Source organism: Zonotrichia leucophrys, chromosome 5, assembly GCF_028769735.1.
Source record: "Zonotrichia leucophrys gambelii isolate GWCS_2022_RI chromosome 5, RI_Zleu_2.0, whole genome shotgun sequence".
NCBI lineage: Eukaryota > Metazoa > Chordata > Aves > Passeriformes > Passerellidae > Zonotrichia > Zonotrichia leucophrys.
The window spans coordinates 11,269,301-11,408,723 of NC_088175.1; the positions used below are offsets into that span (position 1 = coordinate 11,269,301).

The 139,423-nt window shown below is 40.8% G+C and overlaps 2 protein-coding genes and 2 long non-coding RNA genes across 8 annotated transcripts; 2 read left to right on the top strand and 2 right to left on the bottom strand.

The window, feature by feature from the left end:
- The first annotated feature begins 9,108 nt into the window (after positions 1 to 9,108).
- On the top strand, positions 9,109 to 53,768 carry FBLN5 (fibulin 5). Of its 2 annotated transcripts, none has more exons than XM_064714507.1 (11): positions 9,109 to 9,516; positions 11,600 to 11,654; positions 14,076 to 14,127; positions 15,406 to 15,648; positions 40,832 to 40,954; positions 43,709 to 43,825; positions 44,787 to 44,906; positions 48,055 to 48,177; positions 48,711 to 48,837; positions 51,575 to 51,770; positions 53,607 to 53,768. In XM_064714507.1, the coding sequence occupies exons 1-11, from the start codon at positions 9,425 to 9,427 to the stop codon at positions 53,766 to 53,768; spliced, it is 1,410 nt and encodes a 469-aa protein (XP_064570577.1). In that variant the 5' UTR covers positions 9,109 to 9,424. The 2 variants fall into 2 exon arrangements, with proteins under 2 accessions (XP_064570577.1, XP_064570578.1); XM_064714508.1 differs by having other exon boundaries at positions 14,079 to 14,127.
- On the bottom strand, positions 13,997 to 15,963 carry LOC135448451 (uncharacterized). The gene is made up of 2 exons (XR_010440459.1): positions 15,862 to 15,963; positions 13,997 to 15,436 (listed from the first exon to the last, which is right to left on the bottom strand). It is a non-coding gene; the product is annotated as an uncharacterized LOC135448451 (long non-coding RNA).
- LOC135448452 (uncharacterized) lies at positions 52,441 to 65,127 on the bottom strand. The gene is made up of 3 exons (XR_010440460.1): positions 64,939 to 65,127; positions 53,582 to 53,784; positions 52,441 to 52,578 (listed from the first exon to the last, which is right to left on the bottom strand). It is a non-coding gene; the product is annotated as an uncharacterized LOC135448452 (long non-coding RNA).
- On the top strand, positions 62,370 to 101,199 carry TC2N (tandem C2 domains, nuclear). 4 transcript variants are annotated; one of them, XM_064714503.1, is made up of 13 exons: positions 62,370 to 62,464; positions 62,684 to 62,823; positions 84,419 to 84,545; positions 85,180 to 85,413; positions 88,684 to 88,848; positions 90,608 to 90,699; positions 91,304 to 91,379; positions 92,541 to 92,641; positions 93,312 to 93,428; positions 94,266 to 94,457; positions 96,298 to 96,412; positions 96,887 to 97,086; positions 99,175 to 101,199. In XM_064714503.1, the coding sequence occupies exons 3-13, from the start codon at positions 84,479 to 84,481 to the stop codon at positions 99,283 to 99,285; spliced, it is 1,470 nt and encodes a 489-aa protein (XP_064570573.1). In that variant the 5' UTR covers positions 62,370 to 62,464; positions 62,684 to 62,823; positions 84,419 to 84,478; the 3' UTR covers positions 99,286 to 101,199. The 4 variants fall into 4 exon arrangements, with proteins under 4 accessions (XP_064570573.1, XP_064570576.1, XP_064570574.1 ...); XM_064714506.1 differs by having other exon boundaries at positions 85,183 to 85,413; XM_064714504.1 differs by lacking the exons at positions 62,370 to 62,464; positions 62,684 to 62,823 and adding an exon at positions 71,135 to 71,339.
- The last annotated feature ends 38,224 nt before the right edge of the window (positions 101,200 to 139,423 follow it).

Sequence of the window (139,423 nt, forward strand, 5' to 3'; positions counted from 1 at the left end):
CAGGTAGTGTAGTATGACCAAAAAAATATATTTAGCCTAAGCCACAAAGGGGCAACTGGATGTAAATGGAGCAACAGTTACAGGTAGTAGCAGTTTGAGTAAAATCAGGGATAAGAATATCAGTTCCTAAATGGGAACAAGTATAAGAGATGCAAGCTGCAAACATTATTTCACAGAATCCATTAGGTTGGAAAAGACTTCTGAGATCATTGAGTCCAAGCTTTGACCAAACATATCTTGTCAGCTAGACTATGGGACAGTGTCATTGCTTAACAACCCTTTCTGTGAAGAAATTCCTCCTGATGTCCATTCTGAACCTTCCCTGGGGCAGCTTGAGGCTGCTGTCCTGTCATCTGGTTGCCTGGAAGAAGAGATGCTGACTCCCAGCTGGCTACATCCTCTTTTCAGGTAATTGTAGAGAGTGATAAGGTCACTTTCTCAGGAGAATAGAGATCATGAGAGTGGTTCCAGACACTGTTTGGGGGCAGGTGTCCAAGAAGCTGCATAGAGAAAGCGAAATAAAGGATTCAGGTTTCAACTAGTCATGGAGAAAGCCAACCACAGATTGTAAAATTAACCTTTATGTAAAACTTGTTTCCTTATCTCCTGCAGTACTTTTCCTTATTTTTATTAGATGTTACAGTATTTAAGTCATGCTTTTGCTTGTAATAAAAAGGTATTTTTCAGAATTACAAGCAAATTACTGAGTTGATTCTGGTTCACCTATGTGTTTTGGTTTACATGCCATAGCATGGATACAATGCTAAATTGTAGCAGGAGTAAAACTATAGTAAGGAAAGTGGTTTGAATGGTAGACTGCAGCATTGAAAAATAGTAATTAAAACTGAAACTTTTTCTGGAAATAGATTTGGAAAATATTTAGACTGCACTTCACTCTACTTTTAAGTAGTGGGTGCCAATAAAAATGAAGGCAAACAGAACACTGCCTTATTTTTGACAATAGGAGCAGTAACAGATGTAACAGTTTTCAGCTAACTTAGAGAAGGCTTATTATAAAACTACAAAAATTTGAGGAGTACAGGATTCTAAAGAAAATGAATGAGTCATAACTAGGATTGCCAGATCTGTCTGGACCCAGCTGCAGACTGAATAGCACATTGTCTGCAGAGTGCTCTGGATGAAGGACCTGCAGAGTGCCACTGCAGGCAGAAGGGATGCAGGTGGTACCTCTGTTCTTTCTGACTCTGAACAGAGTGTGCTTCCCAGAACCTGCCAAGTAGGCAGGGCTGGAGATTCCAGGAGCCTGCTGCACTCTGATGTTCTCCCCTGAACTGAATGAGTGGTTCCAACTGCCTTGTACAGATACTTAAATAGCCTGATGCCTTGCTGGCAACCTGAAGCCTTCACTGCCCTAGCCAAATGGGGCTGGGCAATCTAGTTCATAAAAGGAAAGATTTTCACTGGAAACTCAAATGGAGTTGGCTAAAGCCAACTCATTTCAAATGCATGGAGCTAGAGTAAATGCAAAAATAAATCTCTACACCTCTATATGGAGCAGAGCTATGTTTCTGAGATAGGTAGTTCTTAAGGATTTTCTCCAAGAAAATCTATGCCTAAAAAATCTCCAAATCATTAAGGTTGGAAAAGACCCTTAAGATCATTGAGTCCAACCTTTGATGGATCATCACCACATCAACTAGACCATAGCACTAATGACACTTGCAGTCATTTCTTAAACACCTCCAGGGATGGTGACTCCACCATCTCCCTGGGCAGTCCATTCCAATGCTTAATAACCTTTTCCATTATTAAATTCTTCCTGAATTTCACTGTCTCCTGTGCTGTGCTACTGATCTCCAGATATTTTGGGCTTAATGTTCTGTGTTTTATTAACCATTATACATAAACCAATGAAATGCAGGATTGTATTTGGTACTTTCACTTCTAGCACCAAGGCACTTTTGTGAGATTGCAATTCAGATAAACAATTCAGCTGTTGCAAATGGTCATATTTAGTTCAGTCAAAGATACTTAATTTCTAAATGTCAGGTGAGTTCTGATGAATGGTTTTTCTTCATTTTCTTGATTTGTTCTACAACCTCTCCTCCTGGCATTTCAATTCAGACATATCCTCCCAATCTGGATTTGTTTTTACTTCTTTTTCTTTTTTTCCATTTTTCCTTTTTTTTTTTCCTTTTATTCCACTATGGTAATCTCCTGAAGTTTCTCTAGCAATTGCAGATAAAGAAGAAACATTTCACTTTCTACAGTGATTTTATCTTTTCTAAGCACTATTTTTATACCTTGTTCATCAGGCTTTGCAGACTGTTTGGCAGTTTTCCTGCTCTTGGTGTGTCTGAAAAAGAATTTATTATTAGCTTTTATGCTTCTTATGATTTGTTTCTCAAACCTTCTTGGCCTGACTTTCTGTTTTTCACATTTAACCTGTCAGAGTTTTTGGGGTTTTTTATTTTCTTTATCTGGCACAATTCAACTCCTTGAGTTTTGTTATGGAACTGTAGACAAAATGGGGACTGATTGATTTATCAGGCTCTGGCGATGGACTCCATTTGCAGTGCAAGTGCCTCTGTTTGTTGGGAGATGGGTCTAGTTCCACTGACCTCACATGGCTGCTTCAGGTTCTGGTACCCCACAATTCCTGAATGGATGGGAGCCCTGGGCATGGCCAGGCTGCTTCTGAGCAGGGAACTCTTGGTGCTGCTCATCTCCTTCTGCTGGGCCAACCAGTGCAACTGAAGGTAAAAGCCAGCAGATTAAAAAAAACAAAAACAAAAACAACCCAAAAGACTGTGTGAGAAACTGCATCCTGCTTCAAGACTTTGTAAGCTCTGCAGCACATATAGCACAACTAGGAAAATGTGAGTACCTCCCTGTTCAATGGGATTTCTGCATTCAGCATGTTAAATTGCTGCCTTGCAGCAGCACTTGTTGCTGCAGAGCAGTGAATAATAAGTCTGAAAACAAACAGGCAACACACATCATGTTTACCACCCAGTTTCCCAGCCAATTCTTATGAATGGCATGGTTAGGTCACAAAAGTAAACAGGTAATTTGTGAAATGGTGTCATCCCTGCTGTGGGAACAAGTAAACTAAATGTAGGCGTTCTTAAATCAAAGAAAAGTTTATAAATGTCTTCTGGGGTTAGGAAAGGAGTTGAGAAAGTATAAAACAGTCAAAATTATTTCTCTCCTTATAGGGAAACTTTCTGTTACTCCTGTGTTTGACTAACATATAACCTCAAAGATCTTAAGGAAAAGACCCAAAAATGTGCCAAGTGTCTCATTGGAAAAAGAAGCCAGGAGTCTTATATTGTATTCATTCACCTATGAGAGTGAAACATGTTTAAAAAGGGAATGTTTTCCACCACTTGGAAGAAGAGAAGCTCTGGAAGAAAGGGTTGATGTCAAATATTTTCTACTCTGGCTCCATCACCAGGGTTCTGGCAGGTGCCCTTACAAAAATAGTGCACATACTTGTGAACATTCAAACACCCCTGTTGAGAGATGCCATTTCCACAGACTTGTTTGGGTTTATTCAGAACCTGAAGTGTTTTAATGGAAAACACAGAATATGCTCAATGCTACTGTGGCTGATCTTTAGCTCTGGATCAAAACAAAGTGAATTGCCAAAGCAGAATAAAAAGGAGAAAAGATGCCCAACTAAATCTGATTTAAAACAAAAAAAAAAACAACACCAAACACAAAACCCACCTAAAATATAAGTTCCATGTGGTGGAATAAAGTGCCTGGGAGCTGAGGAAGCCCAGAGGAAGCTGATGTTTTACTGGAACTGATGCCCAGCAGCCAGGGAAAGCTGCCAGGTTAACCTGTAAAGGTGAAGCTGTGTCTCCAGTCAGCTGCTCTAAGGTGCCCCTGATCCTGCCAGATGGGCCCAGTGTGGTGCTTGTGTTAGTAAAGGGCTTGGGAAACTGCAAACGACTCAGCAGTCCTGAGGCATTTTAGCATAAAATAAATCAGTCCTGAATATTTCTAAGGAGGGTTTTAGTACATACTTCTAACTGTCTGGTTGTAATTGGAGCCCAATGGTTTATGTATCCCAGGCACTTGTGAAGACTGAATGTTGGCTTGCTGCAACAGTGAAACAGACTTTAGTCTTGGTCCAGAAGTATTAAGAGTTTTAGGTCTTTATTTATGGTAGGTCATTATTAGCTGAAACGGGCCATAAAGAATTTATGCTTGCTGTTAGAAGGAGCTGGTAAACATTTTGTCACAAGATTAAAGAGCATTGTTTTCAACCACATTGTCTAGACCATTTGACAAAAATGCAGAGAAGGCTACAGCCCAGTTTATGTACATGTCAATCTTATAAAATAAACAAAAACACACTAAAATATCTGTCTTGTTTCAGGCAAAATGTGAACTGCAGTTACCAGAGCTATGCTGAGATTCAATAGAAAAAGAAGTAAAATATGAACAGTGGGCTGGGGCACCTTGTTCTTGGATACTCAGAGCAACCAAGGGGGAGATGGGAGTTCTCAAGTGCATCTTTTGTCTTTAGGTAGAGGATGATGTTCCATATATTTTTACACGAAAATATTTTAAAAGTACAAATGTCAGTCATGTAAGGATTGAAAACTCAAGAAGAATGTTGCAGGCTGTTGCAGACTACTGCCATGAATAATTATTACTCTCTGCTGAGAGTTGTTACATACACCAAAAATGCTGTGAAAGCTCTGATTTTTTCCTGGAAAAGGTACAGTAATAATTTAGTTTGCTTGCTTACCTTTCTTTTATTGGGTTAAAAAACCCTGAACAATATTGAAGAATTCTTCCAAGAATATTACTCTTTTTTGCCTCAGGCATCTTAGACTGTCCTAGAAAGTACTACAGCTAAACAGATGGTCATGAACAACAAACCTGATCTCACTAAAGAGAATATTCCTGAAATGGCTCTGTCTTACAGTAGATGCAGTTCACTGGGCTGTTTTAAACTGTTTGGGTTTTGATATGTACCTGCTATCAAAACCTGTACCTGATATATGTACCTCCTTATCCAAAGGGACAAGTAATGTTTTCAAAGCAGTAAAGTGGAGTCAGATATTAGTCCATGTTTAGAGTAGCTGCATTTCAGAATGGGTACAGTGATGCCTGGGTTTTCCACTGGTGATTTCTATCCTGAAAGAAGCTGGCTATTAGAAACTGGTATCAGCGTGACCACAGACCTGTACAGAGAGTACAGCTTTGGAGTGGTGTGGTTTAACCCCTGCTGAAGCCAGGACAAAGATGCAGAATTAGAGTAAACCAAGGATTTTAAGGGTTTATTCCAGCGCTTGGGCACTGTGAGACCACCTGGTACAACACTGCAGGGGGCTCAGCCCGCTGCTCTTTGGAAGCAATGATATCAGCAGTGTGCTGTGCCCAAAGAACATGTGCCTCAGACAGACAGGTGACATCCCTGCGCAGGAGGAAGGAGGGGTGCTGTATTGGCTCTGTTTTGCATGGATATCTCATGCAGGTGGGAAGTGTTGAGGCAGCTGAGCCCCAAGAGATGGCAGCACAGCAGGAACTGTTACATTTTCTCCTTCCTAAAAGTTGTACTGCGAGCTGCAGATCAACTCATGACATCTCAGGGATCCTACATTCCCAGTACATTTTAATTAGCACTACTATATCTTTACAATTACATACTATGTTAATTTTCACTGTTAATTCTAGCTTGTGTTATGTTTGGCTAGGAAAGGAAAATATGTGTAGCACTGTGCTTTTGAGCTTCTGGCCTGAGCCATCTGGAACAGGTTATTTCATCAGTCATGTTATGAGATGGCAATTATAATTCAGACAGTGAGCAAAGCAGACCTCAGCTGATAATCTAAGGTAGTCTTTGAAAAATTATAGGCAACCCTTCCCAAATACCTGGAGTTTGCAACTGAGGTTCTTTCCTGGGAGGTGAAAGAAATGAGCCCTTCTCTTTCTCAGGCAGAATTAGGGTATGAGGCCATGTTTCCTGTGTGGTGCTATTCAAGTGGCAGTAGGGTGAAATGTGTGTGTCAAATCACTGCCTATGTTGAAACATCAACATGTGACAATATCAAAAGCTGGCTTACTTGGCAGTCTCCAGGAACACTTAGATCAATCTCCACATCAGGCAAAAGCTCAACCTGTGAATCTCACAGAGCTTAGATGCTATCAAAACACAGTTGTTTCTACAAGTGCCCAGCAGTTTTGCTCTGTTTTACCATTTTTGCTTGTAAACATTTGGTTCCATAAGATTTGGTAGGAGCAAAATGAATGTTTTCAGTGTCTATAGCTTGGACATGCAGGGCCTAAAGTATCAGTTATTGGAAAATTTCTTTAATGAATTTAGGTCTGTGTGGCTGGGTAAAAGATGTCTATGACTTGGCATATTCAATGACTTCGAGCTCACAGATCTACCACCATACAGACTTGTATGCTTTGACTCTTCTCACAGTTTGAAAATTTTCTTGAAAATGTTCAGAGTGGGGGAATTTTAAAAAATGACAACAACATCCAAGAAGGGTGTTTGACAGATGTGGTTCTGGAAAAATGTAAGAATAAAATCAGAGTTAAAAAGTGAGATGAAATGTTGTGAAACTTAGAGGAAGACTTGTTTCTGCAAGGAAGATTTTCTGTTCAGGATGCTAAGTGTAATTAACTATTTTTAAGTTCCCTGACCTATTTACAGCTTTTGTCTTAGCATTTAGAATCAGTCAGATTATGTTTCCAGTGCTGAGGGCTCCTGTGCATCCAATGCTGTGCTTTATCTGCAGAAGCATAGCTCTATTCACATGTGCAGTTGTCTCATCCAAAGAGAGTAAAATTATACAACAGTTTTTATGTCCCCCTTATCATATATTACACAATTTTCAAAATCCAGATCTTAATTGGAGATATGGTTTCAACCCTAGCTATGCACAAAGCAAACTGTGAGAACATAGTTATTTAAGAGAGCCCCATTTTATACTGAGGACAGTTCTGCACCTCCTCATGAAGACAAAGACGTCTTCAAACAAACGTCAAGGCAAGCTAAATAAAGTAATGGATTTTATAATTCAAGGGGATATTTGAGACCATTGAAGTGAGAGCACCACTACACATGAAGTTTAGCCAATGTCTTAAGCATAAATGCTGAAGGTGTCAGCACAGGGTGTTGAAAGGTGTATCAAATTGTTCATTTTTATAGGATGAACAAAAGGAGGCTTATGCACCACAAAATCCTTCCTTTATACAACCCTTCATACCAAACAGAGTTATGAAAAGCTGTGGCTGCATCTGATTGTTTTGTGACTGATGGTAGTTACAGAAAGGTACTGCAGAAATTCCACTTAGCCACAACATCAAATCCTTTTATTTTGGAAAAATAACAGTCACCAAGCTGTAAACTAGCCCAGGTTGTGGTTTGGTACACTTTTTAATACTCTGGTTTTTATCCACTCCAGCTGTCAGATGGAGACAGGAAAAATCAAAACATTTGTACAGTATTTCTTCTTAAGGGAGCCCCTTGGGTGGTGAGATCTGGATTCACCTCCCGTCTCCAGGGCTGGAGCACCTCTGCCAGTTGGCTGATGGATCAGAACTCTGAGGCAACTATTTGGGAGCAGACTGGTGCTGCACTCATACAGTGATTCTGGCATGCATGCAATGATTTTACCATGTGATTGTAGAAAAATTCAGTGGATTAGCAAGTGAAGTATTATCAGATGAAGCAAGTTCTTTGTCCACACAGCTGGATGCACAGAGCATTTGCTTTCCTGTAAAGCCGTTTCTCATTGCTTCAGTAGATTTTTCACACTTCTAACATACAGTAAGCACTGCTACTCTTAGATCTGTTAGCTCTCCAGGTTATTGAGTGTATTGAGAAACTCTGGTGGTATGGAGCAGTGAGAATACTCACTGTTAAACATTTGCCACAATGAAAATTGTCCTGGTCTTTGCTTTCTAGCCTCTCTTGCCTGTTTTCTGATCCATGAAAAACTTCACAACGTGCCCTGCAGCTTCTTCAGAAGTCCCTTGTGCAAGTTTTTGTTAGGCTTTTGGGAACTTTATTAAAAGTAAGTAAACTGGTTCTTGTTTATCTGCCAATGTATAGACACTGTTTGAATGATTCCAGGTGAGTGTTTAATTTTCCATGCATTGCAAGTGATGCAAGCAATTCACTGAGAGATAAACTGTCAGAAATGGCCTGGAGCCTCTGGTGCTGTCATTTTTGAAAGGTAATTTGGACCATTACAGCCTGTTAACAAGATACAGAGGTCTTGAGCTTCCCTTTGGCTCCAGTACAACTTGTGGGGCCTCAGCACCTCTAAAGCAGCTCAGTCCTGGTATCTCAAGCTGGATTTTGAGGCTTAGAGGCAACTTTTATTATTATCTGTTATATCAACTGTAATTCTGTTTCTCAATCTGTTACACAGAGATGTATGATAATAATTTCAGGTTCCTTAGAAATAAAGGGTTTTCTCAAATGGGACACTCAACAGAAATTCAAAGTAGTTGTTTAATGTCCTTGTCTGTCTTTCATTTCAGTGTTCATCTTTGGATCCACTGTAATCTTTGCTGTGTCTGATTGCTAACCTTTCACATCCCATAAATGTTCTTCTTGACCTACTAAAGCTCTGCCTGTGGCAAAGTTGCAAAACACCTGAAAAAGTACTTTATTTCCTTCCTCTTTAGTCATAACTGGAGATCTGCAAGTTATGCTTTTCCTGAAGAAATATTTCATATCATAAACTGCTCCCTTAAGCATGGGGTCAGCTAAAAAAGAGCCAGTGTTTGCAGACAAGCCATTTGTTTTCCTTCGAATGTTTAATTTGTTTATTCCTGTTTTCAAATAATCCCCAAGCAATATAGTTCCTGTAGCTGTGATCATCATGAATTCGAGTTATTCACCTCCCAGAGGGTCAGACCTTTCATCAGTATGCCATTGGCACAGAGCAGAGAGTGTTGCATATTCATTGTCCAGGACACCAGCTAGAGGGCCTCCAAAAAACCCTGACTTTTTTTTGTTCTCAGAGCAAGGAAAACAATCCCTTCCCTTCTCCAGTCCCTTGATAAGGCTTTCTGTCCAATAACGGTGCTCTCTGCTCTGAGGCACATTTAACTGTGAAGTTTGCAGCGGGAGAGGCTTTCCTTCAAGCTGTTAGTGTTTTATCCTGGCAGGCTCCTCGAGGTTGTTGTGAGGAGTCTAGCCAGTTGGTGAGCTTTGTAATCTAAACCAGCTGTCCCAGGCTGAGGCCCCCATTTGCATTGTTTAACATACTTAGAAAATGAAGTGTTCATTTTTAACATTCCTCCTCCAATTGGTTTAATGCTGAATTACAGAAGAGAACTAAGCAAAACCAGGTGCTTTCTCTGTATTCTCTCCAGTGTCTGAGGAGGTACAGACGGCTCCCGATCTTCTCCATTACTTGCCATTTCATTCTTTGGACTATAAATGACAGAGGAACTGAAGTGCTAGCAGAGGGTAATGTTTGGAAAACTTTCTAGTTATTCATCAGCACAGACTCTGGGTTTTTTTCACCTTTCCCCAACGGCTTTGGACATGCAAGGATTAAGAAGGTAAGTGGTATGCATGAAACTTCTTTGCTTACTGACGGGAAACCTGCTTGTGGAAAATAGCTGTGGCAGGGACATGTTATGCCAATCCACTTGCAAAAGCCATTTGCAAAGGGATCTCAATGGTCAGAGGTGGGGAAAGACGATCTGCCTGTTACTAAAGCTGTGCTGTCTCTGACGAGTTCCTTCTAGATCTGTGCTTATACTCTGCGCATCTGCGGCAGTGCTGAAGTGCAGCAGCCACGATCCCACTGGCTACAGTGATTGATTGAAGTTAATTAGTTACTATTGCAGAAAATTGCTGGTTTAAAATATTTTGCCTGCTGGGCTAGCTACTGTGACCAGCTGCATGTAGTGTTGATAAGTTGTGCTGCATGTCTGTTAATAATTCTTGAGGGGATTTTAGATCTAAAGTAACGAGCAAATTGAGATCATGGGTGCAGACAGAACACGTATGAGGCAGTAAGGTCGCTCCCCCACCAAAAGGAAAGAATATATCATCTTGTAGTAAAGGAAACTAAAGACTGTCTAAAAATGTTTGAGTTTTGTCTGGCTGTTTTATGGGGGATTTTGTTATCGTGCACTGTCCTGCAGCAATGTGCAGCACAGCCCAGTTGCTGCATATGTCAGTATTCTGCTATAACCTGTTGTATTCCTTCCCAATGCTTTTTCTCACTCCATGCAAAGTGAGTATGCAGTCTTTATAGAAATGTACACTTTAAAATCTCTTTGAAGAGATGTGAGGAATCAATAAAATCAAAAAATGCAAGCCTAAATGGACAAAATTGTAGTTTGAATGCTTTATATTGAACTCTAAGGAAAACTCTTAGAACAGGCAGAATTTGCCTTTTCTTGTCACTCAAAAGTTGCCAACAAGCACAATCTGTCTCCACAGCACTATGAACAACCATTTTAGGGTTTTATGTTTACTTTTCAGAGCTGGTCAAATTTGTTGTAATGTGTCGGTCATTGTGTGTGGTTTTGTCTGATGCATTTGTAGGTCTTGCTCAGCAGCTCAGTTTGCACGCTGGAAATCAGGGACAGCTCTAAGAGAGAAAGTTGGCAGCTCATATGGGTAGCAGAACTAAGGCTACCTAAAATATCCCCTGCTTCCTGTACTGGTTTTGTGGGAATGTATTGTATCCAATTGCCATTTAGAATTTCAATCCAAGATAAGCAAAGTGTGGATCTAATGGTACTAGGAAGTTTTATATAAATCAGCAGCAAAAGAATGAAATCCACAAGACCAGAAAAAAAGTAGTTTCTGACTGTGCTTTCATGGTTTTCTATCTGTTAGGAAATATTTGGAGGTGGAAGGTTACTTGACCATAATTTTTATGCTCCAGGCAAGGAGCTCCAAAAATAGATGTAGGGCTCTTTTAGTGAGGGAGCCTTGTCTTTCAGTTGCAGTGGAGAGAGAGCCAGTAGGGAGCACTAGATGTGAAGATGATGTACCTGGGGAAGGCTCCATTGAAGAGAACAGCTTCTGGTAGCTGGTGACCTGGCACAGTGTGCCTCCTTCAAGGCTGAGCAAAGGGACAGAATCTGGCCCCAAGCAAATGGATTCATCTCAGATAGAGCCTCTGGGGATGAAATGCGGTTTAGCGGTTGGAGCGGCTGGCTTGGATTCAGGACCTCCTGCGTGACACGTCTGCAGCCCTGCCAACACTTCACGCTGTGAGCTTAGGCAGGGCCTTGCTTGGGTTTACCCATCTGTAAAACGTGCACAGTGTGCAAGAGAAGCCTTCATTTTTGCAAAAGAAAGGTGCCAGAGAGGGGGAAAGCCACTTTATTGAATATTGCACACTTGTTCATTTAACAGCTGCTGCATAGGGTGTCATAAAAATCAGATTAGTCCATAGACATTTGCAGTCTGGTTTCAATCCCAGTACCATCAGAGTCATTGCTTTGAGACCTGAATCTGGCCCACAGTTATATTTCTCCTTCTCCAAAGGCCAAATTCACGTTAGCAAAACTGGAATACACTGAAGTGTCACTAAAAATTAATTTGTCCATGTGTATTTAATTCTTTGTAACAAGCCTGGATATCAGGAGGTTTTCAGCCTATTTTCTATGCACATTACAGGATACTGACTGCTTTCACACTGGCTGTCTGCCTTTCAAGCCCTGGAAAAGCACAGGTGAGAGGTGCATGCAGAGATGTGTGTACTGGTTTGTACTCAAGTGCTATATGGCATGAAACTTAACTGGCTAGCAGGTGGATAGGAAGCTCTGTGGTCTGGGGTTTACATGGAAAGGAAGTTATGTGGTCTAAGGGTTTAGAGGGGAGAACTTGGAGCCAGCAGGATTCTGGAGTTGAACATGGATTGAGCTTATTGACTCATCCTTGCCAGCTCAGCAAAATATCCCCGTAGAAACCTGGACCTCGCTGAAAATCTGATTCTGCCTCTAAACTGAACACTTCTGGAACAGGAAATAAGAAAAACTATGCCATGAAACCAGAGACTGCTCAGTTCCATTGTGAGAAACATCCATATTTGGAGAACTCATTCATAGAAATACATCTTTTCTGGATAGCAGGATCAAGTCTTAAGACTGTTTAATTTTGGACTGTGATCCTGAATGACTGCATCCCAGTTTTTATTTTCACTTAGGCCCAAACCCATTTCTGTTCAAGAGAGTGGATGGAAGTAAAGCAGTCCAGTTCTTGAAATAGCAGAATCATTAGTTATTTTTATGCTCAGGCTCCAAGTAACTTTAAATTGGGAAAAACTGTTCCTAAAGGCATGTTGTTTGGATCTCTAGTTAATAGTCCAGATATATTTGGTATCCAGAGCAGTGTTTCTAAATACCTTTGCCAAAAGCCTCTGAAATGTAGTTGTTTTTTTTTCTATTACATTGAAAAATTCCTGCACTGGTCATGCTTATTGATATTTTTGTGATTATTGGATCTGTATGGGAAATGCTTTTCATGCCCCTGGAGAATTTTTGAAATGTCTTTAAAGGTTTGTTGTTATAATTTAAAAAATATTGTTTACATTAGAATTTTTATAAAAACATCTTGTAATATAAATTGATTTTTGAAGTTGCTTTGAAAAAGCAACTTGAAGCTGAAACAACAGCAATGACTTCTTTCTGAAGATACTGAAACTGGTAATTTTGACAATATTGGAATCTTTTCTAGAATAAAGTTCTAGAAATTTTTTGAAACCAGTCCTACTATAGTTTCAGTGTTTCTGAATCGCCATTTTTTGACCAAAACAAAATAATTTTCTTAACAACTATTTGAGCTTTTCCAGCTAACCTAGGTGTAATGTGGGCACACAAAAGGGAGAGCAAAAGGTAGAGTACATACATTCTTTAAAACATGAGGGTGAATATACATTCTCCCATTAGAATACCTTGGCTTTCCACAACATGATACCAAAACATCTTGGAATGGCAAAACAAATGAAGGCAGAATTCCTCCATACTTGTCTGACAGTTCTAGCAGGGGTTTTGTGTATTCATATGTGCAAGTGGCAGGTGCAGTCCAAACAGTGCCATGTGTTTCGCTTCAGTCCTGTCCCTGGTTCCTGCAATGACCCACTTCCACTGACTCACCATTTCACCCTTTGTCTCCCATCTACAACTTACTACTTTTCCAAACATCAATTAAGTGCTTTAATCTGCCACTCATGAAGTCCAAAAATATCTCTATCATTAAGATATGACAAAAAAGGAAGGGTATTGAGCACACACCATCCCTGTGCCCTCTGGTGGCTTCAGTGGTTCCTGTTTCCTGGATATCTCTTGCTTACATTGCCTAGTACAACCCATTTACTGGAAGATCCTGTGCTTGTGTCAATTGCTTTGCCCCTTGCTAAATAGCTGGAGGCTCTGTCAAAAACTAGGAAGAGCAGAAAATCATTTTAACAGGCTTTGAAACCTTTATCACCAGGACTTTCACCAATTTAGAGATGCTGAGGTCACTGAGGAGGTATTGAAGACTCAAGGCTGCAGCCCTGATCATGACCAGCAGAATAGGAAGGAACAAGGCTTCCAGTAACTTTAAATGCCTATGACATGTTGTATAAAGATTTATCCTCTAAAAACTGCAAGGTTTGGTGGAAAGGAAGAGTCTTATTTTTTTAAGCTTGTTACGCTTCAACTGTGGCTCTGGATCAGTCAGTGCCTGACGTGTTGTGTGCTGAATGGGCTGTCAGGGGAGCTTCAGAGCCTGTGGGAAATGTAACAAGGACCTTCCAGATGAACCCCCCTGTTCTGGCAAAACCAAAACCCCAAACTAGAAAACTGTAATTCTGTGCTAACAACCCATAACACATTGTACCCCTGTACTCATAACCCATTGGGGGCCCCTGGGCAGAGGAACAGCCTGACACTGCCATCCCCTGAGGGTGCCCCTCCTGAGCTAAGGGGCTGGAACCTGTGCTGAGGCCTCAGGGTCATGGCTTGCTGACTGTCCTCTGGGGAAGGAGCTTTATTTTGATGTACTGTACCCTGCTGAACAATTGTACTAATCATAATGATCCAGATGAGCATTTGACTCTGCAAATCTCTCATTCACCATCACTGAGTGTCCTTTTTTTCTCTCATTTTAGCAGCAATGCACTAATGGGTTTGACCTGGACCGTGCCTCTGGGCAATGCTTAGGTAGGACTTTGATTAAATCAATATATTTAAATTTGGGTTCAGAAATCCTGAATTTATTGAGTTAACATTGTGGTGCTCCTACTATGTTTTAGATGAAAATTTCTTACTGTGTGATAAATGTGTGTTTGTATACATGTATATACAACAAATATGTGTATATATAAATATGTGTGTGTGTGTGTGTGTCATTACATAGCACTGATCTTTGACATTGTTCAGATACTAACAGGCTGTCAGGGCTACTCAAACAACAATGATGCATTTTGATAGGAGCTCAGTGTAGCTGCCAAAGAAAAAGGGCTGTTCACCCTCCTTCTCTTTCTCCTTCAAACTCAGGATTTATTGTCTTTGCTGCCTGTCTCCACCTGCAGGCTTAAATAAAGCCTTCCATTCTCAGAAACTCCAACTCCAAGTAAACTGAGCTGGTACTTAAGGAAATCTGCACTTTGCCCAGCAGCACCTTTTTGTCAATGGCATTCAGTCTCCAGGGCAGCATCTTCTACATGCCATAAAGTCACCCAGACAGAAAAGGAAAAACCTGCAGCAGATTGTTTGTTCTGCCATGGCCTACTGTTTCTGTGGCCCAAAAACCAGGGGAATGCTCAATTTGGCTAAAGCAGTTATACCCTTCTAAATTTAATTCAGCCACAATCTCAGTCAAAGCAAGAGGCCTGAACTGTGTCCCCAGATCCGAGCATCCCTAACTCGGAGGGAGGGAACCGAGACTTCCAAAGCAGGATCCAAATTTCACAGCTGGGCAGACCAAACCATCAGTTTCTGAAATCCTGATCTGCATGTTGTGGTTTGGACAGACCCTGCAGCAGGAACAGGCAGTAGCATGCTGCAGCCATGTGTAAATCAGTGTCTAAACTAAACTTCTATGGAATAGTAAAGCAGGCCTTGTCCTCTCCCTCTATCCTCTAACAGTATGAGTACTCTAGAGTGCTCATAGTACTAGAGGACAGAGGGATAATATATATCATATTAGAGGATATAGTAGTCCTAGTATTAGAGGATATAGTATGAGTACTCTAGAGTTCTAGAGCAGTTTTACTACTCTAATAGTATGAGTAGATCACAGGATATGTTGAATATAAAAGATGTTTTCTGTTTGAGTGCAATCTAACTTCAAAGTGAGGCTCCACAAGGAAGGGTTAGCCATTTGATGGAGAATATAATTTTTTTTTTTGCAATGCTATGCAATAAACACATGAGTTATTTTTTGACCGGTCCCATTAAGGAGCAGTGACTCTTTAAACCTTTGCAATTTCCTTGCAGACATTGATGAGTGCCGGACCATTCCCGAGGCCTGCAGGGGAGACATGGTGTGTGTGAACCAGAACGGGGGCTACCTGTGCGTGCCCCGCACAAACCCCGTGTACCGCTCGCCCTACCTGAGCCCCTACTCCAACGTGTACCCACCACCCCCGGCCCCCGGCCCCGTCCCCAACTACCCCACGGCCACCCGGCCCCTCATCTGCCGCTTCGGCTTCCAGCTGGATGAAAACAACCAGTGTGCTGGTAAGCACTGCAAATCCTTCTTCTAATTTTCATTTATGTTAAAGCCTGTCTGACATTGCAGAAACAATTGTCCTGCAGCTGTCCTTCAGTTAATGCAGCAGTCAAGCCCTGTATTTTGAAGTCAAATTTTTTTTTAAGGATACCAGCTGTATGTTTCATATAATTATTCCATGCAAACTAAGATGTTGCCGTCTTACTTCAAAAGTTCCGTACCTTCTCAGCAATTTCTCAAGTGCAGCTCTTCACAACACCAACTCCATCTCTCTTCAGAGTGCATCCAACAAACTCCATGTCTCCCCTCACCCAGCTAACCCACTCTTTTGTTGCACTCGTCTTCTTATTGGACACAGCTGTGGCCTATTAAGGGCAGGCCTGTTCCTAATCTTTGGTGATGAGTACAACTGCAACTCCTCAGGTGTTGCAACTCCTTCTGCACTATATTTTCTTACATTCTATCCTTCCACACTAAGAAATGACTCAGTCCTATTATTTAAGCAGAAAAGCCATTTTCATGAAAAATGTAATGTTTCTATGAGATAAACAGCCATCTGATGGCAAGTGATTTGTCAGTGCATCAAAAGCATGCCTTTAATGCTGATGATTCTGTCCATGAGAGAGAAGGTGGCCCTTCATTTGAAGTGTTAGGTGGAGCCTGGGGAAGCTTCATTCATCTCTTGGCTGTATGTGAGCTGGTCTTTGACAAGAAAAAAAAAACTAAACCAGAGAAGCCGTGAGCTTTCACAGCCTCTCTTTAGACTGAGGAACAGCACTTACTTCAAAACTACAATAGAAAAACACAAGACCTAAAACTGACTTGTCTTTTGGACTTAGGCTGCCCTATTGTCTGAAATTTCTGGCAGGACTTGGTTGCAGATGATGCACTTTCTTTGTTTCCCTACTGAGGAGACCGCAAGAGCTTCACAGGAGCTTTAAAAGTCTAGAGTTAAATTCAGCTAACATTTAGGACATATTTTTTGTATTTGAATCATTGTCCTTTCCAAGGTGGGAAAAACATTTTCTCACCAGCACTCACAGTAACACTGACTGGAAAAAAAAAAAAGAAACAAAAAAAAGGAAAATCATAAACCTGGGTTTTTTTGAAGAGCTCTTAAATCCTGGGATCACTGAAGTTTGCTGTAAAAATAAGCATTTTTGCTATCTGATTCTTTGAAAAAAGCCTCTAGTCCATTTCATCTTAGCAAATTGATCAACCTGTTCTTTTATCTACTGATTTGTAGATTTCCAGGAAGGTTTTCATTTTGCTCAGTTTGCTTTAGATGATTCAGGAAATGGGGTAGTTAGTAGAAAAGAAGTGCTGAAATGAAAGTGGAAATAAAACCTCTGAATTATACTGTCTGGTCTGCTCCATGCAAACCAGAATAATCAAAACAGGAAGATTTAGGGAACTTTTACAGTGAACTTTCCAGCCTCCAAAGGGCACATATGTTCCTATTTATGCTAGCAGAAATGGGAGAACTTATACTTTTTTCAGTCAAGACTGCTCACTTCAGTCATTTTAACTTTCAAATATTTGGGATTTGGTGATGAGAGATATTAATGAGAATGCATGGGAAATAACAGGCTGCCATTTGAGCACCACAGCAAGTGGGAGCAGTTTTTGTAAGTCTAGATCAGATTTGAATTTGGGTAGATGATGCGACAAAGGAAGAAAAACAGAACTAAAAGAGAATGAGATCTGTCAGGGGTCCCTGCTGGGTTAGATTTCATTTTTTATTCAGTGAAATTCTCTGGAAATATTCACTATTTTGATGCAGTATTTATTGTTGTATCTGTGTGTGTTTTGTATCCATGTGCCCCAGGATGGAAAGAGTGGTCACCAAAGGAAGTAATTTGGTCCAGGTCTCCCTGTGGTGCTGGTAGAAAGGCCTGATCCCCTTTTCCAAGGTTCCTGGAGCAATTAAGAAGGTTATGTGTAGTGCCTTGCTTGAAGTTCTTACAGGCAAGACATCAGGGAACCTTGACAGAGTCCTCAGGAGCCACCTAAATTTTATCAGGTCATTCAAGAAAGTCTGACCCACAGGATCATGGCATCCATAAGCCACTTATAAGCATCACTCATGTTAATGGTATTTCAGCTGCTTTGTGCTTACCTCCTTGTCCATATTCAGCATGTTCTTAGGATACAAAGCACTCCAAGGGCTAATTGTGTGGTGGAATGGTTGAAAAGAATGAACTAGAAGTAATTTTGCCCAGTAGCTGGGCCACTATGTAACAGGTTTGTTATGCTGGTGTTCAGACACCACCCTCTAGCACCTTCTTTCCAAATAAAATTAGTCAAAGGTATTTCCATTAGAGATAATGAGATTTTCTGCTATTGACTGCAGGGGAACCAGAGCTATTCTTGTGTGCCAATGTGTCTGGGCAATTTGCAGATTTTAACAGAGTACACATTTTTGTCTGGTCGGATATGGGGTTACAGATCAGGGTCACATTTTCTACTGGTAGGACAACAGAAATGTTTACTTTCACTTTGAATGTCAGTCAAAACAGCTTATTAAATATAGGAGCATTTTCTGGGAGACTGGGAGATTTACAGCCTCAGCTTTGAAGCACTGAGGTTGTTCAAGAGACTTCCAAAGTGAAGCAGGACAAAAATTTGATCTGAAAGTTGTGTGAGTTTTAACAAGCTCTTTCTATTTTTATTTTTTAACTGCCACTCCACAAAATGTAGGGAGGCTGCAAGAAGGTTGCTCTGTCCCAGTCTGGCACCTGGCCTGCCGGCCAAGGCCCCACATTCCTTGGCTCTCAAGGGAATGTGCACCCCTGGCTGTTCACATAACATTCCCCCTCGTGGGGCTGATATGTTTCCATGCAGCAAAAAAAGAGATATTATCCATTCTTCTCCCTTTCAAGCTTTTTGGCCTCATCCTTTCTGGCCTGGATAGTCACAGACAGTGGTTAAGTGTCCACAATCCTTCCCTATCCTGGCCACCACTCAGTCTTGCCAAGATTCTTTCATCTCCAGATGTTGTCCTTTATGAAAACAAAACTTTTCCTGGCTCAAGTGCCTCTCAAAGACACCTGTCCATGATAGCTTTGCCATCCAGTGTCTTCTGTGTTCTGCAGAAGTACCCGTAGCCATTTGTGGGAGCAGACAGAGAAATGTTTTAATGATAATTACTTCTTAAGTCTTCTGTGGGTTTGATTCCTAATACGTGATAATTTTTACCCCTGGAGCTGCTGAGTGCTTTATATTTTGTATATGTAAGTGGTCAGTGTTTTCAACAGCACAAAGTTTTTGTAAATCATTCCAAAGCAGGTTGGGAATGATTTATAACCACAATTAATGTTGGAATAAAAGATCACATACAGAAAAAAGCAAAGAACATCTAGTGCAAGAGCACTGTTTGAACTGTTTGTCTTCTAACATTACTTGTCTATAAATACAGAATGGGTTAGTCATAATAATGACTTTTTGCACAAGGAACTTGGTCTAGTAACTGTTGGCTGCAGATTACTGGAGTGAGGGCCTGTGTTCTTGCTTTATGCATTCGTAAGCTGAGAGCTCTTTCCAGTTTCCTTTCACTCCACCTTGCTGTTTCCTGATTTACAATGATCTTCAAAACATGCCTCAAACACAGATCCTTCTGGGCATTGTGGAAAGAACCGTACTGGGTGGGCTCTTATTATTGCTTTCTCTCCAATTAATGCAAATTCACAATGTGAGGAGGTGATGGGGTTGGAGAGAATTGAATAGAGTTCAGAGGAAGCAGACCTCAAAGATAGAGAGGCAAATGCTAGGAAAAGTATGAGCATAAGGTCAGATGAGTATGACCTAGATACACAGAGAACAGGAGGAGGGCAGAGGAGGTAATTAAAAAAAAACAACAACAAAATATAATTGTTATTTTTAAAGCGAAAGGTAAAAGGAAGAAGGAAATGGAAGTGTGCTGTCCCCAAGTACAAGAGAGAATTGTTTTTCATGCCCCATTTGTGCAGTAGTCATTGCTTCAGCTTTCCTTGTTTCTCAGAGATTGGCAAGACCTCCTATATTCCCCACCTATGGGTCCCCAGTCCTACATTTGTGGAGTGAAACTCCTTCCTTCAAAAGATTACCTTTGCACAGATGGGTTTTAGATCATTATCTTTATATTGCAAACGTACCTAAACCCCACATCCAAGCCTGCAGTTGTACTGCCCTGCCCTGTACCCAACCTCGTTAAGAGCAGCCTGTGTCCAGATGAGTTTTCAAGCAAAATGAAGGAACCAGATGTTCCTGTGTGGGGAAAGGGGAGGGAAATTAAGAGACAGAGAACTGAAAGGAGGTGCCCAGGTCTTGCATCAGGCTCATGGCTGTGCTGGGATGGAGCCCAGAGTTCCTTATCCAATGGCTTAGCCATCAAGCCAGGCTGCCTCCTCCTAATGACTTTCCTTGTGACCTCTCAGTGCATATAGAAACAGAAGGAAGAAAAGTAGGGAAATGCAGCAAGGAGATTATCCCTTACTAGGGTTTGTATAAAGTAAATAACAATGGAATCCACTCCCACTGTTTTAACCCTATTTGGTTCAGTTCTGTGTCTTTCCCTCTTCCTCTTGGTCTGTGAGACAATCTCTTTTGCTGCTCCAGAGGGCCAGTTCCTGAAGGTTATGCACGATCCCTGTTAGAGAATGACTGCCATCAGGTCCAAATAAGCCAGAAAAAGAAGGAAAGATTACATGAGAACAGATTCTGTGAGAGGCTGAGCTCAGACTTCTGAAAGTATAGGCAATTGTTGACAGTTCCTGATTAAATTAAGGGCCATGATGTGTAGCTTTTACTTGTAGTATGGTTTTCTGATGGGCTTGTAGTGTGAATTGAGACCTCACACTGCCATAGCGATGGAAAAGTTTCCTCTCAAGCATCTCAGGAGTTTATAGCTGGTGGCTAAGGCTTGGGCTGGAGGAGTTTGTGTTCAGTTCCTGGCTTTGCCATAAAGCATGCCATTCCTGGAGTCACTACCCCTGGAAGTGTTCAAGAACTCCTGGACACTCAGTACCGTGGTCTAGGGGACAACATAGTCAAAGGCTGGATTCAATGGTCTCAGAGATCCTTTCCAGCCCAAATGATTCTGTGATTCTGTGACTTTGTACTGTATATTTTGGGGCTAAAGTGAAATAATATTCATTTGCAGGATGATACCAAGATTCATTTCACAAGGGGATAATAGGTGTGGAGTTGACTTCCAGGGAAGTATCATGTAAAGATAAACAGACAGGAAAAAAAGGTCCAGTTTAATAATTCTATAGCAGTGAAGCTCAAGGTGAGACATGTGGCACACAGTTATTTCCCCAGCTGTCCTGGTTCCAGCCAGGACAGGGTTCATTTTTTGCAGTAGCCAGAGGGGGCATGGCCAGGACCCAGAGGTTATTCTGTACCCCCTCATGTCATTGCTGGGGGCAGGCAAAGGGACTGTGTCTTCCAGGAAGAAGGGATTCCTTCCAGCTGAGAAAATTCATCCAGGGTTTTTTGTTGTCCAGGCTGCAATGAGCATTTTTGTGTGTGAATCACTCTCTTCTGTACATTTTTGTCATTAATATTGTTGCTGTTATTGTTCATTTTCTTATCTCACTGCTGTTTCCAGTGTATTGCTCTTATCTCAACCTGTGATGCCTTTTGTGCCTCCAGTAGGAGAGAGGGAAGGAGAGCAGCTTGTAGTTTTATTAGTGGCAATACTAAATTAGAAATTCCCATCTCTAAGCCACAACACCAGCGCACTAACCTGGCTGGAATTCAGTGGCACTTTTGTCTGTGTCTCTGCATAGATCAGAGAAGAGGGGAAGTCCAAGCCCTTTACCTGTATCTCCAATTTGCTTCAAGGAATATCTGAGCTACAAAACCTTTCAGCAGCCATTTGATCCTGGAGTATTTCAATCATCTTCTACTTATGCTGTATTTGTTTCATGTTTTAGCACAACTCAAGATGGTTTCCCCTTGATTATTTAATGTAATCTCTTTAATGTAGACAAGCCAGGTAAAATAAACATGTGGAAAATAAAACCCATATACATTAAGGTTCAAGACCATATGTCAGGAGAGTAATGAAAGAAGGATCATTCACATCCTGGAGTACAGATAAACTCCACATAATCCTGTCCCATTGATAAACCCACATTATACAGCTCCAGACAAACATAACTATAAATCTTTTAGATCCAACTTCTGTGCTTCTGATCTGATGGCCTGATCTATTCACAATCCCAACAATCTTCATAAAGGTAACCAGGAGTTAACTATAAAACAATCACAGGTTAAAAGGTACATCTGAAAGCAGTCAGAGCTCCTTCCTCCCTCAGGAAACCATTGCACCAGAGAATGGGCAGGGGCTGAGGAAAGGCAAGACTCATCCAGCCACTACAGTAGGGTCCATCAGTAGAGTCCTACAGAAATATGACCATCAGTAAAGGTATCCTGTCCAGCTTACCATGGGGAATGAGGGTCAAAATGCTGTTTTTCACTGAAGTAAATCCATTTGTAGTAGAGAAGCCAGCTTGATAGAAAAAGCTGCTGTACATATCGATCTGTAACATGGTACAATGAACCTTCTGTGGCTTGGCTTGCTCCTGCTTTCATTCCTCCCTAAGTGCAGTGTGGGAGGAACACAGTCTGGTGGTTAAAGCACAGGCAAGTGCTTCATTTATTCATGAAACTTCTACTACTAACAAAGGAATGAGTAGAATTGAACCAAGAAATATAACATGCAAGCCAATAATGCTGGCATGTAATTAAGCAAATGGGCACTCTTCACTGGAATGAAAACTAGCAGGCTCCTGAGTAGCCAAAGGGTAACAGTAGGAGCAGGCCCATCATTCTGCATGTCAGTGCCCTTCAAGCACCACTCACTGACTGTATTTATGTGTGATGATGTGAAAAGTGAAACCAGAATAAATACAACTACAGTACAGCCACAACTGATCTTGAATGAGCTACAGTCATACTGGGTAGGTAGTGGGACAACAGCTGGGGACAAAATCACTTAGACCCATGACTACAGTCCCTATTGACTTTGGTGAAGCTCTTAAAGCAGAAGTTCTTGTAGTGAATTTATTAAGTTAAGCTGTCTTGAACCTAACCTTAAGTCTCTTATGGTCAGGCAGACAGGAGCCATATTTTTCTCCTGCTAAAATACTGATACCACAATAAGGATTTCCTAGATTTTGTGGCATTCCTTGACATTTCAGGGTCAAGATAGACAGGTGGTCAGATCTTATGATTAAAAATTGTGACCAGCAGTAGTGTTTGAATTTGGTTTCAACTTTACCTTGAGTTAAACTGATTCTGTCTGTGAAAGTGTGCATCTGCTATTTGGGAGTGATTGAAAGTTTTCTAGTTTCTTTTTTACTGAGCTGTGAGCCAGGAGGGAAGCACAGTGGCATGCTGAGGAACAGCTGAGTGAGAACGGGTTATAACACGATGGGTTTGTGTGCAGAGAAGGGGCATAAGCACAGAAGGGACAGAAGGGACAGCGTCCTTGTCTTGTTGAATGTGCAGGCTACAGTCCAGACACAGGAAGGCTGAAATTTTTCTAGACTGTGACCTCTCTATCTCACGATGGGTTTCAATTTTCCCTCTTTCTTGGAACTGTATGATACTTTGGAATACAAAGTGGCAGGAACCCAGGAATCTCATCTCCCTTGAGATCTGTAGGCTACAGAGGGAAAGGGTATGCAAGGAGAAATTCAGCAGATACTCAGGGTTAATGGCCTCTGTTGTGCTTGGTCTCTGAAATGGGGTTATTGCTCACTGGGCTCTGGGCCAAGCAACACACAGACCTCAGTTGTCACCCAGAGTGGGCTGGCAGGAGGCTCCATCTGACTCAATTCAGAGGAGCAGTAATCATGCCCAGCCTGCCATATCCTGTGGCATGTGCTGCCAGGGCAGGGCTCACACCCCTGCCATAATCTGAGAGTGATTCCTTACACTCCCTGCCAGCCCTGGTTTGATACGTGGGGCTTTGTTGCCGCCTTGCCTTTATTATGTCTTACTTCCAGGCATTTCAGCAGTGCCAAATCAGTTAAGGCCACTATGTACAGATTAGCTCTGTCTGCTCTGGGGTAGATTTCATGAGCTTTCCTTTATGGAATAGCTGTCATGCAAGACAGTCCCACCAACTAGGCCATTCAGGGCTTAAAGAAAATCAAGTCACTTAACAGTGCTGGTAAACTGACAGGTATTATGAGTACCCTGCCCCAGTCTGTCAGCTCTTTGGCTTGTTTTTCCCTCATTTTCCTATGAGTGACACTTTCTCTGCCTTACTGTGGCATAATGTGCAGAGTTCAGTATGTGACAGTCTCTCCTCGCATGGAAGGCTGATTCATTTCAGTGCCCTTCATAGCACCAGCACTCTACTCAGGCCTATGTCAGTTTTTGCATATATTTGCATCACCCACAATGCCTAGAGATGGCAGTGTTCTCAATGACTTAAAAGTCACTGTTTTTCTTGGCCTCTCCCTTATATGTTTTGGGTCAGTCTTATTTCTTTTCATTTGGTTCCAACCTGAAATTGGCCATGGTTACATGTCACAATATAGATGTTTAGCCAAAATATATAGAAAATATGAATTCTCATCTTTGCCAGTATAAATCAGCCAAATGGACCATATGTTTTGCCAGACTCTATAGAAAGTGATAATGTGCTGGCACTGTTCCTTTGTCCTGTCCTTAAAACACCAGACCCATGACAGAGCTGCCACACAGAAATAGAAGAGCTGCCTGGAGTAAGATGTTGCATGGAGTTTAACATGCTCTGACCCCTTAATCTGCCAGTCCTCTGCCTTCTCATTTGACTACTTCAATGACATGAGAGAACTTTTCAAATAAAATAAAGCTGCTAGAAGATAAATGTTAGTTACAACCAGCCCAGTTCAGGGCAGTTTTTAAACCATTCTGACACTTTTCTGGGATGTTCTGCCCCTTGGGGATGACAAGATGTGATGAAATCCACCTTCATTTATAACACCAGCAAAACCTTCTGTTCTTTCAACTGTAGCTCATGGTTGCAGGTGCTCTGTGATACAAGAAAATAAAAGTGCTTCAGCTAAACAGGGAGAGTCTAGGAGGAGAGCGAGAGGAATGCACCATAAACTTGCAGGGTCTGAAAGAATCCACAATCTACTGCTTGGTCTGAGACTGTGTTGTTTGTTTTGGGTTTCCTTTTGTTTTTTTCCACAGGAGAATTTTAACATCTGCTTTTTTATAACATTTTGAGCTTGGTTTTATTTTCTTTTTTTTTTTTTTTTAAAGTAAATGAAGCATTAACTTGTGAGTCAGTAAATTGCTGGTTGGATTAAAGGCATTAATTGGCTTTGTGGTACAACCAACATGTCTGTAGGTAACACTGAATGGGAAGATTGTATAAAAAGTAATTCACAGAAGTCTAGGAAAGCTACAATTGTGATCAGGAACCCAGCAGTAGGTGAAAAGATAACCTAACACAGGATCATCTGGTGGAAGGTGAGCAATAGAAGGCAGGCATATCAAGAGCAGTGTAGCACTAGGCAGTTTCTGACAGTGTTACTAAGACTTCTCATTCCAGAATAGAGAGCAAATAGTACTTCAGAATGTTCTGTTGAGAATGGCTCCAACCTACTGCTATTAGGTGAAAGTACTATATTACCAGAAAAATGTAGACAAGTTTATGGAAATGTCAGTATAGAGCAGCAGCAAGTTGGGGCCATTACTGAGGCTGACTTTGATTGAACTATTAAAGTGTATTATAAAACTTAGTGTAAGATGACAGTAATTGGAACTGTAAGTGACAGAAGTAGAAATTTGTATGGTGGGTGGTACAAAAGACTGATTATTGCTGAATAGGGTAAAATTTGCTGAAAGGAAGGAAAATTACTTTTAGTCTGAACATAATAAAGCCCTTTATGGCACTGCAGTGTATCAGGTTATACAAGAACACACTAGGTATGTTGTAGTGGAGGAATAGTACAAAATGTAACAGTAGAATCATTTAATAGCTGCCTGGAACAATTTTTAGCAAGAAACAGTCTCACTCAAGTTGGAGGTGCAATAAATACTGTCAGGTGGTTTGCTGTACTTTTGAGTCCTTTGATATATTTCCAGCTTCCAGTGTGCACAGAGGCACAAAAAAAGTCCCAGTATGCTTTATCTAACTCTGCAGAGAAAAGCTCAGAGCATGGGTTAGAGCCTCCACCCCTTAAACAACATTTCTGTCACTGTGGCTGAGCAGCGCAGAGCTGCGAGAGCCTGCACGGGTAGCCTGACATCCCCTTTCCAAGCAGGAATCTTGGAGCAGTGCACAGTCTGCTTGCCAGACTGCCACTCCTTAATCCTGGAGCAGGAACCAGGCCAGGGAGAGGAGATGTGATCTGAAAGCCATAGCATGCTGCTAATTTCCTGCTATTGCAAACCCTGTGGGGAATCCCAAACCCGGCATAGGCTGGAGCAGCCTTGGATCAGGCTCCTGTTCTTCAGAGGTAGACTGCAGCATATATACAACACTCATTGCCAGCAATTCAGTAAGCACTGCATCTGGAGCTTTATTTCAGAAGCAGATTGAAATTATTTTAATTAAAAGCAGGACTGACTTTGTGATGGAATAGCCCAGACCTGTGCATTGACAGCTATCAGTTGATTTCAGGCACTCATCCCAAAAGACTGTAGCATGCCAGCTTTAGAAAGGAGGTGTTTTTCTCCACAGAATCAGTGCTGTTTCAATATACAGTTCAATAAAACCTGTATTGTGTTCTTCAGGTGGTACATTGCATTTTGGGACAAAATTTTTTCTCGTTAACATTTTCAAGGGTTTAACTAGTCATAGATGAAAAGTGGTATAAGAGAACTTTACAGGGTTGCACATAAGACTTCAAACACTGCCCATGAATTTAATGAAGAGAAATAAAAAGTTTATCTCCATGTTTCTCAGGAAATAGGCTCACATATAGATTTGAGTCCAGAGAACTATGGCATAGGTGTGTCCTATACAGATTAGAGAATGCCTCTAAACATAATGAGTGCCTGACAAGTTGCAGTATACCCAGCAAGTCACATGCATTCTGGAGCTGGTAAATTCATCAACTAAAGATACAAAATACTATCATATTCTGCTCCACAAAAATCACAAGCTGACATCTAGAGACTTGGGACATGAAACTTTCATAAATTCATGATCCGTCCATGGTTCATTCCCTTTGACCTGGGGAGGGACATGAAATGCTAAACTAAGCACTGTCTCCAGTATCTGATTGGAGATGATTAGAAAGACTATGAATTGTAGAATGCTAATCATGCTAAGAATTTGCTAGGCCTGCTTCTGTCCTGGAGACTGTGCCAGTTAAAATGGAACTGCTCCCTTAACTCAGTGTAACTCAGTATGACCTGAGACCTTGTGGTAATCAGGGTTAATAAAAGAATGTACTATAAAAAAAAAATTTAAATTAACTTTCCACTACGGCAGGCCCACATGACGGAAAATTCACTGGGATGTACCTTCTAGAGAGTAGAAGCAGGAGTTTGGTCCAGGAATAATCACAGAGATTAAATGTTCCTGCTGGTTGGGAACATTGTCTCTTCTGTTTGTTTATTTATTTACTTTTCCTTTTTTTTTAATTACCCAAAGAGAACATAGGGTTTTTTTCAGGCCAGGCCACTTGAAAATGAACTGTTTGGCTTGGGAATGCTCAATGTGAACATGTCTTTCTGAGCTTTCATGGATAATGTGAGAGCTGGTGAGACTGCCTGTGACACTGCTCATGTGGCCAGTCCTGTCAGCTTGTAGGAATTTGAGTTCTGCTATAAGGAAGGTTGGCTTACCTTGGAGATCTGGGGACAAATGTGTGCAGGTCTGTCTGTGTGAGTAGTGCAGTCTGGTTCTGTTTGTTCAGCCTCCAATGAAATGGTTCACCAGCCTCAACAGTTGCTACTAAATTAAGCAGAGATTCACATTTTAATTATTTTCTCTTAACTACTTCCAGGGGAGAATTCAAAGTGCAGTAAATTTCTGCCTTCACAGGCACCCAATTCTCCCAACCATTCTGATTTCCTGGCATAAAAAAGACCTGGGCACACTGAAGATATGCAGCAAAGGACCACTGTGGTGGTTAGAGGGTGGCAGCACATGTCGTACAAGGAGAGGTTGAGAGAACTGGACTTAACCTGCCTGAAGAACATAAGGCTTCTGAGGGAATTGTACTGTTTGCTGCCTTCCACTGTCTAATGTCAGTGTGTAGAGAAGATGAAGCCAGATCCATCTCAGAGATTATGTGGACAGGAATGGACAAAAATTGCAACATGGAAAATTCTTATTAGCCATCAGGAGAAATTTTATCACAGTGAGGTGTTCAAACACTGGAAAAGAGGCTCAAAAACTTTGCAGCTAAAGGTCATACCCTTGGAGCAATTCAAACCTCAACTGGAAAATGCCCTGAGCAGCCTGACTGAATTGTCCCTGCTTTGAGTGGAGGCTGGGACCAGATGATTTACAGAAGCCAACTTCATCTTGCCTTGTGCCATGGCTCTGAAACTGCAGTGCCTGAGTGCAGTAGCCTGTGTCTGATATGGTTCGAGCCTTTAATATATTGAAGGCTCCCATAAAATGATACTCTCTTTGTCACATGGACTATGAGTTTTAGCACTGATCTTAAAGTGCTGTCAGATCTTTGAATGCAGTGGGTTGCTTTCCTACTTGCTTTGGAGGCTCTGTAGAGCTGACCACTTAAGTGTGACTCAAGATTTACATCACAACCCCAGGGTCTGCAGTGAGAACTAGAGGTCCTTTTTAAGAAGACAGACCTTCAGATCTCTGCCCATGGCAGCAACTCCTGCCAGCTGCTCCAGAAGCTGTCATGATTGACTAAAGAGAGTGTTATCCTTGGCACTAAGGGCGCTGGGGACCTTATCAGGGGAGAAAATTGTTTTTCATATTTCATCTGAGTTTCAAATCTGTCCATGTGTCAGCATGTTTTATAACAATCTCAAAAGCGCCACAAAGCTAAGGTAATTCTTGTATAAATGTTAGGACCTTTTGGGCTCTTTTATAAGCAAAGAATGGGTAGTGGAATAAAGCCAGTGGAGAAGAAAAATCTCTGCAAATACTGGCTTCCAGACTCAGACAGCTGTGTCCTCATTACTCTTAATAGCAAAGAGCTATGAATGTTGGGCAACATTCCCCCCTGAGTGTATACATAGCAAGCCATCTATTTATTTATTTCAGTGGTGGTGATCATTGGAAAATGCCTATAAGCCCTGCTCAAATAACTGGCTTTAACTCAGATTTGGCATTCACTGCTTTATAATGCTTGAACCACATTTTCTTGCAGTGTTCCAAAAACTACTGCCAGCCAACGGAGTTGCAAACTGTCCTGGATAAATGAAAACTGTGTGGATATGGGAGGTTTACTTTGTTCCAATTAGTGTGTGATGTGGATGTCTACTGGCAGCTTTCCTGCTCTCCTTACGCTCAGTTCATGGCTCCCTGGAAAAAGAGGTGTTTCATCTCAGAGGGCTTTTTCACTCTCTCCCTCTCTCTCTCTCTCTCTCTCTCTCTCTCTCTGTAGCCCCTTTCAGTTACCTGTAGGGCCTAAATTAAGACAGAAAATTTCTAGATTTGGGAAATTCTGATAGAGTAAGATCTCAAAGGAGATGTGCTGAGACTTTAGAGGCAGAAAGTTGTGTTTTATTTTGCCCCAAGAACTGCCAGTTTTGAGCAGGACCATAACCAGGTTCTAGATGTTTGCAAAACTCCCAAGCAGGATAAGATGTGAAACTGCATCAAAGAAAATTTCTAATAAAAGTTACCTAACATTTGCAGGAGTCCTGTCCCCCACCTGTCAATCAATAAATCAATTGAGATAAGGGCAGATCTTCCTCTGTATTAATCCTGGCATAAAACAGAAGTCTTCATCTGGATGGTCTTGACTGAATTTTCTCTCCATGAAACTGAAGATTCATTTCACTGAAAAACTGAGCAAATACTTCACTATAGGAACTTTGAGACACATTCTGCAAGCCAGGCTCTTTTCCCTGGTTTAGTGGCTATGTGAAGGGAATACGGCGTTAGCCTCTTGGAGAAAGTGCCCATTATATGTGTGTTTGACTCATGTAGCTTCAAGTGACATGAGGCAATCTACCACCTCCAGCTGGTGCCTCCTTGTGTGCTCAAGCCAAGCAGTTTTGAATCCAGTCCTTGAATGAGATGCTAGTGATTATTGCTGAAGCTTTTGTGAGAGATCACTTAGTCACAAATCCCACACAAGGGATCTCTGTCATGATATCCCATGACATAGATCTCTTGTGGTCTCCTTTTCATATATGTTGAAGATTTCAAGTTATCCTGTCAGAGCGACTGCAGCATTCATACTGAATTTTCTCTATGGGTATGTACATATTGCTCACCTAGAATCTCACTTGTTTTTTCAGTTGTTTGCACAACATGCTTGATGTTGCACATCCAAAGTGGCTGCATTTTAGTGGAAGAAGCAGCCCTTCCAATAACCTGCAGGTGGATATCTGTATCCCATTGTTTTCACTGTGGCTTTAATTTCTGGATCCATTTGGATCCATTTCCTCTGCCATATTAAAAGTCAGACTGTTCTCTTCTTTACTAGTTATTGTGGTTTATTCACAGTCCCAGACCTCTCTAGACTGCCAAAACACTTGGAAAAGGAGCTCTTAATGACTCAGTTAAAATGTACGGTCAAGAAGTTCACTTATTAGAGGAAATGTAAACTGACCACCAATTGGCTAAACCAGCTGGCTGGACTATTTGTGCTTGAGATTTCTCAAAGCTCCCCAGGGAACAAAAGTGGGAATAGCAGTTCTCTGCTTTTAGTTCTCTCATGTTCTGTACCCTAACAGAGAAGTCTTTGAAAAAATTTGTTGGAGGAGAAGCCAATAGCATTTGACCGACATGTTTAAAAAGCTTTATAAATAATGCTTTAAACACCTATAGTTTTGATATATTCTTTCTTTCAGGTCTTTTTTAACTAACCCATAGTAATGCAGAGAAAATACACAATTCAGCCATAGAAAAATCATTTCTTCACTATTAATAGTTCTACACCTCTTCTATAAAGTCTTATAAGCCTTTTCTAGAGATTCTTGCATAAGACTATTTCATATCATGCAGCAAACTGATGATTGTAAGAATCTTTTTTCTTATTTCCTGGCTCTGACTGCACATTTTTTGTTTCCATTGCAGTAGAAAGTGCTACTTAGATAACCTCCCAGCAGCTGGGAACATTCTTAATAAAAGCTCACTGGCTCCTCTTACCACTGTGCCAGCAGATCACAGTGTAGCATATGGTCATACAAAACAGGTAATTTTGAGAAACCACAATAACACTCCATTTATTCAGCTGAAAACATATTTCGTGATGATGAAGATAAAACCACGTTGAGCAAAAACTTCTTTGTACCTCCTAATTCAGCAGGTTCAGTGTCATCAGTGGAATGGCAATGTGTCTACCTCACTTCTGCAGGGTACTTGGGTCACTCTTGTTCTGCTATACTGCAGCTATTTGACATAGAATCAGTGCAGCAGGGAAATAGCTGAGATTCCCAAATCACATGCACTGGTCTTGCATGTGCAGAATCTGCAGCAGGAAATCATGAATCAAGAGAATACAGTTATTTTCCAGCCCGTGGAGTTTCCATCTTTTAGCAAAGCTCTTGGTTGAAATTAGTAGCTTGTCTTCTTTTTTTTTTTTTCTTTTTTTTTTTTTTTTTTTTATCCCAGAGTCAGCATACTGACTGTTCATTTGTGCAAAAGCTCTCATGGGACACCAGGAATAGTCCACACAAGTGGCTGTGATCAGAGAGCCCTGTGACTTGGAGGGAGTGAGGATCTGTGGTCATGCAGGTGATGCCAGGTGAATGAACCACGCACAGGTGTGAGCAGAGAGGGGAGAGGCTGCTGGCCCTTAGTCCCCTTGCTATGCACTTCTTTGCATGGCTGTCCTATAAATCTCAGCCACAAAAGCAGGACTAGAACTGTGTTCAAAGAGCAAAGTCCTTCACAGTTTAGCTTTTGTTTATCATCTTTGAGTAGTGTGTAAAGTGCTCTTGCTAAGGAAAGGCTCAGAGAGCTGGCAGGAGATGCAGAACCTGTGACACATGTTGAGCAATTTTCATACCAGGCAGAGGGAGCAGAATTACACATTCATGCCTCACACTTATTTAGTATCCATTTCCAGACTGACCCTCTGTGTGAAAAAACTCACTTTAATCCTTGTTTAGCCATCAGCCAATAACCTAATGCATATGGGATGCAGATAGAAAATTAATTCAGCAATCAATGGCCAGTCCTCAGACAGTGAAATATGCAATTAAACAGGTGTTTAGAGAGTTGATCTTGGATGGTGTCCAAGCTCAGCGGGGTCAGTTGTCCTTGGAAAAAATACTGACCCCACACAGCAGCAGTTTGAATTTGGCTTCAGTCTGCACTTTAGGAATGTGGCATTGTTATTTCTTCCCTTTTCTTATCGAATGTAATTATCTTGAGAAAAAAAAAAGTTTTGAGAAAACATGTGATTTCACTGAGTAAAAATCTACTACTGAGGAAATTATTTTTCAGTGTCCAAATAAGGAGTGGGGGAGAAGTCTGGGGAAAGTGCTCTGTTCCAAGTAATCTTGGACCTGATACCCATGTTACTGAGCTCGGATGTTTAGTCCTGGCCTGCAATTATGCCTATAAAAAACAGACATCCAATCTTTGTATTATTTTAAAATGGAGCCCTGAGGGTTATAAATGACTGAATGAGCTTTAGTGTTTGAGCAGACGGAGATTCTGGAACGAGCTGTCAGCTTTGAGCCTCTCTTTCAGATCATTGCATCTTAGGAGCCGGGTTAGCTCCTGGGGTTGTGACAGTAAAACAGTGGGACTAAAAGACAGAATAAAATAAAGACATAGGGCCCCAAAATCACCCACACCTCCTTGTAAAAGGGGGAAGAAGATTTTCCATGGTAAATGTTTTGCAGTCTGCAAGACCTGTGCTCTCACAACTGTCATATTAATCTCCAGTATCGCTGTGTTGAACCCCATGGTGCTGGTGGCTCTCAAATAGTCATGATGGCAAAAGCATACCCACTTTTGTCAATGGCTGACCAAAAGAGGGAAAAGCAGCCTTAGCTACTACTGTGACCCACAGAAATTTGTAGCATGATTATCAGAATTCATTACTTAAGAAAGGAAGTCATGCATGCTAAATATGTTCCAAAGAGAACAAAATGTAACAGTCCATCTGCGAAACAGCACACATTGCCAAAAGCATATTGTCTTGGAAATCTGCTGTCCACGTTGGCTTCCCCCTTCATCACAGAGTCCAAGCAAAGTTTCACTTCTAATTGTCATGGTCTCCAAGAGCGTGGCTCTAGCTCAGAGATGATAAGCCCACATCCTTCCATGACAGCTCTCTGCTAGTGCTGTTATCCCACTGTCAGCCAGCTGGGAAAGGAGCTGCCATGGGGAGTGGGATGCTCACAGTGCCCGAGCACAGACCACACCTGTGGAGGGATGAGAGCAGTCACAGATCCCACCACTCACCACCCCTGGATGCACTGAAGGACAACAGTCTCCCTTGTTCCTGTTGGGGCAGGTGCAAATCATCTCCTTGGGATGGAGCTCCCGTGGTAAACTTTCCACTCTCTGCATTTACTCAGTCTTGCGGTATTTAACCACATGCCCATAAGTACCAAGATTTTTTTATCCTTTAAAAGTAGCTTTTTGTCAAGAAAATCTTTCCTTACCTGAAGGGCTGTGAAAAGTGTCTGAACGGATGGGTTGATCTTAAGGACTTTCTTTCTGTATTCTTTCGTGCATGAAGTCCTGTTTATGCACAATCCTCTTTTTTCTGAGCAGAAGAAAGGCAGTCTTTGCTTACAGTTTTTGAACCACACCTTCCAGAGGGCAGGTGCTCCCCGTTCCTAAATACCTCTGCTCCTTCTCCTGTTGTCTGCTGGCTTCTTTCCCTGGCTATCCACCTCGTAAAGTCACTTAGATTGCTGAAAAATCTACTGCTTCCTGCAAGACCACATCCTCTAACTTTCAGCTGAGTCCTCTTGAGGGTCTTTGATTCAATGAATTGTCTGTGGTAATAAACTGGATTCTTCCTCTTTTACTTGGTTCATCCTTCACAAAGAAGCAATCACTCTGTGTACTGAAAGGAAGGTGGTTGGCATGCCCAGCATATTTAGGCTGATGACTTAACATCTTCTATCACAAAAAATGTTATTAACATTCTCTGTGTTTTCCACATATTTCTGAAGTTACTAAAAGCATTAGAGGTACAATTTATTTCACTAAAAAACATTTTTATTGATTAAACTACAAATAAAAAAAAATGCACACACGTACATTTAAATATTTGCAATGGAAAAATCATTTGGAAAAACTTTTCAAGTTCCTATTCTCATTTACAGTACTTTTCCTAATGGCCTGGGAAATGGAAAATTAGGTAAGGCAAACAGAAAATCTCAGGTTATGGATATAGACAAAAATAACCAAACATTGAAAGGTGTTAGATTATTCCGTGAATACTTTAAGACACCATTTTGACCACATAATCTGTCTTTTTTGTGACCCAGGACATAGAACCTTACCTGTCAAATGGTGTTTTGAAGACACAGTTTTTTGCTACAGCTTGTTTGAAAGAATAAATATTGTTGAGGTGTAAGACCCTAAAGGACAGGAACAATCTTTAGCATCCTAGTTTTTTTCATATGTAATTTCACAGCAATACTCACAGTCCTATCTGTAAGGGTAAGAAGAGGTGTGAAAACCAGATAATTATTTCAATTTCCTACTGACTGCATCAATAATTCTCTTTCTGCTTCAGTAACTACTGGAAACTTTGAGGTTCCATGCACCCTCTAGCATGTGTTGTATTATGTTTTTCAGATGCTTAATCAGAAGCACTAAAGCATGTGTCTAATTTTTATTTTGAATCTGTCTTCTAAACACTGAATTATATGTCTTTGTCTTTTGCTTTAGCCACCATCTCAGATAAGAACATAGTTTCCATGCAGATGCTTACAGATCACAGGCAAATATACCTTGAACCTTTTCTTAAATAGATTACTAAATGGAGCATTATCTTGCTCTAAGATAAATTTTTGTGGCTTGGAATAACTCTTTGGAATCTCTTGGTATTTCTTTGCAATATCATTTTTTAAAATGTTGATGCCAGAAATGTATGTCAGTAATTATTGCACTAATGCAATGTACAGTGTAAGAACAATTTCCTGTGTCTACTCAGTGTGCTCACGGTAATGCTTTTCAGCAGCATGATGTCAGGAAAAGTTCATGTTCAAGTGATTACCTGTAACAACCCCAGAGGATTTTTTTTTGGCCTACATTTTCTATTCTTGATATAAGACCTTGCATTTGTCTGTCTTGAAAAGCACTTTCAAATGTGCCCACCATACCTAGCAGAATACTTTCATATAAGACTTCATTTCACATTTTAGTTCTTTACTGCACCAGCTTGGGATCCTCTGCATTTTATCACAAATGTGGAAAACAGTGGGCTGAAAACAGATCCTCAGAATTCCACATTTATGATTCTCTCTTGAGATTATGGAACTCCTAGTCTTAGTCTCTTTGGTTTGAAACGTACTGAATATATCTGGTCTTCATTCAAAGGGTTAGAGTGTTGGTTTTCTTTTTATGCTGTGATTTCTTGCAGTATTATTAATACAAATAAGAGTGGTCTCAGTCCTGTGTTCTTGATGAACATGAGTCAGTGCCATAAAAAGACCTCCTGATAAGAATTAGCCTCCCTGGTGAGATGTAGTGTTGTGCTGCAGTTTCACATCTAGCTTTCCTTTCTATATTAATATGTTGCTCCATTTTTTGTGCATGCATGGCTTTTAAATTATTTATTTTATCTTTAATTTATGAGCAGCGAATTAAAAATTTCATTCATTGTTCTATGATGTGGCTAAATTCTAAAGAATCCACAAATATCTATTAATATTAGCTTTTACAGATAATAAAACACAAAGCCAGTAATTTGCATGCTAAACACCATGAGTTCACATATTTATTTTGACATTATAAATGATATCTATCCAGTCACCAGGCATCCTGCCATCCATTAAAAATACAATTTGTACCAATAAAAACAAAGCATCAGCACATCACATCCTACAAAAGGCAGGCAGCCAGCCAGAAATTAAAAAAAAACTTTCTCCACCCTTGCAATCCCCAAATGAAATCCCATTGCCCCAGCCACCTCACCTCTTGTCAAAATGTCAAGTAAAGACAACATCACACCCCAGAGCTGCTAAACCAAAGCACCACAGCCATAATTTTTAATGCAAACACACTGACCTAAGAGAGAGGCATGTGGTTCCTTTTGGAGCGTTCAGACTTCAGCTCTTTCAGCCCATGTATCCTTACAAAGGAATAGGGAGATGCCCTGTAACTATTCTCTCCTTCTGTCAGTAACCCAGAGATCTCTAAATCGCATGTTCTGTTCATTGTAGGTGGTATTCCTTAGGAGCACAGAGCAGTGCTCTGCACAGGCCATGTGGTTGCTCTCAGTATTCATCTGGGAACTAACAAAGTCAATCGTTCCCACTTCAAGTCAGATTTTAATTTGTCTGGAGTCCTGCCCAAACTTCTGCCTTTGGAATTAGCTGTGGGAGCAGTAATGTGAATACAGCAACTGGAAAGATGGATAAGAGAAGTGAATACAACAACTGGAAGGATGGGTGAGAGAATATCAATGACCACAAATTTAATAGCACACAGCAGGATGCCCAAGAGCTGAAACAACTAGAACCAGCTTTGGCCAAGCATTCCTTGGCAAGAGAAGTTTTGAACAGTGATCCATCTATCCTGCCTTGGTTCTCTAGTGTGCTGAATAACTGCTGTCTCAAAGGAGTCACCCAGAGCCACTAGTCATTTGGAAAAATCTGAATTTGTTCAAAATTATTAGGTATGACAACCTTTAACATCCTCACTTTTTTCATATGCAATTTCACAGCAACACTCACAGTCCTGTCTGTCAGGGTAGGAAGAGGTATGAAAGTCAGATTATTCCTTTAACTTGCAGTAGATTACATCAATAATTCTCTTCCTGCTTCAGTAACTACTGGAATCTTTGAGGTTCCATGCAACATTAGAGTGGAACAGCAACATTCCATAGAATTTAGCTGAAAGAAACTTTGCTGCTTCCAAGGTCCTCTAGTAGAAAACAATGATGGTTAATCTTTTATTTTACATCTCACTAGCCAATGTATAGTCTGCACAAAATTTCTGAAAAAGTGGTATCTTGAAATGTTCATAATAATAGATGCAGGTTGTACATGAGGGACTACAAGACAGAAAGGTCTGTCACCTGCTCCTGTTTCTGTTTTGTTAAATGCCCTATCCTGAAGAGTTTTAGGTGCTAAAAAGTGAGGGAAATTGGACTATAGCAGAGATAATGGATTTTCATGGATTTTGTAATCCCTGCTTTCCAAAAAGGAAGCAGGGTGATGGAAGACGAAAAGCAATGAAGAGTTCCCAAAAGATAAATTCTCAGCCCATGGGCTACAGTGTGGTCAGTGTATCTGTGCTGGCTCCTTGTCCTGCACAGTAACCACCAGGTACCTTATCTTCTCTGAGGACAGATCTAATTTGTGTTTTCTTCCCAGTCCACCTCACAGCAACTTTTCTCTGTTGCCACATACTGAGTCATCTAGCCAAAATCACATGAGGTATCCCTTAACAGTAGGTATTATTAAAGACTAAGACATGTTGTTTGGATGCAGGTAAGATTTTCTAAGGATCTTGGTGATGAAAGATACTAAAAGCAGGTTTGGTATAATGAAAACCATCCTTGGATTATCAGTGATAGGTGACAGCATCTGATGCTTTCATGGCACTGAGATCATCAAATATCACACTTTGTTAACATTTTGAATGGAGGGCAGTGGGGTTTCTAGGGTTTCTTCTAGCATGCTGCCCTTTAATAACTCTTCTGCTTTCCATCTGATTAGAGTTTACCTTGGGGCTCAGGGGACAACTCACTGCAGTATTTCTGTCCATGGTGAAGACTGTGACAAAAATTGTGCTGTGTCAGAAATACTCTTCCAAACTTCAGGAAAATGCACCTCAAGGATTTCTTAGCCACTTGTGCTGTCCTTACATTGAGTAGGCCTTACAGTTTTTTATTCTCTGAATCTGTCTTTTCTGCTTTGAACTACAAAACTATTGAAAATCTGTAATCATGTGCAATTAGATTGCTCAGGTATTGTGTATGACCCATCACAGAGGCAGAGGTAGTACAAATGGGCTTTGAAGTCCCAGAGCATGAAGACACCTAAGATTGATGCTTGAATGGGACAGAAATAAGCTGTGCAACCAGACAAAAAATTATTCATGCCTTATTGATGGATTGTCATGTTCCACTTGCAACCTCTTGCAATTTTCATTCAAACAAAAATGCCCTGGAACTGTTTTGATGTAACTTCTGTGTCTCTCCATAGAAGACAGAACTTCTATGTCTATCCACAGGCAATCTCTTGAAGTTCTATGACTAGTTTTCTCCCGAGTGGAAATAATCTGGGATTCTTTGGGTTTGTTGGTTTTTCTTTTTTGTTTTTCCTGACAAATGTCTAGTTTTGACTTTACCAAGCACATCTGCTCTTACTGTATGCTGCACTGTGCAAATGGGCATGACACCCTATGTCTCCCAGGTCTGATGTCCTTCAAGAAGATACCTAACATCTGGCCAACTGTTGCACCAATAGTTTTTTTAGTGCACAAATATCTGCTCTCAGTGAGCCCATATAATGTGGATTAATCCAGGGCAGACAGCCTGGGATTATACTACCTGTTTCAGCTGTGAAGGCTGCTTGCCAAAAATACTTTATTTGGTTGTATTGGCTGTGTCAGTCAGAGTTTAATGGCACCTCATGGTAAGGGACAATCTTACAGAATGTCATACATGAAATACAGAACTGGGTGTGCTCCCTCAGGCCCAACCAAAAAGATTTGCTGCTACCAGTAAAGCTGTTTACATCTGCTGGTTGCATAAAGCTTCTTTAGTGAAGTCACTGAGGTACTGCTCAGTGCAAAATGTGATGAGTCAAGGTGTTCTGCATAGACAGCTTCAGGCTCATCAGGTTTTCTGGCAGAAACTCCACAGGAGGCCTTCATTGTACAAAATGTTACGTTCAAATGGAAATATGCTTCCAAATACCACCACAAAAGGTGAAGACTGGGAGTGAGCAAATAAATCTGCTGGTTATAAAGCAAATGGAGGAGGATCAATGTTTTACTTCTCTGGAGTGAAGCTCAAGCAGCTGCTACAAGGATGATTTGGGAACAAAAACAATCCCATAGCCACCTGTTGCTTAAGTGAAAGACATTGTATCCCTGCAAGAAAAATGCCCCACAAAAGAGTGGAGGATCTGTTGTCTTCAAACTGCCTTGCTACCATACGTGGTGAGACCATGACCCTCATTTTGTTTTCACTTTGCTTCACCTATTAATATTACTGGGAGCAGGGAACATGGAAAATGAAAATATCCTTTTTAAGCTTAGTGCAGACTAAGAAAAAGCAAAATTGGCCAGATCCCAAGGTACCACTCCTAAAACAATAAGCAAGCATGACAAATAGCAAGCTTTTTCATTTAGAAAACATTAATGCCATTGTTATTAAATTTATGGTCAGATAAAATCTCTGTTCAGATACTACCAATTATGTGTGATATGCTGTGAAGGGAGGATCCAAATTTTTTAGCTCAATCGCAGAAGCAATAGCTGAACTGAACAACATATTTATGGACCTATATAGTCTAGACTTGTTATCTCACCCTTTTCCCACTTCCCCCACCATTTTGCCAATCTTCATCTGGCCAATAAATACATGGGAACCAAATTCTGACAGAGTTAATTACCTCTAATTGTGCTCCTCTTGTTATCTTACCATTTTGACTAACCATAAATTGCTCTGATACAGATGTTGGCAAGATAAGAACCCTAGACTCCCTCCATATGTACAATATGCTTGTATTTATTTATTTATGTATCTGAGCATGTCAGATATGCTGCTGTGGTAGCCTGGATCAGTTATTTCATGACTGCTAGGGTTGTACAGCTGACTGGCTGTGCTTGCTGCCTTGGGGGCAGGCACAGACATGGAATTCCTGCCCTCTGCTGCCTGCTCCAGCCCAGGGCTTTGGGGAGACACTTTCAGTCATGACCTAACAAAGTCTGGGTTAATAAGAATCAGGGGAGGATCAAGGGAGTAGCATTGCTAGGATGACATAGTGCTTCAGCAGAGGCCAGTGCACAGTATGCTGGAATGAAAAATAGTTAAGGTATCAATAAATAAAACATAAAAATTTAGGTTGGCTGGGGAAATGACACAATTTATCTTTTGGCATTTCTATTTCTGACATCTAGAGACAAACCTGATGCCTGAAACATCAGGAAAGATATTGAGCAAGGCGTGATTCAAAATGAATTTCTGACTCTGAAAGGCATTTTTAATCAGTTAGGTTCCAGGGTCCTGGCTCATATAAATGTAAGAATGCTATTCACCTCCATTGCAAAAAAAAAGGGGGGAAAAAAAAAGCCCACAACAAAAACACCCTAAGGGATTGCAATAAAAACCCAAATACATTAAACCCAGTAAAGATGGTGAGGTGGGGGGGTGGAAATTAAAAGAAAATAGTACTATTGTCAGGAAATTGATTCCAGGGAAGTATACATTTTTTTGGTCAGGTAAAGGTTGATTTTTGGTTGAACTTTGTGTCTGAAAAATTACAGTGAGATGGTTTGCATTGGTGGGGGTAGGAAGTATTTTTTTTTTTTGTCTCTGAGTTGTGTTTGTACATCTCTCAAACTCTCCTTCATCTCTTACTTTTCAATGGAGTTGCACAACCCTTTCAGCAGCCTCTCCCCAGGACTGAACACTGCTCTACAGCATGGAAATCCAAGCTCAGTGACAGCAAATGTGGAAGTTACAAAAAGTTTGAGATAATGAGAGACTTTCCTTGAGGAGAAAACACTGGGTCACCTGCAAAACTGAGATTTGATGTGCATTCTCAGTTCTCACTGCCCTCAGACATTTATTAGTGTGATTTTCCTTCAGGTTATGGTCATTCTCTCTACTCCTCCAAACTCTGCCTCCTTGCACAGAGGCAGTGTACACACTGTACAACATGAACAACCTTTTGTTGTTGCCATTTCTAACATTTTCCTTCTGTATTTCTGTGTTGCAGATGTGGATGAATGTGCTTCAGATTCTCACCAGTGTAATCCCACCCAGATCTGCATAAATACTGAAGGGGGCTATACCTGTTCCTGCACTGAAGGCTACTGGCTGTTAGAAGGCCAGTGTTTAGGTAAAATCCTCAATTGCTACAGTATCTGAGTATCTTGTACCTGGGGCTCCCTGAATTAAAGTCACTAAGCACTTTTGCCAAGGACACAGTTAAACCTTCAGCTGTGTGGAAACTCTTTTGTCTCTGAAAGTGCCAATGAGGTGTTTGGCAGAGAGACTCCCCCATGGAACAAAACTGTACCTGGAAATGCCATATGACTAGCATCATAGTAGTGTCATAACTGGGCTTTTCATATTTCAGGTCTGAAGGATTCCCTTTCATGTAAGATCAATTGCAAGCATGTGTGCACAAAGATTTTTGCCCAAACAGACTTGTGCTTTTTTTATTGTGACAGTGTGGACCTGAAGGGATCCATATCTGATACCAAGAAATGGGAATGACAGTAACTCCCAAGCCAGCCAATTCTTTTGTTTGGGGGTGAGAAAAAAATTACCTCTAAACTGGGTGCCATTTCATAATCTTCCATGCAGTTTTATTTCAATTTTATTATTTCCTTGCAGCAATACCCTGTTCATCCTTTTTAGCTCAGACCTGTTGAAAAAACATTGCTCAGCAAACAGCACAGGAAAACAAATCTTCCATCCCTCCTCTCCTCCAGCCCTTTCCCCTCACTTGACATACACATGGGATGATGATGTAGATGTTAATTTTAGGTACACAGGTAGGACCTAGGAGTCAGCATACAACATTTTTTAAAGAAAATTTAGCCATTATTAGTTCTTTCCCTGCAGTGCAGGCTGTTTGGTGCCAGCTCTGCAGAGCTGGACCATCCTCTCACATCTCCACTGGAAGGAGAATGGGCTTTCCCTGCCCATTTGTCCCTGGAGCATCTCCAGTTATTTTCCAGCTTTCTCCTCCCAAGTACCAATTCCATGAATTCCTGGCTGCTTTCCTAACTGCTGCTGTGAAATTCACCTGGCAGGCACCAGGCTGAGCCCCGTCCAAGCTGGGGTCTGTGCAGCCACAGCCTCCTCAGGGAGTCACTGTCTTGCAGTTCCCCTGGGATAAAAGGTCTCCAAGGCCCCTGCTCCTTAATCTGTGATAAATGAACTTCTCAAAGCTTGTGCTGGCAAATGTACTGGCATGTGGGGTAGGATGGGGATGAGGGAGGGAAGGAAGGCAGACTCTGCTCTGCATCACCTGTTCTGTTACCCATTTACTTCTCCCAGTTACAGGCCAAATGAAAGGGTTGGGTGCAGCATTCAGGATTTGAACACAGATCTAAAATACTCTTCTGCTTGATGGTTATAGCAGAGAACTGAAATGGCTGCATTGATGAATTGATTTGAGTATCTGCTTATGCTATCTAAAATAGGGAATAACATCCCAGTATTGCCCTAATTAAGTAATCATGGGGTGGATAATTGCAAGGCAATGTGAAAAAGGAAAATAAAATTGTGTTTAGAATTGCTATATTTTCCCCTAAATTTCAAAGAAGTCTCAGTTTTCCATACTTTATACTGGCTTTGGAGAAGTGATCTTTGCTGCCATAAAGCACTAAAGCAATACTTACTGTAATCAGAGAGCCAAGTTTGGGTTTAGAGACAAATTTTTTTTGGGCACTGTTATTAGTGCAGTGGAATTCAGTGAAATTACCAATTACTTTTGGTAAATCACCATTACAAAAACCTACACTTCTATCTGTTGCAATTATCCTGTACAGTTTACACGGAGAAGCCAGTGCAGCATATCCACATGACCCACCCACAAGAAGCAGCCCTGTACAAGTCCTTATCCTCAAAATGTAGCACTCTTGAGATAGCAGTCCTGAAAAGACAAACCATGAACTTCATGTAATGCACTGTGCCAGTGAATGAGGTATTCATTTACTTAAAACCCTTGTTATTTTTGCAGGATTTGTTGCAGCCTGCTGCTGGTGTACTCATCACCACTGATCTGACCTTTAAGTTATCTTACTGTCTGCATATAATATACTGGGTTTTCTATTGCATAAATTTAGCTTCAAAGCTTTAACACAGCCATTTAAAAAATCTCAATAATCAAAAGCCATTTGATACCAAAGGAAATGTTAAGGCTTTGAAAAGACAGCCATTCCAGGTGTTTCCTTTTAGCTTTTAGTTCTGAGGCAAAAATCTTCTAGCACTTACCATGTTACATATCTTAGAGCATTTTCTTGTGCTCATAGCACTCAGTTGCATGCACTGCCAATGCTGCAATTCAGCCCAAACTGCTATTTTGGCATTAAACTAACTGTTTATACAGTCTGTAATTTGTCAGTTAAAAATTCATATAAAAAGAGAATGTGAATATTTGGAAAAAAATCTTCCAAAAATATTCTCACTCAAAAAAGAAGCCTGTAGTAACAAACGCTGCTGTCCCAGTGAGCAGCTTTGGTACATGTGGAGGCAAAGAAGGTTTCTATTTTGATTCTGCCAAAATTTCGCTGCAATGCTGGCTGTGGTTGTGCTGGCAGCCAGGTATCCTTTGAGGGAGCTGCTTAAAGGAACAAACTGGGCTGCCTGATTTAAACTGGAGGTTACAGCAATGCCAATCAATTCATCAGACACACTGGTAGATGCCAGATGTGGATAACACCACATTACCACATTCTACTGGGGACAGGTATATTTCAACTCTAACTCCATGTCTGAGCGTCTGGAAGTTTGGCTGTGACACCATGACCAGTGTGCTGGAGTATTTCTGTGTTATCAGCGCTGCTGGCTCAGTGTGCTGGCTGCTTTGACTGCCATGAGGAGATGCAGAGCACTCCAGTTCCCCTCCTTTTCCCCGCAGACATAGACGAATGTCGCTATGGGTACTGCCAGCAGCTGTGTGCCAACGTGCCCGGCTCCTACTCCTGCACCTGCAACCCCGGCTTCACCCTCAACGACGATGGGAGATCCTGCCAAGGTAAGGGTAGGGTGAACCAGGCCTGAAATCAAAGGTAGGGGTATGGTGAACCAGGACTGAAATCGTTGGTGCCCCCTCAGCCACACCCTTAAGACTTGCTTGGTTTTTAGAGCACAAGTGACCTTCCCAGCATTGCTTTTAGAAATGGTCACAGGTTGGTCAGACAAATATTTCTGCAGTTTCACAGTACCTCAAAGGGGTGCAGGTGCAACAGCACTGGTGTATCAGGAGAAATATGCACAGAGACCCAAACCTCAATTCAGTGGAATTACCAAGTGTTTAGGCACTGAATTTATTATTAAAACCTGAGGTTGTTGACCCAGCTGAGACAGGAAACCCTTGTCAGATCAGTATATTGGACTCTCCCATGATCCAGACTAGCATCCTAAGCATTAGACCACCTTTGGCTGTGCTGTGCCACCTCAAAGTCAACACAACCCCTTCAGAGTCTCTCCCTAGCAAAGCAGAGAGCATCTTCCCACATGCTGCAGGAGAAGGTCTGAGCTCATGATGACCAGAAGTTGTTAATGTCCTACAAGGGAAAGAAAGACTGCCTTAGCCCAAGGTTTCCATAAGGACCCCTTATCATTGCCTTATCTTTCTCAGGAAAATCCTGCTGCTTTTTTCTCAGATCTGTTATGATAATATTGGTTCAATGGTTTTCAAATTGCAGGACAAGGACAGAAACAATTATGATAAAAATTTCATCCCCATCTTCCACGTTATGTTTTAATTGAAGTCATTCCCAAAATGCTTCACTTCCACACATGTTGTGTCCAACATGCTATTCCCAGGCATCAACAAATAAACATCCCAATAAACAACACTGACCTGGTTATATTTTTTCAGAACAAATTGTTCTGACTGTACAGCTAATCTCTTTGAAATGCTCTGCAGAAAAAAAAATGAAAATGGAGTTTGGGGAGAAGTCGCTGATGAATTTGGCATTGTTTTCCCATAGATGTGAATGAATGCACAAGTGAAAACCCTTGCACTCAGACCTGTGTCAACACCTATGGCTCTTTTCTCTGCCGCTGTGAACCTGGCTATGAACTGGAAGCTGATGGAGTTAACTGCAGTGGTAACTCTCTTATTTACTCTTTTGCTTTCTTTAATTCTATTACATTTACTTTTTCAAAGGCATTGTTTTTACAAACTTTCTTAAAAGTTTTTTGCCTTGGTCCATGGTAGCATCAGGATAGCTGCAACTCATATGTGACAGTGTTCACAGGAGATCTTGGATGAGGGAAGAGATGAGGATCTGACTCCATGTTTCAGAAGGCTTGATTTATTATTTAATGATATACATTACATTAAAACTATACTAAAAGAAAAGAAGAAAAGGTTTTATCAGAAGGCTTAGCTAAGAATAGAAAAGAATGATAAGAAAGGTTTGTGGCTCAGACAGAGAGCCCGAGCCAGCTGGGCTGTGATTGACCATTAATTACAAACAGCTCTATGAGCCCAATCACAGATGCACCTGTTGCATTCCACAGCAGCAGATAATCATTGTTTACATTTTGTTCCTGAGGCCTCTCAGCTTCTCAGGAGGAAAGATCCTAAGGAAAGGATTTTTCCTGAAAGATGTCTGCGACACTCATATGATCTTCTTTCCACCTAAAGCACTCAACAAATACCCAGGAAAACTCCGTGGAGGAGGGCCACAAATGGTTTTAAAGAAATAAGCTAAATATTCAAAAGCTCCAAGATAACAGCAAAAGATAAGAAAGCACTCTGTAATGCTGAACAGGAAGCTTTATTAGAGCAAGTAGAGATAGCCTGAGGACATTCTTCCATGATTAAAGAAATAGTTTATAGAAAGCACTTTTCCATTTGTCTGTTGAATGCATGTATTTCCCTTGCTCTTAAGGACTGCTCACTTCTGCCTGAAACTTTCCCCAGTTTCCCCTGTATGCCTCTGGCTTCACTTTAAAAACAATATATGATTTCTTAGTACAGTTGTTGCTGACCTGTTCAGCACACAGCAGAATAAATTGTGCTTATGTCACTGTAATTTTTCCTTTCTGGATTTTGTTTTTATTGTATTATTTTATTTTAATTGAAGGCAAAACTTATTTCTTTGCTTATTGTACTATCAGCCTGATAAAATTAGAAAATTCAGCCAATATGTCTTGGAAAAATGCACTGGAAAATACTTGAGTTTTAATTTACAGTAAACAGATGTAATATGCTGTTTCTGAGAGAGAAGACATATGATATGCAGTGTATACGATTAGTGTTTCCCAAGATATTTTCCCTGCAAATCTCCTTGTTATAAGGGGAAGAACAAATGTTAAATATCTAAAGGATCTTAAGATTTAAACACCTAACTTAGTGTCTTGCATTCTGATGGATTTTTCTCTTCTAAGTTAGACTCCTGAATGTTTTGTATGTGTTCACCTCCTGAGCTACCTGGAGGTCTGAACCAGATAAGTTCATTTCAATGCCCGATAAGGTGGTGCTTGAGCCTCATCCATGCCTGAGAGCTGAGCCAGCAAAAGGGCCTTTGCACCATCCAGGAGAAAATCTTTTCCTGACAATCTTGTGCAAGAGATGTTTGACAAAGCAGGTCAAGTTTCTCTGGATGAGCTTCTTCCACTCCACAGCAATCGCTGGACATCTGAGGCTTGCAAAGGTCAGGGGGACACTCTTGAGAGACACCCAGGATTCAGATTTATTTCAATAGGAGTGGGGTTAGTCCATGGCCTAGCAGCCAACTTACCTCAAAGCTGGAAGGCATTCTTGCCCCAGTTTAAGGAGAGAGGCAGAGATTTCAACCTGGCTTTCCCAACATCATCATTATTTCCTAATCACAGAGGTCTTCCAAGTGCATTAGATGTGCTCCGAAATGACAACCACCCTGTTGTGTGCACACAGGCAGCCAGGAGAATGCCAGGAGTGTTTAGGAACACTGTGGGGCCAAGAGCAGGAATGCAGGGCTCTTGGGGCTCCAAGTCCCTCAGGACCTGACAGCAGCCAAGCACCAGTTACACAAATCCAGCATGCTGGAGGTCTGGGCTAGGATGCCAGAGGACGCCTGATATAAAGTGACTGATATTTCAGCCACTTTATGGAGTCAGCCCTCAGTCCATGGAGCTTCAGGAAGGTGTTTGTTTCTGAAAACTCACTGGGGAAACTCACACAGTAACAGGACTCTGTAGGTGTAGAGTTCCTTTCATCTCCCTTTTGAGAATCTGATTTCAGCCCTAAAGCCACTTGGATATATTTGGACTTCAAATACTTTCCAATCCATTTGCACAAAACACCAGAAGTGAATAAATGGACTGAGCCCAATTCAGAAGAAAGGGAAATTCAGTCTGAAGAGTAAAAGTGATTTGCCTGGGAGAGTCAACATGTCAGAGCAGGGAATAAGAACTTGGGAGTTCCTGGCTGAGGCCCTGGCCTTTGTTTCTTTCTTCCCCTGAACAGGGAAATAAGGAAATGATTAGTGGCAGCCTCCCTCGGCCTCGTGCCTTTGCGTGTGTTTCCCCTCAGTCAGCCATGGCTCCATGTGCAGCTCTGAAGTTCATCTTTCTCACTTGAGCACAGCCCTGCAGAACACAACGACTGGTCAATTCATGAGAGCAAGGGGCAAAGAGCTCAGTTTCTGCTTTCAGTCAGTGTTTGACAGACTGCCTGGCCTCCCATGTATCTGGGAGAGGGCTGGACCTTGCAGTGTGTCTGACCCAGGCTGGGATGTGCTCTTGGAGTCTTGCTGGAATGACTTGGAAGTAACTGACTGGAGGCTAAAAGATATGAAACAGACAGGGCTGGCTGCAGGAGTTCTGCTGGAACCCATGTGGCTGGAATCCTGGGAACGTGAAGCTTGTTCTCCAAAAGAAGGGGGAAAAAAAAGAAAACAAAACTGCAGCCAGGTCTTTCCTTTTAAATTACAGTTGCAGCTTTGTTGTCAGAGTATCTATCTCTGACGTAAAACAGGAATGAAAACATGGCCAAGTGGTGACAGGTATTAGAAAAGAAAAATAAATAATTAAAAGCCATACATTGTGTTCAGCAGCAGCTTTGATTTCCTTAGGAAAAAAGTGTTTAATGAAGAACTTGTTGTATAGCATTTTGTCAGGTTGCTGCAGAGCTCTAGGGAGCTGGAGAGTGCCAGCCTCCAGCTGAGGTAATGGGCAGGCAGTCTGGGTGGCCACCTGCCTGCAGGACTGCTCTTTTGACAGTAAAGCCAAGGACACTAAACTTTGGTTTTTGTTTTCCCACCGCAGACATGGATGAGTGCAGCTTCTCAGAGTTCCTCTGCCAGCACGAATGTGTGAACGGGCCTGGTTCTTACTACTGTACCTGTCCTTCAGGATATAACTTGCTTGATGACAGTAGAAGCTGCCAAGGTAACATTTCTGCACTGATTAAACCCATGGGGACCAGAAAGTAGATCCTGTGTCTAGAAAGAGGTTTTCAAGAACTTGGTCTTGGCATTGCACAGTGAAATACTCGTGGGGGCCAATTATGCCCTTCTGGTAAGGATGTCAGCACGTGAATATTCCTGCTGAGGTGAACTGGTGTGTTGTTTTAAGTAAGACTTTACTGGCTAGGAAACAGCTACACAGGAAAGACCTCAAATGCTCTCCCCTCTGCTGTACATCTCTACTTTTCCCCTTCTCTAAGGTTGGAGAGTTTGAGCAGCCAATTCCCTTTTTTTTTTTTTTCCCAGCATTCAGCATGTGGGAGCACTCTAATTAGCAGAAGTGAATGGAGTAAAAACTGATCTTAAAAGAGGGGACAGTTACAAAAAGGCCACCTCTCACAGTGCAAGAGTTTTATGAATTTTGGGGTAATTCTTTGGGATGGAAATCAGTTTGTAGGAATGGTATCTTGTACATATTTCCCTGTTTCAGCCATTCTCTCATTCCTTGTGTTTTAGATATCAATGAATGTGAAATCAGAAACTTCACCTGCACTTCACAGCAAACATGTTTCAATATCCCAGGAGAATATAAATGTTTAGATCCAGTACGATGTGAGGAGCCTTATCTCCAGATTAATGAGAAGTGAGTAACATACCCACAGCCACAAAAGCAAATTCTGTCTGTGAAAGCTGTATCTAAGGTAAACCAAAGAAGCTGTAATTTTACACTACAGCCATGAACTCTGTCTGTAAGTCAGATGTATGTGAAGTTAGACTGGAAAAATAGCTATCAGTTAGTTAGAAAACAGCAAGGCTTGTGATGTAATAAGAAACATTTACTTACATTACTGACTTCATATATGCTCAAATGCAGCCTGTTTATTACTAGGAATATTTCCTGCAAATGGTGACTAGTTTATGCCTAGGAAGTACTTTAAAATATTAGATGACATTTGGAGTTTCTTATTGCTTAAAGGTTAAAAGTTCTGAATAGTTTACAAACTAAAGTTCACTGACCTTGCCCAGAAATTGGGTATGTCTGGATGAAGTTGTTAGTACTGTCTCAACTGGGAAACATTTGAGCAAGCAAACAATAAACCTTAAATTTCTTAAAATAGACTGTTTCTTTCACATCTGTATGTATTTGCTGGGGCTCAAAATATTTCAATTCCAGACAGATATCAATATACTGCAGTCCACATTATTTCATCCACAATGTTTGCACTAAACCAAATAACCTGGAATTGCTTAGTAGCCTAATACATTTTATAGAAAGTCAAGAGATTAGCAATTAGCTTCTTTCCTTTAGAATTTATGACTGTATTTGCATTGTTTTCTGAACTAGGGCAGCTGAAGAGTGGACACATAGTGTTTGTCTAGTTCTGGGTTCTCCTCCCTTGGTGATAGAGTCTTAAACTGGAATTTGAAATAACTGAATCCTCTGTATCTAAATTCCGAGAGCCCAGCTACAGAGTCCTTGCAGAGCAGCTTGCATCAGAACACAATCTCTGAGCTTTGTGTTTGGTGGCTTTGGTTCATCTCTAGATGGGCCTGCTCTTAATTAGTGACATATGTCCAGAAGTGGTCAGTGTAAAATTGCCAAGTGAATTCCTGGCATCTGTGTTTTCTGTGGAAGGAATTGGGTGATCATAATGCCAGGAGCCTCTTGATGGGGGACATGCCAGATGCACTGTCTGAAATTGATGTCAGCAGTAGAGGTTATAGAAAAAATAGAAAAAATAGTTAAAACACCCTTGCCCAGTAAATTCTCCCAACATTACTTTTATAAAGAGATATCCTGCTTTACAACTTCCTTAGAGTTCTCTGAAGAAATCAGCAGCATATGGCTAGGGCACAGGAACTGATGCAGTCTGTTTGCATTTCCAAAGGCTTCTGAAAAGACCCTCACATAGTTATCATGGAAGTTAAGCAGTCATAAGTAACAGAGAAAAGTCCCTGGAACAGAAGAATAAAAAGCTGAAAGATAAAAATTAAACAGAGGATAGTGTTAAATTGTCAACTTTCATGTATTTCTGCAGAGGAAATTTCTGAGCTGGACCTACTTGGTCCATCATAAACAACCTGGGGAAAAGAATAAACCATGAGCTGGGCAAAGTCTGCAACAATATGTGAAGACAGCAGATAAAAGTGGGTAGAAAAATACTACAGAATAAGCCTCAATGACTGTGCAATGAAAATGGCAAATTAAATTCAGTGTAGATGAATTTAAAGTAAAAAGAAAATCCCAAATTCACAAATTAAATAAGGACCACTGATCTGATCATAATCCATGTAAAGTGAGATTTGAGGGTTCTTGTTCCATGATCTGCAGTACTCACTAGAGGTCAGAAAAGCAATCTGAGTTCCAAATGTTAACAGGTAGAGAATATCCTTGAAGCACATACTATTGTGTACCACATCTTTAAGACTGTGCAGTTCCTTTCCCTCCTGTCAAAGAAATACAACTGGATAAAGGTTCATAGGAAGTAATGAGATGATCAAAAGTACGGAATAACTTCCTTGTGAGTAACAGCCAAAGTAGAGCAGTTCAGCCATGAACAGGGTCAGATATGAAGCCCTGAGATGGGTGGGGAGGATGAGCAGGGATTGACTGGCTGCTCTCCTTTCAGGTGAGCAGCTGGGAGCACCAGCTAAAGTCAGAAAGAGGCCATGCAAAGAGAGATGAAAGGGGCTGTGGGGCTCCTGGCCACAGGGGGCTGTGCATGCCAAACATTCATGTGGGAAGCTGGAAAAGCTGATGATAAGAAATGCATTGATAGCTGATGAATAGAAAGAAGAAAATTTTGTTTCAGGGGTTCCCTGAGTCACAAACAATTGGAGACTGTTGGTGGAAATGTTGTATGCTTGTCATATCCTCTTCTTCCTTAAGGCTGTGCATTTGATGTTAGAGCTTTGGCTTGATCCAGGATGTCAACTGTGTGTTTTCATGTAGTGCCCAAAATATAATGAAACAAAAATCACTACTGTTTATGCAGTACTACCAGTGAAATTATCTAATAATATTCTGGGGACAGTTCAGTATAAATTACTAACAGAATGAACATGTACAGAGTATTCCACACCTGCAGAGCTGCTTCAAAGAAAGTTCACATTTTTGAGTGATCTAAGGAGAATGGCAAATTATTTTTGCCAAGAAGACAAGAAAAAGGAGGCAGGACGTAAGCCAGAACAGCAACACAGAAAATGCTAAAAGTGAGAAAATGCATTACAAGTTTCATTGATTCTTTTAGCTGGTTAACAACATTATTTGTTTGTTTATTTATTTATGCACATTTATTTATATAAATAATCAAATATTACAGCAATTTGTAACCCCTGCTGGCAATTCTATCTCTGACAATCCTGTCTCTGACCACCAGCCGCTGCATGTGTCCAGCTGAAAACCCTGGGTGCCGAGATCAGCCCTTCACCATCCTGTACAGAGTGATGGATATGGTGTCTGGGAGGTCTGTGCCTTCGGATATTTTTCAGATGCAAGCAACAACTCGCTACCCTGGAGCCTATTACATCTTCCAAATCAAGTCAGGGAACGAGGGCAGGGAATTCTACATGCGGGTAAGTCCAGTGCTCCCTGGGGGAGACATGGAGCATCTTGTTGTTGGCATGTCCTGGTGGCACAACTGAGCTTCTCGTGACTGCCACTTAAACCTTCAGTATGAGGCATTTTTTTACACACAGATGTGCACAGCAGTGTGCTGATGTGCAGGAACTGCTGGATCTCTCTGGAGAATAACCTACCCAAAGCAAACATGCCTCTCCTATGAGACAGCAGGTTTAGGAAAGCCCAGAGCTGTACCCATGTCTAAGAATAGCTCAGGTTTCCCAAGCTCAAGAGAAACTATTGTGCCAAACTCTTTTTTATTTGATGGACAATCAAAACTGTCACCAAAAGACTCAATGTTTCTTTTCTGTTTTATTAAACCTTTTCATTGGAAATTGAAAAACATGAAAACCAAAAAAGTAAGCAAAAAACCCTTTATGCCAACAATTTACTTTCTGGGTTCTTTGCTTTCATTTGTTATGAATTTTTTCCACTGAGAACATACATTTTTTATAGACACTGTTACAGAAAATGTAATTACCTGAGGTTTTTTAATTTGTTTTTCTCAGAAGATCTCTGTGTTCCCCAGTCATCTTTGCCACACCACCAACATGTAGAGATTACAGGGGTGTCTGCAGAGAATGGGGCACATCCACAAGGGACGGTGACTCTCAGGAGGTTGATTTTCAGCTCCAGGCAAAACCTGGCTCTGACATTCACATTAAGTCCTGTTCTGTGGCTACTGAAGGTTCCCATCCCTCATGGACAGGGGTAGTGGGATAGATTCCAGGACATATTTCTCACAAGAGCCTCAGATTCCCACTGTAAGAAAATTAAAATGTTTCAAAATCCTGAACTGACAAAGCAGTCCCGTTATAATGATTTACATCTCACAAGAGCTTTTCTGTTGCAAAGCCACCACTGATCCCCTCATCTGGGCCAGTCTAGCAGGTGCTGAGGCCCCAGCACCCACTCCCATTGCCCAAGCTGCTGTTCCAGTGATTCTCCACACAGCCATTCCCTGGGCAGGGGGAGGGCATGAGAGGGACACTGTGCCCTTGCTGAGGCACCAGGACCCAGCCTGGCACAGACCAGCACCTCCTCATGGCTGTGTCAGCCTTCTCTGATCAAAGGTAACAAACACCCAGTCCTGAGGTAAAAATGGACAGGTAAAGAAGGACCCACTGTGCCTATGTAAGCTCCTGATGGAAAACAAACTGCAGTTGGTTTTAACATTAGCAGATCTGATTTTTAAATGCACATAATCCACTCTTCTGGTCAGACATCACCAAGGTCTGCTTCCATTTAATAAAGGCCTTGTTTTCTGAAGTGCCATTGCATATTCAAAGTGTAAGGTTTGTACCATTAACACACACAATGTACCACAAACCCAGACCCCATTCACATGGGAACACCTGTTCTCCAGGTTCTTTAAAAAAAGCCCTTCTGGGTCTCTGCTTCTTCACAGTAACTTTACATCAAACTAAAGAGTACTACAAAGAAAGCAAGCAAGCAAGAAAGAAAGAAAGAAACAAACAAACATTTATCATTATTTGTTTATACCCTAAATCCATGTTTTCATTTTTTTTCTCTTTTGGGCAATAGCAAGTGTCTATGTTCAATAGCTCCTTTAATGTGCAGGGCTCCCAAAGGCTTTACAAACTGTAGAAGGTGACAGTTCACACTGAAAATAAGGCAAATGCTGCAATGAAACTCTGTCCCTTCAGTTGCAGTGGTTTCAAACAATGAAACAGAAAACACCTATTTTAGCTGCTTGAAGACTAGTGGGACAGTGGTTTAGAAGAACTAGTTTTGGCAATCTCACCTGCTTTCTCTTGTTTCCTGCACAGCAAACAGGACCCATCAGTGCCACCCTGGTGATGACCCGGCCCGTGAAGGGGCCGCGCACGATCGAGCTGGACTTGGAAATGATCACTGTAAACACCGTCATCAACTTCAGAGGCAGCTCTGTCATCCGGCTGAGGATATTTGTGTCACAGTACTCCTTCTAAACCTCCAGTCTGTGCCCTGGAAACACAGCCCAAAGAGACAGTTCCTCCTCTGCACAACTCTCTCCTGAAAAGCCAGTACTATAGAAGCTCCAGACCAAATCACCATTTCCACAGAGCCGTGACCTATGTGTGTCTAGAGGCCTCTTCATGCTCAGTCCAGAGCAGGATGCAAACAACTGAAGATCCCATATGATTGTCTGTGTGGTCATGTATTTTAAGGACTCTTCTTCTCACTGTAAACACTTCTAGGGCATGAGTCTATGTGAAAGACTGTGAACCTTTGTAGCTCCAAGGCTGCTTAGCAGAAAGCACCAAAAAAACTGAGGGAAAAGCTGGCTTTTGCAATCTTGCCTTTTAAAAATTTTTTTTCATTATAAATGAAAAGCAGAAAAACAAGCAGAAACAGAAACAAAAAACCCACCTATTGAAAAAAGGGACCTCAGGAGTCCCAGTTTGCATTCCCAATTATCTCTGGAATTATCAGTCAGGCACTTTGTTTCAATTCACCCTGCATTTGTCTTAGTTTCACCTGGTTTTTTTCATTCTATTTTATAGTTAAAATTAATTGTAAATTCATTCCAAAAAACATGTTGTACTATGTAATCTTTTGCTTTCTGACAAAATGTCACATGTTTGGGTTCCTTTCTGTATTAAATCTTTCTATATAACAGAGTTCATAGAAATCTATCACTGGATGGTGTGCTTTACAACATTTAGGATTTTATGCTTATTTACACTCAGGATTTTTGACACAGGCCTCCACTGCCAGAATAGTATCCAGCATAAGTAGAGACTTTAGAGCAGATAAGGATCAGAATTTTATTTTTCCCTGTTTTCCTGAGTGTGATAGATGCAAACAGTGTGTAATGGCTACAAGGTAGTAATACTAACTCTGTAGGTATGGCTGCAATTAATCTCCTGTTCAAAGACCACTCAGGTCAGACCTGTCCGTATTCCTTCAGAAAATATTTTTTTTCCACTTGCAATCTCTCTCCTACACTTCTAACATGGAGGGAAAAAAGCTGAAAAGGACTAGGAGCAGTCTTATTCATGCAGACCAGAGTATACCAGTGCCCCAATCTCAAACAGAGGGCTCCCACAGTTTTCATGGGCATTGTCTTCTCAGGTATAACTGCTGTAGCCAAAAAAAAAAAAAGTTTCTTCTAAAGTCTAATCTGAATCTCCATTGTAATCTTCTTCTAAAGTCTAATCTGAATCTCCACTGTAATCTGTTGCTTTTTAGCCTACTTCCAGTAGAAATTGAGAACAGTTTATCTTCCCCTTTGCAGCAGTCTAACATGTCTGAAGACTGTTGTCATGTCTCCCCTCAGACTGTTCTTCTCTAGTCTAAACAAATCCAATTCTTTTGGTCTTTCCTCATACATCACATTTTCTGGGCCTTTGATCATTCTTGTTGCTCTCATCTGGATTCTCTCCAGTTGGTTCACATCTTTTTTGAAGCACAGTGCCCAAAACTGTGAAAAGAATTCCAGCTGAGGCCTCTCAGTGCTAAGCTAAATCTATACATATGTTTAATAGTTTGAAAAAAAATTAAAAATTGTATAGTTGGAAGGTATAATGTGTGTTGAAGCCACTGGCACTTTGGTCTTTTATTTTAATAGGGATGAGAGTTTATATTCCTTGTTCTTGAATCTGTTTGAAACAAGGTCTTTTACTTTGCTTTTCTTTACTGGCTTTTTGGCTCTCTAGCATTGCTAGGACAGGAAGGATAGCCTTTGCTTGTCTTTTGAGAACTGGAAGTGCTCAGTGCTACTTGGGAGATGTTTACAAAGATTAAAATGTGAGCAACTCAGAGCAGAGTAGCAATGTGAGGTCTTCATTAAAGTGGAGTATTAAATGGGAGAATACAGACTTGGAAAGTTATTACAACATAGACTGCATGACACAATCAGAAAACTGACTCTTGTTCCTAGTAAGATTTGTGAATTAGTAGAAACTCTGCTCTTTTTCCTTGTACTCAGCTTGAAGGAAGCCCTGATGCTCTCAGCAATGAAACACTGAGTTTAGCAGCTTCCGTTTCTTAATGGTTTAAAGGTTTTCTCTCTGCTGCTACAACATCCCAGGATGCTGTGGCTCAGAGCTCTGTCCTTTATTGTAAAAACAAAAAGCCTGGGGACTGACTCCAGGGTTTAGTGAGCCAAGCTGAAGGCAGAAAGCCAATGAGTTTTATGAGCAGCCGACTTGGAGGAGAAAAATGCAGAGGAAATGGGCAGAGAAATATCAGAAACAAGAATTTGTTTCCTGAGTGTATCATGGCTCATCAAGTACCACAGTCTTGGAGGGAAAAATAGAGATGACTGGGAAGGAAGAATCATAATTTATAACCATGGGACTGAAAGTGCTCCTGCTCCAGACAATGGAAATAAAACATGGGAAGCATGCAGGCTCTGGTGGACCAGACAGCAGCCGTGGGGCAGGCAGGGTCTTGCACTGAAAATGTCCAACTCTTAAAATGCTGACAGCTTTCCCCGTGTTTAAAATCCCCTCTGCCCCCTTTTTGTGCCCTTATGTTATGGCTCCTTCATGCCCAGTTGAGGAGTCCTCTTTTCCTGCCACCACATCACCTCCTGGAGTGGAAGCACACCCTGCTAGACATCAGACAGTTTGTCACTTCTGGCCTGCTCTCCCATGGCCCCCACATACCAACCTGATTTAACCCTAATTTAGAAACATCAAAACCCAGAGGAATTCCATAACAAAACACTTTGTTAAAAGAGTAAAGCTTGAGTGCTTGGTTTTAGCAGGGTCCAGCAAATACTCATAAAACAATATTACACTTTCTATATAAACATTCTGCGCCTTAAAAAAAAGTGAAAAGTCTGGAAACAAAGGAATTCAGCCACTTCTCAACCGCCATAACATCTTTCATCACTCACTATCACTCCAGCCAACTTAAACTTTGCCAAAATATATGCCAATCTCAAAATAATAAATTACTAGCAGTTTATAACATCTAAACTCTCTATTTCCTAGTCAGGGGTCTGTTTTCAATAGACCACTGCAGACTCAAATATTACAGCAATTCTCACCAAATAAAAAAAGCAGACTACGCATGTCAGGCTTTTACAGCATGAAAGCTAAAAATGTAAACATGCAACTGTTTCATATATTCATGTTCCTCTTTGAGGCCAGGACTACTCAAAGTAGACAGAATTCCAGGTCTGTTCAGAAAATGATTCTTTATTCTAATCCACTGCTGATGATTTTCTACCATGAAGAGTTTTGCCGTATGGTTAACGGCCAGCGTTGTGAGCAGCACCAAGGGAGAGCACAGACCCTGCTCTGGGTGTGTGGGGCTCCCTCTGGCTCTGCTTGCTCAGGCTGGCAGGGAAGGGACAGCTCTGCCTCTCCTGCCAGTCAGCTGCCGTGTCTGCTTGAACAGGTTCTTAGTGGGAAAACTGCCCTCCACTGTGTGTACAGCACCTATTAGCAATGCAATAACTGGAATAAAGGTAAAACACAGCAGATATGGCAGTAATCTTTGATACAGATCACAGTAATTGGGAAGGAGAAGCTGTTTTGATAAATGAAAAAAAACTGGTTCATGCTAGTTGGGTTAGGTGCCAGAGGGAGTAGAATGAATCCAATCATCTGCTTATTTGACTTTGAGATATTTTTAAGGAATTGACTTTTTTGACACAGACAACAAAATGTTATTTCACCCAAGAGTTTCCTGGATCTCACAGAATCGCTTTTCAACTGATGATTTTCACTGACTACAATAACTTTGTTTAAAAAACTCAACTTCTTTTGAGAACCTGGTCACTCACCACCACTGTGTCGTATCCAGGGCCATTCATACAAGCTCTCTCCTCTTCAGTTGGAGTCCTGTATTCATATTTACTTTTTTTTTTTTTACTTAGCCTTCAGAAGAGCCAACTTTTATTGTCTCATAAACATGGTATCAGCATCAGCAGAACTTGTATAATAATTTTTCTCTGCCTAGAGCTGGCAGAACAATACAATCAGTACAATTTGTGGTCATGCAAGTTCTCCAGTCTGGCTTATTCACATAATATGCTACTGAATATCTTCCACAGCATGCAGCTGTATTGGAGCATAAGGGAAATATCATAAAGATGTTAAAAAAAAAAAAAAGGAATAAAAGTATGCCCTAATGTTATTCAATCCTGACAAGCACTATTGTCAAAATAAATCTCTATCCTCTATGGACAAACCCCTCAGGTGGTGTCAATCTGCATGGCTGATGCTTTTCAATGAAAAGATAAGAAGCAGCCTTGGAATCTTCCCTGTGTTTGTGTAAAGCACTGTACATGTATCTGTATACAGGAGAATTTACAGAAGCTACAGAAGTGGTGGTGTGGCTCTGCATGGGGAAGTCAGAGAGCTCTAAGGCAACATGGCACAAGCAAATTCTGTTTCCTCATCTGACACAAGTCCAGACAAGTGCTTTACACCCATTACATTTTGTTGTTGTAAGTCTTTGAACCAATTTTGAATAGCTCAACCCCAAAGCAGGTGCCATGCATGAAGACTGAGGATGATGGCCATAATTAGAATTTTGGAGACTCTGCAGAAAGCCTGCCTCAGAAAGGTGACATGTGCCAAAGGGTCAGTGCCACATGGTCCAGAGGCATTTGTGTGGGGATGTCTGTGACAGCTGCCTGCCCTCTGCACCTGGCCCTGTCCTCACCTGTGTCAGTGCAGAGTGTAACTGGAGTTTTTGACTGTGCACATCAGCTGTGGAAATCTCACCTATTCCCATTCTTAGCTCAAGCTTCTGAGATCCCTCTAGTGGTTTGCAAACTGATCCCCCTGCGTAACTCAACAAATACTGGTGAAGCCACACGAGGGAGAGTTTGGGTACAGCTTTTACACCAGGAGGTAAATAATGATGCAGTAACCTCACTGAAAGAATTGAGGAATGTATCTGAGTAAAAAAGGGACTTGTAGGAAACACTACAGGAATTACTAACTCCTGAAATATTCAATCTCTTCCAAATCCCTTTCCCATATCCCTGAGGTCACTCATTTTCCCTTTCTGGTTTGTCCTGGACAAATGATCTCATTATGCTCATGCCCTGCAAGCACATGCTGAGTGAACTCCACTTCTTCTCTGGCACTTGACACTTGCTTTTTGGAGATCAGTTGTAGGCTATTTGCCTTTTCTAGCGCCTGACTGACCTCAAGTACTCTGCTCATACCCAGGGAGGATCCATTATTTTCCTACCATGTTATTCTGCAGCCACCACCTGGTCAAGCTTTCCATGTGTTTCACTGGAGATGCAGGCACTGCCATGTTCTAAGCACTCTTACAGCAAAGTATGAGCTGGGAATGGCTGAAGGGATTGCCCAGCCTGCTGGTAGAGCCTGGCTTTATGAACAGGATTTTAAAAACCCCACAACTCCTCAGTTTTGAAGGTGATGCTCTTCTAAGTACGGATTTTCTCTGGAAATGGCATCCGTTACTGTGTTGGCTTGATAGTCTCAGGGTGTTTTAAGAAGTCTGATAAGGACATGCTTATGGAATACACCCTTAGGCTTTACAAACCTTGGATGAGGTTTTTCCAATTTGCAAACAGAGTATGTAGCAAGTCAGAGAGAGTTCAACGTGCTCATCACTGTGCTGAAGTCAGTGATCACTAAACTCACCTCAAGTCTGGATTTAGCCCAGTTTTATTTTAAGTCTCAAATCTCAGTGTCAGTGGTATGAATGTAAGCAGATATGTATTATTTTTAGAGTAGAGCTGAAAGCCTCCTTCCTGTGAATAAATAATAGTATGATTGCAGTATCTCTGTATTTGTGGGCACTATCTTTGGGTTCTTTGTCATTTCCTGAGATAACCTTTAACCTTCAAAATCTCTGCTGGTATTTCAAGACATTCGTTGATGCATTTCCATGAATGATTCCTCACTCCTGCTATTCAAAGGCCAGCCCAGGCACTAGATTCTGTTTTGTTAAAACATGAAGCTCTGCATAAAACCCAAGCCTCTGCACAAAACCCAAGCCTCTGCATAGCCACATCATTGATAGGAATTGTTCCTCTCTGTAACCTTTGAGGGATTTTGTTGACTTCCTTGAGAGTGCTCCATGCATGCATTTGTCCAAACTGGGACCTTAGTCTGGAGATTGTTCATCAGCAACTTTCTGCATGTGTTCTCCAACCAACATGTGGAACCATAGCTACAAAGGTTAGTTTTTGACAAAAATCTTCAAAGCATGGTGTTTCTTGGCTGCCTACATATAATGCAAACACAATTCAAAAATCCAGGACCAGAGTTCCCCAGTCTTCATGAGAAATTCCTGTTTTTCAGAAACATTTCGGTCAGTAAACTTGCTTTGTAGATTATGTGAAATGCAAACAAAGGGGAAGAAGGCCTGCCAAGATGACACAGATTTGTTATTAAAATCAGTATCCCCAGGAATATTGGAATATAATTCATCATTTAAAAATATTCCTTTGGACCCTGACATCTGATGCCATTCAAGCAGAGCAGGGGGACAGAAAAACTGACTGCTTCCCAAACAACAGCAGCTGCTCCACAGAGATCCCTGGGCTCCTACAGTGACCAGAAACCTGCTGGCCCAAGTCTACACACCAGGTCAGTGAGGAACAAACAAAGCTCATAGAGACATAGAGCTGAAGGAGAAGTAAGTGCACTGACTTCTGAATTATATCAAGTGCAGATTTACATCATAATGTCTATAAAATTTCTCACTGCATTTATACATCTGTATAAATGCAACATTTAAAATTACCAAAATTAAAAGGACCGAACTGTTACCTACCACACACATAATACAGGCAGGAAGCTCTAGTGTATCCCTCTGCCTTTCCTCAGGATTGTGCTCACTTGGAATTACCCAGCCTGATTTGGTGCAAGTTAACAGTGGTGTGACAGCATTTGTTTCACAGCAGTGTAGTCACACCCATGGATACAGGAGAATTACAGAGGGATACCATTACAATTGAACCAGAAAGTTAATAAAAAAGAGCTTGCTGATTAGTTAACCTTCAGTGCTTTGGTTATGAAGTCATTGACATGGACAAAAATATTTGACCAGAAACACAAAATATTAAAAAGGAGATTATCTCCTTAGAAACATAAGTACCCATGCAGCCTATAAATAGCTCTGAAATTAAGACATCCCAGACAACATCTGTAAAAGGAAGAATTCACTCCTTGACCTTGTCTCCCACAGCAGGATTAAGCATAGTTGATCCATATCAGGATCCAGACACAATGGCTGTTTGATGGTCGAGCCAAGAAAGAGGCAGGCATGGCCAGAGGCAAGGGGGAGCCACACTAAGATAATGTAAAAATCCTAAAGAATGTTCTCGGTGTGCAGGATCTCTGAGACAGATCTCTCTTGCTGTATGAAGCATTTTAGCTCTGCTTGGGAAGTACAAACAGTCACTTCAATAAAAAATAAAGGAATAAAGAATTCAATTAAAAGGGGTGGCAAGGCATGGGGGAGGATGGCAGCATTCATGTGTTTGAATGCAGAATCAGGTGACAAAAAAATGATGCCCTGGCCAATCTGTCACCCAATGAGATGCACTGGATACCAGAAACCTCTAAGTACAATTTTAGGTGTAGCACATTTAGTATCACCTTATTCCAAGAGTTTATTATTATTTAGTATCAACTTATTCCTGCAGCCAGTAGAGATGGAAGGAGAAGGACTCACTGCCCAGCTCAAAGGATGCTCCTTAGTGTTGTTGCTGAAACAGTCGTTTCCCTAACTCTGACTTGCAACCTGTCTGGATTAATAAACATCTTATATTTTGAAGTGTTCTTTCCTTTTTTTTTTTTTTTTTGAGAATAATTTTTTACTGTAATTTTAAAAAGATAGTTTCAATGCCCCTCATCCTGTCCCTTTAGCCTATAACCATTACTTCATTTCTAGCAGAAAATGAGCTTTTAAGGCTTGTATTGTTCTCCAGCTCATGAACAATTTGCATTGAACACACCAATAGGGACTATTTTAAAGGGTTTTTTCTAAAAAAAAAAAAAAAGCTGTTAACAAAAATTATAATTTAATTCTAGTTTATTTTGATCATTAACTGGTTTAGAGGTGTTCATACAAGACATCTGCAAGTAGGCATGACAGAATTACGTAGCCTGTTTGGAAAGCAAGGTGAATGAGGATCAGTGATACTGGTACACCTACTGGTCATAAACACTAGTAACATACAGGGAATAGTAGAGAAAACTTCAAAGCAAAATACAATTAATTTTCCAGAGGCTAATTTTCTTTCACAGTTTTTATGTTGTACAGTTGTCCATAACTGGAGGTACCTGTGTGTATTTTACCTTCATTTCCTGATGGGTTTATGTGTGATAAGGCTCAAATGAACATTTTGTGTAATACTACTTTATCTGTAGTATTGACGTATCTGAGGCATTTCTTCCCCCTGCAATTTCACTGAAGGATGGAGAAGGTCACTGCTTCTGAGGGTGGGGATGGCTCCCCTGCCCAGTTCCCCTCAAGCCCTAGCCATGCTTTATCAACACCTGAGGAGTTGCAGCTGCACTAATCACTAAAGATTAGGAACAGGCCTGCCCTTAATAGGCCACAGCTGTGTCCAACAAGAAGAAGAGAACTACAAAAGAGTGGGTTGAGGAAAGGATCGGAGTTTGTTGGCTGTGCTGTGAGGAAGAAGGAGTCAGTACTGCAAGGAGCTAAACAATGAGAAATCAATGAGAAGGTATGGGAAGTTCACAATAAGATGACAACATTAATATAAGATAATTTAGACTGAACTGGTTTTCTCATATATAAATCATTAACCAGTGGCTAGCTCTCACTCCCAACTGCACTATGTTTCTTATGACTTCAGTACAACAAAGGCTTTTCCACCCACATGATACTCGATGACCCGTGCCTAATGAGGCTTGACTTTGTTGCTTGGGTTTGTGTTTTGCAGGTGGAATGTTCTTATTTCAGCAATTTGCAAGGACAGCCAAAACTGGCTCTGGTTTGCTTTGTGAAGGAAAGTGAAGGAACTTAGGTCACGCAGTTGCTCTCTCACATTCTCATCACTCAAATAACTCATTGCAAAGTGAGGTAGGTCATTGACTGGGCTTGTGATGATTTACAAGGCTCTCTGAAAGCTGATCTGCACTCAAAGGAAGCGCCGCCACTCATTTCCAGCACCACCAGAACGCGTCATTTCCCTTCACTACACTGCAAACACATCAATTCTGAATCACATGCTCAAGAGAAATTGCACTGAAATGAGCACACATGCAAACTGAAAGAGGAGAGGCCCAGTGCAGGAATGCTGAATTACAAATTTTCTCTTCAAGAGAAGAAAACAACTCTCTAGAACTACTCAAAGAAAATGAGAAAGTAGGTGTGACCCTTGATCAAAGGCTTAGGGTTCTACAGTCCACTCTGGTTGAAGCGGCCTGATGAGTGAAGGCAACAAGGGGCTGGTTTGCCACTGACTGTGGCAGAGAATGGACACTTCACAAAACACAGCTGCTCTGGCTTTGCTGTTGGCATACAGCTGAAATAGCCCAATACAGGTTTTCCACACCTGGGTAACTTTATCCTTCTTTCTCTAGTTGTTTAGGATTTGCTTTTTAGGTTGTCATTGCACATGCTGCTATGTCTCTCTGACATGGGGTTGCACAGGGGACTGAATAGTGTGATCCCCTCCCCTTTGTGGCTCTTGTGCAAGACCAATCTGTTCTGACAGTGTCCTCCCAGCTAAGGGGGTAGAGCTCTGTGGATAAGGAAATTGTCTCTCCAAAGCTGACTCATGAATGTGGACAAACCTGAAATGGGTTGTACTTACTCTTCTGTCAGTGCTACCCAGCCAGCTGGTAAAGGACACTGCACTGCTGGAGAGATGGGGTTTTGCTGGGCTGTAAAACTGACACCCTGCAGGGCTTTAACCTCCTGCTGCACTTCCTTAAGGGTAAACTCTGAATTGTATTTCCTTGAGAAATCCCATGGGCTGTATTCTGTGTACCAGAACTCCTGCTATCTCCTCCCTTTCTGTTTTTGGTGGCACCAGTTCCTCCTCAGGCCTGCAAACACTGCTGAATGTTGTTAACCTGTCCTTGGTGTCAGCCTGCACATAACCAAATCAGTGATGGAAAAAATGAGCCTACGTGGTTTTTTCCAGGAAGTCAGAGAGCAGTTCCCTGTCTCATACAGGTGAACACTTTCTCACGCCAGTTACTCATTAGGACAGCAAGTGTGATCTCAGCTCTTTCACAATGATGTTTATAGTCTGTGCCAGTTTGTAAGGACTGCTCTGAAAGGCAGCTGGCTGCTGATCTTTAACAGCACTTTTGCACTCCCATTTTTACTCTTTCTAGCCTCTTTTATTCCTCCTTTCTTGGGCTCTGGCACAGGTCAGTCACCATACCATCCCAAAATCCTCATCAAGGCCTCCTAAAATCCAGTACTCAAACACATCCTCCATCTGCCTGCTAATGAAAATCCTTGTCACTCATGGGATCACCATGTCAGTTTAAGCAAAGGAACAGCCAGTTCCAGCCAAGTTTTGGCTGAGAAGTGTTTAGTGAGGTTTTCTAAGATCTAGAAGAACTAGTTTAATAAATCCTTGCCTGCTTGTATGACTGCACCTTCCATCTCCTACGCACTTTTCATTATGTCACTTGGATAAAATGCACGTGGTTTTAATGTGAAGTTAAATCCTTGAGCTGCAGTGAAATAATTAACCCCTCACCCTTAAATTCCTTGCTACTGTACAATCTAGTTTTTATAGACCTAAGAGTTAAAGCAATAGTGACAACAAAATACTTTAGGCAAGTGGGTATTTGGTCACCATGGAAGGCAGCCTTAGTCATACACATACAAACTTTTGGGCTTGGGAAGTACAGGTAAATAGCACAGCAAAGATACTGTCCCACAAACAAATATTTGTATCTACAGTTATTGGTGCTGACTCAGGATTCTTGAAAATAGTCTCTGAAGAAAATATTGCCAAGAATAAATAACCTGCAGTTTTCAGCTGTTAAACTTCCTTGTAAAGCACTGGTTTGTGACACCTGCACCCACCCCCTTAGCTGTATCATTGAGTGGTACCAAGGTGTAACCCATTTCAGCCTGTTTGGCAGAGCAGTCTCTCAAGGGCTGTGTGTTCTCTCCTCTCTGAATACTTTTGTATGTAACCAAACAGAGATTAAACATGCAAATCCTCACCTTTGCAGTGAGAGTTCATCCTTACTCCTTCCCTACAGCCCCTATTGATATCAGCCAGGGCTGTGGCACATTTACCTGCCAGTAATTCTGGCTGCAAGGCTGAGGAGCCAGTGCTGCAGCACAGGGAAGGCTGGGAATGTGGGCAGCAGGTTGGTTTTCCCTCATTTCCTACACCTTAAGAGTGCTGCATTCTGGTGTGTTTGCATGCGAAAGGAGCTGAACAACCTGCAGCTGGGTTAAAGTGTTAAAATTAGGGTAGAGTGGGCTGATAACTTCTGTTTCTAGTTATGTCATTTCTTGAATGGCTTTAAGTACCTTACCTTTCCCAGGGGGATGTGCCCAAAGCTCCAGTTTGGAGGTCAGTGTGTGTTCTCCTTTTGAACCAAGCAGTTTTTGATGGAAGACGAGCATTCCAGCTTCTGTGAGCAACCAGTCACTGGCCTCCATGGATCTTCTTCTGAGCTCCCTCACTTCAATGGGGCCAGGAGGTTTTAAACTGCAGTGATTTCTGTAATGGTTTTTTGTCATCACCCCCTCTCAGCAAGGGAAATGAGGTTTGCTTTCACCTGAAAACAGAAGACCAAAAAAGTTTTTTACAACTGGACGCAGTAAATTATTTTTGTGCTTTTTGGCCTTTTCCTTGACTCAGTCCCTTTCAGAAAGGATCTTTTGTGTGCTGTCCTTGCTCTGTGCATGGGTGACACCTGGCTGGCCTCTTCTTCCTGGGGACAGGAACATCTGCTCCTCCTCGGGCAGCCCCGTGTGTGCTTTTGGGAGACAGGCCAGCCCTGAGGCTCTCAGCAGGCTCTAGAGAGATGGTGGTGTGAAAATACAGGGCAGGGCAGCAGCACCTGGCCCTGAGCTCCCAAAAAGAGAGATGGGAGAAAAGGCCCAGGCAGGGACCCAGGCCCTGAGCAGGCTGGGACAGGCCAAGCTGCCTCCCATCCCCTCTTCCACACTGAAAGAGGCATTTCTGGGCAGTATCACAAGCAAGGGGGACTGTAACAGAGATTGGGAAGCATCCCAGAAGGACCCCATGAGGTGGCATGACCCCAGCCTAGTGGGAGAGCATATTCCTGGGATTCACAAACAGCCCAGGGAGCACTCCCCAGGCAGGGAAAGATTGTCGCTGCTAACTGGTCACATCTAGCATTCCTTGATGTGCTTTTACATCAGATGTAACTGAAATAGTTCTGTAAAATCTCTTATGTCTCTGGCTTGTAAAATACAATAATTTCTTACTAGGTTACACTAATATTTCATAATTTATTCTTAATATTATTCTTCAATAAAGCTCTGTGCAAACAATCCATCCCACAGGAGGAACTTCTGCCAGATCCCAGATGTCAAACATTTTCTTCAAATACAGGGGTTCGTGACCTTTTATGTTTGTTAATGTGACGCCATGGAAATTATTTATAATAAATAAGCACATTTCAGAGTCAGGTGCTCCATGGGCCCTTTTTCAGTAATACAACAGCCCGTCCTGAAACAGGTCTTTCCTGTTTTGTTGTAGGAGTTTTTCCCCCTAACAATGAAGGTTTGGGAACAGTTTGAAACCCTGTTATTGAACCAATTCCAACTACTGCACTGAAAGGTAGACAGTAACTTTTAAGATAATTCATCTTTAATATCTTTCCTGAAATCAGCAGCAGATAAGGTTCTAACTTTCTCTTTTACCCTGAACTCTGAAAAATTTAATTTTTAAACTGCAGACTGTATAAATATATTGTCTCACAGCATCAAATCAAAGAGGGAACTTCTGGAATTGTTTGGATCTCATCAAATGTATCAAATTATACATTTGATACGCCAACTGATTTTTGATGTAGCAAGCTCATTTTAAAGCTGGGCAAGAACCACCTACCCACAATCTCCCAGGTATAAGACCTACAAAAAATATCTGAAGGTGTCAATATGTTGATAACATTTAGTCTTATCTTTTTTCAGTAGATGTGACAATGTCCTCCCAAACCTGTGCCAGATTAAGAGCATCTGGCTCTTAATGAAGTCAGGCAAGAAAAGGACAAGATTAGAAAACACTGCAAGGAGCATGCCTTGGCTCTGTTACATCCTTTTCTGAACAACACATAAAGGTTTATAACACCTCTTGAGTTTATTGGATTTGTCATCTTGGATGCCTGGACACTGGCAGCAGCAACAAATGTCCCCTGAGGAGAAAACAGAGCTGTTTGCTCCTGCACCCACAGTTCCTCCTGTTCATCACTCTGGGCTGAAGCTGATGGCCTGGCCAGAGCAGCACCCTTGTGCCTCAGTGATTACCCACCCTGGAACCTTTCCTCACCTTTGGACAGTTTGGGGCTGGCAGCACTGACAATGTTAAAGGCCACTGTGGAGCACAGAGCAACTGCTTCAGCTCACACAGATGTGAGACTGGCTGTGGAGAGACAAAATGTTCTGGTGCACAAAGGATGAATCCCCCTTGGATTTATTATCAGAATGTGTTAATGATGTGTGTGTGCAAAGAAAATCTGCCTTACAGCATAAGGCAAAACATAACAAGCCAGAAAGTCTATTTTCAAATTCACAGTACAGCAAATCTAAATGAGTTAAGGAGAGTGCCTAATTTGAACAGCAGAGTATCTCCATGTAATTGCTTGTCTAGGCATTGTAGCAACATTTTCAAATGGTACTGGCCATTGTGCAATAAAGCTGTCCTTCTGCAGCTCTGTGGGAAAAGGCAAATGGCTGCAGTCTCAGATGGTTGACAGAATTAAAACAGGTAAGAAAGTGTGATGTTAAACATGCATTTGATAAAAGAAGAAAATAAAAATAATAGTCACGGACTGAATTATAGCAGCTTTCGCTAATGAAGTGTGCGGACCACACCCAGCATCTGTGGCAGAGGAGGGAAGGTGTCAGCTAAACCCAAAGGTTATGATGGGAATGGAAAGAAACCAGGCTCCAGCTGAGAGCAGGACAAGGAGGATGAGGAAACAGTTTCATGTTGCTCCCAAAAAACCCTCAGGGGACAAAGATTACTGCTGCAAAAACTTTAATGGTAGTAAAATCCTCTGGCTGCAGAAGTTGTTTGTAAGGAAGGTGTATTAACTCCTTTGAGACTTCAGCTGAAAACCACTCTGCTATTCCACTGAAATCTACGTTGCGAAATCCTTTTTTCTCTCAAAAGGTCTCTGCCTCAGAAAACCTAATTTAGTGGTTACACAGGGAGTTTGGCTATGAGATGGTGTAGGCTGTGTGCTGGACTTGTCCTGATAACGCCCTGCTTTTAGGTCCTGATGGCTGAGCTCATCACTTGGCTACTGCAATATACCCTGGAATTTAACTCTGATCATAAGTACATCACTTGATGTTAGTTTCTGCAACTAAAATATTTCATAAGTAGTGGTGTTAAATGCTTGCTTGCTCTGAAGGATTCTCAGCTGGGAGAGAGCTGGGAAAGCTATTTGGAATCATCAGCTGCTTAATTTCATGTAATTCTTCATAAACTAGTCAAGAGCTGCTAAGCAATTATGTCTTCCACTTTTGTGTTTAAAGGATTTCAGTGTGCTCTGTGCAAACATTGATTCAACCTCTGAACTCCTTGATTTCTAACACGGAAGCTGGCATGTCAGTAAGTGTGCATAGGTGGTGGGATCAGGTTTCTGATGCAAAGGATCACGTGGGAGAATTCAGTCCGAATTTATTCAAAGCTGCAGCCTCCATCAGCATTCCTGCTGAAAACTTTGTTCACTGGAGCATTTGCAGAGAGTGAAGAAAAAGGGTCTTAATCTGTTTGAAAGTATTTGCAGATGTAAATAATTTCTCAAGATTTGTGTCAGTATTTCTACATGGGGTTTTTATTATTTCAGTTCCTAAAGATTTGAGGCCCAGAGATGATAATATAGACTCCTGCTTGTAGATACTTTCTATAGTCTGCTGGCTACTTCTCTTTCAACAAGAAAAACACTGGGAAATTGTAATCCAATAGCATAAACAGGCTCAGCAGCAAGTGAAAAAGTCTGCGGTGCAGAGGTTCAAAACAAATGAGACAAGGCCTCACTGGGGAACATGAGAGGTGAAGCATAGCCCAGACTAATAAATTCTCTTCTATTGGCCCTGCATGGGTCTGCTCAAGTATTTGAGCCCTGCATTTCTGGAGCTGAGAGTGCTGTGGTTTGGCAGAGGCAGCCAGAAGCAGCCCAGTTTATTAGCTTGCTCTGAGTACCGGGGGTGCCTGGAGCAGAGGCACACAAGGAGCAGGAGCAGCTGCACAGAACCAGGAATGGGTGAGGATGGGTGGCTGCAATGACAGCCTGGAATGGTCACCAGAGGAGAGGGGAGCCAACAGCAGGAGCCAGTGAGGGAGGGGAACATCACCAGTGAGGCAAGGTTTAGTTGCAGAAAGATACAGCAGAGCATGGAGCACTCTGGGCACGGGCAGGGAAGCAAGATCATATTTGCAGCTGACAAGAAAAGAGGTAAAATTGGTTTCACTGCTGATCTTCAGACTAGGTTTGTTTGCAACAAAAATCTTTCAAGGAAGGAGGCAGGTTTGTCTCCCATCTCAGCTAAAAACATCACAGTACAGTAATGCTCTCCCCATGCACACAAGATCAGGTTGTCCACATCCCTGAAATTCAGCACAGCTGAATTTTGTGCTTATTGAAACAAACTTCCCAATTTTCAAGCAGCTGAAAAGATTGGAAGGTGTCCCAAACCATCAGAAGAGCCACAGAGATGTGTTAAGAGGCCCTCTCAAATTACAGGGCACAGTCTTGCCTGGATGAAGAAGGAAGGTCATATTGCAAACTGGTTTTTTCCTCTAACTGCCTTGTCAAAAGTACTGGTTTTAATGTCTTTTCCTTCGTCAGAGAGGCAACCTGCAGTCCCAATGGACGGCTGCTGCTGCCCTGCAACTCCAGCAGCTGGAGAGTAGTTCAGGCAGGACTGGAAGTCGTTGAGAGCCCGAAAAATCCTGGGGCATGACAATGCCCAGGTAACTTGATAGCAGCAAGCTGCATACAGGGGCCTTATCAGCAGTTTAACAAGGCACTTCTGTGAACAGTGACAAAAAAAGCTGTTTGGTCTTGTAAATTAATCCAGTGAGATGCCTTGAAATGTGTGATTAATGTGCACCTCAGGAGGACTCAGATAATTCTGGAAGCATACCAGGTTACTGGTATTTCTTTAAAACAGTGACCATGCATAACCTCATGAGCTCCATTAACAGGAGACAGAGCCTCTCTGCTATGTGATACCAGTACTTGCAACAGGCTCTGAGCAGAGATGAACAGAGATGCTTTGTCAGCTCAAAATTTATGTCTGTGCTTTTGGCAGAGGGTCTCTTTCCCCTTACAGTGGCTCTGGAGCTTGAAGTAGCTGTGTTACACTGCATGATGACAGGCATGAAATTCTTAGTTAGCAGCAGATCTGTGGTGTTATTAAATTTAAAATGAAAAATATTGTAACGGGAAAAAATACAGTTTTGGTGAATGGGGAAGCCACTAAAGACTGCAAATCAAGACCTATGAGGACAATTGTACAAAACTTCAATGACTGTAAATTTAAGTACTCTCAGAGTGTAAACATTTCTTGGGGGAAATACACACCTTTCCCTACTAATCCAGCCCCTCCTTTTCTTCATATTTGCCTCTTGGGGTATTGTTCCAGTTACCAAAACTAGAATCAAGGAGAAACCACCTTGACACTTACAGAACTTTTCCTTCCTGCAAAGAAATTTCCAAACCAGAACTTCCTGCTGAAAATTCTAAACCAACCAGCTGTGTGTGATCGCTAAATTACCCTGCGAACTATGCACTCTCGTGGCAGGGGCTTTCTCACGTGCCCGTGTGAGATCGGATACGGATAGCACGGATCCATATTCCGACTGGACATGCCGTTTTCTAACATTGTAAAACATGAAAAAATCGTTTTTTCTCTCTAAAACAGAAGCCTGGCTGTGCTTCTAGCAAAAGCGCTAGACGAGCAGGTCGTCCAGAGACCGAATGAGGTGTGGCACGGAGCAAGTGCCCCAAGAGTAGTCGGTGGAGCCCGTGGAGGTCAAAACTCCCCTGGCGATAGCATCGGTGAGGCGTGGAGGTCCCTGGCCGCGGGGAACTAGGCGAAGCATCGGTGAGAGCGGCCGTGCCCGGCCTGACGGGAGGGCAGGCGGGAGAGCGGCCGTGCCCGGCTGAGGAGGGCAGGACGGGAGAGCGGCAGGGCCCGAGTGAGGGCAGAACGGGGGAGAGCGGCCGTGCCCGGCTGAGGAGGGCAGGACGGGAGAGCGGCAGGGCCCGAGTGAGGGCAGGCGGCGCGCACCGAGCGGCGGCTCCAGCGCGGGGAGAGCGGCGGCACCGGCTGCGGCACCGGCTCCGGCTTCGTCCCCGTCCATGCAGCAGCTCCGGCGAGCGGAGGGGCCCGCAGCGCCATCCCAGCAGGTACCGGGCCGGGCAGCGGGGCCAGGGCAGGATCCCCGTGAGGGGGCCGCGGGCAGGGCAGCGGGGAGCAGGAGCTGCCCCGGCGGAGGCGGCCGAGTGTCTGTGAGTCCTATCGACTTTGGGAGATGCAGGCAGGTAGTAACTATTTTGAAGTACTGGAGAATGAAGCACTAATTATTCATTCCCGGTACTAACTGGGTAATGAAGTAGTAACTATTTTGAAGTACCGGGGAATTGAATTTTCATTCAAATTAGGTGCGAGGTTCAGTTGTACTTAGTTGTACATAGAACAGTTGTACTTAGGACAGTTGCACTTCAGTTGTACTTAGAACAGTTTCGGCGCGCTATTGCTGTATGAAAATGGCCTTCTAAAATTCAGATGTTCTGTGTGAATTAGCAGCTAAGTGATGTCACAGGCCAGCAATAGCTAATTAGATCATCTTCATCTGCTGCAGGTAATTAGAGATGTGGTTTAGCCACAACTCCAAAGGAAGTTGTGAATATAGCTAGACAGTTTCCCTGTGCGTGGGATGAAATTAGCATCAGAAAACACATATTTACCGAAGTTATGTCCTGCTGTATCCATGAGCACTGCTAAAGCAGCAGGTATAATTGTAAGCTGTTTCAAGTTGTCCGGTTCACAGTTGTTGAATCCATACCATGAAGCTGGATCCTGGGTGTTTTGGATCACCCAGGTTATTAAACAGCAATCAGAAATAAATACCATCATTAATTAAGCTGGTCTTGTAACTCTCCTTTGATGTGGATTTGATTTCTCTAGATAAGAACGAGAAGGTTGGTGTTGTGACTGTTCCTACAATGCACACTTCCAGTCAGCCTGCTGTAATTGTGCAGGAAAATAACTCAGGATTTCCACAGGGCCGCAGCTGTCCAATGCCTTCCCATCCAAAAGCTCCTGTGAGCACCCACACCTTGGAGCTGGACCCTTGCAGTCCCAGCCCTCAGTCTCTGATCTGTGCAGGCTCAGGTTTTCCCCAGTGATATTTGCTGAATGCACTAAGGTTTGCTGCTTTTATGTGCCTTTAGTTTTTACAGTGGTGATTAGCTGGGTGTCCAGGCATTCAGAAGTGAGGTATACCTTGGTAAGTTCTTCTTGGAGAGTCAGGAATCAGGGAATAAGGACTACTTAAAAACCGTGTAAGGGAATACATTGCCATGCCTTTTTTCTCTCCCTTCCTGTTCTTTCTAGGTTGTTTCTATAGCTGTTAGACACATGTGAAGAATCAAGTTCTGATTTTGCATCCTTCATTTCTCAAGAGAGTGCTAGACCCATAAACCTTTGTGCTGTTCTGGGCTGGTGGTCTCTGGCTTCTTACTTATTAAACTGTTTCACCTTGCTTTCAGTACACAAATATTCATTAGGTGAGCTGTGATCTTACAACTCAGTGGCTAGGGCATAAATCCAGGAGTGGGGAAGTTTAATTTTTCATCCTTTTTCCAACTGTATGATAAATATTAAAATATATATTTGCAGAATATATGTGGTTAAGCAATACTTAATTTCAAGAGAATACATTTATTACTGAAGTGTCCCTTGATTCTTGCCAATACTTGTAAAAATGACACCTACTAAAAACGTTTCACCCAGAGGGTGTGTTGGACTTCACAGATGTCACATGAATTCCACTGCCCTCCCCTGCATTTAATTTGATGATGGATCCCCAAGTGATTAATTCCTCTTTCTTCTTATGCTGTGGAAAGAATGAATGTGGGCGGGATTGTTCAGTCATGTGTGTGTAGGCTATTAATTTAAATGTTGGGAAAAAGGTTTAGGCACTGGTCTCTTTCTCTTTGTCCTAAACCTCAGGTTTACTTGTTTTGCTTGTTTGTTCTGTCACTTGTTTAGTATCTGCTGGTTTGGTTTTCGCTCATCCTGCTGGTGGGTGGTTCAGTTTCTGTTGTAAGTTACTCTAAATGCACTCCCCAGGGCTGTGGCTTGGCTGTGAAATGGGCAGTCCTGCTCTGGCCCCCATTTTCCCCACTGCATTCTGACCCCACCTTGTGCAGTCATCCACAAGCTGGGAGAGTTGAAAAACTACTTATTTTTTAAAAGAAAAAAAAAAAAGTTGTTTATTTTGGTCGTTTGATTTTGTATCTAATCAGTGAGCTGGGCCAGCTCAGCGTGCAGCTGCGTGTTTACTGGGTCGTGCAGGAGTGGCTGTTGGCAGGGCAGAGCTGAGCAGCCCCCCAGGAGCAGCCAGCCCTCTCAGCAGGGCTGGGACAGGCAGATGCAGCCCCCGTGTGTGAGGGCAGAGCCACAGGGCCTGCCTGGCCAGCCCAGCCTCAGCTGGGAAACCACACTTCGGCTGCCTGAGGCCTGTCATGTCCCTCCTGTCTGCTGTGGCTTACACCAGCAGTACACTTGGACTTTGGTGAAACATTTATTGAACTTTTTTTGCTTGATTAAGGTGCTATTTACTTCATTTAGTGAGTTTTATGTGGTGCATATCCTGAAGTATTTCTCCTCTCTTTGGACTCTTGTTCAATTTTATAGAGGAATGGCTTTGTTTACTCTGAGTTGCTATCTCCCCAGATACCTTAAATCTGGTAAATATTCTCTCTAATCTAAGTAGGACAACACCCAATCTCTGTCAGCAGAGAACTTAAGATCTCATCTCTTTAAAGTGAAAGGCAGAGCAAGCTCTGACTGGAAGTGGAACAGTCTGTGTTTAAGCCATGCTGTTGTAGTTTGTAATGCTGCTCAGGCTCCATCAGGAGGATTCCTTGTGCACGGAGAAGTTAGCCTGGAAGCCTTTTGCAGCCAGCATGGATCTTCACATCTAAACTGAGAAGCCTCATGTGGGAAGAGGTTCAGAACCTGGGTTTGCTTGAGCTTCTTTGTGTTCCATTATATTTTTTAAATGATCTTAATACATCAAACCATGCAGAATTGGTGAGGATACTTGTCTTAAGCTTAGTATGAGTATTTGTTTGCCTGTCATTGCAACTGAAGTTTGCACTAATTCAGTGCCAAAAATAAATTATGTCATCAATCTGGTGCTTATCTTTCCTGTAAATTGTACCCTGGTAATTTGGTTTTGAATCTTTGTTTTTCAGTCATCTAATAGCCAGACTTAAACTGGACAGAACAGAGGTCCCAAATGAAGGGTGTTGATGTTTGGGGGCTCCTCGTGGTCACTGCAATGGCCTGAAGAGTGAGTTCTGGAGATACTCCTTTGGCAATTAAACCAGCTTTGAAAAAAAGCAGTCTAGAAGGGCCATGTCCCAATGACTTTGAAACTTCCATGGCACTCCACTAATTTGGCACCTATGCTTTGGAGGCTGGAGCTGGCTGTGAGCAGGTGCAGAGTGCTGCAGCCTGGGCAGGGGGCCTGGCTCTGGGCCCTGGAGCTCCTGCATGGATGCACAGTGTAGTGCCTCAGCCCTGGCTGAAGCATGGAGAGCCTAAGGCTGCCTGCCTTTGGTGGCACAGCCTCATCATCAGAGCTGGGGGTCCCTTCTCCCTGCAGGAATGCAGCCCCTCTCTCCCCAGAGTTCTCTGTGGGCAGAGGGGGCTGGAGGTGGCTTTGCCCACCCTGCTTGTTGAAGCTGGGTCAGGGGTTCATGGGGCCAGAGATGGCCCAGCCCCTGACCAGGACAGAGAGGCAGAGCAATGTGAGGCTGTGGCAGAATTCTCTTTGTAAAGGTCAGGCCTGCAGTGAGTGCACTGTGTTTGTACATTTCCAATAGGGAAAGCACCTGCCATGCAGACAGGAGGGTTGGTCAGGATGAGGTGTAAAAGTCACTTGAGCTGTGCCTTTGTGGTTAGTGGTGAATTGATACAAAAGCAAGTTGCATCCTGTTTCTGAGATAAATTCTGTTGTTCAGCACTCTCAAGTGACAGCAAAACATTCTCGAGACCAGTTTAAATTTTTCAATAGGGAGAAATTCTAAACATTTTATTTCTGTGTTGGTTTTGTTGGGTTTTCTTTCTCCATTAATTACTTTTGCAAAAAGGGAGTTGTTGGCCTCTAGATTGGGAGCTTTTTCTGACTTTCCCATTCAGTTCTCCATCTTCTCAGCAGTGACTGGAGTTGCAAAAAAATTTCTTCCATGAGATCTTAATAAAACACAGAACATCTGCCTAAATTACTCTGGCTTTCATTCTGTTCAGTAGTATAGGTACTTCCAGATGTGGTTTGACCAGGGTGTGAAATCATGGATCCAAAATCTCTTAGGAAGAGTGTTGATTTAAACTCAATAGAATTTTTTTTAAACCCATACATTTACGGTGTAGCAATTGTTCACTGTGTAGTTAAACAGTTCTGTCCTAAGGGAAAACAGGGAATGGCAGCTTCATGCTGCCAGCTTCTGCTCTCAGGACCTCTGTCTCCTCAGAAGGGAGCAGAGCCCCACCACCAGGTCCCAGACCTGTAGCAGCATTTGGCCAATAATGACTGGGATCTTAGATACTGCCATTAAATTGAGACAGTTTTGATTTCTGCTGTTTCTCCCCATGTCTGTGTAAAGAAAAATGCCTCTGTTACACAATGCCTGGTTACCACTCATCTGGCTGGGCAGCTGCCAGCAGCTCCAGCCAGTGCAGCTCTGGGAGGCACTGCTGGGGCTCTCATAGTGGTTCTGGGTGGATTTCATGCAAAAAGTAACAAATAGTTGTACTTTATAAGGACAGTATCCTTCTGGACTTTTATTTCAGTGTGTGTTTAGGCAGCTTCCTGAGCTCGGTGCACATGCCCTGCAGAGCCATACTCCCAGTCTGGTTTGGATTTGAATTATTTAAGATCAGTTCCCATTTCCTGTTCTTGATTCATTCATTTAACCTGTTTTCATATATGAAATGTACTTGAGTCACCTTTCCTTTGTTAATCTCAGACAGTCTTTCAGCTTTTATCTCTACATCCTGCATGTTTGCTTCCTCTCCCCACTGTGTAACTGGTTCTACAGTGACAGTTTGGGGCAGAACTGCTGAACAGGGAACCCTCACCTATTGGAAACTCCATAATTGATGGGTTTTTTGTCTTCATCATGAAACAGAATAACAATTATGTGCAAAATAACTATTAAAAAATTGCTTCACCTAAAACAAAGCAGTGTGTGCCCAAGTATATATAAAGAAATTGTCCATCTTCATTCTTGTTTTAATGGTAATGAAACTGTTTTTCCATGCAAAACTCCTTGGGTTTCCTTCCTTTTCTTTTCCTCTTTTTTCCCCCAAACATACAGAAGAGCTGTTGAAGGCACTGTCTGGATGGTGTATGTGTATCCATGTTTTTTCTGTACGGCTCTGTGGTCATGGCAGCAGCTGAGGAATCCTGAGTGCCATTCAATGCTCTTTTTCAGTGTTGCATTGAGTTGGTTTCCAAGGGCCATCTTTTCAAAACTAGACACATTTAGCCATGTTAGGGAACTCCACAGGCAGATGCTCTTGCCTAAAATACCTTCTCCTTGGCTGTCTTGTTGAAAAATGAATCCAGATGTTTCCAGTTTTGTTTGGTATCAGAGCTATAGAAGGACTGCTGACAGTTCTATTTTCATGGCTTCTTGGCATTAACGGCAGAAAGAGAAAAAAATTGGATTAAAACCTGACACAGAATACATAAAGAAAGTCTTAGGTTATAAAGTAACAATTGGTGATTGTTGTGATTTGTTCCTAATCTGCTTAGAGCAAAGGACTTATCTTATGTTGAATTCTTTCCATGTTCTCATCAAAAGCCAAGTTCTTTTTTTGCAGATATTGTACTCTCTTCAGCTTTCTTTTCTGGTGTCCTGACTTCAACTCTTGCTTTGCCGTTTTCCATCTGAATCCAGAAAGGTCTGCAGTCCAACATAATGGATTTATTCTTTTGTTTACTGCCCCAATACATACAATATTGTACATTCTTGTCCAAGTCAGTGAATTTATCTTTTGTTCACAGGAACAGTGTTGTCAGATCAGTAATTGGATGAATTGGTTGCTTGCCTAATGCAACATTAGGAAGAAACATTATATCAACTTTTACAGCCCAGAGCAGAGGAGATTCAGCATGTTAAAATGCAAAGTTTTAAGCTTTGTCATGGGATAGATTTATAATGTTTCCTTCTTAATTCAAATATAAATCTCACACTAGAAAAACTGGTTCATATTTACGGAATTTTTTCTTTTGGCACTTGTAAATTATATTATTAATGTTTTGCATCCTGGGGTAGGATTGGGTTAGGTCTGCATTTGAGGGCTGCAGGTGCAAGGCTGTAGTGCTAAACCAGAGGCAGGGTGTCCCTGGGGCCCCTGTCAGAAGGACAGCTTTGGATCCTGTACTCATGCCAGGGTTTGTTCCCCTTCTCCAAGGGGTGCCTGAAAAGCAGAAGCAGTTGTTCCTGTAGCACAATAGCTCAAGCACACACACCTGCTCAGCTTTATTTTTCTTAGGGGAAGTAGGCAGGAGCAGTTAGTTCTGCTTTGTGATGTGCTCTGGTGCTCTGTGCCTGGGCTGTGTGTGCAGATGTGCTGAAAGCCTCTTGGCCTCCTCCAGGCTGGAGCCCTGGGAAGAAGCAGCTGCTGAGCTGAATGAGACCACAGCTAGATTGCACAAGTGATCTTGAGGGTTCAGCGGGCAGAGAGGCTGGAAAGAGAAGGCAAAACTGGAGTGGGACACGGTATGTTCCCTCAGAAGTGCGTGTGGGAAGATGTGGCTGCTCCAGGAGAAGTTTCTGCCCTGGCACAATTAGAGCTGGACCTTGTTGGCAGGAGAAGATGCAGAGCAGCTCATGGGCTCACAGTGAGCTCTGCTTTTACTGCTATTGACAACTCCTAAGCTAAGAACTGATATCTGGGGTGGTTTCCTTTCCCTCGAAAGTTGTCACATCCTGGGTGATAGCAGTGACATATTAAGCATATTAAACACTCCTGCTGATTACAAGAGTTTTAACTTTACTTGCAACTGTTACCTATAGGAGAGCCCAGCAAACAATATCTTACCTGAAAGCTATGGCAGTCACCAAAGGGAGTGTGGAGATGCTGTCTGCAGGCTCCCACCTTCCTCATCTTTTTCACTTGCTCAAAATACAGTCAGAAGGATGCAGAGCCGATAGGGACTGGTAGTTTGGAATGTCAATACGGTGCTGTAAGAGTGAGAGCAAGCTTGTCTTTACAAGTGTTAGTCTAAGGTGAGAAAATATTTCATTTAGTATCTTGTGATATTTTGAGGCTGAGGTGGATAGTTCCTGGAGATAGTTACAATATTAGTAGTGAGGGAAATTAGTTATTGTAATATTTTCTGAAATAAAAACATGTCTTTCTGCTAAAGTTTCTGAGTGTAGCGCAGTCATAACTTGTTGAAATCCACTGGTGTCAGAAGCTGAGCAGAGTGGGACATGGGCTCATAATGGGCCTTCTGGTCTTCAGAAGCAAAATTCTGCTTTAGCATCCTGTAGTGAATGAGAGGAGGTTGCAGCACAGGACTAACAGCTCATACCCATTATCTGTTCCATTCAGTTTCCTGTTTTTGTGATCAGTGAGAGGAACATGTAAAGTTTCCCCTGATGTGCTGCTGTGTCATCATTTACCAGTGTGGGAAGATGCTTCCTGAGCCTGGGCAGTTGGTGGTTTGTTTGCATCATGGAGTGTGACTTTACTATCTATTTCTGTTACCTGATTCCACTGCATAACTGCTCAAACAACACTGGGAGCCTCTTTGCCCAAGGCAGGCTGTGCAATGGTCTGTCGTAAAATCTCCTTCAGCTAAACTAGGTTAATGATGCATGGTCTTCTCTTGAGTTTTAAATATCCAATTACACTCTTTTTTTCATTTGCTGGACTGGGAGAGTTTTGCATCTGTTGAACTGTTTGTAAGATGTCTCTCACAAGAATGTCTTTCTGGTTGTGTCCTTCAAAAGCCTCATAACTTCTCTTTTTCTCTTGTGTTATTTCAGTATCATCTTTGTGATCCACTGCTTTCAGGATGAAATCCCTTTTTTTTTTTTTCCAGTCACAAAAAAAGAGAAAGCCTCATATTATTGTCATTTCCTTGGAAGGCAGAAGTGGAATAATCTCTGTGTGCAAATTTCCAGAGCTTTCATGCTCTTGCAGGAGTTGTGGCTACAAGCAGAGAAGGGGAGTGTAGGTATGCACACACCCACCCACTGGTTACTGCAAATATCACTGCTGTGGGCTTCTTGCAGAAATAGGTACAGAAAGGAGCTTCTTATCATGCACCTGGTAGGTGTGTGTTGGCATGACATTTTTTGTTTCCTCTTTTTGTAATTCCTGCAGACATCCTGCTACTGTTCAAGTTTATAATGAATATGAATGAAAGCTGTGTCCTCTTTTCACATGCTCAGGCCCACTTGAAATACATGTCTCTCCTATGTGGGCAGTACAAGTCAGACCTGCATACAGTCCCCATAAAACTAGTATTTTAATTTTTTTTTTTAACTGTGGGCTTTATATTTTTGGTAGATGTGTGTGGGTACATGTGCTGTCCTTGCTGCTGTAGTAGCAAAGTACCTGGAGGCAAAAGTCTCAAAACCATTGAGGCTGTTTTACTAAGGCTGGCTGGTTTTGAGACGTGGTGGCCATCAGCCACCCCTCTTGAGCTGAAGAGCTGTGCTGAGAGGGGTGCACAGCTCCCAGACACTCTCCCCCAGAAGCAAAACCACAAAACAGCTGCCTGTGCAAGTTAAGCCTGGAGCAGCATCTGCACCATCAAAAGATAATCCATCTGACCTACATCAGAAGCAGCTTTTGCTGTGCTTCTGTAAAACATCTGGAGAGCTGAGCTGGTGCTGTTGTGCTCGCTGAAGGATTTATATGCCTGGGACTGACTGCGTCTTGTGGATCCAAAAGGCAGAAAATGATAGAGCAGCATAAACAGGTAGCAGAGGAGGTATCAGAAATGAGGTGTTTGGCTGAGGTGTGAGCTAGCAAGCTTGAGCTCACTTTCTCCAGAGGGCAGATCCTCATATGTTGCAAAGGGTCCTGGCTCCTCTGGGGCTCCTGGAGCTGTAGACACTTAAGTCATTCAAAGATCTGTCCCAAATGCTTTATAACAACTGATAATCCCTTTTTTCTGGGTATTTTGTTTTACACATCCTGCTGTGTGAGAACTTACTGCTACTAGAACTTTGCTGTGGTATGTTTCTAAAATGCAGATCTGAGAATGCATTATTATCATTTATGACTGGCAATAAATCTCAAAATGTCTGGCTTAGCCAGCTTTCCCTGTTTGAGAGCAGCTATTTCACCTTTGTTTCTATTGTGTAGTTCTAAATGTGTTACCTGTTCAACTCCTAGGGAGCAGAGCTGTGACCAAATGCAGTAAAATTCATTGGCAACCTGCAGTCTTGTTGCAAAACACCCTTTCCTCATAAGGCAGTAAAGACCTGACATTTCTTTTCAGACTGCTTTCAGCTTTTAATATTTAATATTGCTATCATCCGTTTTCTATCATGTTCTTTTTCTTTAATGAGTTGTTGAAAATATTTACTTTCTTCTCCAAACATCTCTGTCTTGTAATTGTTCTGGAGGCATTTGGAACTAAAGTCTTTGATACTCTGTTTATCTGATTTTAGCTCAGTCAAAATTTCTATCAGAGGAATCTGGAAATCATTAAGATAATTTATGTTTTCCATCTAAACCCATTAAAATAATAGTTATTGTAATTCTCTAGGCTCAGTGTATGTGTGTGGTTAGGTTTTAAACTGCTGTTTCTAGGATGTTCTAATAAGGTTGGCTCTCTTTTTGCCTTAGTGTGGAAGTACTCTTGCTGAATTTCATTTGCTTATCTAACTTTGGCTTGATACTGGGAAAAGGGAAATGAAATGGCTTGTTGAATTTGGTGAAAAACACCAAGAAAGAGAAAATTTGACACACAAGTGACAAGATGTAGGTTCAGTTCCCTCTTCTGCAAAGTGATTTCTCTCTATTTGTCTGAAAATGAGGGTGAATTCTCTTCCCCCTCCCATCCTTTTGTCAGTCTAGAATCTCAAAAATTGAGGATGCCCTTGTTATGTGCATATTGCCCAACAAAAACTAACCCCAAAAAGTAGTAGAAAGTCAAGGAGTCTTCTTGTTAAAATGGATGACATTGCTGGGAAGTCAGTACTTCCTTGGGATTTGGTGGTGCACCTAACAAATGTCTCTACACTTCTGGTTTATTTCATAAATATATTCCCAGATAAATTCATGTTAGTACAACCTTTTTACAACTGTTAAATTATATACTGAGGATTTTTGGGTAGCAAACACCAGCAAAAAGGATCTGGCATGTGGGATAAGTTTAACCTTTGATAGAAATGTCAACTTCTGTCAAGATCATTAAATACTTGCTTAGTCTTCTACAATGTTTTTGTTTATTTTCAGTTAATAAAATACACAACAGAACCTGCTAAATTTCTTTCTCTCCCACATGGTTAAGAGAAAACTTTTGCATGCAGTGAAAGTTGTATAAATAACTGTAGGCAGCTTGGAAAATACAGATACAAGAAAATATATTGTGGGAGCCAAGCCATCTAATTTACTGCCAGGATTGCTCAAACAAAAAAACCAACAATATTTATCATGGTAGTTTAATTAAGTGAATTAAAACTTTTTAAAGTAATTGAGACCATCCATGTTATTGATTGCTTAAAGTGCTCTAAGCAGAACGAGGGAGCACTGTGTCTAAACAGGCTGTCCCTCAGCAAATGCAGCCTTTTTTTTTGTAATGTGGCTGTGGTGCAAGGCTAGGGGCCCAAGTGCAAGTTTGTCACTGAAACATTACATTTGTAAGTTTAAGGAAGTGTAAACAGTGTTCTGGTCTCTTAGTCATGGAACTTTCTTTTCAAACTCCTATAATTAAGCTAAAACTGAAATGGAGGCTCTAAGAATGTGTGTCTATATACTTTGCCATTCACTACTGATATTGCCTTGCCTATTGCTAAAGAGCAATCTGTAATCCTAACTCTTCTTTACAGTAGGCACTAATGAATTGCTTTATATTTGTCTTTAGATAGAAGAAAAATGTATGAACATTTGCGTATTGATAAATGGGGAAAAATGCAATGGTTAAAGACTATCACAGCTGACTTGGCATTCCTGTGAAAAATGGTCTTTTTGGTCTTTTTTAATGATAGCAGACAGGAGGTGGAGAAGTGCATTATGACTGCTAAATCCTCAATGCCCATAGGAAGCCCTTTCTTTCTAGGTAAGGCACTCACCCCTGTGAAGGAAAGGCAGCTGCTTGAGACAGATGATTTCCATTTGTTTCTTTGCTCACATTAATTGTTGCAGCTAAACAATTCTCTACCATGAACTGAATTTTCTCTGATGCAGAAAAATGAATTTTTCTACTTTATGTAGCTAGGAAGTAGGGCAGTACTAACATTTTGGTTTCTTCAGCAGCAGTAGCGAATAAATTCTATCTGGACATTTTGAGATAAAAGTCTGTTTTGCCTGTGCAAACTGCCACTGAGGCTTAGATACCATTGTTGCAAAGCTTGGAGCAAACAGAGCAGCTGTTTCAGTCCAGTTTAAACATGGTGAACAAGAGTGAAGCATATTAACTGCAGCTGTATACTGATAACAGCTGGGAAGGAAAATCACTGCAAGGGAACCCAAAGTAAATTAGCAGCCTTGGCTATCATGAGTATGACTCCAAGGGAGGAGCAGCAGTGAAAGTCTGATCATTTGAACCATGGAGAATTTAATGAGAAATTCTCATGCCTCTTTTCATGCTTCTGTAAAGATGCAGAGCAGGTTCTGGAGCTGGTGGCACTGCCTCTGAAGGTTTTTGATGCAGATCTCTTCCTGTACTCACACTCATGGGCAGTTTTAAGATGAAGGCAAGTACTGAGAGAGGGATTTTGTGCAAAGTAATTGTCTTTGAGTTAGAGAAAGTGTCCATAGCTTACTATCTCCACTTGACATCTACAGAATTTGAGGGGCTTTTAATGCAAGAAAAATTTGGGGAATATTACATTTATTTCCATAGACTTTGTGTGATTCTCTAGCTGTCTTTGACTATACAAAGACTATTATGGCACTGTTCAAGCTGCAGTGGAATGGTTTCTGTGTTGGTGCACAGATGCTTTTGAAATTTCTTGCAATTGAAAGAACTGAGCAAACATGTCCATTTTTCATTTTTTTTTGCTAAAACTGCATATTTTCTCCATGCTTTCCCCCTCTATCTTACTTACCTTCCTCATCCCTTCAACCTATGTTCATGTTCTGTTTGGTGTCTTCTAATCTTCATTGAGTTAGAATTGTGTCTTGAGTGTGCTCTCCTAAGAACCTTGTGTACTTTAGGTGGATGTGAAAGGACTTTAGACAGCTAAAGTTTTGGACAGGAGGCAGTACAGCTGTCTGTGTCTCTCTGAAAAGAGAGCATAAGGATATGAATAAAGACATTTAAATGAGGCCAGTTAGTATTGTCATAAAGTTCTTATAATGTTAACCAGCTGTTAGAGACTTGTTCTCATTCTTTTGTAGATTACATGCCTCTTATTTTGCTGAAAGTCAGCGTGCTTTATTTCTGTGTGCACACCAAACAATTATATAATAAACCAGGTCTTCAGTTTCATGTGTATACAATTATGAGAAAGCAGTAGCTTCTCAAAGAAGGCAGTTTTGGCATCCTTCATAAAGCCTGTTTTCAAGTTAAAAGTATGGAGTATGTCGAGTGAAAAATGTAAACATGTATGGATGTATGTGAAAATAGTAGGAGAGTGAAAGAGGATAGGAGAAACATGAACAAGGGAAACAGAATTAAAAACACATCTTGCAAATGGCTTGACAATACCATGTCAAAACAGTTGTAAAGCTGAGTAAACTCCAAAGCCCAGTGGCACACACAAATATGAGGAGAATCTCAGTGTTCCCAAAAGACAGGGACCTGTCTGGGTGGATCACTGAAAGTATTTAAATGCCATATGTTAAAACTACCTCTTTCCATGTGCTTTTATATAAAAGTGATTTTTCTCAGTGAGAGAAATCTGATGGCTCTGATCCTTTTATGACTGAAGTAACTTTCTGATTGATCCTGGGACTGTGTATAAAAAGCAACTGCTTATTAAATAGCTGATAATATTGCATTCTGACTTTACTTACTCCCATCTACTATGCTTTGTTTTATTGTGTTTTTCAGGTCTGATAGCTGCACTGGATTGCTGATTGAGGTCCCCTCTAAATTATAACACTGAAAACAATGGCAACAGAATGTATAAAAACCTGCTGTAAATTGTGTTTCTGCGTGGACGAGGAAAAAAATGATTGTGAGTTCTGACATAATGAGAGTTTAGCAAATGTTTTGCTGCATTAGTGATGAGATTTCCCATTAATAGAATTACTGTGTTACCCCTAATAAATTTGATTTCTCTTACAACATTCAGAATTCTTTCCATACCTCCACTTGGAGATTGAACCCATGCTTGTTAATATTATGAATTGGAACTGAGAAATAACAGTTGTCTCAAGTCTACTCTTTGCAGTCTAGAATACTGTCCAAAAAAGCCAGCTTTGTTACCCAAGGTTGTGTAAAGATCTTATATATTTCAAACTCTGAGAATTTGAATGCTTTTTGTTTATTTTTAACTCTGTTAGGGTTTTGTTTGGTGTCTTATTTGTTTGAAGAACTCATCTATGCTACAAGTGTAGCTCTTGTGCAAATTCACTTAAGAAGGTAGCTATAAATACAGAAGCTTGGGCAACAAAGAGTTTGGATCAGTACAGGTGTCAGGAGGATGAATATCTTTTCCTGATGCTAGTCTTGAATGCTGTAAAACTGAATACTAGCAGCTGTTGAGTAAAGTATCAAGCAGAGATACTATTAAATAGAAGAGATCTGTTCATAGTATTGTTCAAAAAATAATGCACATGTGCACTCTCTGTCTTGCTCTCTATTTTTAGCAGTTTCCATGGTGCAGGAATCTGAAGCAGTAGCTGCAAGCAAGCCAAATATTGTAGAGCAGCCTCCATTGTCTTCTGTGTCAGTGAAGCGTCAAGTTGGCTGTTCTGAGGATTATTTGCTTTCCAAGCTGCCCCTGGATGGCCAGGAGGTGCCATTTGTGGTCCCTCCATTCAGAATGGCTTATGTACAGCCAAAGAACCTTCCTGGTATCTCACATGCTGGAGGGATTAAAGGTAAAATACAGACAGTATTGCTGAAATTGCTGTTAGCTTCTGCTGCACCTTCAATGTTGTTAAGTATTCCCACTGAAAACATGTTTGTAGAACTTTGCTAGAAGCCTGGTCTTGTTTCAAAGAATCATAGATTGTTCTGAACTGGAAGGGTCACACAGGGATCATCAAATCCAGCTCCTGGCCCTGCACAGGACACCCCATGAGTCACTCCAGGTGCCTGAGAGCATTGTCCAAACACTTGAGCTCTGCCAGGCTGGTGCTGTCAGGTCCCAGGAGAATAGGGAGCTTGTTTCTTTTCTCTCTGGAAATCCAGAGAGGTTTTGGGAAGAGTGTCATCCAACTGTGAATCTCTGTGATGTTGTGTGAATAAAACTGAATGGGATGATTGCACACCAGTGCTCATATTCAAAAGTAATGGAAGATGCTTAAAGGAAATGGAATCTTTAGAAAGAATTTATTGAATTTAGTGGAGACAAGACAGGAAAGACCTAACATATCCCCAGTATCCATATCTCTCAAGTAAAAGGAGGAGGGTGTTCTGACTTTCATGGTTAATATTCTGGTATGTTTTAACATACTAACACATCTTCCTTTTCAAATTTTGCCAATAGATGGCAGATGCTACTATCTGGCAGAATTTTTTGTCCCTATTATTTCCTGCTCCTTTTTTTGGGAGGCCAGGGGGCACAGATCCCCTGTTATGAGGTTTCATATGGTACTATTTCTTTTCTGCTTCACAACAGTCTTGTACTTCATCCTCTGTTACTTCCAATACTCAAACTGCCAAAATGAGGTACTTTCAATCTAGACACAGTGGCATTTAAAAAGAATAATGTCAGTTATAGAGCATATGCTACTGTTAGGCTTTTAGTCCTGCCAGGAGATGCAGAGAATTAGGCAAGGGAAAACTTTGGCACGGAGACATACCTGAACAGTTGTTTTCTCTAGGATTGCTTTGCCTCAAGGACATGATAAGCTGGTGGTATGTTCTTAGCCTCATGTGACTTTATTTCCTTTCTGAAGGTGAAAAGCCTAATAACTGAAAGAAGGCAATCATATGTTGCATAACAACTAATGCAGTCCTAACTAACTTTTTTGTGATTGTGGGGTTTTATTCCCACCCTTCCCTCTTCTTCTCCCTAGGTCCCTGCTGTTGCTTCTTTCCTGCTCCTGCAGGGCTGTTAGCAAACTTCTTGCCCACCCACTGCTGCATGTACCACTGGCACCATGGCCAAGCTAAGTCAGTGCAGACTGGCCATTCTGTGCCCCATCTTCTCGTGGGCTTCATTTGGCATGCAGCAGCCATTAACAGGCAGCTGAAGGGCTGGAGGTAGAACATGTGAGGCCCCCTCATCTCTGAGCCTGATCTCCCCAGTTGCCTGCTGTTTCAGTAGCTACTTGTTGTAAGTTTGTGGTTGGATATGCTATGGAAAAGCAGGACATGCTCCTGATTATCCCCTTTGCTGCTGGCTCTGCCTTGCTTAGTCTAATCTCATCCTCAAAATACAGTACAGAGAAGTTCATCAAGGACTCTGAGGCATGGATGTTCTCCAGAGAGAAGGAAGATGTATCTAACAGCCTTTAGGTGAATGTTTTCCTTGTTCATGCTGTTCTTACACAATCTTAACAGTCAGTGACTTGTCTACATTGAGAATTCTGCTTCCTGATAATTTCTGAGGGACCTGATGTACAGAGTGGTCCTTTAGGCTGCAAGCTGTTAGATCTTCTGGCAGGATGACTTGACTCTTGAGCAAATATTTTAAATTTTTGAACAAATAATTGAAAAGTGACTCTTATGTCAAGTAGGCAACTTTCATTTCTCTTTCCAAATATAAATACTAATTTTTTTAAGTGTGCAGCTTTAAGCTGCATGAAGTTGTGCTTAAAAACGCAGTGTATACTTTTTAGGGAGATTTACTAAATAGAGTGAAGTGTGCTGTTGTTCTTTTTTCACATTAGCCAAAGCACCAGCATACTCAAAAAATGTATTCAGGGTACTATTTTGTTAGACTGTTGTTAAATATCTGTAGAAGTCCAAGTGCTGTTCTCAGTTCCTCACCATTTTCTGTGCATGTCTGGCCATTTTCCTTTAGTGAAACAGGACATGCTCAGAGTTAGCTCTTGGCAACCCTTCTGAAAGCAATTAAGTTCTGGCAGCCTTTCTCTTCAGTGCTCACTGCAGTGTGTCTCAGGCTCTCACAGAAGTAAGCTCGCAGGAAGAAGTGCTCCTGGTCTGGAACATTGGATTTTCCATCATCTGCTGTGTAGCAATTCTTTGTGGCCTCACTTTTAGTGTTCATCCTGATTTACATCATGCTCAAGCCCATTTTGCTTGAGTTCTTGCTTTATCACTGCCCATGTTCCATCTCAGTGTTTAAGTTTTTTACTTTACTAACACATGCAGGAGAGGACTCTTGAGCAGTGGTAGTTTGCCTCTTATGGTGCAAGATACCTGCAGATCTGAAGGTACTTTATTGCAGGGTAAAGAATTTTTTAAGAGACAGGTTGAAGTCCAGGGAGGGGAAGTGAAGGAAGCAAATATCAGAATTTGGCAGAATCCAGGTCATGCCATTCTGTAAAGTGCTGTTACATAAGACTTATTTTAGTCCAGACAGTAAAGAACACTACAGCAGTGTTCCTCACTGTTTTGCTGACCAAGACATACATGTTTTTTCTGAAATTATTCTGAGCTGAATAAAGGGGTAGGATTCGGGCAGTCTCAGATATGTCTACTCATGCCTCAGCCCACAATTCAAGTAATTTTGGGCTGGTGATTTTATCATGGACAGACTTGCCATGAAAAGTAGATAAGGAAACTGCAGTCACAAGCTGCATTATCTTTCTGTACAAGATCTTCCTGAAGATCTAGGGGCCCAGTTAGTTCAGTAAGAACATGCTGGGGGTAGCTAACTAAATAATTTGGAGGTTTTCTATACACAGAGTACTACTTTTGCGGTTAACTTCTGTCTTGTTGTCTGTCTTTGAAACCTTCTGTGTTTAACTACTTAGGCATTTACTGCAAAACCCCAAGAGAGGGTGTGCATAGTTTTTTATGACCAATTTAATTCCAGTGTTTGCTCACACACTGTAGAAACCTGCTATAATGTGAATGTGTGTTTTCTTTTTCTTTTTTTCTTCCCCCTTTACCCAGAGTAGATAATACTGAAATATTTTGTCCTTTGCCCTGAAGGCACTCTGCCTGCCTTGTGAAGCCAGGCAGCATGTGTTGTGTCTGGAGCCCTTGCAATTGCTGTTTGTTGTGCCTCACAGAGTCAGCCAGAGCCTCGTTTGGCGAGCGGAAGGCAGAGCTGCACGGCGCGTTCCAGTGGCCCAGCTGTGACGTCTACAACCCCTTCTATCTGGAGCATCGCGTCTCTCCTGATCTCATCAGGCGCTGCCCAGCAAAAGCAGATAGCAGGAAATTGTATGGATCAGGTGAGAAGGACCACACCCTTGCTTCTCTGCCTTCCTCCCCTTTTCAGGGTTTATAGGTAAGAGGAATAAAAGCCATTAGTCTACAGAAGACTTGTTTGGTTATCACAGTTCTCAAGCTGGTCGGTGTGCTACAGACACTCCTTGGTTGGTGAATCAATCTGCAGAGCCAGCTCTGCTTAATTTTCAGGTGCACTGTTACCTTTTGTCTTTTAGGGGCTTAACAAGGCTTGTATGCATCACACAAAGGTAGAGAAATTGGCAAAGTAAGATACTGCCAAATTAGTTGCCTGTGATCCAGACCAGGATGCAGTACTGGAGATTTCAGCTGCCAGTAAGAGGGGTGGGGGAGATGGAAAAAGGAAGCCAGGCAGTATGTTGGGTAGGAGGAGTGCCTCAGGAGTACCTATGTGGGGAGAGGAGCAAGCACCAAAAAGCATTCAGGAGCAGATGATAAGAACAGGTGCAAAATGGGCCATGATGCTATATGCTGACTTTTTTTGTAATTAGCTTTTGAAGCTACAGCAATGTCCCCACTTCTGAGTGTGCAGGAATGAGGGAGGGCTGCGAGACAGTAAAAGTTTAGATAGAAAGTGTTTGGCTACCTAGGTAAAAAGTGTCTTCTGTGCTGTTCATTGGTGTATGTGTCCTGTAGTGAATACTGTTCAGACTGGAGTAAATGACTAGCTTGTGATTGCTAAGGCAAATGCATTCAGAAAACTCCAACACTCCAGGAAAGGTTTACGCTCTCCATGAAATTGGAAGCTGGCAACAGCTCACATTTTTAAAGATGTTTTATTTAGGATGGTACAGCATTCTCATTTTCAGCTGGGGGAAAATATCTCAGTCTGTGTTCTGTTTTAAAAGAATTCTGAATCACCATAGAGACTACATGAAAAGACTGTTCCATACATTTTTTAAGAGAACAGAACACATGTAGAATTTTAGCAGCCTTTAACACATATGGTTTTAGCAGGCTTTGTAAGCACCTGTGGTGGGAGCCAAATGGGTTTTATTAAACTGTCTTGAGCATCTTCCCTTCAGTCCATCATCTCTTTTTCCATTTTTCCTCAAGCAAAGAGAACACTTTACTAGTTTTGTCTTAGTAAGTTTAAACACAAGAAAGGTTTTTCTATTGTGTCTAAATTATAGTTCTAAAATTTTTCCTTCAGAGTTTTTTGACAGCTGTTTCAGAACTTAGAACTTTATCCATCTATAAACTATTAAAACAAAACTCTAAACCTAGTTTGTCGCAGCAAGTACTGTGATATTTTTCATGTGTGTTGGTTTAGAACTACAGAATATATTTATTTGGAAGGTACAAAATTAAATTCTTGAATTTTAATGTGAAGCCCCTTCTCTTCATCTTAAAAAAAACCTCCACACAAACAAACTGAAAAGTAAACTCATTAATGATTTTCTGAAATTCTACTTATTATTGGTAAACAGCATATTTTTATGATTAAAATATTTCTGCTTTTTTATATTTTACAGACAGCTTTCTGTATAAAATTTACATTTTTTTATTAAAAATTTAATTTTTTGAAAAAGACAGCATCTCTTCACCCCTGCCCCATCCCCATGTTCCTGAAAAACATGACCAGATAACAGCAGATCACACTGCCTTTAAACCATTTTGGTCATTTGTAATCTGTAGGATTGAACAGATAACTTCCAGTGATGAGTGAAAGTTATTCTTAGTTAAGTTTTTTCCCTAGCAGTGGTGCTGATGTGATTTTTATTGTTCTTTTTGTCTTATTAGTTAGTGATTTAAGAGCCAGTGCTTTGGCTGGGCCCCTGGATGTGAGCCGTTCAATGTTTGATCTGAGGAGCCCCCCTCACCGGTTCATCAAGGTGAGTTCCCCTTGCAGCCAGGGTTACACTGAGAACTCAGATTGCTCAGTCTGTCTGTCCCTGCTGCATTGTTTCCAGAGTAAACACTGGAGGGCATTGCACTGTACACTGGGAGGACTGGAGGCGAAATTTCAACATCTTGACCAACTTCAAGAGGCTTTTTCCTGGTGTCTCCTATGACATTTGCTGTTGTGGCCCAGAGGGGCTGTTGAGAAACCCAAGTTAGGCAGTTAGGCAGGACAGGACTGACAGCATGTCATGGTTCATCATCTTGTGGTTTCTCCCATCAGTTGAACGGTGCAACAGTGGAAGTTTCCTTTGGCACAAAGCACTGTGTTTATTTCTTTCATAATAATCATGTCTTACATAGCAATGAAGTTGTGTGTATATTCATGAGCAAAAAAAATGTCTGCTGGTCCAATGGGTCCTCTATGAGCTCGTTGCAGCAAAATAGTAATTGCATGCTGCTGGATCAAGAAACTAGTAAGGAATCAGGCAATTATTTGAAATGGAGTATTTAGTTTTCATCATATCTTGTCTGATGGTATAATCTCTGGGTTTTGCACCTGTTGCTCTGAATTGATTCCTTTTTTCCTGTCCCCAGAGATATGATTCAGTCTCCAGTGTACCTAGCAGTTCTTCTTCCAGGAAGGATTCACAAGGCAGCAACAGGAGTCTGGGTAATGTTTTGCTTGTTTACCTTGTAATGAAGTATTTCCCTTTGCACATGAAACATTAAACTGTTTCTACTCTGCTGTTGATGTTTTTGTTTGGTTTGGGGTTTTTTTGAGATGAATATGACTAGGAGATCAGCTGGAGATGACCTGGCAATTTGAAATTAAGAGTTTTGGACTTGCACTTCCATGTTGTTTGGAGATTGACCAGATGAGACTCTGAAAAGTTCTCATGCTTTTGAGAAATTCATTCTTGGATTTACTACCCAAGTGAGCTATGAAATCACAGATACCTTGTTAGAAGTGATAGAATGCAGCACCAGGTCCCAGGTCTAGTCCTTTTTCATGTATCAGTATTTTTCTCTGTGAGGTGCCTGAAATCCAATATCCATATTATGCTGGTAATTAGACAAGAATATTGCATGCAAACCCATTATCCTTATTTATGAAAGAATGCTTAAGAAGTGGAGATACAGCAAAATAAACCCTCAAAAACTAATCAAGTCCCCACAGAAGTCACCCTGCTATAAGTCAAAGTTTGACCCAGTCTCCTTCTAAAGGAAGACCGAGGCAGTGACCTGGTTCCAGTCATGACAGAGAAATGCTGGATATTAAATGGCTCTTCTGACTTCGAGACAGCATAATAGTAAAATGTTTACTAGACTGGAATTGAAATTTGAGAAAGAGACCAATTTATAAACTTAACAGTGAAAGAGATTAAGGGAAGTGATAGGATATAAATGTGTTCTGGCTGTCTCAAGAACATGGTTTTTTTCCCTTTCTTAAAGTTGTTTGAGTATAACACAAGTTATTAAGCTCAGTAGAGATAACCCAGACACAATGGTGTGATTCTTGGTGTGCTCTCCTGTGCAAGGCCAAGAAGTTGGACTTCTGTGATCCTTAAAGATCCCTTCCAACTCAGGATATTCTATGATTACATTATTTTGTTCCGTGAAATGTGAAGGCCTTTAGCCATGCAGCAGGTCAGGTTACTGGACTTGGTGGATATTTTGTCCTTGAAATGTAGGTGTTAAAATATTTCAAACTCATTTTGAGAGAAGTTTGTGAAGATAAGCAGTCCTCTTACTAATGAGTTCCCTTATTTCTGGACTGAACTTTTAAGATACTGCATTACTTTTAAAAACAATAATTGGCTTTCTTCCATAGATACTATTACGTTATCCGGTGATGAACGAGACTTTGGAAGACTGAATGTGAAGTTGTGTTATGTTTCTTCTGTAGAGCAGATTTGGATCACAATTTTACATGTAAGTAAATATTAATAAGTTGGTTATTTATTCAAATAATGGCTATTCAATAACCAATGACTATTCTACTCTACTTAGTGGTAATTGTCATAAAATTTGTCTCTATGTTACTTCAATAAATACTTTTAGGAAAATAATGAAATTGTTTATAAGTGTTATTATAAACAAAGTTCAGTCAAATGTAATACTAGGCATCAAAGCATCTTCTTCCCCTTTATTTTTTTTATTTTGTTGCAGTCTCTGTTCTGCTGCAGTCAATAAAAATAGTATATATCTCCTTATGTTACTACACATATGTTCAAGTTGTGAAGTGAGGAACTACTCAGCACATATTAGAAAGCTGAGCTGCTCACAGGCTGGTCCTGCTATGGACATTTTCCTGTGAACATCTGAAGGCAGTAAATGGGAGCAACTGTGGAGGCACCATTTAAGTGACTTCTGTGATTCTATGGCTTTAAATCTAACAGTTCCTTCAGGGCAGAACCCTGAGGACAGAACTTTGAGGACAGGTAGCTTCTTGAGGCTTTTTTGTCAGTAAATGTGATACTGTATATACTTCCAGAACTAAGAATAATTTTCAGGCAAGGGAACTTTGAGTAGGCAGAAACCTTGCAAGTACATCAAATGGTAAGTCTTGCATTGTCTAAATTGATTTTTTTCAATGTTGCAGTGCAAAGACCTGAGCTGGCCTTCTAGCTGTGGGGAAAATCCTCGGATCTGTGTCAAGGGTATTCTCACACTGCCCAAGCCAGTGCATTTCAAGTCTTCTGCCAAGGAGGCCTGCAATGTAAGTAGAGGCATGCAAAATACTAAGAAATATTTTTCCCTACAAAAAATAAATGTGACAGGTAAATGGATTTTTAAAATAGACCAAACATCCACTCCTGTGCCATATTTGCTGTGGTAACTGCCCAGGTGTGTTTTACTTCTCCCAACTTCTCAAAATCCTATTAAAAGCCTTATTCCACTTCCTCCCCCTGCATCTTCCCTTGCATTGTACTCTTGCCCTCCTTCTCTCACAAGCTGGCAGGACAGATTTGCTCACAGGACACTCAACCATGAGCTGCTGGCTGTGGTGAGGGGACCAGAGGAAGGCTGGGCATGCCTGTAGGTGCACACCTACCTCATCCCAGGGAAGGGAGCTGAGGTACTGCCTCTCGTTTGGCAGGAGATAATTTCACACTTTGTCCCTACAGAAAATAGTAAAGATTGGTTACGTGGGACAAGATTGCTGATAGTGGCAGTAAAGGAAAATTAAGGGGGTGGAAAGTAAAGCAACATAATGTGAGCCAAAGGTGAAAGAAAAAAAAGTTATCTGGAGAGACTGTATCAAAAGGTTAGAGAATCTGTTACCACAATGTGTGTGCTGTTGTAAAGCTCCAGAAGAGATGGGCACAACTTGTTATGGTAGTGAAAAATAATCCAAGACTTCAGCCCTGCCAGGGTGTGACAACACAGGGGTGAGTGTGTCTGGATTTTGCACTCTAAAAGCACACTTTTCCATGGCAACTAAAGTGGCAGTCAGAAGCAGTGGCTATAGAGCCAGGATGCCTTGGTTTCTAGGTTTTGGGCTCAGTGGGATTCTCTTAAAATGATAATGTTACTCATCTGTTTTTCTTTCTAGGACATTGAATTTATGGAAACTTTTGTTTTTGCCATTAAACTGCAAAGCCTGCAGGCTGTCAGATTGGTATTTAAAATCCAGACACAGACTCCCAGGAAAAAAACGATTGGGGAATGTTCCTTGGCACTGCGGGAGCTGAGCTCACAGGAGTCCAATCATTGGCTGGATATATCTCCTCCTTCCAAAGCACCTGTAAGTGCCAATACTGGGAAAGCATCTTCTTATCTCTCCTGGAAGGGGTTGCTGGATATGAAAGTACAATAATTCAGTAGTAAAAACTAGAGGGATTCTTTTTTTTTTTTTTCCTTTTTACTCTACTTCCTTGGAGAAAGGCATTTTGATGGGGAAAAAATGCAGACTTTTGAACTCTGCACATAGCTGTTCTGGTCATAAACTGCAGATGTTTCTAGGAAAAGAGCTAGAGCAAGCTCTTCTACACCATGGCTCACAGCTTGAGGGAGGGACATTCTGGGGAAATGTTAAGCAAAGAACACCGGGTAATTGTCTTTTCTGACCAAAAAAGCATCAGAAGTTCCTTAGGACTCACAGCAAGAGCTCAGAGCAAATGGAATCTGCTTTTATTATGGAAGAAAAGTGCTAAGATCTTCAGTGGCCTGAAACTGCAGAGACAGCCATATATTTAATGTTCAGATTGCATGCTGTGAAGTAATAATTCAGACAGTTCATTTCCATTAGTGTAATAAGAAGCAGGTGGTTTTCACAGTGGGATTTCCTTTCCCCCTACCCTCACTTTGTTTGTTTCTTTTATAGATTGTGTCTAGACATTTGAATTTTCAACAAATTAAACTTGAATTAGCAATTCAAAAGCAAATTTTATTTAAGTGTGTCTGAGTAATATGAATGATACTCTTGATTTCTAGCATAAGTTACACTTGACATTTTTTAGTTCTAATGTGAATAACCATATTGCTTCAAAAGCAGTAAGATAAAGTGACAGAGGGAGCTGGTATCCAAGAGCCCTCCAGACACTCTGGGATTCATCCCTGTGGTACCCTGTGAGGCAGCAAACTCTACCTCTCTGCCAATAGAAAGCCAAAGCTCAGAGTCAACAAAGTGGCTTCCTCACAGGGTTACATAGAAATTTTGTGGCTGAGCTACAAAGAGAATTTGGGTCCCTTTGATGAACTGGGGCCTGACTTTTCTTTATCTAACCTGTTGCTCTCTTGCTTAGTGCATTTTGGTTCATTGAAGTGCAGTAAAACTTGAGGGCAACAAAGACCAGCAGAGTCCATTTAAATGAAGGCTATCAGGAAAGTTGGGTCTCCATTGGCCTTTTCCTGCTGTTCTTACAGTGTTTTGAGGACATTACTTTGTGACAGGAGAGCAAAGAGGATAACTCAGTGCAACTTGCAACTGGCACAAATTCTAAACCCCCCTCCCAAGAATCAGACTGGAGATCTTGATACATCCACTGTGTGAGTGGCAGTGGTGTATGTGTGTGGGCATGTAAAACACGAGTACTTTCACAGCCCAGGAAACTACACAGTACACAGTCACCCTAAGCACTCATGACATTAAGTGACAGGACCTTCTATCCATGGAAACCATTGCTTACATCTCCATATTGCAAAATTCAAAAGTGTGGGAGGGCAACCCTGAAGGTTTTTGTGTCAGTGCAGCTTAAGTGCTCTCCCACTTCCACGCCCAGATTTAGTAAAGTTGCAAGGGCACATCTGGTTTCCCCCTGCATGTGTCTGCTCTTACCACTGCAGAATCTGTACCAGGTGAAAACTGAGGACCAGGTGATTTGGCCAGTATCCCTGGCTGCAGCCCACAAGGGCCTCATGTGCACCACACATGAGCAGCTCAGCAGTGGAGCACACAAAGTGCAGCTATGACAAGTGCAAGATGCACTTACATCTGCAGGTTCTGTATGCAACACATGCTTATGTTTCTGTCCAGGAAATCCCAGATAGAAATGTGGGAGCCCAACATATGACAAAATTCCTGTGTTTCCTGAGTTTATAAGCAACTTAATCCAGATGTTATGGCAAGATTCTTCTGCTTGTAGGTGTGCCGTGCAGAACTTCAAATAGGAACTTGTTTTCAAGCAATAAACAGGAGGATACAGTTACAGATTCTTGAAGCACAAAACCTTCCTGTTTCATCTATGCCACTGTCTTCAAGTAAGTCACATCAGCTGTTTCATGCCTCCTCTCTGAAAGCATTTGTAACAGGTAAATTGCTGCTCAAATGGGTTGGCAATTCATAACATTCTTTACGAACCTCAGACTAACACATTGTGTGGTAGATTTCCATTGCCAAGGTTTGTTTCCCCAGATGTCTTATTTGATTACATTTTGTTTGGTTTGAAGATGTGTGTTTATGTATTTTGGAAGATTTCTATCCCAGTATTAATCCTGACATACAAGAGCATTAGCTTGCACTTGCTGTTTGGATTCTGTGTTAATCAGTCCAATATTACTGAACATATTCTGTTTATGTGACTGGTCAGGAAAGCTATTGTAGAGTTCTTTTGGCCAGACTTTTGAGAAATTGTTGCAATTTGAAGCATACATATGGACCTTGTTGGCTCCTTTTTGGGTGTGTTGTGAGTAACTCTTTGTGTGTTGTGCCTTTTTCCTTCCCTTTTGTCCTAGATTTCTTTGTGAAAGTTGGAATGTTTAGTACAGAAGGGATCATCTATAAAAAGAAGACTCGCCTTCTGAAGTCCACTAATGGCCAAGTGAAGTGGGGAGAAATGATGGTTTTTCCAGTTAGCCAAGCAGAACAAGGAATTAGCTTTCTCATCAAGCTCTACAGCAGAAGTTCAGTGAGGAGAAAACACTTCCTAGGACAGGTTGGTTTCTGCTAAACAGCCCGATACCCTTCACTTAAAATCCAGTTCCACAGGTTTCTTGGTATGAATTTTAAAATACTTTAAATGAGGCAACATATAACAAAATAGTAAATTCTACTAAATTCTTCTGTATGTAATCCAAGCAGAAATGGTGCTGGGCTCTTAAACATGCACTACCATGAGAATGGGAGTTGGTACTTGATTTTTCTTTCAAAAAGAAATCCTGAGGTCAGTTTTGTGTGGAGTATTACTATGTGACAGATTCCTTCCAAGAGATATAGGATCTCCTGGTTGCCTTTAGCTTTCTAAAGAAAAACATAGCACCCACAGGAGCTCCATAATCTACAAGGTCCTGTACTGTAGTATCTCTTGGGAAGCATTTGTGTGATCATATTTATTTAACCACCATAAAACTTAGCAGTCTGGTCTCATTATTCTCTCAGTCCTCTTCCCCTGCTTGTTCTAATTTACCATCATCCTGTACTTTCTGTCTCTCTTCTTCTTGATATAGTGAGCCATAGCTGTTCTTAATGCTCTGTGCTTTTCTTGTCTCAGTTAAATGCAGTAGCAGAATTTTAATAAATGCATAAAATAATAATATAGACGTGATTTTGAGACCCCAACTGTAACATCCCATGTCAGATGGAGGACTGTGCTGTCCTTAGGTACAAAACATGGTACTGTCCTATTCTGGTGATGTTTTTTGTGCCTGCTGAAGACATGTAGCTACAGGAGATGCTCATGTGCTATAAGATACAGAAATTATGTGCCCGCAAGAGTTATGTGAATTTCCTCCATTTTTTGTAGCCTCATGTTGCACATGTCTCATCTTCCTGTTGGTGGAATTAGATTTGAAATAGGAAAAGAAAAAAAATTGTTGTTTTTAGCTGTACTGCCTTGGAGGATGGGGGGGAGAAATAACTGAGTATGATTTTGCAGTCATCTAGCATTATGTGAGGTAATCTCCATCTGATGAGTTACATTTCATTGTGGATCTTATTTTTAGGAGGAGGAAAACTTGTGCTCCTCAAAGGTTTTTTGGAAAAGGTTGTTTCAGCTCATGAAGGCAGACATTGCCACATAACACATGAAGACAAAATATGGCTCAGGGAAAAATGTACTTTGAGCAATTGGCTGGGTAGCTGGAAAAAAATGAATATAGCTGGATCTATTAACTTTGTTCTTCAGAGAATGGTGTTTAATTGGATGCTGTTCTAAGCAGACAATACATAGATTAGGCTGCTTTTACAGGCATGTCTTTAATCATGAGCAAGATGTACATTGAATCTCTGTGGATGAAACATCAGCTGCCTATGGTATTCTGGAAGACATTATTCTCACTTCTTGAGGACTCATGCCCCAGCAGTATAGGCTAAATGTACTTCACGGTCAAGGTTTCTCAGAAGTCTTAAAAGGACTCATTCTTGGAAGACTTGAGGAAATAGAGTCCTGTAAATAATGTTACCTACTTACATAAGCAGCATTCTTTTGGCAATGGAGGCTGGTGATAATGTTAAGGGGGAAATTTTCCTACTTGTACTTCATTTCCTCATTTAATGGCCACTATCCACTAACTGAATACTGAGGAGAAAAGGACTCTTACTACGTGACTGTGTGCGGCATGGGCATGTTATAACCTCTGTGGAATGCAGGTCTGGCCCTGGCTGTGGGAGTGTGCACTTGGAAATGCTCATGAAAGTGCTGGACAGCTCGTGCCGGATGCTGCCTGGCCTGGAGCCAGCTGTGTCCGACACACAGAGCCGCCCCTGACCCAGTGTGAGCGTTTAAGTGCAGCAAGGAATGCTCCACTTAAAACATCTTATTAAGTACTGAAACCTTAGTATGCACTGGGTTCTCTAAACTGTTTTAGAGGCTAAATTTAAACACAGACTCCAGCTGAAAGCCAAAATGTTAGTACTAGCAGAGCTGTATTTGTTGCTGTTATCCTTTGGTCACTGTCTATACATTGTGTAGACTGTCCCACAGTCTTGTCCTACACTTATGTGGTATTTATTTGGAACTAGTAAATGCTAGGTTTTGTTACATCAGGTAAACTAATTTTATTTATTTTTTTTCTCCTTAATGCAGATCTGGTTGAGTTCTGATAGCAGCAACAGTGAAGCAGTAGAGCAGTGGAAAGATACCATTGCAAATCCTGAAAAAGTTGTTGTTAAATGGTACAGCATTGGCCCATCTTGAAGACTGGAGATGAAATTCAAAACTGATTTTTCTACAGAAATTCATATGCTGTCTAAAATAGTATAAATTAAAAATAAATATATTGTCTGTGCAAGTTCTTCAGAAGTTCTCCACTGCATCATGCCTCTGTGGAAACAGAAAATTCACTTTCACCAAGAGAAATACTGGTTAAATACTACTAAAAAGAAGACTTGGGAACTGGAAAAAGTGCTCACTTGATTTCACAAAATCTGTCTTGAAAAAAAGATGTTTGCCCCTTTTGGATTTCCTAAAAGCACAGAAATTCAATTTTGGAGAGAAGCAGCTTAAATCAATTCTGTTTCACTAGCCACTGACATCATGCTCACCTGCAGTGTTGTTTTTGGCAGACTCCAAACTAGGGAATGGGTCGTGTCAGTGGCTTTATTCTGGGTACCTGTGAGCATCTGGGCTTGCTGACACCATTTGATCAGGATAAGATGTGCCTGAGCAATTGGGGAAGCTGTGGCAGCAGGAGAAGACATAAAGGGAAGTACAAAATAAGGCAGCACCCATAAGCTTTTCTGATCTCCATTTTGGATGAAGGGTTTTTCAGAAGGCTGTAACTTGAGCTTGCCCCCATCCTTTTCTCAAAACAGAGAGATGGAAAGATAAAAGTTCCTCTGCCTTGGTGATCTTTACCAGAGGGGCCCTCCAGACTTGCTCTGTTTGGGTAAATTCTGGCTGGAATCAATGGAGTAGTACAAAGAGGCAATGACCCTGCCCAGGATCAGAGCCAGTATTTGCAGATTGCTTTTTATATAGAATACTTATTTGTAAACCACTTCCTATCTAGTCAAAACACTCTAGCATTTGCTTACATTGCCAAAACACGGGCTATCATGTACAAAGGCATAAGCAAAAATGTACTGACTTAGGTGCTTTTTGATATTAATTAAAATGCAGCACTGTAAGGGATTCAGACTTTTTTAAAGGATGGGCTGCTACTGCAGAAGAATTTGTTACATGTCTAGGATGCTAAAAAATTATGTGTGGGAGTATATTTTTATTACTTGTTTCTAGTAAGAAGACATCAACATTTTTATTGCAAATTGTATTTTTCCAACAAAATGTTAAGATTATATTTTCTGTTAGTTTCCATATTTTCAGATGTTTATTCATAGTTATTTTTAAGGGGGGAAAATACCAAGTATATAATTGATACTGTATAAATCTAAAAGCACAGATCTCTTAGCACTACTTCAACTACCTGATTAAAAAACACATATTTAATTGACTCCACTGCTTACATATGTACTGTTGGCTGTCTGGACTGTACAAATATGTATGTTGGTATAGATGCTGAATAAATCTACCTTTCTTCATAACTTGGATCTAATCCCACCATCTGACAGGATCTAGAGTGGCAGTGAGAGCACTCACTGCTGGGAGGAACATGGGGAGCAGAGAAAATGCTGTAACAGGAAAGCACATCCTCTTCAAGCACACACCTCAGAGCATCTTTACTTCAAGTTTTTTGTCTTTGAGTGTCAGGAAAAAATGGAATTGCTTAGAAATATTTTTTTTCATCAGCTGATAATTGCAACGTTGGAAACTTCAACCATCCACTTTGTTGTTGTTGAAATTTAATATTTTCGAAACAGAAGGATTTTTAGACTCGTACATACTCTGCTTTTCAGTAAGTCATTATAGAAGAACTGAAAAAGGGTTCTGCATGTTACTTGGAGAACAAACATTGGTTCTAGCTCTTACTCTTTGCAAAGCTCCCAGTAGGCCCAGAGGATCTTGACTGACACTGATAATTTCCAGCCAGTTAAAACAGTCAGGAGGAGCCTGGCCTGCTGGGAAAAATGAAAAAAGGAAGTGGGCTGAACTGATATTTTTGGAGTATCTTTATTTGAATACAGGGATCTTTTTTATTCATTGTGGCTGAACATTTTATTCATTGTGGCAATAAACAAAAGTGCAAGCTAACTGTTTCCTGATGCATAATGCTGTTCTGTTTAAAAGAGAGGACAGGGAATATCCCAGTGTTTTGTAGACTTCAATTACCACAGCAGTGGTTCTACAGACTTTGCCAACTCGGTGGATGTTGTATAAAATGGATTTCTGGGACTGTTTTAGGATACTTACCCTTCTAAAGGTCTAACTAGTCTTTTTTTTTTTTTTTTTGCTATTCTAATCTATACGTTTATAATAAAAATCTATGAACAGCAAATATTCCTTATCCCCCAATTGTTTATACTAATGTTTAGCAGCATCTCAAAGTGAAGTTCAATTCCTACTTTTTTCTCTGAGAAGATGCCAGCTAACAAACACAGTTCTGTGTAGTGCTGTCTGTAGGAGAGTTAACTGCTGGCACACAGGAGATCCACAAAGCTTCTCCATGCAAGGTGCACCCAGGTACTGCAGCACTCTGAAGAGCTGCTCTGAGGCACTGCCCCGTCCTGTGCTCATTCCCCGGCTTTGGCAAGTTCTGCATTTGTGTGTGTTCATCTAAGGATTCCATGAGTTAACAGCTGACAAGCAAGAAGAAGGAAAAAAGACGTCCTGGGACACTCTTCTATTGGTCACAGCTGTCTGTTGTCCCTCTAAAGCATCCTCAGCCAGTATTTTGATTGTTACATCCAAGTTTACTGTCATTGAAAATACTGTTAAAGCTATTTTGCCAGTTCACTTTATTTGTAGATAAAAGGCACACGTGGTTTATAGTTGGATTTACTCTTGCTTCTAGTCAGTGACTCATCCAATTTCCTAACCTAAGGCAATTCTTATTAAAGCAGCAGAGGTTCAGAGATGTACCAGTTTTATTGTGGTCAGCTCCCAAATGGATGTGGATGAACTGGAAGAACAATTATGATCTTATATTAAATATTATTCATAATATTTCACTGAGAATTTGTAATATTTATTATTTCACTGAGATCTGTGCCTGCGTAGTTAGAAACCAACCACAGACTAAACTTGATCAGATTTTCCAAAAAGTGTGTTTATTATTTCACTGGTTAATCCAACAATCCTGTTTTATTTATTTATAACTAATAGCATTCTGTATGTAAACAAGGTTAACCAATTTATTTTTCAAGTTTTTATGTCTCAGTGACACACCATGGCATCCTTTTTAAGGAAAAAAATGCGAGATTCTGCCACAGAAGATGAGTGGGTGTAACAGTTTGTAAACCACATTATCATACAACATTACGTGGAAAATAATTGTATTTGAGCATCTGATCTTATGTGATCACAACATAAATAGAGCCATGTTGTTAAATCCATTAGGCATCTCTGGTGTTTCCTTTTGTTGGCAGAACATCTGTGTAAAACAAAAGGTGATTTTGTAAGCATTCAATTAAGTACACATGCTGTTTGACTCCAAAATTGTTTGCCAGATGAAAGTACCCTTTAGAGTTATGAGTTGATTTTGCAGCCAAAACATAAGCTTGTCTAGAAGTTTGGGGCAGGGTTGTCCCACATCTTATTTTCATCTTGCCAACATATATATGACATGGCTGCATAGTTGTGGAATATACCCTCCTTGTTTTTCCAGCTTCTGCTGCAAAATTACATCACCGTGTAAATACAGCCCTGTACATGATCTCATGCTTGGTGCATGGAAAAAGCCATCACTAAAATCAGCACCATGTTTCATAAACACTGCTCCAGCACATGTACATTCTTTTCTCCAGCCTGCACTGAGGAACAGGCCCTTGGCTCTCAGTCCATGGCACAACTCCCACTGTGCTCAGCAGAAGCAACCAGTCTTCAAAGCTGGTTTAGTGATGGAATGATTTATCTAACAAAAGGTTGCACACAACTTTTTTTTTAAATCTGTTTTTAAAAGAGATGAAAATCTGTTCACACTGATGTTTCTGTAGAAAATGAATTTCATTAAAGTAGATCTGCATATCCTAATGTAAAGCAATTCTTCTCATAGGTTTCAGAGTATTTAAAATAAATCCTCTGTGATTATTCTTCCCCCATATTTGACTGTAGGCGGCTCTTCTCCCTCACATAAACAAGTCTATAAACAAGCCTGCTTTTTGCAATTAAATTTCTGAATTTCTAGTAATGTTTCCCCCTTCTTTACCTAGTACTGGTACCAACATTATATATGTATAATTTGCTGTTCAAAGAACAAGATATAAGCAAAAGGCTTTCATTCTAGGACTTGGCTTCTGTCTAATGCTCTTCATGTCTGAGCTACCTTTGTCCACAATTTCAGTGTTATGGTTCTTTTGGTGCTCTCCAAATTTCTGTGTTGTCTACCTCCATTGAATACAACAACAGGACAAATGAATTGTAATTTTTCATGTGTACCTGGGTATCTTCATTTTCCTTTTTCCTCCTCCAAAAATTACCTTAGGAAATCATTTTTTGTAATGAGAAGGAGCAAACTGTTTGTGCTTCTGACCTTTGAGGACAGTAGTGTTGTTTGACTGCCTCTGCAGTGCTTTGAGACAGAGGAATGCTCAAGGAAGAGTCATAAAAAGCTGCACCTCCAGATGGAGGGAAGCCTGTACCCCCTTCATGCATGATCTGGGAAACCCTCATTAGCCTGGGGACTGCGATCCCTTGTCAGATGCATATTGTATTTTTTATCCTTGTCTTGCAAAACTTTCTGGAGCTGTGGAGTAGCTAAATAGAGACATTTTCCATAGGAAGAATGATATGGTTCACATATTTCTGTGAAGCAGAGAATTGACTAAAAGATCTTGGAGGTCTTTGAAAAAAACACTTATAGGAATGTACTTAGTTTGAATATAGCCAAGCTTTGTCACCTGTAATGGGAGAGGAGCGGATTCTTGCTTTGTGGAACACAGCAGAAGAAAAGGGCACATACACCCCAAACAGGGCTGGCTTTCCTCTGCACTGGTATCATTATCCTTTCAACACAGAGGTGGAACTATATATGTTTAGCTGTCTTTGCCTGCAGTAAGAGCAAGTTGGGTTGGGAACTGTTGAAAGAGAGGTCGTGAAGGAGATAAAATGAGTGCTTTTGTTTTGAAAAACATTGCTTTTCAAAGCAATGTAACATGCTGTAACTATTGACAAAGCTTTTATTTGACATAGCTAAAGGTAGATGCTTACGCATTTAGGTATTTGCTCAGGTTCTACCAACACTTCCTGGCATGAGACTGGATTCATCCTCTCTATTTATATAAGGCTTCATTCTGCTGTGTTCATTGACCTTTGAGCTCTACACCTAATTATGCCTGATTTCCTATGAATCTGTCCCTCATGGATGGTTGACTTTGGTGTGCAAAAAGGGGTAGACTTCTGCCATCTTTTTGCAGCACATCACATGATTACAGAGTTTCTGTCTCTGATGGATTCTCTCATTTCTAATAACTGCCTATGGCAGTTATTCTTTCACCTGGGAAACTGGGAACTGGCTCTCCCTTTTCTACCTGAATGTTCAAGACAGAATTATCTGTGACATCCCTGCCATCAGTCAAATTTGGCTGTAATAAATAATGGGCTCAAAAATTATTGTGGACCTTGGAAGAGAAATGAGTGAAAGCAAGCTCTGCTGCTTCAGGACCCTGGGGCTTAGCTGTGTTTTCCTCAGAAAATAACCCAGAGTTAAACCAGCAATGATTTTTTCACTTTGCTTTTTCTTCATTTGAACTCTTGCATTTCTGACTTTGAGCAATGCAAATAAATTGGCTGTATTACCTCTGAGCGAGACTGAACTTCTCTCATGCAGTACTCATTCAATAACTGTCTATCTGTAGAGAATATTTAATAACTTGTTTTAATGAATTGGATCTATGCAGTATGTGAAATAAAAATTATGTAGGCTGTTGGAAGCAAGGATGGCAAAGCATCTACAGGAAGGGTAGGTCATGAGGGGGGCAGAACTGACTACTAACTTATTATTCCAACAAGTGCAAATAAGACTCTAGCTGATTATCCCTGGAAGTAGTGTTGAGGCTGTTCAACAGTCTGCAAAATAATGCAATGCTTTCACTCCAAGGATATCTCCCCTCAGAAGGCGTCTGCAGCTGTTACAAAACAACAGGGAAGACCAGAAATGTTCCAGTGAAGTGCCTGTGCACAGATTTCTCATTTCTGTCACAGACTTTTACAAGGGAGCCAGCACACACACTTGAGAATGCATCTGCTGAACCATTAGCCCAGCAATCCTCACCCCAGGGTCTGAGTTCCATGGTGCTCAGTCTTACAGGTAACTAATGTCTTACAGGCCATAGCCAAACAGAGCTATGCCACAAATCTTAGTTCTAAGGATAAAATTAGAGGATTGGGGATCTTAAAAAATATTTCACTAACAAGAATCTGAAATGTTCTGAATATGCAACACATAAAGATCTCAGTAATTTCAAAGCATGCCTAGAGAAATAGGAAAGGGGGAAGCTTGGCATTTGAGTCTGGTCTCCTGAGAGCTGACATACCTGACACTGTGGTGAGGCTTTTATCACTTCTGAACAGAGATCTATTTTCTAGTTAGTGAGATTAACTTAGACCATGTATGAAACTATCTTACAGAAATACATGGACTGTATTACATGAAAACAGGAAAATTACTAAAATCACATTTTTAGAAAGACATAGTGAAGTATGTTATAATCTTTGAATTTGGAGAAGTTCATTAAGGCCCAAGGAGGAGACCAGAACACACCTGGAAACTGAAATAAAAGACTGTGACACTGGAAACCATGAAATAAATTTGTGATAATACCTTGGTGTCAGTTAGAGCCAGAGATAACAAAGAAAAAAATCCTGATATTCTGGAATTCTGGGACTGGTCAACACACACACACACACACACGCACATGCACATGCACACACCCACACACATATGCACACACCCATAGACTGGGGGACAAATGGTTTAGGCAGCAGCCTCACAGGAGGTGATCCTGCTGTTGAGCGAGTTTGTTACTGTGAATAGAAGTAAACCAGCCAAAATAAAAAAAAAAAAACCAACTTTCTTCAAATGCCACACCACCAAAGAGCACATTTTGCCCAGGGAACGAGAATTTCTATGATCCCCCTCAGTGAAGTTTGCATCTTTCTCTACAGCTATCAACCACGCAGTCATTTACTCCCAGACATACAGTCCTGACAAGCCTGTGCTGAGTATTTCCACAGGAAAAGGCTGTTTAGCACTTTGACAGCAGGCCTTTTTGGAAAGTGTAGGCAGAAGGTGCAAAACAATCTGAAGTGCAAAGGGAGCACAGTATTACATTTGTATGGAGACACCACATATTCAGCCAACTATCAGACAGAAGGAAAGGCACATTTTGGTACCACACAGCCACTGGGGTATGATGTGATCACACTGATTCTTTGTAGTCTGTTCAATTTTGAATGAGCAATCATGTCAGGGATAGTATTCCAGTGTGCTGAGGTTAATTGCTTAATTTGTGTTTATCCAAGGTGATTGCAGACCTCCCAAATTACATACAACCTTAAAATATTGAAATATCTCCTGAGAGCTGTAATAAACTAGCCTGCTGTTGTAATTTACAGGAAGGAGATGGTGAGGACAAAACTATAGCACAGTAATTTCTAGAGGTGGATACTGAAAGCACAAATGGGCACAGCACACATTTTCAGAGGGTGAAACTGGTACTCTGTGCCTCAGAATGGAGATTCTTGAACTGGCAATACAATAATGTTAAAAAAAAAAATAGGAAGTACCATCCTGAGACCATAGTGAAGAGTTTTGCACAGATGACAGAGTTATGCATTGATTCTCTTTCTGCTGGGAAAGACCCAGCTGCAGAATAGTGTTGAGCTGTAGTCATCATCTTTCAAGACAGATACAGAACAAAACAGAGCGAGTTTAAAGGAAATTATGATATCAAGAACAAGAAAATATGACCTGTGAGTAAGGAGTAAGGTACTGGGTGGTTGAAGATGGAAAAGAGAAAGCATCGAGATAAAATTCTAATATTCTAATATGCACATGTTTGTGGAAAAGGAAGACAAAGATTGACTGTTCTCCATGTCACTAGGGGTGAACTGAATACTCATATCAGATATGAGATTACAGTATCATCACAGATTACAAGGAAGTTTCAGCTAGAAAATATCTGCTTTGATTTTTTAATGGCCCAGCAATATTTTACTATCTCTATAAAGTACTGAAGCAAAAAGAATGTTCTCAGATACAATCTGAGTATCTTAAAAGTTTGATTATTACTGAACATGAATGAGAAGGTGGTTTTCTTTACTTCTTTGGTCTGCTGTCCTGCAGAAGAGTCTTTAAAAACCAGTTCTTTCTAGCAATTCAAAAACTATGTATGGGAAGTTTTAGTGACATCAAAATTATATCTCTTTTTGACTGGCTTTTCAATCCGTTCATAGTAGTTTGGCAGTATTCAAAAATAAGACTGACCAAAAGTTAATTTTGCAAAGGGAGTGTGATGCACTCATGTCACCACTTTTGAGGAAATAATCTTGTGTAATTCACCCATTGGGTTGATATTCATTTCTGATACAGTAATGGTCCACATGGTAAATACAATGGTAGTATTACCACAAAGCTCAACTTTCAGCAAACACATCTTCTCCACTTTTATTTAATCCACTAATTCTCTGCTGTCTGTTCTGTCTCACAAACATTGCTCTGTAAAAGCTTTCCATTACAAAAGCTCAAACAAAGGTTCATTGAGTTCCTCAGTCAGGGGCCTCATAACACTTTCCTGGAGTACCTTTCTTTGCAAGGGGTGTGTCAAGTACACATGGGGTTCCTTGTTGGGCCATCAGCCAGAAATATGAGTTTATAAAGTACTATTGAAAAAGTGTAGCAATTGTTGTTTCCTGATCTCATTTTGGAAGCTCTTCTAGTGATTTTCACTGCCCAAGTCCACTTTCATCAGTGTAGTTATTAGCAGTGACTTTAAATGAAACAAGATGAAGATGCCTGCAATAAAATCATGGTGGTATATGACCAGCGTGGAATTTGTTCCAGTTACCTCTCCTTAAACAAATGGGACCATACTGAAATCAGTAAAAACTCTTTAAATTTGAGGGGATTTTTTCTTTTTAAGAATCATCCCATGGGACCATCAGTTTCTTTTTCACTTAGAATCTGGAATCTAATGTTTCTGTCTGTGGGGATGGCAAGGATTTTGTCAGAGAGAGCAACTAGGCTGATAATTTGGAACAGAACACAGGCAGCAAAAAAATATAGTCTGTTCTTGGTTCTAGGCTGAATTTGCCTTAACTTGGTGAACTGTTGGCTGCTTTGAACTTGAGTATGTTTTGACTTTTTAACAAGTAAAGGTAATTTAAAACCTCCCACATTGTGTATTAATGGGACACGTGCATAGAGGTAAGTTTAGGAAGGGAACTTTTGCTTATGTATCCGTAATGCACAGTTGGAAACCCAAGCAGCACCACCAGAGACTTTTACAATTAATTTATTTGCATTTCAGTCCCAACCTACCTACATTATAGTATAATCTGTATCATAATCCAGATGAATTGAATAGGCACATCCTGAATTTCAAAGCCCTTCTGTAACCAGTCATATTTGTTAAGAGTTTGACGCACAAGCAGCTTTGCTGATTCCCGAACAGGTTCAGGTATAACAGGACTGGGCCTACCATGTCTCATGTTGATTTTCTGATTATGATATTTTATTACACTTCATTTATACATTGAAACGATTTCTTTTTTTTTTCTACAGAGGTTCCTGTTGGCAACGTGCCATCGTGTGAATGGCATATAGCCTTGACTCCTTTTGTAGTATCATGTGGTCTAATGCCAACTCTTTGTTTAAAAAGGGTGTGAAAGGATTTGGTCTATGAGAAAATGATGCTAAGCATTAGCTGTGACATCATTTGAGTACCTGCCTCATGCACAACCCCAGAAACTCTCAGAGATACAAAGTAGAACAGATTTTTTTTAAAATCAATTTCAGCAAGAATTCTGCTATAAAATCCTTTCTGTCTTTAGTTTCTAGCTTAAGTAAAAATTTTGTTCTTGTTCATAAACAAATTTTAGCTCATACCAAATACCTAACTACTATAAATGTATGCTCTGGACAAAGGCCAGCTATGCTAACCATACTTGGCCTTAGTAAGTGTCAAATTAATTTCCAAAGCTGTTTAATGTGGTTATCAATTTCCCATTTCCATTTGTTATGCAGCATTGCTAGGCGATACAATCTCTGCTCAGCTGATTTTGTGAGTTTTCCTCTGGGCACAGAAAGCTTTTAAAATGCATAGGTTGTATTACAGCAATAAAAACATCACAACAGAAATCATTAATAGATATTTTTACAGAATATGAATATGCAGATGATCTGGCTTATTTTCAAATTACTTAGACCTTCTTCCTTGGAATGAGTATTAATTTAAATTAGAAAAACAATGGCCATAAATGGTTCCAAGATTTATATGTAAAGCTCTGCATGAAAAATGGAACAGAATTATGTCGCTTAATTGAGTACTTATTGTCATGTTCTCTTCATAAGATGTTTTCTTGTGGAACAGACAAAACAAAATATTATTATTATTTAGCTCCACTGCTAATTTTTTGTAAAAGTTTAGGTCTCAAAGTAAGGTCTTAGGCCCTTAGAAACCAATGGAGTTACTTTTGAAAAGTAATTTCTAATGCTGTTCTTTTCCTAAGGAGAACAGGTCTGTTAATAAGAAATGACAGAATCATCATTAATTTTACTTATTTTCTTGATAGACTATTCATTGCCTCAGGTATATTCTACAAGGATGGAATAAGAAAGAAGCAAAAGACTTAAGAACAAGCCATGCCAAATGACTATGGGGTAGCAGAAAAATTATCTGGGCTTCTCTGTGTGAGTTTGTGCATCTGGTTTGTGTGTATCTGCAGAGGAACCTGCAGAAGGAACTGTCGGAGAAACTGGCAGAAGGACCACAAGAGAGTTGTGTGCAGATGAAGGCCCCAGAAGAACAGAGAAGCCCAAAAGGTAGCAGGCAGCTGACTCACGAGCAACAGAGCTGAGCTTGGCTAGACCCTTGTGCTACTCTGGCAATACCAACTATTCCTGAAGACTATTTAATTATTCAGTGTGCTCTGGCTGCTTTAAAATGCTCCAGAGTAAATCAGACCAAATAAACCTTTTTTTCATAGCCATCAAGTTCAAGCATGAGAAAGCAGAGATTGAAGTAATTTTCATGCTCAAATGATGTATTTTTTGTATCTTTAATGTGCTACTTTTTCATTAACCTTAATTACAAGTTTTCTTGGTTTATCATTTTTAGTATAGGAGTAATAACAACATCACTCTATAGTCATCTGGAAAAAATTGTCTGGATTTTACTCTATGTTATGAAATCCATTTTCAAGTAGTTTTGTCAGTGACTAATTCCAAGCATTGGTTGAAACAGCTTTTGCGGAAAATTAGATACACATTTTTAAACAAAAAGACTGATTTCTGGGGAAAATCTTGTTTTCTTTTAAATTAACTAATTAAATAGTCAGAAATAGTCTCTTAGCCAAAAACTGAAAAGCCTCACTTTGGAAATACTCCTGTATCTTCCCATGGGAGCTGTAGCTCAAATGATTCCTTGTGCTCTGTTAGGAGCTGCTCTCTGCAAGGAGACTGCAGCTCCAAGGAACCAGCAGGGTGATGTTTGCTAGACTCTGGCTTTTGGAACTCTTAGGGAATGGCTGGAAATGTGGCTTCCTCTTGTATTGCAAGATTCTACACATTTTCCTGCAACATAAAATTTCCAAGAGCAATGGACTAAAAGTTACTACCAACTTGTCTTTCTCCTTGCTCCTTTGAAACTAGCATTATTCACACACTGGAACATGGGAACCACGCAAGGTTTTGATATTGGGAATTTGGCACCAGTCGTACTGGTCCCACTATCTTCCAGAAGTGCCATCTGACAGCTGACTGGTGTCAGCACATTTGTTTGCATATGCCAATTAGAATTTATATACCCCTAAACTATATTGTAAAGAAAGTTCATCCATCAACACAGCTTAATACACAGTCTTATCTTACCTTAGGCTTCCACTCTTTCCCATTCAACATATGGTTTCACTTAGAAAGAACAGACTTACAATAAATGTCATCATCAGCAGGCTGATAGATGCTGTAATTCATAACACGACATCTGTTGGAAGAAGATTCCCCATGCCTAGTCAATGCTTAATTGCTTTCTAAAATATTAACTTCTGCTATATACTTAAGCACTGAGTACTGTATATAGGAAAAAAAATTATGGTTCTTGCCCATCTCTCCAACAATTTTAGTTTTTCATTTATTTTACATGTACAATGCTGGTGTTTGGATACTTAACAGAGATGCTAACCTCAAGATCCTTTGCATTTAAGAGACAAATGGAATCTTAACTCTGCCTCACTGGCCCTGGGTTTGCTGCTCTTGTAATGTGGCACATCAAAAGTTCTGAATAGTGGAATTTACATTTCACACTGCAAATGTAGTGGAATCACCAGGACCTACACTGGGTGCTGCAAGGTTCCTGAAAACCTACTGAAGACTTGGGCCTGACTGTATGAAACATTTTGCTTGGAGGTCAGATGAGGTGCAGAGGTGACAGAGATCCTTTAGCTTTCCAAGGCTCCTTGTGCCTTTCTTCTTTTTGTGGCATCACCAGAATATATGCAGTTTCCACTTGAACCATCAGTGCTTTTTGCCCAGGCAGTGAAACAGGCCACTGCAGTGAGACTATTTCTCTGTGGTAATTATTGATATATCTACACAGCTCCCAAAAGAGACAAACCCCATGTATCTTTAAAATAATAAGGCTAGTAAGGTCTATGCTCAGTTCTTTTCTTATAGACATGAGTCTGCAAAGGAATGGTCCCAGAAAAGGGCTCAGGTAAGTCATACATAGAGTGGCATGAAGACTGAGCACATCACAGGCCTTGGAGTCTGCCTGGTGATGTACTGCCACGACCTGTAAACATGGAAAAGGATTAAGGTTCTATCAACACGCTGACGTGGGAGGTTTATGACTAGATCAATCATCCTGTTTAAAATGCAAACTTGCACTCATCAGAAAAACATACAAAGAGGCCACCAGTAGTGCCTGCAGCCAGAAATTTCCAGGTTCTGCTCACACAGAGCAGCTGGCAAAGACAGATTCTGAAGACGAAACAGAGGCAAGGCAGGAGATGATGGGACTAGAAGGCATCCCTTCCCCAAGTGGTACAGGATTCTAAGTCTAGCAGAAACCATCAGCCCACCTCTGGTGTAGGATGCAAACCCATGTCTCTCCTGGATCATTTGGGCAATTAAAGAGCCAAACCCTAACCAAGCTTTTCATCAATCTTATCACTTTATTAAACATAATAACACTAAGATAATACAATAAAATAAATATATACTAAATATTATAATAAATATAGTAAATATAATAAGATAATATAGCATGATATGATACAATATATAACAATGACTATGATAACACTAAGATACATTTTGTAACACTCTCAGGTGAATGAGGTCACAATACAAATGCTGATTCTGAAGGGATATGCCAAAGAAATTACATTTGGGGGTTCCAGCCTCTTGGGAAAGAAACAATTCCCCATGCAATTGTCATTCTTGCACATTTTTTGGCATGGGACCAAAAGAGCACTGAAAGGCTTTTCCTTCTATGTCCCCAAATCAAAGCTTTACCAGCCACTACTGGAGACATTTGGACATCCAGTTTTTCCTTCAACTTCTTGACAAAAATATACCAAGCTGGTATCATGCTTGAGGCTGACAAACTGCTACATAAGCTTGGGAAGGCAGAGTACCTGGAAAAATCTGATTCATTTCAAATTCTACAGTTTCAAAATCAGCCTGTAATTGAATTGACAAGTGGAAATTGGATACAGATGATGCCAGTTTATTAAGTGCTTCTCTGCTTTTCACTTTGCAGTGCACAAAGAAAAACAGTCTCAAAAGACTACCAATTTAAGAGGCCTATGTATAAAGATCACATGAATTAATAGCTCATTGTGAATTCAGTAAATTTGAATCACTTTAGGGTTTTTTCCTTATCCTAGGATCTTCTGTTTATTCCATTTGGCCATTTCTGGCATGGATTTTGCTTCCTCATTCCATGTACACTTCAAGTTTAGCCAGGGTGTCCAAGAAGTAGGATCAGTCTTGTCATAGTAATTTCTTGCAGCAACAGTGTGGATGCCATGGGACAGAGAGAGAGAGAGAGAAATGGCAACCATTTCTCACAGCAGCTTGTGAGAAGTTTTAGGGAATTATAAAGATGTAATCACTTGTAAAGTATAAACAATCTACAGGTAGTGTTTTTCTACTTTGTCTTTCTCTTCTTCTCAAAGACAGTGTGTAAAGAAGATGTTTTTATTAGTTAGCCAATCAAATAAAATCTATCATATCACTCTATAAAAACCGCGCAGTTCTCTTGACTAAAACCTTCTTTACTCTTTCTACAATACTGTCTCCTACCTATTCCTGTGTTATTCTCAACAAAAGAGTAACACAACAGTGTCTTCAGCTGATCAACATTCAACTTTCTCACAGCTCTTTCCTGTTTAGTTGTAAACCTGTTTAGCCTGTGCAAAGTGCAAAGGTGTTGCTTGTAGAAGTGAGGGATTTAAGAGTCATGCAGGCCAGCTCAATCGAAGTTTTTAGGAAACAGCCCCACTGGGATTAATGTCCATGTTCATGGACGTACATTCTACATGTTTTATAAAAGCCAGGCTATCTGCATATTTTCAGAACTAATATCATAGTTCTGGTAGTTCTCTGCCAGGAGAAAGGGAAGACAAACATTTTGGCCATTGAAATGTTGCACTGGTTTGCAACACATAGTGCCTCTCAAACAAGGTACAAGGCACAGATACATTACAGAATTTCTAAACATTTCCCACACAAACAAATAAGGAGTGAATAATTGTATTTGAATTCCTTAATTTTTTCTATTTCCATGGGTTTATATTAAAAAAAATTGCTTAAAATTTGGATCATGTTTCTTGAAACTTTTGCAAATCCATATGGGTGTTTTTGTGCTTTTGCTTTTTTTTAGTCTTGGATTTCAACATCAATTGTTCCCATGGTAATGTTCAACACCAACACCGTTGTGTAAACACAGTCTGGTATCGCCTCAAGTGTGTTTTGGCACGATTAAGTGATGTAGGTTTGAGTTGTTTTGGTATGGTTTTGTCTTTTAGTATGTCAATACTTAAGCAAATGGCTGAGACTGTAGCTTATTACACACACTACATCATAAACAATCATATTTCTCTTTTATTTTGTATTACCCAACTCTATGTTTACATCTGTTGTCTACGAGCACACTGAGCCAGTGCCATCTTTCCTCTATATGTGTGTCATTAATTCAAAGAGGCACTGACTCACTCCTGAAGCTTTTAGTATCTAATTCAAAATTAACATGAAAAAAGAAAGCATTTTTTACTTAATGCCTGGCCAGAACATATATATTGTGACTGTAATACCTTTCAGCATCAATCTTAAAGACTGAAGTGCAGCTAATTAAAACCCTGTCTGTCCTTCAGATGTCTTTCCTGCTGTTGTGTGGGGATAATGACATACTAGCTTCTCATTTCAGTGGCCAAACTAAACAAATGGAAAATAGTTCTGGTTTGAGTAGAACGGAAAACATTTTAGTCAACCCAAAACAAAAAAAGTTTATTTCTTTTTATGCATCACCTGAAAAATCAACTTTTAAATGGAAATGTTGCTTCACATCTGTAGTTTTGTCCCAGTATTGCAGCAACAACATGCACAGTCCTTTTCCATATTGTTTTCAGGTATCCAGAAAGCATTTCTTATTAAGTGGCATATGACTTTGTTAATAATTACTATGTACTGTGAGAGTGTTTTTAAGGAAATCTGTTACTTGCTACGAATACAGCTCCCCAGCCTGCTGGATTGTAAGAAGGAGAAAGCCATTTAATTTTTCTCCCTGTGCCAAAGAGGAACTCCCTGGAGTTTTATTTATAATCTTCTAATGAGGGGATTAATTTTATATTCAGCAGTCGGGCGCATCCCGGCAACTCCCGCTCAGCACCAGCTTCGCCCGGGCCCGCAGCCGCGTCCCGCAGCCGCGTCCCGCAGCCGCCCCTGCGGAGCTGCCCCGGGCTCTGTGAGGGGCGGGCAGCGATGCCGGGGCCACCGCCCTGGGCAGTGCCAGCCTCTGCCCCTGCCCGTCCCATACGAGCTGCCTGCTCCCGGGTCCTTTCTCCCGGTAACGTTAACCAGCAGCAGCCAGCGGCACACCGGGGCCCCGGGCCGTGCCTCTCGCCTCATCAGTGCCGGTGCCCGCCCGCCCGCGGGTGCCACACGCCGCCCGCAGGGAGACAAGATGGCGCCCGTCCCACGCCGGCGGCCGCGCTCTGAAAGAGAATTTAAACCATCCTCTTGATCTCTCCTGCCACGCAGTGGCTGCTGTGGAGAACTGTCGGAAAACCGTGTGTCAGGCCTGGGATAAAATCGGGGGGTTTGAGGGCAGATTTAGTTCCCCTGCCCTGTTGGGGTTAGTTCGAAGTACAAACCCACCCCTCCACTTTCTCAGCTCCGGCTCCATCCAGGCTTGCACATCGACACAGTGCGGAGCCAGCTCACAGTTTGTTCCCAAGCTGTTTGGCTGTTCTATTCTTTTCGGGGGGAAATAAACACTAAGAGTGATGTGTTTGATTTATTGCAACACCGTTATGATCTGTTAAACTGAGCACGGGGGCCAGAGCCGCATTGGAAGCCAGGGGCGGCTGGTGCTGCTCTGAGGCGGCAGGACCGGGCTGGCCCACAGAGCGCTGCAGGCGTCAGGGCTGCCAGGGCCATGTCTGCTCCTTCAGGGGCCATGTCCGCTCCTTCAGGGGCCGTGCACTCCATGTCAGGGCTGCCAGGGCTACGTCCACTCCTTCAGGGGCCATGAGCGCACCCTCAGGGCCCGTGGCCTCCTGGCAGCGGTGCCGAGCAGTGCTGGGCTCTGGGGCCTCAGCAAGTGCTTGTGAGCTCCAGTCCTAAATGAGGAATGGCGTTGCATGGCACCGACACCACTCCAGGGACTGCCCCAGTTGAAAGCAGAAATAACGGCTATCAGGGAATCATTGATCAAGAAAAGCAATTCCTATAGGTAAATAAATAGCCCTATATCCTCTTATAGGTGGTTCAAAGGCAATTAGGCCTTCTCAGATTGGTTTGGCAATTTCAGCTTATGTCAGGTGAGAGAACCTGCTGCTTCCCTTGTTGCAGAGAGTATGAATAAGGAGTCTTTGATTTGTAATTCACAGAACTGGATTTATGGTGTCCACAGAGTCTTTGGTAAGGAGCCATCTGATGCATTTGTCTGATGAGCTGGAAACACCGAGACTTAATCACTATTTTGACCTACCTCAGAACAGACATCAATTGGGAAATATTTCTCTTTACCAGCCCACCTTCTCTTACCTAAAGAAGATAAACAGAGAGACTACTATTAGGCTAGTTCAAATTTACCCCATTGTTCAGGAAGGCTTTTAAGCCAGTGTCTTGCCTTCCATTCCATTTCTAATGCTACTTGGCAAAATGAATTCCTGCTCTTCCTTGAAAAGAAATTCTCTCCATTTAAGGTCACAAAATGTACAGTCAGGATGGTATTAATTTTAATTTATATGTCTGAGAAAAGTACAGTTTAAAAATATGACTTAGTAATGTCATTTCATTTGCTGAAAAAAATGAGTTTCCATGCTACTTGAAAAGGAAGAGTGATGGCCCTGTGCTTCCAACAATTCAAATACACATGTGCAAAACAGATGGTTTCTGGATTGACTTCTCCGTCTTTCTAGCATCCAGATTGACAAGAGAAACACTTTCAATCATTTTTTATCCTTGAAATAAACTCTTAGAACCTGTTGAGACCCTCTTTTCAGGTATTACTCCCTAAAGGTCATGTTCTGTATTAGTGAGGAGTCTCATTGACTGCCCATTGAAGGCAATGGCAGATTTTCCCTTGAGTGATGCAGTGGTCACAGATGAGGGCCAGGCAGGGAGCAGCCTCTGTTCCGCCGACACACAATGAAGAGGTAACACCTCTCCCAGAGAACTGAGAATCTAAGATAAGAGGGAACAGTAATCTGCCATTTCCTAATGTTCCCAACAAACAGTTTGAGGGTCCATACATTTCAAAGACTTCACTGTAAAAAAGATTACTTCCATTCTAACATAGATTTATAGAATGGTTGGAACATTACTGGGCTGATGAAGTTCACCTAGGACATTCTTTTCCCCATTTAGTGATGATTCCAGCATTAGCTGAGAAACACTTAGTAGCACTAGAATGACCTTTAAAAACATTCCTTTTGAAATGGATGCACCAAGCCAAGCACTTCCCATGTTGCCTTTGCTGATTCTGGATCTCAGTGTATTTGAAGAGAAATGTATCTCCTTAACCTTTGTTTTCTCATTTGGCTGAGCCAAATGTTTGCAAAAGGAGCTTTGCTGCTAAAGTTTTACTGCAGGGTCAAGAATGATGCAAAAGTATGTAGAGAGAAAGCCAAATCCTTCTTGAAACACAGATGTCTTAAATTTTCCAGGTGTCACCCATGTTTAGTGAATATGAGTGGTCAACCTTTCACTGTCAGACCAGTGGTCCTAGAGAAGCACAGAACAGTGAGAATTACCAATTACAGGTTTGTATTTGATTCTATGAAATATGCTTGCTGGCCATGACCCATTTCACAGTGAACAAATCTGCACTTCTTAAAAACCTGCAGTAATATAAGAACTCATTATCACAAATACCTTTTTTCTTCCAGCATCAGATCCTTTAGGTTTGGGAGAGAAGCATGTATTGTTCTGAAGCTGCACTTCTGCTGCTGCTAAGCTGTTCAGGCCTCAGGAATGCAAAAAGAGCACCCAGTAATGGCAAGAAATTTAGAAAATAAGAAGTCAGCCCGAACTATTTCATGGAAACATATGGAGATTAGACCTGGGGACACCACTGACCTTTGGATTTCTGTGAGAGGGAAGGAGTGTGCTATTTAGAGTAAGTATTTGGAAAGCTCTCTCAGCTTCCTTGAGACTGAGAAATTGATTGGTTTGGCAATATGGACTGCACTCTGACCTTCTTTGTACTTCCCAGTGACTGCTGGGTTTTTTCATTATTATCTTTCTGGTGAGCACTAAACTTAGAAGGTTACTCTTATAATAATTAGTGATTTCTTTCATTAAAGTTAGAATTCTCTTTAATATAAAAGTTTCCTTTATTTCTATTTTTCCTCTTCAAATATTCTTTTCTGCTGTTTTAAGTGGCAATTTTCCTACTAAGTACAACTTTTCACTGCTTATTTTAATTGTCATGTTTTACTGGCTCATAATTGCTTTTGCAACACTATGTTTGGCAGGCATTATTCTACTCTGATAATGTACTGGTATCATAATGACAACATGATCTTATTTTTGAGAGAGTGAGCCAACAGGCTCTGTAATATATAAAAACTTTTTTACAGACTACCTCTGTGCTTTGCATCAGTGTTTGATATCAGAAATTGAAATTCTGAGATCAAAAGTCTTTTCCTGGCTATGCCAGAGACATTCTTGATGAATTAGAGACAATAGTTTTCACCATCACACTGAGCCTGTCTGGTTCTCAGGCACATTGAAACTCAGCTTATTGACATTTTTTAAACACTTTAACATATTTGCAAGTGTTACTTGCAATTACCATTAACTCTATGAGCTGAGCATTGTAATGCAGAGATGTTAAGGTGTTCTAATGTGTAGTTGTGAGAGCTGTAGAAGACTTCCTGCTGTTATGACTTATGCAGTTCTGTTGATTTAAGGGGCTGTTCTGATGTTTTATAAACATCCATTTTTGTATGTGTGTATATGTATACATTAATATGTACAGGGCATATGTTGGCTATGCAGGGCAGTAATGTCACTACTGGTTTTACTCCTTCAGTTTCTGCTTCCACCTGTTGAAATTCCTCATTTTGCCCTTTGTTCCAGGATATTTGCCACAGATGACCAATTAATTCCTGGTTTTATTACCCTGTATTTGAAGCTCTTTCCTTTGCAAACCTGTGAATAAGGCTTTCCTGTGGCTTTGTGTTTGGCCAGCTGTAGAACTGCAGTCATGTCAGCAGAGTGCTGCTGCACAGCTGTGTGTGGTACAGCACCTGCTTGTCCACACTTGGCTCCCTGTTCTGTAAGAAGGAGAAAATGCTAAGCATTCAGAGCTGACTGATGCTGTCATCTTTACTCACTGTCTGCAGAAGGATAAATATGGATACTTCTAAAAAATTGGCATCTTTAAAAAATAGGGGTGTTAGTTATTTTCTTTAGATTTAATTCTTTTCTGCATCTGGCCTGGAGTCCTTCAGAGGGAATAGCATACCTCATACCAATTAACAGTGTGAGCAGATGATTGCAAGCAGATGTGTGAGGGCTGCTTCAGATGCTGCTGACCTCTCTGTTAGCTGGCTGTGAGCACACATATTATTGTTTCCAAGGTGAAATGAGATGTGTTAACTCTCCAGGAGGAGAGATTGGCAGCAGGCAGCTCTGGCTGTCAACATTTTTAAACTGCTGCTGGTATTCACAGGGTCAGAAGTGAAATGCAGGTGAATTTCAGCTCTGTAGTGATTGAATCCATTGAGGCAAGACTGTTAATCCAAGGGGTGAAAGGAGACAGAGTCCATAGCCTTTACTCTCAGGGGGATGTGGCTATCAGGAAGGTATTACCAGTAGCAAATTTAAAGTGTAATGTATTTTTTTCTGTGCTACTTACTTTAATGCACATTTGAGAGACAGACTACTGTTTTGATTTTAGTGATGACCACATGTCATTTAAAAAGTAGATTTTCTTAGGCATAGAATAATGGATTTTCTTTTATATGCCCATTCTTTATTTAAGTAATAGTATTACTAAATATCTGTTTAGTCTGTTGAGAGAAGTTATCACACAAACCAGTTTGTAGTATATGATTTACAAAATTTTTGAACCGAAGCATGCAATTCAGTGAACTGAATGGAATTACTTAATTAAATGTGACTGGTAGTGAGTGATCTGAAAATTTATGTTCACTCATATACTTGTCACAGTTTTTCTATGAAAAATTTAAGTGGAAACATTGTTGGACTTGGCACCCCAGCATGGTCCTGGGCAATAAACTCAGGGTGGTCCTGCTGGAGCAGGGGTGCTGGACCAGATGCCCTTCAGCAGTCTCTTCCAACTGCAGCCACTCTGTGATTCTGTAGTCAGAAGTCTTTGTGTGTCTTTTGAGTGTGAATTCAGCCTGCCATGGCACTGACTACATCACAGTTTCTTTTCTCTACCAGCAGCAAGCTCAGCAGCTACAGTCTTGCACTCTGAGTTTGGTTATGAAACTTAAATTTCCACCTTGAAAATACATATTTGTCACCTTTGATTAATTGCAACCAATCTGGTCATTTAACCTATCTGGTTAAATGACTTTCAATTTGGTCCTCAGTATTCTCCACTCAGAAATGTCTTTTTGCATAAAACACATAACTTGCATATGTTAACTTTAGGCTGAAAGTAATGATGCATATGAGGTTGTTTTCAGTCAGATCACGGCCTCTCTGATCCCAGAATTGCTACAGCACATCTGCTTTCAAGGAAAAAAAAAGGTGTGTACCAAGAATTTCACCAATTAAATCAGTTATTCATCTATGAAGTCTGTGAAGTATTTGACCAGTTTAACTGCAAAGAAAGAATAGCAGAAGACTTCTCAAGGTAAAACATATATTTTTCTAAGAAAACCAGCTATTATTTATATAGCATAAGTGAGGAGAATAATATAGAAATGAGAAAGAAGCTTTTACTGATGTTTAACTCTGGAGGGCTTGTTCCCAACAAAGAGATCATGAGCAACAGACATTCTTGCATCTTCCATTTTAAAATGAAACAGGACAGGTGACACCCAGTTTTTCCCAGTGCATGTGTGATTTGCATGAGTTAGAAATTAGTTTTTATGACAGTGCTGACACACTTGTTTCACTAATTCTCTGTGTTACCCCAGGTCTTGTGGGACTATTTAGATACCCTACCTATAATTTATTCTTTGTCTTGTCTGCTAGGCCTCTTTGCAAGTCTCTCAAAAGTAGACACCATTACAAGAGAAATTAGGTATTTAAATAAGGCTTCATTCACTCTCATTCCTTCATTCTTGATACAGTATTTTGAAGCTCAGTGCTAAGAAACTTGATGATTGCTAATTGAAGGTGAGGTGAATAGTGGCAGGTGGCAGCTGTTTATTTCAAAGAGGTGAGTTGCAGAGTAGAAAAAGAATGGCATGGGAAGCTAGAAGCTGATATTTCCAAACAAATTCATGTACTGAACATGCATGGCCCAGAAAAGGATGAGTGCACCTTTTAGGGTAGGCCAAGCAACTCTGAATTGTAACCCTGGAGTTTAGTTTCAGCTGCTTGAATTTGACTGGGATGTTACCAGTGAATATTCTAAGGATGCAAAGGGATGTTTTTAAACAGAATGAACAAAGCTTTGATCTTCTGTATAATCAGAATAATTAGATCTCCAGTGGGGCTGCTGCTGTTTGTTTATGTTCAGACATTTCGGTTTCCTGGCTAGGAGAATAATTCATGTGCTATTCCCTTGGAGGTCTTTTAGAATACTGACCAGACTCCATCTTTTTTGCCTTGAGAAGCTTTTAAGTGATGTAGCTATACCCAAATACAATTAACAATTCGTTTTTCCTGCTATTTTATTTTTCTGAAAGTCAACTTGCATGATTTATAGATTTATTTTTATGTCAAAGAGATTCAATCGCTACTGATGCCTTTTTATTGTTCCGAGAATGACGTTTGGCTGTGCAGCGCCGCCTGGTGCACAGAGCTGCTGCTGCACCCAGGGACCGCTGCGACACTTGGCACGGCCGGGAGGGACAGGGAGCCTTTCCGGATAGCTCAGACAACGCAGTTCTTGAGGAAACGAACCTTTTTTATTTCCAGCTTTCCTTCTCCAACACATGTGTAGTATTGGCCTTTTCCTGACTTCAAATTCATTCCTAGTTTAAGTATAATCTACTCTTACTTTCTTGGTAGTCTGTATAATAACTATGGGGCCATTATATGGCTTATTGATGCTTAATGTGTTTTTTTTTTCAGCACAAGTCCGTGTTGCTGTTTGCAATATAGGAGGTCACCAACTGGAACCCCACATTTCCAAGGTTTGTATTTCCAAACACCAGATTTTTGCCACATGGAATGTTTTCTTCACACTCTCTGTTTATGGAAATGAGGTAGGTATACAAAGAAAGTAACTTTAAGTGTAATGTAACCTTTTCTTTTTTCCCCCCCCTTAAGTAGCAGAGATGTAAGTGGTTCAAATCTTCTGTTACAACTGTTTTGGGTAAGTTTCAGAGGAACTCACAGAGGAACCAAGCTCAAAATTATTAATTTCATGCATTTTCACTGTTTTGCAGGGTTTGTACTATTTCTATCAGTGGTCTCATTTAAATTGTGAAATTTTCTAAAATAATAGTTATTCATCATCAGTACCATCAGTGGAAATTGATCTTTAGTGTGGAAATCCTTCATTTTAGGCTTTTGTAGAGGCTAATGAATAAGCTGTCTGTAAATCAGTTTTTGTTACAAAGAAATCTCAACAGGGAGAGATTTCTTTATAAATAAGGTTCTGTGTTCAGTCAGTTTAGTTTATGCACATTAGTTTAAAGACAATTATGAAAATAAATGGCACTTTTACACTTGATGAAGTAGACAGGTAGTCTTTTCAGAAAATATTATTTAACTAAAAAGCAGTCTCTGCAATGGCTCTGCCTCTAAGTATGTGTAATAATTCAGACTGCTATTTATTTAACAGGTGTAGCTATCTAGTGATAGAGGCAATTATTTTCAATTATTAAATCTTGAAGATGAAAAAATTGTAAAAGCAAATATGTGTGTACAGTCACCTTCATGAGCAATAAGGAAAGCCTTTTCTTCCCTAAGGCAGGTGCAGAATTTAAACCTTCTTTTGTCATGAAGTGTGGCCTGACAGCTACACAAAAAAGCTCCTGCATTAGCCAGTCTTTACACATATTGTGTTAATACTGTTTTACCATAAACATGTTCTCTGCAGAAACATTAATTCTTCCTGTTAGTAAGTTCTGAATGAAGTTCCAGGTTAGAATACTTGATAAAGAGACAAGATTTGTAGAAAGCAGTAGTAACGTTCTTAATTAGTTGTGTAGTTGGCAGAATCCTTCACCTAGCTAAGTGCAGCAGGCTCCAGACAGTGTTACAGTGATAGCAACACACAAACAAGGGAAGTGTGGTCTGTGACTGTGCTAGGCATGAGCAGTCCTGCTTCATTACTTGCTGAGAGGTCATCAAAGACATAGCAAGCTCACCAGTCATACACCATATATTCCTTGTTCATCTGCTACAGAATGCAGATGGCTGTAATTAAGTAACTCGTGTATTGTCACTGTATGAATTGAATCTTGACAGAGGGACTGTCCTTTTCCCCTTCCATTTGTTGTAGTGTGCTAAGTATAACATATTAGCATAAAATTGGCTTATATAGATGATATCTGGAAAGTATAGATTTAATTCAGCTGTATTTTAATTAATCTCTCTACTTGATGGAAAATAGCCTGTGTAAGGAGAGAACTATTTAGAAGTCACTTTCTGTGACAGCACAGTGATTCACCAATCCAAGAGCTGACTTTAATTGAGTGTTTTTGTATTATATTTTGCCATGAAGGAGAATAAAATGTGTCATTATTTTTGTGTGATGGAAGTTCTGTAAGAATCAAAATCCATTTGGCTCACTGCTCCTCTGCCAAACAAAGAAACCTATCAAGTTCAATGTACATACATAAATTTCACGGAGGGAGGTGTGTACTGATGCTTTAGGAAAAAGGAAATTGTGTATAATTCTCTGTTGTAGTGTGATTGTCATTACCGGTCCCTCTGTGCTCACTGTCGTGACATTGGGCATCCCCAGTGACCTGGAAAGAATAAATGGATGAAAGCCAGCTCAAGCCTGTTGCTCTCTTCAAAATGTATCATTTGTCCATTTTTTATGCTTTATGTTGTGCCAAGCTACCTCTGCACTGCCTCACCACCCCCATCCCAGTGTGGGTCTGGCTGGCTCATGAAGGCATTGCTCTTTATTTATGGCTTTGGAACCTGATGATTCACTGATGCAACTGTCTGTAACTAAAGCAATGTTACCATCCAGTTTACCTGATATCGAAGTAAGTTCAGCTTCCTTTATATTACATTATTTCCTGACCTCACTGGGGTTTGCCCTTCTTTGACCTCTCCTCCACTGCAGGTGTGTGTGGGTTGGTTGCACAGCTGAGCTGCCAAAACCCCTTCTGAGTCCAGCAGTCAGTGCATGTTGGGATCATGCATGGCTTTGCCTCATTGAGCAGCAGTAACAGACAAGTCCTTGCTGATTCATGTCACCACACAGCTCAGGATGCTACAAACAGCCTGATCTTGTTGTGAAAAGCAAGGCATATCAGAAGCCTGTGCTCTGTGAGCAGCAGCTCCTGCCTCACATTTCTGCTGAGCTTGTAACCTAAGCTTTTCAACAATTTCAATTTAAATGCATAAACATTTCCGAATTATTTCAAGCACACATATAAATGTGGTTATAGCTGCCTATAAACAAATAGGTCCTAAATTGTTTTTTTTTTCTCTTATTTGTGATATGCTTTTAACATTGTCATAAAATCATTTGAGAAATTGCTGTAGTAATTAGTGGTCACTATAGAGGCACTTGGGTGATGTGGTTTAGTGGTTTAGGGGGTACAGTGACAGTGCTGGGTTTACAATTGAACTTCATGATCTTAAAGGTTTCTTCCAAACCTGACCTTCTATGATTCTATAGTACAATGATGTCAACTACAAGGGCATTATTAGCACTTCAAAATATTTTATGAGCTCACAAGTCATTTCAATACCTCACTTTCCTTAGTGTTATTCTGCTAATTCTTGGCTAATTGCTCCTTTTTCTCTGAGTTTCTGCTTATTCCTTTTACTTAACTTTCCCTGAGGCAACACTCCCTTTCAGCCAATTTCCATTCTTTAGTCATAGCTTGTGCTCCACTTTTCCCCACAACTTTGAAGCAGAGGCCCATCAGATTTTGTCTTTTTCAGAAAGAAGAGGAATCTTTTTAGATTGCTCTTACTGGCAGGTGAATTCCATAACTACCAATACTACAAGTCTAGTAAATTTGTAACATTCTTATTTTCTTCAAACTCATAGTCCTGATGATGTTTAAAAGAACCTGGTTGTAAACAACGGTTTCCAGCAAGGCAACAGTTCCTATTCCACCTGGACACAGTTACTGCCCCTCACTCTCCTACACAACTTCTTAAATAGCTGGTGCTTAGCAGACCACTGAATAGGTCAAATTAATAGAATGGAAGCAAAGTGAATGTAAGTAACAGAGATAGGTCTATAAATAGAATCTTACTCTAAGAAAAAATGTATATGGTTTGATATTTATTCTGTGAAAAAAAATTGGATTTTGGTGGGGTATGTCTTGTAAAGAAACTTATTTCTATTGGTAAAAAATTGCATGATAAATTGCCTAGGAGGAGATTGTCTTTATTACTGAGATAAACATCTCTCACCCAGACTAGAGAAGGGTAATTTTGCAGTAATTGGTTTTGGCTAGTTAAAGTTGGAGTTTATCCTGACTGACCATTTGTTGAAAAGACAAGCACATGGCATTAGCAGTGTTCACATCACTAAGGAAACCAGTGTTTAGATACTAGAACTTAACATTCTAAACCAGGAGGAAAAAATACTTCAAAGACATATTTCCTAAAGATTACAGCATTTATGAATGCAGGTCCCTTTAGGAAATTTGCAAAATTTATGCACTTAGATCCCAAAGAGCATCTTTAAAAATCCCAGCTCTCAGAGGAGACAAAATCCTGTTCCATGCATCTGATGTGATGTGAGCTACACATAACAGGCAGGAAGGAATTCAAGGTGTTCTTGACACAGCAGCCCTTTATCCTATGCTGAGCAAGCACCCTGCTGATGATCACAGTAACACCAGGATTTATAGCTGATCATGATGGGAGTAGGTGACCTATCAACATGTTTATATAGCATGTATGCCCTTCAAGAATGCTAAAATCTTGATAGTCAATTTAGTAGTTTCAGGCTCAGTTATTAGTTTCAGTAATACCTGTCTGACCTCTCTGCCTGTTAAAGGAAAAACAAACAACTGTGCTGCTGCCACTGATGCTTGTCTACTCCACAAATGTACTGATAGTCCTGCATTGTTTGCTGTGGCTGGAATTCTGGCTGAAATTGTTCCTTCCCATCCATAGAGGATGAGTCCATCCTCTGTGTATGAGCCCTTCATTCTGGATTCTCACTCACTGCACAATGACTTTGCAGCCAAATCATTGAACTCTAGTCTTGAGACTATTGTTGTTAGTCACTGAAGTAGGAAATCAAAACCAGTCCCAGCCATCAGCCACAAACTCAGGACACTCTTCCTGCTGCAGTGTTACAGGTTGAACCACCAAGCTTCCTCACACATGCTGTATTTCTGGCTTCATTTCCCTGTGTAAATGCCTATGAGGAAGTTTTTTTGCACTAGCAAAAATGGAGACAGTACCATCCTCACTCAGCTTTATAAGCTAACAGTCAGGATTGTCTCCTGAGAAAATGGTTTGGACTCGGGCTGTGAAGGAAGTTGAACACAGGACTTGAACTTTCTGGGTGAGTGCTCTGACTAGCAGAGTTGTACTGCCAACAACCAGCACACCCAGCAACAGCTGGTTTTGGAAAACTAAAATAGCTGCACACACATTTTAAAACTGAAGAGGGGCACCAAGGATTCCTTTTACCTAACTCCATGTACACACAAAACAGATCTCCTTAGGAAATTGATGTGCTACTCCACTTACATTTGGATCCTTATTATCTTATGTGGGAGCTGGCAGGTTCCTTGCATAGGCCACAGCAGGCCTGGTAATGCTCAGACAAGGGTTGAAAAAATGCAATGGCAAAGGCAATGATCACAAAAGGAAGCACAGGAAATTCCATTTAAACATAAGAAAAAACTACTTCACTGGGAGGATGCTTAAATACCACTCGGGGACTCTCCATCCTTGGAGATATTCAAAACCTAACTGGACAAGATCCAGAGCAGTCCTTTCTAGTGGATTCTAATTTGTGCAGGGGATTTACACCAGGCAGTCTCCAGAAGTCCCTTCCAACTTCAATTATTCTTTGTTTCTGTGAACACTGACATTTTGAAGGCCAAATAGAAAGGCAAACTGACCCCAGACTCAGATTTTTGTTCTTGAAACTCGGATAAATCCTATTTTTAGTACCCAAATCCTCACTGAGATCAAAGCAAAGAAAACCAGCTGTGAGAATTTCCTTTACACTTGCATGTATTTTCTTTCATGCATTAACATGGTTAAACTTAAAAAGAAATGTGTGTGGTGTGGGGGTGGATGGCTGTGTGGGTGGATGGGTGTGTGTGTTAAAAAAGAAACAACAAAAAGAGGGAGGGAGCTGCCTTGTTAGAAAGAATTAAACCCAAGGGCTGGAAAGCTCAGTCAGAAGGGAAACTTTCAAATCTACACTTTGGACAGATTTTAAAGCGTGAAATAAGTGGAGATGGAAGGGCTACAGACAAAAAAAAATGTTAAATATCCTTCCACAGTTACTTTCATTTCCTTGGCTGCAGTACAATAAAGGACTAGCTAGCCAGTCAGCCAAACTGGCAAAGAAGGAATTACTGGTGTTGTGGAGGGAGAAGGCACAGTTATGATGAAAAAATTTTCCATATTCCATTCACATAGCTTTGAATATAGAAGTGAGTTCTAAAGTTGGAATTCTTTTTCTCTTTCCTTGGGATTTGCGTAAACTACAGAGTACTAAATACATATCTTTGCTTTCTTGCTCAATTTCACAGCTTATCTAATGCTTCAAGTGTGTTTAATAAACCTTGTTGTTGGCAATCAATCAGTACTGGAAGTGCATGCAAACGAGGACTGGGATTAAATGGATAGCTACACACTGGAATTCTCTGTTTGCAGCAAAATCATTACATTTACAAAATGCATCCATTACAAGCCATTAAGGGAGAAAAAATTAATTCTGATCGATAGCTTTGCTTTCACATTTTTTAATGCTGAATGGTTATTCAAATACAAATTTTATTCTGAATAGTTTTGGGAAATGGGAGAGTTATGTTTAGACTGAGTCAAAAAAAGTAATTATTTATTTTGCATAGTGTAAAAGATAGTTATATAAAATTTTACTGAAATTCCCTGGTCATATTTTCTCAGTCCTTGGATAGTATATTAATATATGTCAACAAAGCATTCCTCTACATAATGAAAACTGTTCCAAAAATGTTATTCTTTATGAAACTCCGGGTAAAGGAAATGTCCCTCTTCTGGTTTTGGGTCAATCTTGTTCCTTTATTATTATTTCTTATATTCCTTCAAATCGTCTTCCAAATAGCCAGTTTCTTTCTGGTCTTTCTATTTGATTCCATGGAAATGTGCATTTAATTACAAATATCTCATGAGATAGTTCAGAAGGATTGAAGGAAATCAAACTGTAGGCATTGAGTGAGATCAATCTTTGTAAGAATGCCTTTTGATGCAATGGAACAACTGATACAGAGGGAAGTCTTAGATGGGTAGTGAGACATTTCAAGAACTGAAAAATAATCTGAGAACTCTCTTACGCTGATTTGTCATAAGGAAAGGTTGTCAAATGAATCAGTTAAAGAAATAGTAAATTACTGCCAGGGTAAGGAAAGGTCATTCAAGAATTTTAACCATTAAATTCCTCACTTGAAAACTGTGGTGTTTAACCCAACATTTCAATCAACCAGGAGAACAGAAGATGACAGACATGTCACCAGTTTTTAAAAACTACTCATCTCAGGGGTTATCTGAGGAACAACAATACCCAAGTCTGACTTTTGTGGGTGGCAAACTAATTGAAATTATTGTAAAATAGAACAAGTAGAAATTTGAGTAAATTAAAATATGAAGGAATAATCAATATGGTGTTTGAGAATGGAATTTGCATAGCAAATGTAATTATGAGGTTAAGCTGGTGATTTTTATGTATTTGGATTTGTAAAATGCTTCTTTGAGAAAGGTATATCACTAAGAACTTTTCAAGAAATTAACTTCTCATGGAATGGGAGCAAAGATAATCCATGGGCAAACAACTGGATGGGAGATCCAAAAAAATTATGGTTTTCCTCAAATAAAGAAAATAGGGTTCCACTGGATCTACAGCTGTCCAGATCCTGCTGTACAAGCTATTCTCAAATGACAACATAAAGCTGAATACTGAAGCAGGGAAGTTTGCAAAGATAACAAGTTGTGCAGCAAAGTCACAACTAAAGCAGACAGCAAGGAGTTGATGAAAATTTTAACCAATGCTGAGCAGCCAGACAGTAAAACCTCTCATACAATGTATGCTTATCAAATTCAAACACAGACACTTTAAAGAAAAATACAAAACAGAAAGCTCTTAGCTGTAACTACTTGTGAAAGGGATTTGGGAGTTATTTGAATAGGCAACACCATGCCCTGTGGCAAGGAAAGACAAACTGAACTTTACAATTATTTCCTTATGAAAAGAATAAAGAACAAATCAGGAAAACATTGTAATGCTATTGTACCAACCTTGAATCTCAAATACATGCACTTCTGGTTCTTGATCTCCAAGACCAGTGTAGTAGCACTAGATAAGATACAGCAGTATGGATCAGAAATAATGAATAGGTTCTATTCAAGGGAAACCAAATAGCACGTTTCTTCATTGAAAAAGATGATCAAAGGTGGAGGGAACATAAAATCAGTCCCTTAACTATGGTGATTCATTGTTTCTCAGAAGCAAAACTTGTGTAGTAATTGGAAACAAACAAAAGGAAACACTTTTAAACATCACCTAGTTGTACAGAATGCTGAAACAGATGGACCTTTGATCTGACCAGGGTGGCAGGTCTTGGAGTCTTGTGACTGACACTTCTCTGACTGTGTTCACTGGCGTGTTGAGGCAACATCAGTTGAGCAATATGAGAAGCTCAGTATAAAAATAACATCCTTTTCAAAGTATTCTTTCCATTTGTATCTACCACCCCTCTCTACTGTGACAGGCATTGCCAATAGCTAAAAATATACAAGCACATAAATAACATCAGCGCCTATCATGTGGCTGTGATCTGCTTGTACCATACTTGTCCACGTCATTTCTGTTACCACTTTTACCAATTCATAATTGGCAACTGCTCCTCCCAAGTACTCTGGTAAAAGTATGGCCTTGCCACATACACTGAAAACTAACAAAATCAGGCTTTTGTTACATTAATTGTACAACTATGAACTCTTCAAAGACAGAGCAATAAAAGAAATGGTCTTGTGGTCATTAATGTAGGAGTATTGCAGAAGGAGAAAGCCAGTTTTGAAGTGAGTGGTTCCAAGATAAATTTAAGCAACTCCCTTTGCACTATATTGATAGGCAGGAGGAGTAAATTTTGCAGTGCAGATATATCTATCAATGCAAACGTATTCACTGCATTCTTTTAAATGGCTATCTTTGCTTTGGAAGTTACTAATTTATTTTAACAACACAGCTGTCTATCAGGTAAATCTATAACAACTGTGATTATCCCAAAAACCTTGTGTATTTGGGATATGGTAGGGTATATTATAACACAGAAGAGTGGCAGCTTATGTAGGAAATCAATTCATTGCATTCCTCCAGTTCTACTGACTGCTGAACTGTGGCTACAGAAAGATACAAAAGATGAAAATGGTTTTCCTCTCCTCAGAGAAATGCTGCTAAGAAAGCTAAGACACCATTAGGTGGTGCCTAGGGATTGATGTAGAAAGAGAAGAACTTCTTTGCACATTCATTTTTGCAAAAGAATTGTGAGCCTGTCTATTATGTGCACATTTTTCCGAAGACATTGTCAACAACTGCCTACAAATTTTTTAAGGAGAATGCACTGTGCAGAAATAAATTAACAGCAAAATCAGACACTAGACTGAAAAAAAGTGCATAAAATGAGTCTATTTTTAATATATGCTAAAATATGCCTTTTGCTATTTAGGATGAATAAATTAAACTACAATTTTACATGTAACCCTATGACCTCCTAGGGGGTTATTTTCAGTACAGTGTTTTGGAGGGGAAAAAAATCCCTCAAGATCTCTAAGTTCTTCTGCTATGAAAGATCTGAAGTGAGATAGCTGGAGGCAAGAAACAGCACAGTTCCCAATTCTGATACCATTCAGTGTACTACTACTAGAAAAGTGCCATTTAATTACCATTCCAAAACCATCTCCTCTTTAAATGGCTGAAGTCTTGTTTTGCTAACAAGTCTTGTTTCATTTTGTGAAATGCATGGATTTGAGTTTAAACTTCTATAAAACTGCATCATTTGTCCTGTGCTTAAAATGCAATTGATTAACAAAACTTGTATTCCCTATTAAACTCATATTTCTGATTTTCCCTCATGCTGTTACTTTTCCCATGTCCATGCCTTCATCATAGTTTGTGGCTACAGTGGATTCTCTATATAGTTATATTGCAATATTGTCAGGGATCTTCTTTCCCCCTTGCCACTCCTCATGCCTACACAGAAGCTATACTGAACTTAATTAAAAGCTTGTGTGCTGGAATCACCAAAAAATCACTTCCTGGGAAAACTGAGAACAATATTTGCAATGTGAAGAAGAAAAGCTCCACACATGGGATAAAACAGAGGCTGATACATGCCAGTTGATAGGGGAAGGCTTTCAAGGCAAGTATAAAACAGGAAAGAGAAGGATAGTGAAAAACCTCTGAAAATGTATTTGGCTTGAGGGGGAACCAAGTTGTGCAGGACCTTGCAAGCACAGAGATTAGTCCTATAGCAGGGAACATGGTACAGCAGAGATTTCAAACAAGTGATAGCTATGAGCAGGATGGCAGGTGAGAACACAAGCTAAGCACAACTCATTTGGGTGTGCTGAAAGAATTGGGAGGAACACAGTAGAGATATAAAGAGGGCAGCTATATGAGTAAAGGAGGGAGAGGAACTTGACTGGATCCATGGTTTCCTCAGTGAGAAAGTCAGGGAAGGGATTTAGGGCTGGTCCATGTCATATATAAAAGGTAACAGGAAAGTATAAATCATAATCCCAATGATTTAGGATTATGAGAAGTGAGAAGCACTGAGGAAAGCAGGAAGGGATCAAGGTTTCAGCTTTACTGACTGGAATTAGTCTTGTTTTCCTTTATCTCTAGTTACCCCAGAATTCTCTCATGGCTGCAGAGCACTGGAAGATCTTTAGTTGATCAAGGCTCTAGGGTGGCTGTTTCAGGGGACCTCAACAAATGCTAGCTGGCAATTCTGTTTTCCCCATGCAAGTACATTAAATTGAGTGGCTGCATTATACCACATATCTGAAATTGTAGGGAATGTCTTGACACCAGGGAACCTCAAACACCTATCTACCAGATAATAGATGTTTACAAGATTTCTTTATGCAGAAGAGATCAGAAAATTTAAAGAATTCTCACCATACTCTTTTAGTCAGTATTAAACACAAATAAACACAGAACTGTGATATATTCTTACAGATTATATGTTCTCTCTTTATTATTTTCTCAGCTTCTGTCACTAATGACAGCCATAAACATTACAAATAAATCCTGCATGTTAATTAGTTTAGACAACTGTTAGTGAATATTTAATATCTACAATTCTAATAATATAATAACTAATTTCTATATCATGACAAGCTGCAGTGATGATTAATGAAATGGTATGCACTTATACTGTCTTTGGTAGTAATGTCCAAGTGTATTTGTAGTTGTATTTATTTAGGTAATTTATTTATGTATGTAATTTATTCATTCTCCCTGTGGATTGAGCCCCACAGTCCTGCACCAGCCAGTGCACAGTAGAGCTGTGTCACTGCCATCACCCCACACTTCAACACCCTGGGTGTGAAAGCTGCCAGACCCCCTTTGCACCTCAGTGCTCCTGCCCCTGCTGGCACACACACCATTCCCAACCTCTTCCTCCTGCACATCCGCTGATAATCCCCACATGCCTCCAGTGCCTTTGCCCATTAGTCACACAAGTGACTTGAGAGCTCTGCTTGGAGGCCACCCATGCTCTGCAAGAGACACTCCTAGGAGATTAGTACATTGAATTACTGAGTTTGACTTCAGCATCAATGTTTCCTTGCAGCAGAGCCTTCCATCACTTTCTTCAATGAGCTGTGAAAAAAGAACAATTATTCTTGTTTTGACCATCCCACCTACTTGCTGGACTTCTTGATCCTCAGTTTTTGTATTGGAAGGGACATTAAACAACTGAGCCTTGCTAACTCTCTTTGTGCTTTTCAAGATCTTACAGATATTTGCCAAATCCTGTCTCGGGTGTGAGCCCAAATCCTGTCTCTGGTGTCAACCAGAGGAGAGGTAACACGTATGGGAAAAGAGGAGGCTAGGCTGACAATGTAGAATCAGAGGAGTTTCTGTGTTGCTGCTGAGGCAAACCCATAACAATTTAGGTTGTTTTTCTAGGTAACAATAATAGCAAATCCTCTAGTTTTGATTTGGTCTACTTAGCTTTGCTTTTAGCTAGAGCAGGGGTGCAAAGTGAGGACAGTGCACATTTCCCTCCCTAAATGCTTGGCCTCTGTTACTGCAGAGCTCATCCACAGAGCCTGGTGTCAGGTTCTCACCTCTGCTTGGTTGGCTTCATATGCAAAATGGAAGACACTAGAACCAGCTAAGATAATTAGTAAAGTAACCTCTCAAATAATTGGATGTGCTCCCAATCTATTTATATTGCTTAGTTGCAACTTGCACCACAATCGCTCCTGTTATGTGCAGGTCTTGAATTATTTGCATCTCTAAGACCATCATCACACTGAAGTGACTCATATATTTTAACATTGGAAAAACCAAACATATTTGAATTGCTGGCAGTACAATGGCTGATTCTAAATTACTTTCTTTAAAAATTTATCTGCCTCCTTTTTTTTTCAGGTTTCTGACATATTTTTACATTTATTACACTTCATTACATAGAGATATATTGTCACTTTCACTTTTGTCCAAGAACCTGATCCTAAATTTACACAGGTCTAGTCCAGTAGTCCCAGATGACTGCTCCAATTGAAGTACCAAGCTGCTGAGACTCTGTGTGTGTGTAAGGATGATTGTCCACCTACCTGTGTCCATGTGCTGCTGGCTTGTTCTGGCTCTGATAATGTCCCTTCTCCATCTCTTTTGGCTTTTCTCCCTTTTTACTCTAAATCCACTTATGTAGTTCTTATTTACACAAACTGGAAACACCTTCAACAGTTCCCACACTCACCTCAGCATGTGCCTAAGGTAATGAGGAATTTATTTGAATGAGAGTATTGCAGCAGATTTTAGGTGATTAGGTAGAGATATAATAGAAAAATTGAGGTAGTTTTTACCCTTATGGGTTTCTGATGGACTTTTAAAACTTCCTGGAAACAAAATTATAATGTGGATCTCACTTCCTGCCTCTCTGTCCATCTCTTTCTCAAAAGACCATCAAATATATGGGTCTAAGGGAAGCCTGTTGTAGTCTGAGCTATGGGTGAAGTACTGGAAACCTTATTTAAAAAAAAATACATGGGAGCAAAAGTTAGGAAAAGGAAGTTTACCATAGAAAAAGGAAAAAAAGACTCAATAACTCATACTAAAACTTTACTAACATAGTCAACAGGCAAAATAATACATGTAAAAACACAAATATATACTGCATAGGGACAGCCAGCACAATTCAGATGTGTTGGATTTCCCCTCACAGAAGGAGGGAATTTTCATTGCTGGATGAATAAATGATGCAGGCACGTTCTCTGCATCAGCAGTGCTTTGAAATTCTTCAGTCTGCTGATAATGAGGCCTACATATTTAGATAAAGTGCAGCATTTCCAGAGAGGCATACAGGAATTCAAAACAAATACAGACTTTGCATGACTGTGCAGTTGCAGAGAACTCCTAAAAGGAAGCTCTGCTTGGACAACAAGGGTCTGTTCAGTACAGTGAAAATTAAGATTACAATAGGGGCTGAAAGAAAAGAGATGACATTTCTGTTGAGGGGATTCATATGCACATTTTGTAGGAGGAAGAGGCACAGAATCTTGACTGCTGACCTTCACAAGTTCATGTTTGTGGTTCAGGTACAAGAACAGAGCTGCTGCTTCTCAGGGATCTGTGGCAGGATGTGAAAGTTGAGTGGCAGCACTGAGACATGGTTCAGAGGGTGTGGCTGCAAAAAGTACATGCTGCAGGAATCTGAGATTTTGGAGTGTGACAAATGGATCTGCAAAAAACATAAAGCTCTTCAGAGCAGTCCACTCAGATCTATTTCAATTTCTTAAAATTTGTTAACCATGAGGACACCAGATTTATAGAATGTGGCATTAAAGCTACTTTTATTCCTGATGTTACATTCTTCCACAGTGTGCTAGTTTACAATCTGTCCAAAGTCATATGATTATAGGATCTTACAGACACAGAGCAGTATCAGAAGTCTGTGTTGGGTTGCTTGTTTACTATGCAGCCTTGCTTCTTTCAGAGCTGCCTTGCTATTTATTGCCACAGATGTGACCCTGTATTTGGCTGTATCTGAAGGGTCCTGTTAGCAGGTGTAGGTCAGAGCACAACCAGGCCACAACCTGCCTGCCTGAGCTGCTCATCCATCAGCTCTTGAACAAACACTGTTTACAGCTCAAAATTTTAAGTGAAAGTGTCGTTGCTTGCCTTAAATTACTGGTAAGCACTAATGAGCTCACAGACATTTGTAAAGCTGGAATAAGCCAGAAGCAGCTGCCAGTAACCTCCCCAGCTGCCCGTAACCTCCCCAGCTGCCCCAGGCTAAGCCATTCTTTCTACATCAGCACCTTCAGTAAGTGAACCTTTCTGTTTCTGACCCTTATGGCCTTATCCATTTCTTGCCATTCTTCCAGGCTCTCTGAGTCATACACAGCTTTTATGCACAGAGATTTTACATTGACTTTCTAAACATTACAAGAAATCCTAAATAGCATCAGTCGTACTCTTGATTTCTCACAATCATCGAGGATCATCTCCACAGATCAATAATTCCTTTTGAGCTATACCAGTCATCTCAAATCTCACCCATGCAATGTGAGCTTTCTTCACAGAATACAATTTTAACTTTCCAGAAAAATACCTGAGAACTATCCATGTGTATTATATCTGCACCATTACCCTTATGAGCAACTTTGTAATTTAACAATAAATTAAACATTTTTCTTCCTAAAGGCACATCAGCTGCTACTGCTATAAGCCCATCTTGTAATTCTTTATTGCATTCTGTGTGAGCATTTATTGTTTGTGACTGATATCAGATAAATCAGTCTACTATTATCTGGGTTCTCACTTGTCCAATTTGAATACTTATAGTCAGTCTTCATGTCCTCCAGAATTTCTGCAATAATTTAAGCTTTATTAAAGTGAATAAGGTTTCATGCTTCCTGAGATCACACATGCAAGCCTCTTCAGGACTCTCAAGTTTTTTAGGACCTGCACACTTCAATATGTTTTTCTATAAGCAAAGTTGTTTAATATCCTTGTAAATAATGACCAGGAAAGCACTTAGTGATCATCATATGATAGAAATACATCACACATTCTTTCAAATATAAAACAAACTTATTTATTAAACAATTACTTTTTTGTATCAATATCAACATTTAAAAAAATCTCAATATAATAGGCCTATAATGGTGTTAAGATTTAGGAAACACTAATTGTTCCTAAAACTGCCAACCATGCATATTTCTTGACATCCTCATCCATTTTTTCTGTGCATCATAACTTGTAATGATTGCTAGGTTTGCTTTTTGTCTACTGTATGTATTTATTTCAAACTGCTGTGTTTGCTTCCCCACTACACTAGAAACATTTTTTCTGACTCTCCCCTCTTCGTGATCACAGTATTCTGACTCCTTTACAGACATCTTCTTTATAGCCTCTCCCTATTATGATAATTTTTCTAATTTTTTCTTTGCACTCAGTCATTCATTTTCCCCAGGTTTTTGGGGCACAAGTCAGAATACATGCCTTGGGAACAAGATTACATAGAGAGTGTCCATTTGTGTGTAGTATGGATTGAAACCTTGTTTGCACATACCGGGTATAGCCATATTCAGGCAAGCACAGACTTCCATTCTAGCAATAATCTTCCCCACAATAAAGTCTGAAGTTGTTCGTTTCCCTAACTTTTTTTTTTTTGTTTAGAAAATATTTAGCTGGGGGTTTTAGGAGCTCTAATAATGCCTTCGTAGATAGGACCAAATTTATATGTGTGACCTGAAGTTCTTCACAATTACAATGCAATTTTCTTTCCCAAAATTATTATTAGACACTGAAAGAAAAAGTTATCTTGTTCTTTAGTTTTGACTGCTGTGCAAGAAAGTAGCTCTCTATGGTAAACCCACTTTAGGCTTATTCCTATTGCATTGAACTATGTGTAGTTACTTTCCTAGGAATATAAAAGTTTAAGACTGTTTTCAACACTTCATCTCATCATTTCTTACTCAATTACTGGTGGGCAAAAGTTTCTGTCAGGGCTATGTCCTTTATTATTTACAGGAACTAAAGGGGCCTAAACCTTTTAACTCAATTAATAACAGTCTCTCCTGATGCCTGAAGACATTTCCTTCTGGACACAAGATTTCAAACCAGTACAAATGGAGAGAAGGAATTGAGGTGTGACCTGACAGACTTGCTTTCTGACTCATTACTCCAAGAAAAATAAACAGAATGTTTCTTTCTTTCCCAACTACTTTCCAGCATGGGAAGTTACTCTCAATGCCTGACCTTTTTTTTCTGGAATGACTGGGGTAGAAATGTTTGAAAAAATAAAACCCTCTTGCCAAACATAATGAGAATTGGGTTAAAACCTGACAAGTAGGCACTATTGTTGGACTGAGCATTGTTCAGACTGGTATCAAAATAACACAAGGCCCATTAAAAGAAGCTGAACCCAACATTTTCATAAAGCAAACTATGCAAAATGAAATCTGATTAAGTTCTTGTTTTCAATTCACAAAAATAAAAAAAAAATTAAAAACTGCAGTGAGCAGTGTGGCCTCCACTTAATCTGATGGCCACAAGAGGGTACAATTTGTAAATGGTACATGAATATAACAGTTCTACAGAGTTTTCTCTAAGTGACATCAATCTCTTCTGAACTCACAAAAATCCATCTCCAGGCTGGCCTGAGGGAAATTTTGGCAAGAGCACCTGCCCAGGAACGGCCCCTCGAGAGCTGCCCGGGAACGGCCCCTCGGGAGCTGCCCGGGAACGACCCCTCGAGAGCTGCCCGGGAATGGCCCCTCGGGAGCTGCCCAGGCCGCCAAGGGAAGGCACCGAGCCCCTTTGTGTGCAGTGCTGTGTGGTGGCTCCCCTTCAGCCAGGCCCACAATCCACAGCCCCCGACATCTGAATCCCTTCAATCCTGTCCCTGCTTTAGCCAAGAACACCGTGCTGAGAACAACAAGCACAACATGCCTTCAGCTATGGTATAGGAACCCAAACAACACTACCAAAGACCCTTGGGCATCAGAGCAAAGGCCAAATGGCTTTGTCTGGGCACATCAGGAATCACAGAATATTCTGATTTGGAAGAGACCCATCAGGATCATGGAATCCAACTCCTGGCCCTGCACAGGACTCCCCAGGAGTCACAGCATGACCCTGATTGTCCAAACACCTCTTGGGCTCTGTCAGGCTGCTGCTCTGGCCCTGGGAGCTCATTCAGGAGGCTGCGTATCAATACTGCAACCACTGGCTTTCCACAGGGCAAACAAAATAGAAGATGGACAATGGAAAACAGGGCTTGACTAGAGACTTCCTTGTGATACTGATTAATCCTGGTGAAAGCTGCTGCCTCAAACCACCCTTAGTACAACTCACTGTGATAAACGAGTATCAGGACTTGTTCAAAGGCATAAAATAACAGAGTACCTATTGCAGTGAGCTCCCATGTACACTGTTATCTAGAATGTACTGTGAAATGGACTCTCTTCTGCAGTGGTGCTACTGGGGTCCCAAACGCCCCAGTGCTTTCCCATATTTTAGGGAAATGTGTCAGACACATGCTTAGATATTGGCAGCAGCGGCAGAAGCAGAGCCTCGACAGCTTCTGATATTAGAATTCTTTGATCCCATCTATGACTGCA

Excerpts from the sequence above, each read along its gene's own strand:
- FBLN5 (XM_064714507.1), top strand. The coding sequence starts at position 9,425 with ATGTTTGGAAAACTTTCTAGTTATTCATCAGCACAGACTCTGGGTTTT. Across the intron at positions 9,517-11,599 it reads GACATGCAAGGATTAAGAAG|GATACTGACTGCTTTCACAC; the intron begins GTAAGTGGTATG and ends TGCACATTACAG. Across the intron at positions 40,955-43,708 it reads GTTAGAAGGCCAGTGTTTAG|ACATAGACGAATGTCGCTAT; the intron begins GTAAAATCCTCA and ends TTTTCCCCGCAG.
- TC2N (XM_064714503.1), top strand. The coding sequence starts at position 84,479 with ATGGCAACAGAATGTATAAAAACCTGCTGTAAATTGTGTTTCTGCGTG. Across the intron at positions 84,546-85,179 it reads GGACGAGGAAAAAAATGATT|CAGTTTCCATGGTGCAGGAA; the intron begins GTGAGTTCTGAC and ends CTCTATTTTTAG. Across the intron at positions 88,849-90,607 it reads CAGGAAATTGTATGGATCAG|TTAGTGATTTAAGAGCCAGT; the intron begins GTGAGAAGGACC and ends TTGTCTTATTAG.